The 143,024-nt window shown below is 49.0% G+C and overlaps 3 long non-coding RNA genes across 4 annotated transcripts; 2 read left to right on the top strand and 1 right to left on the bottom strand.

Moving 5' to 3' along the window:
- Positions 1 to 30,298: 30,298 nt before the first annotated feature.
- On the top strand, positions 30,299 to 32,990 carry LOC137232954 (uncharacterized). Its single transcript, XR_010947247.1, has 3 exons — positions 30,299 to 30,573; positions 32,171 to 32,244; positions 32,445 to 32,990. It is a non-coding gene; the product is annotated as an uncharacterized lncRNA (long non-coding RNA).
- Positions 32,991 to 37,654: 4,664 nt separating this feature from the next.
- Positions 37,655 to 129,969, top strand: LOC137231527 (uncharacterized). Of its 2 annotated transcripts, none has more exons than XR_010946641.1 (4): positions 37,655 to 37,885; positions 43,448 to 43,524; positions 127,868 to 127,984; positions 129,742 to 129,969. It is a non-coding gene; the product is annotated as an uncharacterized lncRNA (long non-coding RNA). The 2 variants fall into 2 exon arrangements; XR_010946642.1 differs by lacking the exons at positions 127,868 to 127,984; positions 129,742 to 129,969 and adding exons at positions 45,147 to 45,242; positions 47,368 to 48,310.
- Positions 104,925 to 110,471, bottom strand: LOC137231525 (uncharacterized). Its single transcript, XR_010946640.1, has 2 exons — positions 110,243 to 110,471; positions 104,925 to 107,022 (listed from the first exon to the last, which is right to left on the bottom strand). It is a non-coding gene; the product is annotated as an uncharacterized lncRNA (long non-coding RNA).
- Positions 129,970 to 143,024: the final 13,055 nt, after the last annotated feature.

Raw genomic sequence — 143,024 nt, 5'->3', positions numbered from 1 at the left:
ATTTAATCATTATTTAACCATTACTATATTGTTAATATTTGATGCAACTAAATGAAAAAGAAACGTCAAGTTGTTTTCCTGCTATCATTATCTTCATGGCCATACTGGGACTTCCCTGGCGGTCGAGGGGTTAAGACCCCGTGCTTCCACTGCAGGGGGCGTGGGTTCCATCCCTGGTTGGGGAACTAAGATCCTGCATGCTGTGCGGTGTGACAAAAAAAAAAAAAAGACAATACTGCTGGTTTTCTCACCACCTGAGAAAAGTGATACAGTCCTGAAATGCCTCCTCCAGGAAAATGAAAAGAGCAGTTGAACCATAAACCTTCCTGGGGCTACTTGATTTCTCCTCCCCCTGTTCCCCTTAAAATTGGCAGCTGGAACAAATCCACTCTGTCACCTGCTTCAGTGGAAACTTTACACTGAGCGCAAAAATGTAAAATGGACAAAAGCCCTGCAATGAAAGATGCCCAGGTGGGTTAAATCATCACTGATTGTCAGAAGATACTTGTTTTTGTGGAATCATTGATATATTTCCATGGAGAACCAGAACTTTGGAACCCCATGTGAAATCCTCTACAACGTAAGGCAGTCAGAAAACAAAAAAGCTGCATTAACTATGAGACACACGCACGCACACGCACGCACACACACACACACGCACCCTACGTGTATGCGCACGTGCACGAGCCTCACAGAGCACTGACGTGTGTGTTGAGGTTTTGTCCCGTTGAATGACTGCGGTTCAGTGGAGTTAGTGTGGAGGCTTTCCCTTTTGTTTAATAACTTCACGCCGTCGTGTGGAGGCCTTCAGTGCCTCTCCTGTTCTGATGCCACCTCTTGTTCCCCGTGTCCCCATGCGGCACAGCCCTGGGGCGTCCTTTGGTGGCTCCTCAGAGGCCCCGTTTTCTTCCTTCTGATGACAAAGGCAAACGTGTTAGGAAGCAGCAAAGCCATGGTTGCCAAGGCGGGTTGGGTTGGTCCCCACGACGTCCCCTCCTGCACAACTATGGCTGTAGCAGAGGTTGCCAGGGCCCAGCCTCGCCCTTTGGACCTCAGACACTTGGCTGTGCTCCGGGCGCTGCTTCCGCCTCCCAGGTAGCCTCCTTGCACTGTAATCCTTATCTCAGCACAGCTTCTGGGGGATCCCCGCAAGATGCCATCCTCAGCTTCCCCCCACCCCTCCTCACCGCCCTGTTAAGCTCTAAGTTTGGGCTCTTGGTACCATGTCTGTGCCATAAAAGCCTGTCCTGTCCTCCTGGCCACCTGATGGACCAGGGAGAGAGACCCGCTGGGCCCGCCAGAATCCCTTCCCCTGGTTGAGATGGATGGGTTGGGGGAGGGGAGTGGAGAAGAGAGAGGAGAGAGACTGAGAGACTGACCTTTCCCCAGGTGGGGGCTGAAGCGCGCACTTGGGAGCTCCGACACCTTCTGCCGTGTATCCTGGGGAGCAGAGGCAGCTCAGTTCGTCTGCAGAGAGCAGATGAAGCAGGTGTGCAGTGCAAAGAGTCGGTGTGGGACACAGAATTCCCGCTGTGGCTTTCGCGGCCTCCCAGGTTCTGGTCCCAGTCTTTGCAGAAGGCTGGCTCCATATACTTGACACGGTACCCGTTTTCTTAAGAAAAATGCCCACTTTGTGTTGAAGCTAGGATGAGTTGCTTGCTTTTTCTCGAAGCCAGAACATCAACAAATGCACACTGTACGTCCCAAGTAATTCTTCTGAAACACGGATTGTGTTTACAGGGCTGTTGCCGTCTCAGCTGTGGAATGGCGGTGTTTCATTTTATATTACTTTCTCTCCCTCCTCAGGGGACACGGTGGCAAAGGAAGGGTGGTTTCTTCTTTTCCGCAGGGAAAACCCAGCAGCCCTCTCTTGCGGAGCTCTTTTGGTACCTGAAGGCAAATCCCCTCTCACGTCCCGAGATCGTGCAGGGGCAAGAGTCTGGATCCCCTGGAGAGGTGCGGGCTGTATGCCGGAGGCCGTAGATACACCGGGCAGAGAACGGCCAGGATTCATGGGTCCTGGGCCAGTGTGTTCCGTTCCTTCACCACACTCGTGAGGACCTGGGGTGGACGTGACAGTGCGTTTGGCCACCAGGCCCTGTGGCGCTGGGGACACTGGCAAAGGAGGAGAAAGCTGTGAGGGGCATCTTTGCAGCCTGCCCAGAGACGGAGCATCCGCCCCTGGCAGTGGCCCTGGGCAGCAGAGATGGAATTGTGACGTTCAGCTTTGAAGAAAAGGTTCTTTCCCGTTTTTCTGAAGCAGGTGACCCCTGGGATTACCATGTGCTACAGGGTGGTAGGGTGTGAATATTGTCGAACCCTGGCCTTTCTAACCGACCTTGGCAAGTGGGCGGTCTTATCGGACATCTGTAACACACATACCATAGACGGGGGGCTTCAGCAACAGACAGTCATTTCTCGCAGTTCTGAGGCTGGAAGTCCAAGATCAAGGTACTGCTGATCCGTGGTCTGGTCATGGCCCTCTTACCTGGTGTGTGGGCGGCCACTTTCTGGCTGTATCCTCCCGTGGGAGTGGGAGAGGGAGAGGGAAGGGGGAGGGAGACAGAGAGAGGGGCCTGGGGGGGATGGTCAGGAGGCTCTCTGGAGCCCACTTGCCCCCACTTCCCTGTGCTGCTCCCCTGTGCATGTGGTTTCCAAAGGGTGGGCACGGTCCCCTGAGGGCGTCACGGGTGAACAACTTTAGAACTTCTATTTAGATGTATTTTAAACCCAAATGATGGAATACATTAGGATCGATTGATATGAAATACATGGATTAACACGGGTAGCCTCACTGGGTCTGTGAGCTGTCACGGCTCCGCACGGGACCCCAGGCACCTGTGGGGAGTGCTGAGTGCCACAACTCGAGAGGCTGGCGGTGACGTTCGCTGCCAAATATCCACGCGGCTACGTGCTTGTAAGACTGGCTTCTAAGAAGCAGCGTCTTTATGACACTTTTAATGAAATGAGAAGTGGATGCAAGGTATTTATTCCAAAGAGGTTTGCTCAAGGCAAAGAGCTGGCTGTCGATCCTAAAGACACAGGTTCCAGAATTTCTGACTTTTTGTGTCTGGTTAAGTGGCTCTCAGTCATAAGCTGTGTAGAAAATACTCTTGAGAAATTAAGAACATTCTAATATGTACTTTCAAAGTAAAAGGGACACTTTAACAATGAGTGAAAGAATAATTGATTTTCAAATGTTGTGGAGAAAGCATGTTAAAAACAGGTCTTTGAGACTATTTCCAGTGCTTGCCATTTTCTTCTCTTTTCCCTTTCTCTCTCTCCCTCCTTCCTTTTTTCTTTCAGCTGGAAATGACGTGTGTTAAATATAAAACCTCATCCCTGCATTCTTTAAAAGTATGGAAAAAGAATTTTTATTTTGCCCCTTTTTTTCCTCAAATGAGAAATCTCAATGGGTTTTGAAGCCATTTGTTAAAAGTATAAAGTGCAATAACTTTTTTTTTGGCCGCGCTGTGAGCGGCATGTGGCTTGGGGGATCTTAGTTCCCGGAACAGGCATCGAACCCGCAACCCCTGCGGTGGAAGCGCGGAGTCTTAAGCACTGGGCTGCCGGGGAAGTCCCTAAAGTGCAATAACTTCTGATTGATTTCTAATAACAGCCAATCCACATTAGGAAAAATCGATGCTTACGAGGCAAATTTCAATAAAACCTTTGCCTAGGAAGTAGATAGGATTAAAAAAATGGCCCTAGGCATCAGAGAAGGAATTGTGACCAGTTAAGATTGGAGACAAGATCAAAAATCAGAGTACAGTTTCTATTGAATTCATATTGATTTTACACCAAGTCGAAAAATCGGTAATGAGCCATCCTAGGTTGAGGACTGTCTGTTTTACCTTGTTTCCAACTGACCAAAATTTTTCCCCTTCAACTTTTCAATCTTTTCCCACTTTTTTCTAAATCTTTTTTTAAAATTGAGATTTATCCGACTTTGTCTTTTCCATCGTTCCCTACATGCGTCCCGATGGGCTCCTGTCCAGTGGCCGCCCCTCTGCCTCCCCTCTCCGTCCCCACTTTCTGTCCCTTCTCTTCAGACCCTCCTTTTCTCTCTCCCCTCATCGATATTCCCACGCTCCTCTGCAGCATGATCAGTTCTCTGGGGACCGTCGGTGGTGATTGGAGAATCACAGAGAAGTAGCGGGGGCCACTGGCTTTCACTTCCATGGTCGGAGCAGAAGTAGATGCTGCAGAGGGGAAATGAACTGCGCATCAGGGTTCCCAGGACAACTTACGGGGCAGGACTGTTGGTCGGGGGGTGGCATGGGGCGGGGGTGACTCCACCCACAGTGGCTTCTGGATCTCGCCATCCAGAATGAGCCCCTTAGGATGAGCCCTGCGCTCAGGGCTCGCTCGCATCCTCTGCTGAGAGCTTGCTCATACCTACAGGTGGTATCAGAGAAAAACTAAAATCATTAGTTGTGTGGGAGGGTGCAGAGCTGTCCTGGAACAGGCAGAAGATGGTGGGCATTCGGGCCTCCCAGTCGAGGGCCCGAGCTCTGCGCGTCCCTCAAGTGGATTGGAAGAAACGTAAAGGCACCTACTTACAGTGCTGCTTGTCATAGGGCAGAAGCCAGTATAAGTCAGGCTGGCCCTGGCTCTCGGCCAAAGGACTTCATTTCCTGAGTCACCAAAACCATTTCCTTTTGCAGGATGCCCCGTGACCCCAACCCCCAGCAGAGAATTGCAAACAGTGAGGTTCCAAGGCCGCTGCCCTTCTGGTCACATTGGCCGGTGCAGACCGTGTCCCAGTTAGGGTCTTCCTGAGCCCGGCTGCAGATCGCCCCCAATTGCCCTGGGCTACCCTTCCCTCATTAGCAGCAGCCTTGGGTGCTGCTACATCAGCACATACCCGGTGCCCGGCTGACGGGGCTTGGAGTCATGTCCCAGGGCAGCTGGCTGCCATGTGGTGCAAGGGCCACAGCCATGCAGAGTGGAGGCCGGATCCTTGGGGACCCTGGGGCAAGACAGGGTGCACTGGTGCCACATTAGGTGGCGTGTCCTCTTGGGGATTTCCGTCCTGCAGTCTCTGGAGCATGCCCCTTGGGATTCCTTGGCCCACGGCACCCCGAGTGGGTAATCCGAGTCTCTGCAGGGCTTGATAGCTGCAGCCACTAAGCCAGGATGGCTCTGTGTTAAGAGTTAACATGTTAACTCTTCTTCAGTGTCACAACGTTTTCCCGTGAACGCCAGGGGCAGCATTTCCCCGCCTGCCTTATCAGCCCTAGCAACCAGAAGCCTGGTTTCCAGGAAAGCAGCCACTCCATCCAACCTGGCGAAACCCACTCCCCAGCCTGGCCACTGACACGGCATTTACGCCCCAGGACTCCACAGCAGAGGGGTGTCTTAGCTGTGGCCACGTGGCATCACTTCCGATCGGCCAGCCATCCCCCACCTCCCCCATGCAGCCTCGCCCCCAGCCCTTCTCCTCCCCGAGGTCCAGGCTGATAGTTTGGGAAGTAGTGGGAATGCTTTGGGCTTTTGGTGGTGAGGCTGGGGAAGGGGCACTAATTCCCTTTGTTTCTGAAAATATCCTTGGGCCCTGGCTGCTCTAATCTCTTCCCTGGGCAGAGGCTCTGGGAATGCCACGTGCTCGCTGAGTGGCCGAGCTGGGTGGCCCTGGGGAAGACCCTCCCGTTCCCTGGGGCACCTGCCTCCCTGGGGCCACATGGAACGCCTTGTCTCTGCACCCCACATCCTGTGAAGCGCTTGGGAGAAAGAACCGTGTTGCTGACATGCAAGCGTGGCAACCGCCTTGAGCAAGTTTGGTGGTGCCTTGGTGAGCCACGAAAAAGCAGGGCTGCTGTGTCTTGTGATGTGAAGATGTTCTTTTCCTAACCGTATATGTCTCCCCGAGAGAACCAGTAAATAATGTGCTCCCTCTGGCTGGGCTATCTCTCCATAGCTGCCCCGGGAGCCCTCTGGCCCTGCTCGCTGCTCCTCCTGTTTCAATTTCCATGTCCTCTCCGTTTTGTAACTCAAGGAGCATCTTGGGCTCAGGAACAGCTGACATCCCGGCAGGCAGCTCCCAGCCATGGCTCCTGGGGAAGGGGCGATAGGCACTGACTTGCAGCTGTGCTCCGGGGCACCCTGTCCCCAGGGCTGTGAGTCACTGGAAACTGAATGAGGATGTGTGCTGGTGGGTGGAGGCCGCCGGTGCCAAGCCCAGAAGATCTGGCAAGGCCATGCGAGTGAGTAATGAGACGGGAGATGTGGATGAGCATTTCTCACGGGAGGATCCCGCACACAGCCTCTCATCACATGTCATCCTCCGCATTGGTCCCCCGCCAGAAAGGGGGCCCACTGCTCCTTCGGGGGGCATGCGTGGCTAGACTCCGCTCACACTGCTGAATCGGGGAGCTCGAAGGACCTTTGCAAGCTATCCCACCCCAGCCCTGTATTTTCCAGATGAAGAAACGGAAGTCCAGAGGGGAAATGAATTGTCCCAAGTTGGGATAGAGCAGGGCTTGAACTCAGAGCTATAGAGTCCACACACTGGGAAGCTCAGGGGCTCTCAGCTCCGACACCTGCCCTGGCCTCACGTGTTTCCCTTGCACCCAAGGAGGTGAGCTGTAAGATTCATGGACTCTATCCCTGAGCCTGGTCCCTGCACCCCTAGCTCTGCTGCCGGCCCCACCCGCTGTAGCCCCGGACCCCTTCTAAAAGTGATGGCTTTCCCTTCTGGCTCAAACTAAATCTTACACCCCCATCACCCTGGGGGAGGGACGGGTGGAGCACTAGCCTGGGGCGCCTGGGAAGAGCACCCTTGGCCGTTCCCTGCCTCCAGCTGTTCTTTTTTTTTTTTAACATCTTTATTGGAGTATAATTGCTTTACAGTGGTGTGTTAGTGTCTGCTTTATAACAAAGTGAATCAGCTATACATATACATATGTCCCCATATCTCTTCCCTCTTGAGTCTCCCTCCCACCCTCCCTATCCCACCCCTCTAGGTGGACACAAAGCACGGAGCTGATCTCCCTGTGCTATGCGGCTGCTTCCCACCAGCTATCTATTTTACGTTTGGTAGTGTATATATGTCAGTGCCACTCTCCCACTTCGTCCCAGCTTACCCTGCCTCCTCCCCGTGTCCTCAAGTCCATTCTCTATGTCTGCATCTTTATTCCCGTCCTGCCCCTAGGTTCTTCAGAATGATTTTTTTTTTTTTAAGATTCCATATATATGTGTTAGCATACGGTATTTGTTTTTCTCTTTCTGACTTGCTTCACTCTGTATGACAGACTCTAGGTCCATCCACCTCACTACAAATAACTCAATTTCGTTTCTTTTTATGGCTGAGTAATACTCCATTGTATATATGTGCCACATCTTCTTTATCCATTCATCTGTCGATGGACACTTAGGTTGCTTCTGTGTCCTGGCTATTGTAAATAGTGCTGCAGTGAACATTGTGGTACATGACTCTTTTTGAATTATGGTTTTCTCAGGGTATAGGCCCAGTAATGGGATTGCTGGGTCCTGTGGTAGTTCTATTTGTAGTTTTTTAAGGAACCTCCATACTGTTCTCCACAGTGGCTGTATCAATTTACATTCCCACCAACAGTGCGAGGGGGTTCCCTTTTCTCCACACCCTCTCCAGCATTTACTGCTTCTAGATTTTTTGATGATGGCCATTCTGACCGGTGTGAGGTCATATCTCATTGTCGTTTTGATTTGCATGTTCTTTTATTATTGAGCACATGCACCGAAGGAGCCAGGAGAGCTTGGGCAGCCAAGCAAGTCATCTGGGGCGTGGCCAGCAGCGCTGGGGTTGGTGGCTGAACCGCAGAGGCAGCCAAGGAGTCCTCAGGCTCTGGCTTGCCCTGTCGCTGCGCGCTGGAGTGGGGATTTCTGAGAACGCCCCTGAAGGTGAGAATGTGGGCGAGGCCACTCCCGGCCGAGGGCTTGGGGGGCGCCTTCCCTCAGAGCTCTGGAATGCCACGCGTTGGTCTATCTGCACAGAGTCGTGCCCGCCCACTCTGTCCACCTCTGCTTTCCCCATGGGCTCAGATGCCATTGGCATTTAATACTTGTTAAAAAATAGCAACATCTGAACCACTGACCTTCCCATAAAGGCCTTGGAGACCACAGCCAGAGCGGTTCCCCCTTGGTGGAGCCAGACAGCCAGGGCCTGGAAGGGGGAGAGAGAAATACACCCTCAGCTCAGGGGTGGGGACGCCGGCGTCCGGGCGTGGCGTGGAGTTTGCCCCGGACCCAGCCAGGCTCAGAGGTCGTGCTAAGTGGGACGGGGTGCCCTACGGAGGCGCCGGGCTGCTGGCCCTCTGCAAACCAAGGGCAGAGCCTGCCTCACCTCGCCCCAGCCCTGCAGACAGCGCTGGTGGGGTCAGGTGGCCTGGGCACCCAGCGTTTCGGACACTGGGCTGAGGCTGGGCACTTCTGTCACCTCTCTTCTTTGCCTGACCCAGCAAAGTCCCTTCCACCATTGTTCCGCCAAGACTTCCTTGTCTGGTGGTGAAGGACAGGAGGGACTGGGGTTTTCCAGCCAGCATGAGTCTTACGTTCTGATCTCTTCCTTTAAAAAAAGCAATGATGCCGCCTTTATCCACGAGGCCTGGTCGGCAGAGTCCGGGCAAAATCTTCTTTTTGATCCAGCCCACTCCTTCCTCTTTTCCTTCTTCCCTAAGACTGGGGAAAGGTGCATGTGGAGAGGGGAGGGGACCTGTGTCTCCTGAGGGCCTGGCCCTGGAAGGCAAGGTCATGTCACTTATTTACCTCCCCACGGAAGCGAGTGGACAGGTGAGGCAGCTGGAGTTGGGGCAGTCAGCGAGTGGCCGGGGTCAGTGCTAGTGGTGGCCAGGGCTGCATCCCAGGCTGATGTGAGGCGCCTGGAGCCTCTCCAGGGCTTGATGCTGACACCTGTGAGAGGCTCACGGTGCAACAGGCACTGTTCAAGGGGCTTAATGTGTTTGATACCTTTTCTTCTTGACGATGGTCTCGTGAGGAGGTGTTTCCCCATTTTACAGATGAGGAAACTGAGGCTCAGAGAAGTTAAGTACCTTTCAAAAACGGTCCCTTTAGTTTCAGAGCCACTGCTACAGCGGAAACAGGTGTCTTCTGGGGTCCTGGACGATATGGATGACTGGACTGTTGGAGTGACCAGCTGTCCCAGTTTGCCAGGGACTCTCGCAGGCTTAGTAATGAAAGTGTCCTGGGAAAGCCCTTAGTCTCTGGCACACCTGGGGGGTTGGGCACCCCATTAAATGCTCGTCCGTCTCTCCCTCCTATGGCACAGCTATTGCTCTTTATTTTTTAAATTTTTATTGGGGTCGAGTTGATTTACAAAGTTGTGTTAGTTTCAGGTGTACAGCAAAGTGAATCAGTTATACATCTACATATATCCACTCTTTTTTTTTTTTAGATTCTTTCCCCATATAGGCACATCTATTGCTTTTGATCTTCACAGTAACTTGGGAAAGACAGAGAGGGGCCCCGGGGGTAGAGAGCAGACCCCACATCCTGGGGTTATTTGAGGATGACAGGGAGAGACATTCTTAGCCCAGAGCTGGGAAGCCAACGAACGCCCATTCAGTGACCACTCTCATTGTCCCCCTAACACGACGTGGGGGGCAGAAGAAGGGGAAGGGACAGCAGAGCTGGGGACTCCAGTGCAGCAGAGGGAGCACCCAAGAGCTGAGTTCCTGCTGGGCGGCATTTCCACCCTTCACCCGTGTCCTGGACGCTGGGACTGAGCTGCGGGGCACACCTGGGCGCAGGTGAGGAAGACAGGCAGAGGGAGGTCAGTGCACCGGCCAAGCCAGGCTGTGGGGAGTGAGGCTTTCCTCCAAGCCCATCATCCTCCAAAGTCCAGTCGTGAGGCGGGGCTCTCTAGCGGGAAGGAGACGCCAGGATGATGCTTTGACGACGGGGCTGGACGCAGCAAGAGGCAGAGAAACAACCTCTGCGGGGCTGGGAGTGGAAGAGGTTTCTGACCAGAGGCTGTAAGAGCTGTCTCAGTGTACCAGGCCTTCCTATGTGCCAGGCGTTTCTCTTTGCTTTCCCACATTTAACCCATTCCTGCGTTCCGAATCCTAGGAGGTCAGTATCATCATCATCATCATCATCATCTCCATTTTACAAATGAGGAGAGTAAAGGCACAGAGGAGTAACGAAACTTACACAAGGTCACACAGCTACTAAGTGATGTAGCTGGGATTCAAATTTGTCTGATGGTTAAGGAGGAGAGGAGCTTTCCCTTCCTTTCTTTTCCTCCCTCCCTCCCTTCCTCCCTCCCTCTTTCCCTCCTTCCTTTCCTCCTCCTTTTTTTAAAATTATGCTGCCTTTTCTCTGCCCACAAGGCCAGGTCGGTGGAGTCCAAGCAGAGTCTTCTTTTTCAGCCAGCTTCTCACCCTTCCTATTTTATTTTCTTCCCTAAAGGCTGGGAAAGGTGAATATTTTAGCCCCCCCCCCGCCGTAAACTTTTCTGCCCCAGGCCCCATCAAGGAGTAGGGCTGACAGTGGAGGGAGCTGGTGATTGGTAATCTGGGTGTGTGTGAGTGTGAGATAGTGTGTGAGTGTAGATCAGAGTTGCTCCAGGAAAACATCTGGATCCTGGAGCTTGCAGACCACCCCGCCTCGCCCCTGCTAGTTCACGCCTCCTTCATGGCTAGTCTCCTTTCAGGAGCCTGGGGAGAGCACCAAACCCTGAGATCACCTGTTGGCTTTGCCCCAACTCACTGCTCAGGAAGCAGCCTCTGTGCATCCCTTGCACCTGTGTCTGATGGGAAATCGGGGGCAGGGGGAGCAGATCAGGAAAGAAGCTGTGCTGGGTGTGGGTTCCATGCCCTGGGCAAGCTCTACCTCTGCCCCGCCCCTCCTGACAAAGGGGAGCCCGTGAGTCACTGGCGCAGGCACCGCCTCACCAGTTTGGCTCTCTTCCCAGCACCACCCTTGCCACCAGTTCCTCACCCCTGGCCATTACTCACCTGTCTCCGTCTGTTCCCATCACCGAGTCTGTGTGGGGCTCATCTGGGGACCAGCCCTGCTGGGAACCACATAATTGTGACTGGTCTGCATGTCAATACATTGAAATGAATGAACAATACAAGCCCAACACCAGTCATGGCAGATGGTCCAACCTGTAAAGAAATACAGCATCCACATCTGTGTAGTGGGGAGTCTTGGTTCATGTAGCTTTCGCACTGGAAGCCCTCTTTTTGCCGGCGAGTTAGGGAATTAGATATACCAGAGCTACAGAGGAGCCTTTTCTAGGTAGAAAGCATTTTGCAGAGTAACAAGTAGAGCAGCAGGAAGTGCCTTAAACTACAGCATTGCGGGAGTATCTGTGTGAATTACGGTTCACCACGGCCGGAGTAACAGCGAGACTGAAATCAGTCTTCCTACCTCAACAGAAAATTTATCGAATACGTGAATACAGACTCTATTTTTAGGCCTGACACTTGAGCAAGTGTAGACTGAGAATCCTCTGTAATCAGAACATCAATGCTGGTACAAAAATGTGATTATTCCAATCCAATCTGGCTTGGAAGGTGGAGCAGTTTGAGATCAGAAATAGATCATGAAACCAGGATGGTGGAAGAAAAGAACCTGTGACTGCGGTACATCTCTTTGCAGTTCTTAGCTAAAGGCAGGGTTGCACAGGTTGTGTACTGCACAGCTCTGGAGGCACTCTTCCTAGCCACCACAGTATGCAGTGTGTTGTAAGGCAGTAGACCTGGGTAAGCGTTTTCCCAGTCCTTTAGTTAGGGGTACGTGAAAAGTTAGTACGAGAACAGAGCAGTGCGTATTCATTTGGAGTTTGTCTATGCATCTGTTTATGCTTCCCTTAACTGTTTGTTCAGCACATTGCATATATAATTCACTCATGTGGATTCAGTCATTCAAGAAATTTTTGTTATGAAATAATTATAGGTTTATAGGAAGTTGCAAAACAATGTACAAGAAGGTCCCGTGTACACATTATCCGGTTTTGCTCAATGATAACATCTTGCAGAACTAGATAGAATATCAAAACCAGGAAATTGACATTGGTACAACCCATAGAGCCTATTCAGATTTCACTGGTTTCGCATGCAGTCATCTGTGTATGTGTGTGTATGTGTGTGTGTGTGCTTCAATGCATGATAAACTTCTGTCATGATAAACTGGCTGTAGATTCTTGTAACCATCTCCACAATGAAGATACAGAACTGTTCCATCCCCAAGGACATCTCCCACCTACTATATCCTCTCCATCCTTAACCTCTGGTAACCACTAATCTGTCCTCTGGCTCTATAATTTCATTTCAAGAATGTTATATAAATGGGGATTTAATCTTTTTTAAAATTGCCAATCATTTTTTAACTAATTCTTTCACTACAGAGTTCTGAGTTAAGGATTTCTACCCAAGTATTCCTCAGGAGAGGTGCTTGAACTAGGGAAGCCCAGCTGATAGGGAGCCAGAATATGGTGCCTGGAGGGACAGGCCAGGAAACAGGGGAGCACTTGTACTTATTAAGCACTTACTGTGTGCCAGGCCCTGTGCTCAGGCTTTAAGTGGGCTTCCTGCCGTACAGCGCCTCGAGAGGCAGACTCCGCCTTGGGGTTCGTCCCCACCCTCACCCAGCACACACTCTTTAAGTCCTTTGCATACGAGCTTCTCATTGGGTCACCATCATCCCGAGAGCAGGGGTGTCTCTCACTCCTCCTGGAGTATGTGGGAACCATGGGACCCCTGGCCACTGAGTGTTTCAGTCAGATCCCCCTCCCCTGGGCACGAGGCAGCTCTGGCTGCCCAAGGGGCTGCGTGTGGCTCTTGGATTGCCCTTGCTGCCACCCCCCAGCTGCTAGGACCAAACGCCACCTGGGAGCTGGATGCAGGTGGCCTTCAGCATTGGCATTACTTCCTGTAGCCACCTGGCTGCCTCAGGTTCTCACTTCTGAAGATCTAGAGAGAAACCCTCGCAAACACTGCTGGCACCCTCGGCATTTGCAGGAATTAAAGATTAATGGAGAGGAACTCATTGTCCTAAATCCCCAGCTGCATATGAGTGTAGCAAATTCCCTTCTCGAGGTTATTAAGGCTCAGTGGCCAGGTGAGGCTAGGATGCCAGGGACAGAATGTAATTGGCCCAGTATCTGGGATTTGGGACTGAATTGGCACAAACTGGTGAACAGGGACTTAAAACCCAGGGATGGGTTACAGGCAGTATTGAATTCTCAAGTCTGGAGGGCTCTGAAAACAGAAGTGAACACGATGTGTCTGACCAATTAGGTGCAGTGTTACCTGAAGTAAAGGCATCAGCTAAAGGTTATTTTAGAGCCTGTGTTGCACTTCGGTTTTGTGAAATCTCTATTCTGTCAGTGGAGCTGTGGCCTAATGCGGAGAAGATACAGTCTTGGTGTTTCAACTCTGCCCGACCACCAATGGATATGCTTCAGCCAGTCTATAGGCAGAATCCTCTGGTACGATATTCCAACGGCTTAAAGAGTGAATATTTACAACCGTTATGAAGTTGGAACGCCTGTCACTGTTCGGTCAGCGTTGTGGCCAAGTACGTCATATTTTATTTATTAAGGCAAATAAGAATTGTGTTGTTGGGATTTTGTTGGACTAAGAAACCTGGAGGCCCCTTGAACAGTGCGACAGGAGATAGTTTGCATTTAACCATTCTTTCTAAGTTAGAACCCGAGGCCATAAAGCCAGATTTGCTTCAGAGAAGCTCGTATCAGGAGAGAAACAGTCACTGTGTCCTTGTCACTGGACACAGCTATGCGATTACATTCACCCAAAACGGTAGATGCTTTGCTGACTTTAGAAGTTTACTGATAAGTCATTAAACCTTTGTTCTTCGACCCTTTGTCTTGGAAAGCCGCACTTTCTCAGGCCCCCCCTCGTTATAGTTAAAATAGTCCAAAGTTCTTGTGAGTCCTTCAAGGACAAAAACGGATAGAGTCCCCTTTCGTGGAATCCAGATCAAAGCAAACAACATTAAAGCAAAGTCCAAAGTAAGTTGATCCTAAAAGAAACACTGGAAAATTTTTGTTTACTAGTAAGAACACTGTGGTGCACTGGAGATGGGATTTTTCCATAAAGAGAAGTCCTTAGATTTATTGCATGGAGTCACTGCCCACCCTCTCCTCTTCGTAGCAAGCATCCTTCTGTGAGGGGCATCCTTCTGTGAGGGGCACACTGAAGACTCCCCCTCTCTCATCTACAATCCTAACATCCAGAAAGGTGGGAAAACCAACAGAGGTTTTGTGTATCTGATGCCACTTGGCAGTAAAATCTGACCTGAACTGACTTAAGACTTAGGGCTTATTTATCTCACCTACCATGAACCTTCCTTCATATTTCATTGCAGAAATATTAACATTGAACATGGGACAGTGCCCCGGGTGCCCTGCGAGTGGTGTCACATAAGTTATGCTGGATGTACTGCATTATCTTTCTAAAAATCTGAAAATCTTGGAATTCTGTAACACAGCTGCCTCCAGGATTCTGGATAAGGGATTGTGGACCTAAAACACAGCCTTTTTATTTTCCTGCTGCGCAAACATCCGATGCCTTTTTTGGTAGGTGAGGGGACCCAACCAGATGGCCCAGGCTGTCAAGCCCTTAGTCCTGTCCATGACAAAGTCTAAGGCGACATGATCCCACATTAAACCCCGGACTCCAGTGCTTTCTCTGCCCTGCCCGGCATCCAAGCAGCGCGGCCTTCAGGCTGGCTGGACACAGAGGTGACCGCGGCACTGACCCTCCTGCGCCTTCTCCACGCAGGCGAGGCAGGCAGGACCGCAAGCTCTAGGCCCATCGCCCCCCAGGCTTCCATCGGGTGTGTAAGACCTTATGGTAAATCCACTGAGTCATTCACCCGTTAATTTGTCAACCTTTCATTTCCTCAGTTACCGCTTACCGTGTGCCTTTTGTGATCTAAGTATGTCTCATGGAGATCCTCGTACAGAATGAGAGGGAGAGTGTGGAGTTCGGACTCAATCGGGATTTTCCCAGACAGTGTTTTATAGACTCCAAGAGATGTTAATAGATTTTAGAGGAAAAAGATTTTCACGATCAAGTAAGTCTTGAAAATGATGCATTAAACAGAGTCCAACAGGTTTCTTCACTATAGCATATTTCTGAGTCCTTAATAACAGAATATGCATGGCTGACCTCCAGAAGAGAGCAGTAGCATTACCCAAGGAAGGCCCGAGGACCTCTGGGTCTCTGCTTGCTCAGATCAGTTTCGTATTCTATGGAGGCTCTAGGAGTGCATTACGTAGAAGGTGGCATAACGGAATGACCCATAAGGCAATGGGAAACGTTTCCACCCAGCTCAGTCTCTGAGTTGTCCAGGGCTGCAGGCTCTTGCCTCTTCCCACTGCTCTGAAGGTACGTGCAAGTGCAGGTGGGGCCACGGGAGCACAGAGAATGCTCTTTCTGGGCCCATCTAACCTGGAAAAATAATAGCCCCTTGCGAGCAATTTCCAACCGCATCTCTTTGAATTTCTTGTGTTCCCTAGACAGCTTGCCTTCCATGGCATTATGCCAGGCACAGCAGAGAACATTACTGCCCTGACCTGTTAGCATTTTGAGAACCAAGATTTCTCCCGATCCAAGAACATGTGGTGGATAAGAGGAGTCCCATTTTCATGACTGGTCTTACAGTTGCGTTAAGGTCTCGCCAACAAACACGGTCCGGTGTAGTAGTTAAATACACTTTTCTATAGTTACAATGATTTACCTATGGAGATTCAATACCACTTTATGACTAACTCATGGGACAGTGTTTTACTTGACATAAGATACAGTCTTGAGGTAGGATGGGGATAGACAGATTCTTTAGTATTTGCTTCCTTCAATAATGATTTGAGTTCAATTTCTGAATTGGACTTGGGTTCTTTTTTCTGTGTTTATGGTTGCAGCTGTTATTATAATTATTATTTCTACCATTGACAGGAATTGTATCACTTAATTTCTATTTGATTTAGTTGCACCTCAGTTTTACCAGAGGAAAATGGGAATTTGTAAATATTATGAAGAAATGGCTGTGAAATTGGGAGCACTCCTGGAGAGAAAAATTGTAGGTATTAAGAAATGACTTTTTTTTTTTTTTTTTTGCGGTACGCGGGCCTCTCACTGTTGTGGCCTCTCCCGCTGCGGAGCACAGGCTCCAGACGCGCAGGCTTAGCGGCCATGGCTCACGGGCCCAGCCGCTCCGCGGCATGTGGGATCTTCCCAGACCGGGGCACGAACCCGTGTCCCCTGCATTGGCAGGTGGACTCTCAACCACTGCGCCACCAGGGAAACCCAAGAAATGACTTTATTTTTTTCAGTGATCACTGTGTAGTGAGCACCCAACAAAAATATGACTAGGAGGTAAGAATGATGGTGCCGTGAAGGGAGGGGCCTCTTCTGTCTCCGTATGTACTGAGCCCCACAGGGGTAAGTGGAGTTGCGCAGTGCTTGCTGAGTGCCTGAAACACCAATTAACGACCGTCGGAAGGAAGGAGGTTGGAGGAAGGGAGGGGTCCATCTTCTGAGCCAGCGAGTAACAGACTATCACCCTTGTCTTGTCTGGAGCCCAGGAGATGTGTCGAACTCTTTTCTTCACATACTGTTTTTCAATATTCCAAATTTCCTGAGATGTGTCCCTTCCCCTTCTTGTGTGGGTGAGCGAATCATCTCATTCATCAGACTTTTGGAACTTGGTTAGTACAGCAAGCATGGTTCACTAGTTTTCCGTTTTTCATTTCTTTATGCCCCAGCAAACCTGTGTCTTCGAGTAGTGGGGTGCTCCCACCTTTGGACTGTGCACTAGCATGCTACTAATGTTTGAATCACTTGATCCTTTAAAAACAATGCAAACCCAAGGGACACTCAGCCCAACCAACATTTTCCTTCCCTAATTGTAGAAGGGTCCACTTTCCTCCTGGACCTTCCTCCCCACACCTCGCACGTTTCCTTCTCCCCGACGGGCCGTGGCACACAGGCCAGGGGCGTGTGGTTCAGAAGACAGAACGCTGGGCTGGGAGCCAGGAGACCAGGGTTGGGGCCTGGGTCCCCACCTTGCTTCTCATCCATCATGGGGGCTTAGGCAAATCTCTCGGCTTTTCTAGTATCGCATTAGCCCACAGGGCTGTCCTGGAGTAGCACAGGCTCAGCGCGGAACGCTTGCTTTGCCCTGGTCAGTGCCATAGCCGTGATTTTTCCTGGACCCCCTTATGGTCACCTCATTATACTGTCCTTGGAGTCAACCAAGGCCCACCTATCATCTGTCTGTCTATCTATCTATCATCTATCTACCTACGTATCTGTCATCTATGTACTTAATTTTGTGGCTTCTCTCTCCTGAAGCCATGAGATCACCTGGCGGCGAGGACAGACGATAGAACGGTCACCTCTCTTGCTGGCAGGGGAGAGGATGTTGGGCAGTGACGTCCCTGAGCTGGGCACTGAGTGCTGGACAGCCTGACCCCAGGTCCTCTCCTGCCAGAAATCCCTGCGCACCTTAACTGGGGTGAAGTTGCCTGGTTGCCCATCTACCAGTTAAGACCTCAGGACCTATGAATAGAGCCCCGTGTGCCCTGCTGAGCTCTGGCCCTCCTCCCGCACGTGGCTCCCGCACCAGCTCTTCCCCCACCTGCAGGCTCTCCCTGCTCCCAGCGCCTCTCCCAGCTGACCTCACTGGGGACACGTGTGGGTGATGTGTGTCCATCATCACAGAGAGATTTGGAGTTTTAAGATGGGACTTCCTTGTCTGTGTGTGTGTGTGTGTGTGTGTGTGTGTGTGTGTGTGTGTGTGTGTGAAATAGCTTTACTGAGGTAACTTGCACATCACACAATTCACCCACTTACAGTTTACAAATCGATGGTTTTTAGGGTGTTCACAGAGTTGTGTGACTACCGCTACAATCAACTTTAGGCTGTTTTTATTACTTCAGAAAGAAACCTCTTCACTTTCTCTTGAGCTACCACCCTTCTGTCCCCTCGTCTCCCTCCCGACCAGCCATAAGCAATCACTAATCTACTTTCTGTCTCTGTTTTTATTTACCAAGCAGATGGGGAATTAAATAAAAACCTCTTCTCTTGCAGTGAAAACTATGCTCATGAACGGCCAGTAGTACAGGGATCGTCCCCCAAAGGGTCGGCCCAGTGAGATGGGGTTGGGGGAGGTTCCAGTTTGCGACCACCGAGAGGTCAGAGGTCACAGAAGCCTAAGGGTCGCGCTTCCTTTCTCTGCCCCTGTGCTGGGGGACTCAGGAGACATTTCTTTCCCCAAACTACCCACCGCATTACTAAAGTGAAGGACTGTTGCCAAGAAGCCAATTACAGTGTGGACGCAGGGACCTCCAGGCAAAACTAGAACCTAAATTGTGCGATGCCAAAGCCGGAGAAAGCTTGGAACTCATTAGGGCCCACTTAGGCCCCATTCCGTGGATTTGGGAGCTGAGGCTCAGAGAGATTAAGGCAGGACTGGAATCCAGGAACCTGTAATCCTGGATTTCCATTCTCTCAGCAGAAGAAAAAGCATTTCGTCAAAGTGTACAGCAAGTCAAACCGGGCTAGAAGGGTCGAAAGGGAATCTGCAGGAGATGCCAGTTAAACCCGAAGAAAAGGCACTGCTGTCTCGTGATTAGAACACAAAGCATCTCCCGGGAGCATCTCCCCTAAAGCTGTGTTAGCGATGGAGAGTGTGGTCTGACTTTATGGTGGAGAAGGCTGGCTGGTCACCTGGTCAGGTGACCAAGGGTAAAAATCCCACAGGTGAGACGTGTCGGCCCAGTGTGCCCCAGTGGTGGTGCTCTGGGCCTGAAGTCATCCCTGAGGTGCCCGGTCTGAGGGCGTGGCCTGAGACTGGTCCTGAGACAAGACTGGGCTGCCCAGCTGAGGGCCAGCTACAGAATGAAAGGTTGTGCTCTCACGCTTGTCCAGGACACAGGAGACAAAGGACGCCTTTGTAACTTCCATATTGAAGGAGACTAAATGCAAGACGTGATCCTGCATTGGGTTTTGGGCCAGAAAGAAAAAGGTGACGTTGATGGGACTGCTGGTGGGATCTGAATGGGGTTTCTGGTTTGGACGGTAGTGTTGAATCAGAGCCGATTTCCTGATGTGGGCGATGGTATTGTGATTATGTGGAAGAGTGCCTTTGTTTTTGAGAACTACACCCTGGAAAATACACCTGGAGTATATAGGAGTGATGGGGCATCAGGGTTACAACTTGCTCTCAAATAGTTCAGCAAAGAAGTAATGGGGATGAAAGAGAGAAGGAGAGAGAGAGAGAAAGCAAATGGGGCAAAATTGGGAATCTGGGTGTAGGAGATATGGAAGTTCTTTGTACTGTTCTTGCATATTTTCTGTAAATGTGCGGAATTATTAAAAACAAAAAGGAAATCAACGAGCCCCTCCCTCGCACCCCAGTCCAAACCAAACCAAGAAAGCAAAGCGCCTTCTCAGCAGGTCACCTAGTGCCGCCTCTTTGTCACTAGAAAGATTTCCAGAGAGGAACCTTTAATATAGTTCTTATTTGTATTACTTAAAAGTTCTTGTCATTTAAAAACGTCTCTTATTTAAACTCTCTGGAGGAAAAGTTTCTCTTGAATACTCTCAGAATCAAGAGAGTATTGGGAATCTTATTACCTCAAATATACTGTCATTCAGGTTGTTTTTACTATTAAAAACCCCCTGGGAACCGGGAGTGACAGATCGCCTGTTCACATCCTGTGAGCGCACCGAGCCCTCATGCTTGACCTGCCACGAGCTTCTGGGGGGCCCAGGAAGGATCAGGCCCCCCGCCCATCCCCGGGACTCGTGTTAATGAGCAGTGATCACTAGACAGAGGCCACAGCCTCCCGGCTGTTAAGGTTCTGTGGTCCAGCCCAGAGGCATCACTGAAGCAGTTGTTTTGAGACGTGTCAAGATGGAATGGGGGGCATTCTAATTTAATAATAACCCCTTGCCTCTCAGACATAGGGGGGTGTGCGTGTGTGTGTGTGTGTGTGTGTGTGTCTACCTTTACTTATACCTGCACACACACCCACGCGTGCACACCTGTGACTTAGAACACGACATCCCCACACTCTGGATGGGCTCAGTATCTGCCCGCCTCTCTCTGTTCCCACGTTTTCGTGCTGTCTTCTGTAGAGCCAGGACAGGCAAGTTTGTAAACTATATTGCCCAGAGTCCCTTGTCATTTCTGTGTCAGCCAGTGGCAGGCACTGTCAGGGGATTGGCAGGAGACAGGAGTGGCCCCGTTTCCTCTGGAAGTGGCAGCGGCAGCAATGGTAGCAAAGTTTGGCCTCGTGGTCCCTGCTCAGGTGGCCTGGTTTCCACACCGTGGCAGCAGAGGGTCTGCGGCAGCCGCAGGAGAGTGGAGGGCCTGGCCTCCTGCAGAGTAACGCTGGTACCAGCAGCCTGGGGGCAGCCCCGGGGGGCGGGGTGGAGGCAATTCCAGTGTGACGGCAGATTCCTATCATTATTTAACCTCTGGATAATCTTCCTGCCCCCCCCCCTTTCCCAGCCCTTCCAATGATTTGTGATCTACTCCCTGTATTAAATCCCTTTGGTTTGAAACACGTAGGGTGGTCTCTGATTCCGCAGATTTTGAAGAATAGTTGGGAAATCCAGGGGGGTTTCTTGTCTGACACCTTGGCGATTGCCAAAGAGTCTGTGGTTATAGAAGCCAAGACAGGAAAAGAAATGGCCCGTTCCTGTGCTTCGTTTTGAAACAGAACTTCACGGACACACAGAGGTGGTCTACGGCATCTGTTTCCAGTATTTTCTGTCCTTAAGACATTCGATGCAATTCAACACTTTTGTTTCTGTTGTCTCCCAAGTTTGTCTTTCCTGCCAGTCTCACAGCAGAGTTGGTCACCTCTCATGATACTAACAGGGCCGCCATCACCGTATTTCCTTTTGAGTCCTTCCTCTGGTTTATACTTTGGGGTTCAATACTTCATCTCTCCTGAACTTTGCTCTTTCATTGGTTTGCTCACTCTTTCATATTTAGCCATCCATTCAACCAAAACAAAAGTTGTTTTTCACCGAGCACCTACTCTCTCAGGCACTGTACTAGAATCTGGAGTTACAGGGGACCATACAGATGCGGGCCTCCCATTTAGTGGGGCCGACGGGCTAGTAGCTCAGCAGTTTCTATGTGGAGAGAGAACTGCTGCAACCAGAGCCACAATGGACCCTCTCTTACCCTTTCGGTAAAAATCACACTCTCGATATTCCCCCAGTTATATGTGTGTGGGTCCCCATGATACCTATACCTGGTAAAAGGAAGCACTGGCCTGGCCTGATGTAGAACGTGATTCAGTAAATGATGGACATAGTTAAAACGAAAATAAATAAATAAAATCTGGACACAATAGTTTTTCAGAAGGGTATGAGAGTCTGGGACTAACGGGCAACCCAGGAGAAGGAAGCTCTCAGCAGCCTTCTGGTGGCCACGGAGGTCCACAGATCAGGAGCTCACCCTCCTGCCCCAAACACGCTTGCTCTGTGATCCATTCTCTACAGCATCGCTGCCTCGGGAAGGAGACCCCTATGTGTGGCCTAAGTCTGCCCTCAAGGTGTCTGCAGTCCCTGTGGTGGCTCTTCCAGAATCTTCTCTCCTCTTCCGTTCAGAGCCCAGCGTCTCAGGCTCCGAATGCCACGTGTGCTGGAAAAAAATCTGCATTTTCCCGGAAAGGGGGTTAGGTCATTCAGTGCTAGCTTCTGAAGTTGGCGAGTAAAGGAGAAATCTTAGAGCTCCCATTAAGTTGTCCCCAAGGATGCTGCCTTTCACTCAGGCAATGACCAGCCTGGAAGGGACCCGGGCTGGAGGGGCAGCGGCTCTCCTGTCCCAGTTTCCTCTAGTGCCCGGAATTGCTGGTGCTATTTTTAAATTGTTTATATCTCTCTTTAAAACACTCTTTCGGCCAAGCCCTGCTGGGTAACTCAAATGTGCATGGACACAAGTCCGTTGACTATATTTGTTGTTATTTGTTTTCCTTTTCTTATGATTTCTTGTATCGTGGGGTCTCACCACGTGCATTTTTAACTTATTTAAAATTAACTTTACCTGTGACCCAGCTGCTCCCTACCTCCCAATACTCATCCTCCCACAAGAAGAGAGAGACAAGGATGAAGTAGTGCGGGGTGCAGGTGATTCGGCCTGCATGCCAGCTCAGTCGTGGGTAAGAGCTGTCCCTCTGCTGTGTCCAATCCTTCTGTCCAGGGAGGGATGTTGACAAGGAAGCAGCCTGTCCTCGTCCATTGTGCTAACCTGTGCGGGGCTGGGGCCTCTGGACTCCGTCTTGGAGGCTTAAGGGAGGTGGCTGATTTCTGAATTGCAGCAGAGAGTGTAGGAGCTGGCCGAGGTAAGAAGAGAGGGCGTGAGGAAGGCCTCCCAGGCAAAGGCCTTTTGAAAATACTGTGAGCCCTCTGTATCCAAGTTTTCAACCAACTGCAGATACAGAGGGCCAACTGTACGGTGCCGTTTTATGAAAGGGACTCGAGCATCCACAAGATTTTGGTATCTGCTGCGGTCTTGGAATGAATTCCCTGCGGGCAGGAGGGCTGACTGTATACAGGACTCCAGGCGAGAGCCCAGGGCACTTGCCAAAGCTCTGTAATAAGTCTTGGTCCCTGGGGAGGGGAGGGTAAGTTTGGAGGAAGTAAGCAGGGTCTATGGGACACACTAAGGCACTTGGAGAGCATCGAGAGATTTTAAGGAGGGGTCTTGTTCAACTAGGCTTGTATTTTAGAGAGAAGACATCCCAGTGGTCAGCCCTCCCCAGTAGGGGAATTACCCTACAGGGCAGCAGGTGAATTAGGACCCTCTCACAGTAATTCAGTTGGGATGACAGGTGATGGTAGCTTAGGATGGAGGCACTGGAATCTGTGTGCAGGAGTTTCAGAGTTTTTCTAAATTTAGTTTTGATGCTTTCAGTCTTGGAAAGGTCTTTTAATTTTCCTCGGACACTCACTTTTTTCAGTATAAAAGAATCAGACACGTGTGGGTCATTTCACTCCCCCAAAAGAAGTGGGTTTACAATTTTTAGAAAACTGGTGCCTGGCAGCCAGCTGTACGCAGATAAAATATCTCTGAAGAGTGAGTTGTCGGTGCTTTGACTCTCAAAACCTATTCTAAAAAGTTAAGAATAGGAAACAGCCTTGGGCTCAAATACCATGTGAAATGAAGCAGCGTGTTTGTTGAATGACTATCTTGCCCCCAGAAATAAATCCTTTTGGGGAGTACAGGATGAAAATAAAAGTAAATGAGGCCTGATTCCTGCCCTGCGCAATTTGTAATGAAGTTGGATAATGAAATGACACACATGGGACTATTAATTATGTAGTTAAGTGTTAGGGATACTGTTACTGGCTTGAAATAAAGTACTGCTTTATGGCCAGCAGAGAGATGAGTAGCTCGGAGTTGCTTGGAGGAGGTGGGCTTGGAGTAGTTGGAAGGGCTGCAAAGAGAGAGAAGACAGATGGGCAGGCAGAGGCCACACAGGGCTGGGCGTGAGGGGACCGTCCTGCGGGCCCTGGACCACGCCAGCGTTCACTCCAAATAGAGCTGCAGTGCACAGAGATTCACAACGACTGCAAGCTCAGTGGAGCCCCAAGTCCCTCTTCTTAAGCAAAGAGCTTACTATTTTGAGTGATGAATCTGTGTCCTTCTTGAAGTGTTTAATTCTCCTGGGCCCAGCGTTTGGACAGGAAATGCAGCCCTGGTCTTGGCATGGTTTCACAGAGAAAGGGAGGCTTGTGTGGGGTTACCCTGTCCCACAAGGAGGAAGAGCCCCTCTTCCCATCCTTATGTGCATCCGGAGCCACTAAAAAGGGGATCAGCCCATCCTTTTCCCAGGAGCTGTGCTGCTTCCAGACAGGCTGAGGGATTTTTTTTTTTTTTTTTTTAGGCTGAGGGATTTTAAGGAGGAATGGATTTATTTCCCCTTTTCCCAGCTCTCTCCACTCAAGGGGCAGCAGCGTGTGGAGTGGGATTTCCTTATGGAGTTGGAGGACAGCATGAGATGTAGTTATTGCCTTTATTGGGTCACTTGTCTCTTCCTAAGTATAAAATCATGAATTCCTTGCAGCTTAGAAAACAAATTTTTAAACGCACTTTGATCGGTCCGAATGTCTAACTGACTGTCACATGGGGCCCTGGAAAGGGCCGTGTGATGGCCGAAACCTGGAAACTCTACTTGGCGTGGGACTGCGAGCCCAGAAATGAAGCGCATCCTTGGTTTTAATCGCGAAGCCTTGTCAGAACCCTCGCTGTGAAGGCGTCAGCCAAGCGGACACGCCCTTCCCCAGGGTCTCAGGCTTGTCAGAAATTGAGAAGATCTTTGATATTTAATAAAACTGCCTTCCGTTTGTCTCCTTTGCAAACAAATCAGAATAAGCCCAAATCTCTGCCCTTGACTTGCCCATTGAATGCGTGTGTTAGTCAGGATGGGCTGGGTTACTGCGGTCAGCAACACCCCTCCCTCCCCAAGTCTCAGTGGCGTAAAACCCAAAAGGTTTCCTTCTCTTTCTCAGTACACATGGAGTAGTGAGTGGGTCGGGGGCCTTCTCCGCGCCAGCCTCAGCCCAGGAGTGGGGCAGCCAGACCAAGTACCATCCCCAGGTCTGCTGGTCCCCAGGCCAGATGTAAAGAGGTGACTGGTGAGTCACCACTGCTTTCTAGAGCTCCTGTCAGGACACATATCACCTCCGTGTGCACTGCTGTGATCTCGGCCAGACCCCAGGCCACTTGTAACTCTAAAGGGGCAGGAGAGGCGGTCCATGGCGTAAGGAGAGCTGGAAATTCGGTGACTCCCAAACCCTGTGACCTCTGAAGGGTGGGGATGTAGTGATGATGTGGCCTGGCCTCATGGCCTGGAAGCCTGCAGGACAGTGATTTTCTCTCGTTAGCTCTTGCTTGTAGGCAAATCATGTAAGTTCGAAGAGATCTCATCTCCTTATCCTTTAAGCAGGAAATGGGTAGGAAGGGATGGAGAAGGGAGAGGAATAATCACACCTGTTCGACCTCCCAAGTAGGAATGCTGTGTGCATGAAAATGAGGCATCGCCAGTGAAAGTGAGATGGGAAGGAAAGGGATTAGAAGTATTTTAATGTTGTGCCGGAGAAAGAAGCCCCCAGGGAACTGCAGCCTGGAGGTGGTCCTCGTGTGTGTCTTAGGGTGAGGGTGTGTGTCTTAGGGCAAGGGTGTGTGTCTTAGGGTACGGGTGTGTGTCTTAGGGTAAGGGTGTATGTCTTAGGGTACGGGTGTGTGTCTTAGGGTAAGGGTGTGTGTCTTAGGGTACGGGTGTGTGTCTTAGGGTAAGGGTGTGTGTCTTAGGGCAAGGGCAGTTGTGTGTCTTAGGGTAAGGGTGTGTGTCTTAGGGTAAGGGTGTGTGTCTTAGGGCAAGGGCAGTTGTGTGTCTTAGGGTAAGGGTGTATGTCTTAGGGCAAGGGCAGTTGTGTTTCTTAGGGTAAGGGTGTGTGTCTTAGGGTAAGGGTGTGTGTCTTAGGGCAAGGGTGTGTGTCTTAGGGTAAGGGTGTGTGTCTTAGGGTAAGGGTGTGTGTCTTAGGGCAAGGGCAGTTGTGTGTCTTAGGGTAAGGTTGCAGGTCACAGAAAGTCCAAAATAGCTGTGGCTTACATAGTCTGGACATTGGTTTCTCAGATACAAAGCTGAGGGGCACGTGGTCCAGGGTGGGTGCAACCACTCCCAGATTCTCCAGATTCTCGGTGTTCTGGCTCCCCCCACCTTGCTTCCTTGCCATTCTCCAAGCGTCTCCCTGTTTCAGCCCAAGTGCTCCGGAAACCAGAGCTTGAGGCCAAAGCGCAAACGCATCAGCACTTCAGTGGCAGTGTGACCCCAGGAAGCGAGGGGGAAGTGAGGCCAAGGAGGAGGGAGGGAGACACGAAGAGCCGGTGGTCGCAGATGCGGCCAGTGGTTTCGTTCCCTGTGTGTGTGTGTGTGGGGGGGTGGGGGGTGGTCTCCAGAAGGGCCCCTTGGGGCTTGGACCAGAGGAGGAGGGGAGAAGAATCTGTCTGCCCAGCCCCCATTGGTCCACGTGGGCTTCACAGGGCATCAGGACCCCACCTTCCAGGGGGGCACTGTCTGCCTCTCCTGCTCGGGAAGGTCAGAGCCCAGGACAGCAGCAGAAGCTTCCACAGCTGAACCAGGGCACAGGGGGCCGGCTGGTGAGTGAGCAGCGGGCAGCCGGGCTGTCGACTCACACGTCTCCATCTGCAGCCCAACGGCCCGGCCAGGTGAGTCAGTGGACCTGGAGAGCAGGTCCCCTAGTGTCTGCTCATCAGCAGCAAGGGGGAAGCCGTAGGGCAGGTGAGGGGCCTCTGACGAGGTCTGGAGCGGCGTGTAGAACCAGGAACGCCTGCTACAATGGGCCTGACCCCGCCAAGCAGGGGAAATGTCGTGCACTATGACCTCGCCCACAAGGTGGGATGGAACTCAATGAACCTCTCTTAAAAAAATCGAAACCCTCTGTGGCGTGCAAGAGTGCGGTGGGTGTCAGGTGACCCTCTCAGAGGATCATTAGTGGCAAAGAGCAGAGAAACCATGGCTGAGGAAATCTTGGGAGGTGTACAGACTGACGTATTTCATAGGCCAGAATGGCTGCATGGGCCCCAGCCATCACGTCTACATACCTCCTACCAAGGAAAATGAAGAAGAAAGTTTGTACACGACCTCCTTGCTGGCCTCCCTTTGGCCATAACTTAGTCCTAGCACCACACTGAGATATGAAGCATCATCGTCATCCTGGGTGGTCTTCTGCCCGGTTGAAAACTGGCAGATGTGGGTAGAACAGAACACTGGGACCGACCGGCACTTTGTGCACAGCAGCCAAGGTTGAGGGGCTCTGAGCTGGCCCAGCAGTGTCCCCACTGTGTGTCCTTATTGCAGAGGGGTACAAGAGGGATGGGGGAGGGGAGGAGACTGGGGTGCATGAATGGGGGGCACCCGGGGGAAGGCATATGTGCAGGAAGGACAAGGGAGGAGTGGGGAAGTGAGAAAGGGGGTGAATGCAGATACAGAAAGAGGGGCAAGAGGCTCCCCCCAGCTCCCAGCCTGGGCTCTCAGTTTCCATGGAAACCACAGACTTTATGATGGTAAGAGAGGAAAATGAGTGTGAGGGTGGGTTCTTTCTGGCCAGGGCTGCACAGACCTCACACTGACCTTGACCTCATCAGCCCAGCGACCCCTGCCCTGAAACCCAGCCAGGCAGATACCCACCCACACCTACCTTCTGCCTCACTGCCCTCACACACTCTCAGACTAAGAAGTCAGGCAGATTCCTCCCAGGGTTGCCTGGTGGGGATTTACCCCATCAGCCTGGCGTCAACTCGGGATCCTCTGTGCCCCCCACTGCACCCCGAAATGGCCCTTCCTGTGTCTAAGAGGCTTCTGGGGAGAAAGACCAAAGGAGTATCGGTCTGCTGGAAATTAAGGCCGAACTAAGAATCCCCACCCGTCTCGGGCCATTAGGTCTCCTAGGGGAGCAGGACCTTCAGAGACACGGTTCCATCTGGGGGGCCGGCTTTGGCCTCCCCCACGTGCATCACGACCGAGCAGCCTGTGAAGAGAAGCCCCCTGCCCACCTGGCGGTTCCTGACCTGAAACTTCCCCAGACCTGCCTGAACAGAAACCGCCCCGTTTCCCAGCCAGCGCAGCCTCTGCTGGTCTCGCTGCGCCCTCCTTCAGCCCCAGGAGGAGCCCCGCAGGACGCTCTCGCAATAGAAGCATCCACTCAGCCCCGGGCCTGCGTCGTGGGGTGTGTCCGGCATCAGGAAGGTTTTCTGCACTTTCTGGGTTCCCCGCCTGAGGCAGTGGGAATCAGGGAGGGGCTTGGAGACCTGTGAGCAGGAAGTGACTTTAGATATCAAATCGTGGAATCATCACGGGGCCGCCCGCCAGCTCAGCTCCCGGAGGGCGGGGCGGGCAGTGTGATGAGAAGGGGTTCGGACAGGCTCTCGCGGCTACTGTGCAGCCTCCGTGGGCAACAGCCTCTCTGAGCCTCGGTTTCCACGTCTGTAAAAGGAGGATGACGTAGACCTGACTGTGTTGGAGGGGAGGCCCTGGCTCGTCCTGAGTAACGTCTGCTTCCTTACGGCCCCTCGGCCCGATTCCATGCAGGCAGCTTGCAGGTTCCGCCATCGAATGCGGACGGAACCCAGCAACGCCGGGCACGTGCTTCCCTGGAGCCCCGGCCCGCGAGCGCGGCCGGCGGGCAGGACCGCAGGCCTTCCAGGTGCTCAGCGGGGCCGGCGGCTGCCAGTGTCCTGTTTGTCCACGTGGACGACAAGCCCCAGCGGGCGTGCGTGCTGGACACGAGGAGGGGCCTGGCGCAGCTGTCCTCACCGTCGGCCCCCCGTCACCTCCGGGAGCTGCAGCTCCTCTACAGATGGTGGGGGACCCCCGGCTGGTGCCCGGAAGGCGGCCCGCAGCCCTTAGGCTGCCAGGTTCCGCAGTGGACGGAAAGGGCTGCGCTGAACCCACCCCCATCTCAGCAGGACGCCTTAGTCACAGCTCCGCCACGCCCCGATCCCCACCCACCCCCTTCCTGGGCATCCCCTCAAATCTTTTCCCTTTAAATTTTTCCTGAAGAATAATATCCCTCGACCGTTTCCCGCAGCAGAGAAGGAGTTCATGGTCCGTGGAAGGGACATCCTGAGGCTGCAGGTAGTGACGATGGCTCTGTCGCCAGCTTGCTGGTGACCCTGAGGACCTCGCACGGCCTCCTGGGGTGGCTCCCTGATTCATTCCAGGAGGTGGCAGCCAGGGGTGTGCGTGAAGCAGTGGCCTTGGGCGCGGGGCGGGGAGGGGACCGGGGAGCTGGGCGGTGCCCTGCAGGGAGGGCCGGGTGAAGGGTTTACAGAGGGGCGACTGGGGTGACGAGACAGTGAGGTCACGCCGTGCCAGGTGGGTCGGGGCTGGGGCAGGAGGCTGCGGCTGAGTCAGCATGCTGGACGAGGAGCGGACGGGCCCGAAGGGCTGCGAGACGCGGGGAGGGGCTCTGCGGTCGAGTCCCGGCCGCCCAGACCTGGCTGGTGGCGTCTGTGTGGTGCGTGCGCGGCCGCAGCCTGAGCCATGGCCGGCCTCGGCGCGCACTCCCGTCGCCACCCGCCTGCGTGACACGCCTCATCCCACAGTGTTCAGGTGGATAAACTGAGGCAGGAGCCGCCCGAGGCCGAGGGGGGAGGAAGGTGGGGCTGTAACTCTCCCTGCTTGTCCATTCATTCGTTCACATCCGGCCCTGTGGTTGGCTGGTTCCTGGCGGCAGCCGTGCGCTGATGCTTTCTGAGTTCCTCTTCTGACCCTTCCTGGCCTCCCCCATCGTGCTCCAGCCCCTCCAGGCCCTACCACATCCTTGCTGCGCCGCCCCGGCCGCAGCCACACACTGGTGCCTTTGTGCCGTTTATCTTGCGAGACCGGGGGCATCAAATGGCCTCTTTCCCTTTCTCTGCCCTGGAGAGCAGGTGTCTCCCACGTGTCGTGACTGAGCACAGCCCAGCTGTCTAAACCGAGGACGGGATTGAAGGCAGCAGGCCTGGGGGTGGAGGACAGGCCACAGCAAGCCCCCCTCCGCCCCATCCCGCCAACGCCCAGGGTCTCGGAGCTCACAGGCGTCAGAGGGGAAGTGATGTTCCCCTGTTCCAATCTCTTTTTCCTGTTTTACTAGTTGAATCTTGAGGCTGGACAGGACCGGAAAACTTGAAATGTTCACTTCTGCTTTTAAAATGGAAAACCCAACAGAAACCATTGTCCAGCGAACTCCCAGCCAATAAGAGAGCGGAGCCAGGGGCCTGGGCCCAAGTCCCCGCCTGGCCACCAACAGGCTGAGTGGACACGGTCAGGTCACCGCATCTTTCACGGCCTTGGTTTCCACACTTGTAAATTAGTTGGGGTGGAGGATGTTTCTCCAAGGCTTCTCTGGTTTTCGACATGATGCTGAGTCCCAGAAACATTACTGTGAGCAAGTAATATGGTTGTAAAGTCAGTTACCAAAAAAAGGTGCAACTATTCTGATTTTTTTTTAATGCGTTTTATTTTTGAAGGTGATTTGGAAAATGCAGTTGTCCCAAAGGGGAGGAGTATTTTCTTGTGCCATAAAAGGGATCGGGGCTGGTGTGGTTTAAACTCATATTTATATTTCAGGTCGAATTGGAAACTCGCTTCCCCCTTTAAGCACTGGAGGGAATTAGTCACACTTCCTTGTGGAAGTGGAGGACAGATCCTCTGTGCTACTCAAAGCGTCCTTCAAAAAGTTCTGGGAACAAGCACTGCTGTGTGTATCTGTGAGAGAGAGACAGAGACGGAGAGACAGAGAGAAATGGAGAGGCAGAGAGAGGGACAGAGAGAGAGGCTGGAGAGGGAGAAGGTGTGTGGATGGGGAAGAAGCAACAAAATGGTTCGGACACAGGCACTGACCTGAAGGGTTTGATCACCAGCAGGAGGGCCTAACACGCTGACAAATATAACAAAAATACAGAGTAGACTGGGGCTGCAAACAAAGGGTCCTGGGGAGAATAATGGAAAGGGTGGTTAATTCTTGCTGGAAGGATCCATGGAAGACTTCCCGGAGGAGGTGGCATCGGCATGTGAGTTTTCCCTTAAGGGTGAGCTGCATACGTGTGGGTAAAGGGACTAGGGAGGCATCTGGGCAGAGGAAACAGCAGCTGCAGAGGTTGGCTGCTGGCCGCTCTCTCCCTCTCCAAACCCTGGGGCTCCAGCCCTGGCCGTCTTCACGCTACCACCCGTTTTTTCCTGGGTGGGGCAAGATGCACAGCAGGTCAGCGCCCTGGTGCTGGGCTGGGGCTCCTCCTCCTCTCTCGGGGCGGCACAGGGCACCTTGTCAGCAGTCTGCAGGCAGCGATGGGAGGGCTTTCACTTTGCTGAGCAAAATCTTTTCTTAGAATCACAGTTGATTCTTGCAAACTTTTCCTGTCACATAAAAGCCAAGAAGCCAGTTTTCTGAATGGCAGAAGAGGAATGTCTGAGGAAGGATGTTGTATTATTGCTGAGACTCTTTCCATCTCCATGTCCCTTTATAATTGGAATGTAGAGGGGATGGGTAAGGATGAGACCATGGAACGGCTGTGAGCAAAGCCACGTCCTTGAGTGGACAAACGTTTTCACCAATGGTGAACTCTGTATCCCTGCAGCTCTTATCTGTTCATCCAGCTTCCAAGGTCTCTTTGACCAGGCTCAGTGCTGTGAGTTTTGAAGGACAGGGTGGGGAGAGGGTGAGGATTCCAAGGAGGAACAAAGTGAATTCTCTTCCTTTCAAAGTTGCAAAGGAAAGATTATACAACCACCCAGGCTGTTCTGAGATGTGGTGAGAAAGTCCTGTGTCCTGGGTACTTGAGGAGGCGTTCTTTGTGTCTGGTGTGGAGGGTCAATACTTCACCCCCAGTGACAGGCAAGAAGGACATTCAATACAGCTAAGGAGCAGAAGCCCCAGGTCCTAGAGTGTAGCTGCTGATTGCTCCGCCTCTCTGGACCAAGCAGAGCTCCGGCTGCTACACTTTCTTAGCTGGAAAGGAACACGTGTTCTGCTCAGAACGGATGCTCTAAATCTATTACTGCTGTGTCTGCGAGCTTTTATTTTTCTAAATTAATATGCATTAAATGCATCTTAACTATAGTGTTTGAGTGTTAGTAAGCCTTAAATGCATAGAACTGAACACATTTTTATTTTATTTTATTTTTTTTAAATTTATTTATTTTTGGCTGCGTCAGGTCTTTGTTGCTGCGCGTGGGCTTTCTCTAGTTGCGGTGCGCGGGGGCTACTCTTCATTGCGGTGCACAGGCTTCTCATGGCGGTGGCTTCTCTTGTTGCGAAGCACGGGCTCCAGGCACGCGGGCTTCAGTAGTTGTGGCACGTGGGCTCAGTAGTTGTGGCTCATGGGCTTTACAGCACAGGCTCAGTAGTTGTGGCACATGGGCTTAGTTGTGCCGTGGCATGTGGGATCTTCCCGGACCAGGGCTTGAACCCATGTTCCCTGCATTGGCAGGAGGATTCTTAACCACTGAGCCACCAGGGAAGCCCTGAGCACATTTTTAAAAATTAGGTATAGTCACCGTGATTTTAGTGGCTGTTTATTGAGTAGGGATAAGGGAATTTGCATACTAGTTTTTCTAACTATTCTCAGTTGCTTTGATTTTTCCTCCCAACCTCCCGTGTCATCTCTGTAGGCTGTCTAGGGTGGAATACCTGGACTCGAAGGAAACATCTAGAAGAGCAGTGTGGGGATCCGGGCCTGCATATGGTGAGGAAAGCAGAGAAGCTGGGGGCAAAAAGGGGGCAGAGATGGGGAGGCAGTGAGCCTGGCGGGGCTGAGCTGAGCAGGGAGGGGCAGCCGGGAGATGGAGAGGAAGGGGTGAAATTAACTAGAGCAAACGTGCGCGTGAGGCACCGAAGAGGCACCCTGCGCGTTTCACACTTAGTCTTCATTTTTTTCCCGTGTAGAAATGAGACCAAAAGGGAAGACTTGTGGACACTTTCAGGCCAGATCAGCCCCCAAATGATGGCCTCTGGGAGGACCTTCTGTTGCTAGGGAGGCCTGATGGAGTAGTGATCCTAGGGTGGGTCCTAGGGTCTGCCCTCCTGGGAGCAAATCCTGCCATTCCTCCTGCCGGCTGTGTGACCTTGGGAATTGATCTCACTTCTCAGCACTTTACTTTCCTCTCCTGTAAAAGGCTCTCCTGTAAAGGCTCCTCAGCACTTTAGTTTCCTCTCCTGTAAAAGGCTCCTGTAAAAAAGTAAGACCTCCTGTCCCATAAGATGCTGTGAGGACCATGAGAGGTTGAGCTCATCCAGAGTCTAGAATAGTGCCTGCTGCACACACGCTAGTGAGCACCACTGACGTCCTGTGACTCGTCCATCTCACCTTCCCCATGGATACCCTGAAACACGCTGTGTGGTCTCAGCCCAATTTCCGGTTATAAAACAACCGGGTAAGGTTGCTTCTTGTGTTTGTGTCTGTTAGGCTGTTTTCAGCTGCAAATAATAAAAAATGGCTTCTCTCATAAGAATGTCTATTTTTGTTTAACATTAAGTTCAGTGGTAGATGTCCATCCAGATGTTTCTGTATCTCCCAGACTTTCTGCTTGATTTTGAGCCACGAAGGTGAGCCAGTTGGCCAAGGTTGAGCAGAGAACAGAGAGATGGTCAAAACCAAATAGGTACATTTATGAGGTGTGGCCACAAGAGAGAGGAACCACATTTTAAAAACGAAACAGTTCAGGGCATAGGTTTCCACGTGAGCGTTGTCCTTTGAGGTGGTCACCTTGGGAAGCAGGGTTCTCCTTCCAATGTGCTGTGTTGCTCAAATGTTTTCAAACTCTTCTACTGGAATCTTCCTCAGAGGTAAGTTATTGAGACAGGCTGGGACCCGGGACCTGGGACCATTTGCTGTAGTGCTTGCATCTGGACACACGTCTCCTCCAGCAGCAGAATACAAAGAAACGATGAAGGACTAAAAACAACTGCATGCATGAACAGTTGGGCCAAGTTATGAACAACAAAATACAGAAAGGCCAAGACCCAACTGCCGCTTCTCAGGTGCCAGGGGAAAAAGCAGGGGCCTGCGCATAATCCCGCACACGTCACCACCAAGGGGGCGGGTAGGCCACCTAAGCCACGCCCCAGCCCCACCCACTACCGCCCCCAGACACACCCCATTTAAGCGACCAGCGCCCCTCGGGTGCGAGCAAGGGAACCTGTTACTTGTTTTTGTTCCCTTCTGCTGCAGCGTGGAGTCCCAATAAAGCCTTGCTTGCCTGAATTTCTCGGCTGGCCTCTTATCAATTTCTACCGATTGGTAACATTACGAGTCACATACAAATGTTAATTTTAAAGCGAGGTCCCATATGGGGCCTCAATAGGCGTGACTTTTGACTTATTCATGAGGTTCTGGGTTGGACAGGCGTTTTGTGAGTGCCGACGAGGAAGGAAATGACCACTTTTGTTATTCAGTGACCACAGCCCAGGGACTTTGCATGGTGGTCTCGCTCACGTCACCACGGCCCGAGCAGCTGGTACTATGCTCTCCAGTTTAGAGACGAGGGAATGGAGGTTCCCTAAAATCACACAGAACAGAGCCATGCTTGAATCCTGTGTTGTGTGACTCCATCTTTACCTACTTGCTCCATAGAAAAGGTGGTCACCCCCAAGGGTTTGTAATTAGTGGGGCATATAGGAAATGCACAAAATACCACATGATGATACAGAAAGTAATGAGTGTCCTGGGAAGGTATAAATGTTTTAATAAAAGAACTCAGAGTCAGGAGAGATTCGTTTTAGCTGAGAGCATCAGAGGGCTTCACGGAGGTGGGATGGAAAGTGTGGGCGCAGCATGGGAAGGGGCGGGTTAAGAAGGGCGAGGGGCCTCGTGTGGGACACATGGCAGGTTGGGCAGGGGCAGTGGCAAAGGGCTGGGAATGCAGTTGAAGCTGGTGTTTAGAGGTCAAAGACTGTCTGTTGTATTTCATATTCATTGCAAAGCCCTTGAAGATTTCAACAAGGAAATAATATATTAAAATACGTTCTAGAGAGATTAACTTGACAGCGATGTCCAAAATAGATGGGGAAGAGATCTTGAGAGTAGGTAGACCATTTAGGAAGCTATTAAAATAGCCAAGACATGGTATAATGTTTCCAAGACATTTGGATTTTATGAACCAGCCAAGTTTCCCCCCAGATTTAAGGGACTGACATAGGTGTCCCAACATTTTATTTTGCTAGGTAATGGCACAAACAACAACAACCATCTCAGCCACTATTGTTTCATAAGTGAAAAGACATGTCATTCTCCATAAACAGAGAAGACATTATCTCTGTATACATGACAGTCTTTCCCCAAAACGACATCAGGAACCTCCTATCAACATATGATCCCTCCTCCCAACACACACACACACACACACACACACACACACACACACACACACACACACACACACACACACACACACACACACACACACACACACACACACCCCTACCTGTTATTTTCCTCGTTTCATAACAGAAAGGTAAAAACTCGGTTTTGGAGGTGTCACTACTGCTTCCCGCCGACTTCTAGGAGCGGCTGTCACAGAATATTGTGAGGTGCCTCCCTAGCAGCCCTGCGGTCTGGGAATGAAGGAGCACACCCAGGGATCGCCGTTAACACCCACGACTCCACCTGTACTAGTCCAGATGCTGGCATCAGAGCTGGCCTGCTGGCGGGGCTGGGCCAACCTACCAGCTGGCCAGTGGGCCATCAAGCCTCTCTCTCCAGAACTTGAACAGAATGAGAGGCTGTGTTTAGATTGCAGAGCACATTAGGGGGTGGGATAATCACTTTGAAACATAAACAATCGAGGTAGAGAAACGCAGGAGAACAGGACAAAGGGAAAAGGCCAGGTGGCCCCAGAGGAGGAAAAGTGAGCTGGAACCGTATCCCCAAAGCCTTTTCAGGTCTAACCTCGTTTCCCACGAGGCCCGGCTGCGTTTCTGTGTCTGTGTCAGTGACACGCCCTCGTGCCTCTGAAGAACCTCCTCAGGTTGACTGCTCATTTCTTTCTGGCAACCAAAGAGCCTTGGCTAGTACTGAAGTCAAGACAAAAACAATGATCGTTGATGTAAATGAAAGGGACACAGGTAGAGAGAAGCAGAAAAGGAGCAGTGAGTAAAATCTGGTGAGGGATCGAACGTGGGCGTGAGAGGGACATCACAGATCACTCCGGGGTCTTGATCTGGGGAGAGGAGGCGTGTCAGAAACAGAGAACAGGAACACGCAGGGGAGTTGCTGGTGAGAGGTGAGTCGTGTTTCCGTGAGCTGAGTTTGAGGTGCTGGAGGGGCCTCTCATACCATGGGGTCCCAAGCAGCGGGCGAGGGGAGCCTTGGCAAAGGGCCTCCTCCTCCTGCACCTCCTCATCAGGGAAAGAGACCTTTCTTGGAGGCGGGCCCTGGTCACAGGTAGAGCCCTGGACCCCGACTGCACAGGGGAGACACCCACAGACAAGGAGCACCACCACCATACACCAGGGCCCTGGTGGCCACTGTGGGGGCTGGCATGGATGGGCATTGCAGAATGGGTCCCACGTGGAGAACGAGCATTAACGAATACCCATTTCAGAGGGCTTTGTTTTCTCCAGTGCAGCACGACATCCACTGGAGGAGCCTGTGTAGCCAGAGAGCAGCCTGAGGGCGAAACCAGAACCTTCCCTTGGAGCCTTTCTGGAGGTGGGAGCAGGCTGAGTCACGGCTACCTGAATCTGTGCCAGGGCCACACGAGACGCTTCTCCACGTCACCCGGGTCTTCAGTCCCGCCAAGGCCATCAGAAAAGCACCGCTGGGCCTCGTTTCCTGCTGTGAAGCTGTTGGTAGAGCATCCTCAAAAGAGCCTTTCCAATGGACCTTCCTTCCTGAAGGTCTAGTCCTGCTTGGTTCACGACCATCACAAAAGAGGCTCAAAGCGGTGAGCGCAGAGAACTTGGTATTTAGGCTGGGGTGAGGCTTCAGGGATGGAAGATGGGTCCCAGAAGCTCCACATGCAAGACAGGATTATGATGGCGTAGGAGTGGCTGCAGGGATGGAGAGGTGAGGGCTGCACGGAGGGAGCTGGAAAGATCTGAGCAGTGAGTCTGACTGCAAGGTCGAGGTCAAGATGAAACCTTGAGAAGCGAATCACAGGCCCTTGAATTTGTCCTCTTCCATCAAAAGAGGAGAGAGGCAGAAAGCCACCACTCTCCTCCAACGAACTCTTACGGAGCTTTTGCCATTAGCCAGACTCTGTTAGATGCTGAGGGTTCAGGAGAAGCTACAAAATACAGACCTTTATAAAGATAGTCTTTGCCTTTTAGGCACTTTAAGATTCTCCCCCCGTCTTTACATCTCTGTGTGTCCCTTTCTCCTGAGCCGAGGGGCTCATCCTGTGCCCAGTGCTTCATGTCCGTCGTCTCGTTCAACTCTCTCCAACCTCCCTCCGAAGTGGGACGATTATCTTGTTTTACAGCTGGGACAACTGAAACCCAAAGAGGTGACAGGACTTAAATCGGGTCCCATAGCTAGATTCAAATGGCAAAGCTGGTGCATTTTTCTTCTCCCTTATGCCTACTTATTTTTTTTTTGATGTTTTAAACATTGTATTCATTTTTGTTTCTAATCAAGTAATATAAACAAGTATTTTAAAAGTCTGATGCTTCCTAGAGAACAAACGTATGGATACCAAGGTGGGAAGGGGTGTTGGGATGAATTGGGAGATTGGGATTGACATATATACACTACTATGTATAAAATAGATAAACTCACGAGAACCTACTGTACAGCACAGGGAACTCTATGCTCTGTGGTGACCTAAATGGGAAGAAAATCCAAAAGAGGGCTGTATGTACACGTATAGCTGATTCACTTTGCTGTACAGCAGAAACCAACACAACATTGTAAAGCAACTATAGTCCAATAAAAATTAATTAAGAGAAAGGTAACGCTTCTAAGCTGGGTCATGAAAACGGTGTTGTCTGGTATACCTTCTGCCATCTCTTCCTGCTTTCCAGAGCCAATGGCTTTCAAATGTTGGCTACCTCAGTTCTAAAAAAGACTAGTGGTGCTATTTTTTGATGTGCTAATTTTAGACATTATTTATGTCTTCCAGTCATGATGTTTTAGCTCTCTCTGTTGGACGCTGTCTGTCTGCCTCTTCCAGATGTATTCTTCTTAACCCTGGGTGTTCCTGGGGAGGCCGACCTTCGTGGATGAAGTGGACAGGCTCCCTTATCCTCTGGCTTCGTGTTGGGTCTGGTTAGTGGAGGCATCAGCAGGAGACTGGATTGGAGAGGGGATGGGGGGATGGGGTATTTATTCTCCGGAATGAGACCCCTCCTCCTCTTCTGGCATGCTTCCCTATCAGCTGCTCTCTGAGGTCTGATAATTGCTTCTCCCCTTGCCCTTGAACTATCAGGTCTGGAGGTGGCAATGACTCCCTGCTATTGTTAGCTCTGCTACTTCACTGTCTGTTTTCCTAAACCCTGTTCACACTTTTGTTCCTGTGTTGTATTTTAATACCATTTACCCCTACCCCACCCCCATATAATATATTGCTTTTGTTGTGAGTGAGCACAATGCTTGCATTATTAAACTATGTAAATATTGCTGACTGTATAGCTAAGTAGTGAATTATGATTACATTTTCTTTCCTGAACAGATTTTTGTTTTTCACTATGTTTAACTGCCTACTTTAAAAAAATGCCTTTGTTTCCTGTATATCTGCCTTTAATCCTTTTCACATGCTTCATCAGATCTGTTAAATGCCTTTAAATGTTGTCTTCCAAAGGCTCAGACAGTTTCAGTTCTCTGTATCTTTTCCTTGGAGGGTGGGATCTCCAAGAGAAAGATATCAGTCTGCATAATAAATCGGCTCCGTAATGAACAGAACTTGGTGCCATGCATTCTGAAATTAGAACCATAACCAACAAACTAACAAAGCGAGGAAAACAGGGGTTTAATGACCCAGGATCTCTTCACTGGTGGTGAAGATTTTACTCTCCTTGGCAAATATGGTGGCCACGTACAGATCCTAAGGGTGTTACTAAATACCATGATCTCTTTCAGATGTGTCTTATGCTCACCCCTTTCAAACAGCATATTTTAAGTTTACTGACTTTTAGCAATAGGGTCTGCTTTCTCCTTTCTCGCTGAGGACCAAGGGTTTCATCTTCATTTCCCAGTCATCTCAAGGTCTAGCTAACCCACAAGGCAATTTTTAGATGTACTTTTCTGTAAAAGAAAGTCAGGAGATTTTGTGTGTTCAAGAATTGGTGTGTAACAGGCCCCAATCTCTGACTGATTAACCCATTCTTCTTGCAATGTAGTTCTTATAAACCTAAGATCTCTATTTTGAAATTCTGAAACTGTGGTTTTATCCTTGACAACTTTTTCCTAGAGACCCTTCCCTGGAGCCCTCTGGCTACGTGCTGGGACTTTCTTTCAGCATCATCTGGTACTTCCCTTTCCCCCATCTGTGTTGGATTTCCTGTTTCCTAGCTGTTTCTTGATTTACTCCCTTGTTTTGCTGGAGCATATCCTTTAGCAGCTTCGTAAGAAAGAATACATAGAAGGTAAATTTTCTTGTGTTCTTACATGTCTAAAAATGTATTTATCCTACTTTTTACTTTATTGGTAGTCGGACAAGTATAAAATCTTGGGTCACAAATTATTTTCCCACAAAAATGTGAAAGCATTGCTCCACGCGCTTCTAGCATCCAGTGTTGCTGGAGAGAAGTCTGAAGCCATTTGATCCCCATTGTTTGGTTTGTGATGTGTTCCCCTTCAGAATTTTCTTTTTAACCTGGTATTCTGAAATTTTATGACATATGACTTTGTTTTGGGTCATTTTTAATTTATTGTGCTGGGCATTCAGTGGTCTTTTTCAGTTTGGAGAATCTTAGCTTTCAGATATGGGAACTTTTCTTTCATAGTTAAAGTCTTGTAGAGTCTTGTATATACATACATACATATGTACGTTTCTTTCCTTCCAATTTACATTTTGCCTCAGGAATTCCTACAGTTTTATTTGAAACTTGTGGATTCTCCTTACGTCTTTTATCTCTTTCCTCTGTCTCTCCTTCTGTTTTCTCGGAGATTTCTTTGACTTTATCTTCTAATTGTTTAATACAATTTTAATGATCATATTTCTTGTTTTTTGGTTGTTTCATCTTAAAAGCACTTTGTTTTGGTTTTACATACTTAACATCCTCTCTCTTTTTCTAAGGAGATGATCAGTTAAAAAAATTTTTTTTTTAATTATTTAAAAATTTTTCTTCTGTTTCCTGTATTGTCTGTTTTTTCGGGGTTCCTATTTTTGGTGTGTCTGTTTCAGTTTCTTGTACCTTGGAGACTGACTTCAAATGCCTTGAACGCTTAGCTGACTGGAGCCTCTACGTTTTTCACGTTGGGCTTTTTAACTGGCGGGCATTCAAAGTCCAGTGAGTGGTGAGTTGGACATTTTTCTTGGGGACTCCCATATTTCAATATCTAAAGGTTCTTTGTTTTGGTTTATCCAGAAAATAAATGTCCATATCTTTACCTGCAGGAGACGTGCATGCAGTGGTGGGCTGGCTGAGTGGGGATGCCTGGCATGGCTCAGTCTTCCTTGTGTGACTTACCCCAACCCCTCATTTTCATTTCTCCCTACCTTACACCGTGTCTGGTGTCCCCAGGTCTGGAGAATCCCAGGTTAATTTTCTCCAGAACACAGTCTCCCATCCCTGATGGGGTGGGGGTGAGAGTGCAGTAGTGTGTGTGGGGCTGGGGAGACTTGCTGGCAGAAACGGGTAGGAAAGGGCACATGGAGTTCCAACCAGCCCACATGCAGACTTTAGTTGGCTCTCCTGTTTCAGGCCCGAGACTCACAGCTGTCTTTCTGGGTGTCTGATGCCTTAAAAGCTGAAAGCTCTGTGGGCTCTGGATGAGGACTGGCCCCAGTTTTTAATCTTTTTACCCTTTTACCCCCTCGCATGCAGCTTACTGCTAAATCTTTACCATTTTTCTATCTGCATTTCGTCTTCCAAGACACCATTAAAGTCTTTCCTTTGCGGAAGTCTCCTGCTCTCTTTTAGTTCCTTCCTTGTCATTTTAGTGGGGTCTCTGGAGGTCAGGGGTTTAGTTAGGAGTCCCACAAGCCACACCTTGAACCATAAGGTGGTCCTGCCTCCCGGGAGGTAATGTCAGTATCTGCTTTGAGGGTTTCTCCTGCACTTGTAACAACAAAATGATCTCCATCCTTCTGTTGACCACAGCTGGTGACCAAACTGTAGTCAGGCTCCTCTTCTTAATGAGGCCTTGACCTTGGCCCCTGTCCTGTCCTTGGCCTGCCCAGCCCAGTCTTAGCAAGAATTCTGCTAAATCCCTTTAGTGAGAATCCACTCCCCGCCCCACCCCCACCCCCACCACTTTGATGTCTGATCAAATTGCTCATCCCCCACGCTTGATGTATATGTCCTTGGCCTTCAGCAAGAATCCTGTTAGGTCAGATTAGCAAGAATCGCCTCATCCCTCATGCTCCTCTTAGTGATTTTCCATCCACTGACTCCCTCACTCTGCTCGTTGGCTATAAATCCCCACTCGTCCTTGTTGTATTTGGAGTTGAGCTCCATTTTTCTCCTCTATTGTGTTACTCCTATTACAATAGTCTTGAATAAAGTCTTCTTTACCATTTTAACAAGTGCCAGAATAAGTGTTTTTTTTGACACTGGCCATTGGGAACCAGTGTTCAACCAGTGGCTGAAGCTGGTTTGAGAAAGCTGGCCTTTGCCTCAAGAATGCTTTGTGTGACCTGCATAGTACAGAAGGTGCTTTTCTAGGTCATGTTTTTTCAAACTGTGAGCTGCAACCATTTGCTTAGTCACAGCCAACATTTAAAACATGAACTCAAGTAGGTTAGAAAACACCATTGTGCCTTGCCTGTAGGTGGGGCAAGTGTTGACTCATGAAACCTTTGTTTCAGTTTATGTGTCTGGGTACCGGGTCAAGGTGTAAATATATTTCTTGCCATGGAAACCGATAAAATCTGAAAACCACTGGTCTAGGAAGTAGATTTGGATCCTTTGATTTGTTTTCCTAAGAATGCTCTACTAGTCAGACTGACACCGCCATATCTATTTTAGAGAAGATGGATTTGGTTAGGTAAGTTCTCAGCCACTGAGTCCTAAGACATTGATTTCTCAGTTTGTATTATACCATAACCTTTTCAGCATTCTCTCTTTTTTTTTCTATATACCATCTCCCAATTTTATTTATTTTATTTTTAAAAGATTTTATTGGAGTGTAGTTGATTTATAACGTTGTGTTAGTTTCTGCTCTACAGCAAAGTGAATCAGTTATACATATACATATATCCACTCTTTTTTAGATTCTTTTTCCATTACACAGTATTGACTAGAGTTCCCTGTGCTATACAGTAGGTCCTTGTTGGTTATCTATTTTATATATAGTAGTGTGTGTATGTCAGTCCCAATCTCCCAATTTATCCCCCTCCCCTCAGCATTCTCTTTTGCTTAAAGCATTTCCTTAATTTTGTCTTGCTTAAGGAAGCCAGGATACATAAGAACTTTGTTTCAGAATTTGATGGGTAGGTGAGGGTGTATCAGGAATTAAACAGATCAAAAGCAGCAACTGAAACCCACCCACACATTTCTGTTTGGGGTAAAACTAAGCCTTTGTGAATAATTGACGTGTCAAATCATTAGCTCTTGGGACCCAAAGGAAGGAGAACGTGATTCACCTTTCTATTACCTCCCGGTGGGAGGAAGGAATTGTGCCGTAAAATTAGTGGCCAGATTTAATGCCTGGAAAGCACAGTATATGTAAAACTGATTCTGTAGGTGATTCTACAGAAGAAGAAGAAGAATTCAAAAGGCCGTTGGAGGCTCTGTGGTTGGCATGTCTTCAGGGCTTTTGGTGGCTGTGATTTAAACTGGTCCACACCCCAGAGCCTTCACAGTTTTGTTTTGTGTAGGGGGAGAAGTCAAGCTTTGACTACTTGGGAGCACTGGGAGGGGGTAAACCTGAGCTCAGGGGGGCCTTCGCTGGAACCTTATCAACCCCAGGGCACCTTTTGGGACCCCTGAGACAGGGCTTTATGATGGGTGAGGAAATGAGGATACACAGTGAGCTTGGTTCTCTACCAACAGTTGAAAGTGGTTGATTTCGCTAATGAATAAGAGTTTATTTTCTTGGGATTTGTTTTAACCTTGTCCTTTTGGCTAAGCCAACTAGTCATTTGGTGAGTTTATGTAGATAAAATATCAGAGGAAGCCCACTTGCTTCATCTGTGGCAAAAAAGCATATAAAGCCTGCAACTATAACCTAAAATACTTTACTTTAAAAAGAAAAAAAAAACCTGAACAAACAAATTCCAGTACATGGAACAGACAAATTTAAATAAAGATTGGACCACTGGACTTATTATTATTATTTTTTTTTGCGGTACGCAGGCCTCTCACTGTTGTGGCCTCTCCCGTTGCGGAGCACAGGCTCCGGACGCGCAGGCCCAGCGGCCATGGCTCACGGGCCCAGCCGCTCCACGGCATGTGGGATCTTCCCGGACCGGGGCACGAACCCGTGTCCCTTGCATCGGCAGGCGGACTGTCAACCACTGCGCCACCAGGGAAGCCCCAGTGGACTTATTTTTAATATAAGAATGCTCTCTGCTTTGTAACTAGCCATCAAGTGCCTCAGGCCTTTCCTTCTTTCCTTTCCTTCAACTGAATTAAATTTGGATTCTAGGGAAACCACAGAATAACACTATTTTTGAATTGTTTGGTTAAAATGGTTGGAAAGTAAATGCCTCTAAACAGCTAAGTGGCGGGGGAATCTTTTATGAATTAGAAGAATGAGGTTTTGCATTTGGTTACCCTTTGTGTACATGTCTATATTCTTTTAAAACTGTTATTTAATTATTTATTATTCAGTATTTGTTTTGCAGCCAAAGCTTCCTGAAAGAGGCGATTCCTTTTCTCCGGAGCTATCCAGGAGAAGCATGGAAGATCTAACGGCTAAGAGGTTAGCTGGGATCTCTTGGGTGTGTGGTGATGGTCATATAGCAATAATGATAGCAAACAGTTATCATTTGGTCTCAGGCACAGTGTCAAACCCTTTACCTGGAATGTTTAATTTGATCCACACAAAAACAGGTGAGACAGGTGTTTTAATTGTCCCCATTTTACAGAAACTGAGATGGAGTGAGGTTAAACCACACATCTAGGTCAGCACCAGCACTGAACCTGGGCAGCCCAACCTGGGGTCTTGGCTGTGACCAACTCTGCAATATTGCCCCCTCCTGGAAGTTCTTACCAATCAGTTGTAAACTGGTACTCAGGCCCCTTTATGCCAAAGGTATAAACAAAGGAAGATGCAGATAGTCTTTTTTTTTTAAAACCTTCAAAGTAAGCAGAAAAAGTAGAAGCAGAAACAAGAGGGGGAAAAGAAAAAGATTTAGATGAAGCAGTAATTGTTCAATAGCTCAAGTTTAGAAGGGTACTAGATAGTCCGTGAAATTTTGTATTTCTTTAAATCTTGCTCTAAATGGCTTGCAATTTCTCTCCTTTCTATGCTAACATTTCTAATTTTTTTTTAACATCTTTATTGGAGTACAGTTGCCTCACAATGGTGTGTTAGTTTCTGCTGTATAACAAAGTGAATCAGCTATATGCATACATGTATCCCCATATCCCCTCCCTCTTGCGTCTCCCTCCCACCCTCCCTATCCCACCCCTCTAGGTGGTCACAAAGCACCAAACTGATCTCCCTGTGCTATGCGGCTGCTTCCCACTAGCTATTTTACATTTGGTAGTGTATATATGTCCATATCACTCTCTCACTTTGTCCCAGCTTACCCTTCCCCCTCCCCGTGTCCTCAAGTCCATCCTCTACGTCTGCGTCCCTATTCCTGTCCTGCCCCTAGGTTCTTCAGAACCATTTTTTTTTTAAATTCCGTATATATGCATTAGCGTACGGTATTTGTTTTTCTCTTTCTGACTGACTTCACTCTGTATGACAGACTCTAGGTCCAGCCACCTCACTACAAATAACTCAATTTCATTTCTTTTTATGGCTGAGTAATATTCCATTGTGTATATGTGCCACATCTTCTTTATCCATTCATCTGTCGATGGACACTTAGGTTGCTTCCATGTCCTGGCTATTGTAAATAGAGCTGCAGTGAACATTGTGGTACATGACTCTTTTTGAATTATGGTTTTCTCAGGGTATATGCCCAGTAGTGGGATTGCTGGGTCGTATGGTAGCTCTATTTGTAGTTTTTTAAGGAACCTCCATACTGTTCTCCATAGTGGCTGTATCAATTTGTATTCCCACCAACAGTGTAGGAGCATTCCCTTTTCTCCACACCCTCTCCAGCATTTATTAACATTTATAATTCTTGTAGTGGTTACATGGTGGGCACATTTGCTCTCTTTCTTGTGTCAGAATATCTCGCTGGGCTGACCTGCATACCCTCATGCGTCCACGCTTCTCCTAGTGGAGAAGGATGCAACTAACTGACAGCCACTGACCGCCGGCCAGCCTCGCTGCCTTGGCCCCTCTTCGCACTGGTCTCTTCCTGTTTTTACTATAACTTTAATGGGCAGATCTCCATTAGATGCTCTTGTGTTTGGTGGTCCAAGGTACTAGTGTGACTGCTCTTCAGATGGCCATCCCCTGTTGCGTTCAGAGGCAAAGAGGAACGGAAATGACCTTCTTTCTGGCAAGAGTGTTTCAAGGTGAGCTGGAAGGAGATCCATTTGTCCCATTGCGCTTGGTGTCTTGGACGAGGAACTTCACCAGGATGAAGGGGCACATTTATTTAAGCAGTTCTGTTTCAGCAGCCAGGATAGGACATCCATGTCCCATTGCTCATTAGTTTTACACGTGATATATAACGAGATGACTCAGGTTGGTTTTTCGTTTAATGATGAAAAGGAAGAGCAAAGATGAAGGTGGTTGAAGGGACAGGAATACAATTTTCCATCCCTCACATAAGGGAAGTTTTTCTAGACCTAAACTTTTTTAAAGGGAGAAGAATGCCATTTTATTTTATTATCAGAAATAGTATTATGAGTTGTGCCTGTTAGAAAAAATTACACAGTTATAAAATGTATCAGAATCATCGGGCTGACGTTTTTCCTCTGAATTTTTAAAGTCAGAATTTGCTTTCGGCCCCCACAGTGCTCCACTGTTGATGCAGGTAGTGAGATTGTGTAATTGGCAGTAACGTTCTTACGTGATGAGTTTCTTGCCAGCTCTCTTCTGAATAGTTACAATGCTTGGTTTAGTTGGGTTTTCTGAGCCATCGTAAAGTTAATCTCTGGCAAATGTGCAGTAACTTCTGAGGGAGGGAAATGTAGAGCTTGTGTGAAGTTAATTTGTTGGTAGTGGGTAGTATACGAGACATGACCCAAGAGATGGTAGGGACCCAGGAGGCTAGATGGCCAGGCGGGGCGAAAGTACCGACAAGAGACACTATATTCCTTCTTGAAAAAAAGCGTCTGAAGAATTTGTCTATTCATCATTTACCTAGCATCTGCCGTCACAAGGATTCCAAATCCCCAACCCATTACGTGCTGGGACACCCTGTCGCTGTTTGCTTGATAATATAATTCCTTTCTCTCCCTCGTCTTAAAAAATCATGCATATGTTAAAATAAAGCTAAAGTGCATTTAAAATACGTATTTTAAAACTATAAGGTTTAAACAACTTTTCCCCTTGAAATAATTACAGTCCTCTCCAGGGAGCCGGGAGACCATACCTTGTCTAGAGAAGTGTACGTTTAGACTCTCATAATTACTTGGTGAATCAGCACGGGCTGATTTCCCAGGAGTTGGTTCCCACCATGGGGAATAATTTTCTGTTCCTGGGGGAGTCCCTTGGGAGACACCTTCTCTGATTCCTCAAGTCAGAGAAGTGCTCTGTGCTACCTCCCTGGCAGCCCTTTTTTATTTCCAACTGCATCTCCAGCTCTACCATCGATGACCGAATGTCTGTATGACTTACCTCTCCTATTAGATGTCAGACTCTTTGCCAAAGGGTCTATGCTTGCACCTTGTGTTTACTGAAGTCAACTTTAATTCCTGTTTTGGGGGGTTAGGGTCCTTGCTTGTCATAACCAGAGTCAGAATGCCCCAGAATCAGAACAAAGTTTTCAATACTGGATGTCTTAAAAAATATGTGTTGGGAGATACCCTTCAGTGATTTAAATATCTGAGTAGATGTGGAATATTCTTGATGCAAGCATTCACCAGAACTCTTCATAGAGAAAAACGTAATTTCTGAAAGTCTGAAAGAGTCATTTACCTAAGACAATGCAGTTTTTCAACAGGTCGGCAAAGGGACCACTTGTTTCTTTCAAAGAAACCCGTTTTTGGACAGTGCAGCAAGTACTGTTTGGACAGAAGTAAAGATTTGGAACTGAGAGTTCTGGGTAAATGGCTCTTGAGTGTGTCTTGTAAACCAGCCCTGGATGAAGAGGCCCGGGATGCCCTGAGCTGGCACTACCTCTTCCTGGTCAAATGGAAATCCACGGCCCAAACACCTGGTCTGGGGCACAGCTGCGTACTTCCTCTTGATTTAATAGCTCTCTCTCGGCTAAGGTTGGGGATGAAGTTCGAAAACATTGCAGATGCCTCGATGCACTGAAATGTGTTCACTTCTTACCGCGTGACAGCACTTTGCTCAGGGCCCTCTGTGCCAGCATTTCCTTAAAGGGCTTATGACTCTGGAAACAGCTGAGTGTAAATTGGGAAGGTCTTGGCAAAGCTTTTGGAACTATCTGCTACTTTTCCAGCTTCCTAGTGCCTGTTTACCTTGTTCTCTGTTTCTTCCCTCAACACTCCTTTCTCTCCTTCCCAGTCGCCCTTTAGACATTCCAAAATTGATGGGCTGTTTGTGAAATACGTGTTATCGGCAAGGATCATCAGTAGATGCTAAACCATCCGATGGAAGTTTGTCGGGGACAGGACACGGGCCAACATATCGCTCCAGGGTTACCGACTAGCTGTGCGGAGGCAAGGAACCTTCCCGACGGAGAGACCTGAGGGTCACCGCTTTACTCGAGGGATCGGATTTGGTGGAACACTTGTAGCGAGGCAGTCTCCTGACAGGATGCGCCATGAACCACACAGCATCACCTGTGGAGCGTTCTTGCCAGAAACGTTTAACCTGAATCGAATCCAGTCTCTAGACCTAGCCTTCCGTTGACGGGAAATACAGGGCAGAGACTAGAGACAAGGTAGACGACAGTAGGACAAAACGATCAGCCAAACCAGAATATGGGAAATTTTACAGAACTGTCCAGGACTCTTGAAAAAATCAGTATCATGAATAAAAAAAGGGGGTGGTTGCTGTTCTAGACTAGAGGATTTGAAAGAGTCTAGAGAGACATAACGATCAAATGTGGTGTGCTTACCTTATCAGATCCTGGTTCAAAGTGACAACAAAAGCAAAGAAGAATTTGATGATGAAGAACAGAAAAAAACACTAAGAGCCATTTGGGGGAATCTGAATGTGGACTGGGTATTAGATGAGAGTAGGGAATTAGTGTTAGTTTTCCTAGCCGAGATGTTTACCTTGGGGCTTTTTAGAACGTCTGTATTCCTGGGCGATGCTCGTTGAAGCATTTAGGGACGCAAGGTCACGGTGCCTGAACCCTCCATCCAATTTGTTCCAGGGGAGCCTGTGATGTAGCAGAATACTGATAGTCCTTGAGTCCAGGTGGCTTGTTGAGTGTTCACTGAGCCATCCTTCTAACTTGTATAGTTGTTTAAATTTTTTTAAAGGGGAAGTAAAAGTGAAACGGTGGGCTCCTTGGTGAGTCTGGGGGAGGAGATTTTTTTTTTTTTTTAACCTGTGTCAATGAAAGGCAGCTTTGAAAAAAGAATTGGGTTAATTACTCTTAGAACCTGGAGTGGGGGAGGGGGGAAGGGGCTTCCCTTATTGGCTGCTTTCTGCTTCCTCAGTTAATGGTCCTTTTTCTGTCTGTTGTTTAGGGCAGTTTCCATTCTGTTTTCTTCCCTCAGAGCGGCCTTCCTGAACTAGCCATGGGGCATCCGACTAGCCTCCTCCTTGCTTCTCTTATCTTCCCAGCTGGGTGAACTCCGTACCTCCTAGCTTTTACCTTCACATGCTCCCAAGATCCTTTCCGTTTCTGGCGTAGTCCAAACCATTTTCTTCACCCGACTTGTGGGAGCCACAGTCCTTCACCCACCATTCTCCTTCTTCCCTGTCACCCCTTCCTCCTCACTCTGAAAGTGCTTTCAGAGGCATTTGAGTTTTTATGAAACCTACCTGGGGGGATTTTCAAGAGGCACTGAGAGCGTCATCGACAGTTGTGGGTGTGTACGTTTGGTGATGATGGTGACAGTGGTTGAGGGGATCCATTTACCACCCATGTGCTTCTTTATATCAAAGGGTCTTCGTATTCAAAGTAAATGTTTGTTGAGGGAAGGACTTTCTGGTTTCAGTGTTCAGTGCTGACTGCTCCATCCTGTAATTAGGGTCCGTGAACCATCTTGTCCTTGTCTACAGGCCTGGATGCCCAAGACTGTCCTAGCAGGACCGTGATTTGAGCTTAGGACCAAATATGTGTGGACCCCGGGGTCCAGGTAATCTAGCTGACCCAGGAGCCCGCTGTAGGTCTTTCAGGATTGCAGAAGTATCGTTCGGTTCCAAGAATGAAGTAACAAACACAAAACTGGCCACTCCAGGGTATCGGAGACAGAACCCTGCCAACCTGATTGCCCACCCACCCCAGGCAAGCTGACCTTCAGGCAGCTGGGCAAAGCCTGAGGAATCCTGTGAAACAGGCCAAGGGGACCAGTCATCTGTGCAGAGAGAGCAGGCAGAGCAAGGGGAAAGCCCACCAGTCCAACGCGTTATGTCATGAGACTTGGGTGTCTGGCTCTTTTTCTTTTTCATTCTTTGTTGTGAGAGTGTGTAATCACCTCATGTGAGTGACTCAGCTCTTCTGCCCTTGTTCGGCCTTTGCAATGCTCACCCTGTGCACCTTGTAACTGTTTCTGGGCTTTAGAAATACGTGACTGGAAATTCAGGGTTAAGATAGCAGAGCAAACCCGCACGTTTATAATCCTTTCCCCACATTTACTAAATGAAAATAAACCATTGACCCACTAGACGGACATGAAAGCTCTTCATTAGTGAAAGTTCTAGTGCACGGAAGTCAGATTTTACTCTAAACGTCTCACACAAAACTCCTTTTATTGCACGTGGGCGTTGGGCAATGCCCTGCATTGGAGGAGGAAGCTCCCTCCTGAGTCCTGCCAGAGCCCTGGGGTGGAGGTCTGGAGACCCCGTGCAGACCTGGGAACCGAGAGGACTTTGAGGAAGAGGGATATTGAGTTTAAGGAACAAAATGAACTGACCCTGTTTGGATTCTGACTCGACCGTGGCTTTCCTTGGCTGGTATTCTATGCCCAGAGAAGAAAACAGGAGGTCCTGTACCTTCCCCAAATGGTCTCTTCTTCTCTGAGTCCCATTCGCGAAAAGTAAACTTAAAAAAAATCTCTTACATAGAGACACGTATAGGACACCCTCCCCTACCGCTTTTACCTTCCAGTGTTTTTGTGTGTCTATTAAAATATACACAACATAAAATTTACTATTTTAACCATCTTTTAAGTTATAGTGCAGTGGCATTAAGTACTTTCACATTATTGTAGAACCATCACTACCATCCATCTCTAGAACTTTTTTGATCGTCTCAAAGTGAAACTCTGTCCCCATCAAACCTTAACTCCCCATCCCCTAGCCCCCAGCCCCTGGCAGCCACCCTTCTACTTTCTGTCTCTGTGAACCTGACCAGTCTAGGGACCTCATAGAAGTGGACTTGTAAAGTGTTGGTCCTTTTATGTTAGAATTCCCTTCCTTTTAAAGGCAGGATAATATTCCACTGCATGTGTATAGCACATATGTTTATCCACTCATCCATCAATGGACACTTGGGTTACTTCCACCATCAGGCTATTGTGAATAATGCTGCTATGAATAAATAACTTATTTTTAAGGCTTGAATGGATGTGAGAAATGAATGCATGTTAAGAGAATAAGTCAGGAAGAAAAGGGTGGCCTGGCCATCCCGATTCAGGTTGGAGCTGTTCAGATGGACACCAAGAAATCCAGTAAGGATAAGCTCCTATTCAGCTGTGAGTGTGAGAAAACACACCCAAGTGAGGGACTGTTTCGAAGCCAGGAAAGCCTGGAATTCCAGCTGCATTTTCTTGAGTTACTCGAGGCTCAGACTTTTAACACATGATGACACAGTATGAATGAGTTGACAGTAAGCATCTGAAGGGTTCACTCTAGCTGTGCGCTCCCATCCTGTTGCATCGTCATGCATCTCAGATGGTTCACGTCAGGGTTTCACCTGTGCCAGGTGATATCAAGAGAACGTTCCACTGCACAGTAGAGAGGGCCCTGTTGACCCAAGCAGCGGTGTCACAGATGAATGTCGCTGGCAGGAGAGGACACCCAGCAGCTGTGAGTGCTCAGGGCACTGGGAACCCCTACCTCCACATGGACTGACCGACCACGGGTGGGCTGGCCTTTCACCTCTCTCTCAGGAGCCGCAGGGCCTCTCATCTCTGCTCTTCCTGACACATCTGCTCTCATGTTTCTTACAGCCTGCTCCCCTTGTGTAGCCTCGTGAACGTGGCTCAGTAATGCCGCCGACCTTGACTTTCCAGCATTGCTTATTTCTGTCAGCCACCGGCTTCATCCTCATCTGTCAGTTGTGTCTGCATCTCTCAGTTCACAATTTTGAGGGAGGCTCTGATTGGCAAGCTTTTGAACGCGTTGCCCAGTGCAAGGCATCCAGTACCCTGGGTGGTGGGTGGAGAGTGAAGTAGGGAAGTGGGAGGCTGGCGGCGGGAATCCTATGGTTTACGGGGCTGCCCTTTTAAGAGATTGCAGTGGGCAGCCCATAAGACAATCGAGAGCGCTGGTTGGAAGCAGGTCGGGTGAAAGAACAAACTGGTCGAAATGAAGAGGGAAACATCCTTTCCCACAGCTCGTGACCCCGGACGCGTTTAGCCTCCATTCTTCTTTGTGCAATACGTGGTCTTCTAGACATGCCTCGTTCACGGGAGAGGCTGTAAGACCTCTGCAGAAATGAAGCATTGTGATTTTGCTCTTCTTTAATGGAAAGTCCTCGGTTGTATTAATTAAGTACCCAGTTAATTAACTCATCAGCCTCCAGATGTTTATTGAGTGCTGTCTACGTGCCAAGCACTCTGCTTTGTCTCTCCCATCAATGGACAGAGGGTGTTAGAGCCTGGACCACGTGTGGCTGAGAGATAAGACAAGCGTCCCAACACCTGGTGAGAATTTTCCAATCTCCCAGGCACTGTCTAGGAGCTTTTCATATATCAGCTCATTCAATTCCCCAGGTGTTAGGTATTATAATTTCCCTGTTGTAGGGATTAAGCCAAGGCTCAGAAAGGTAAGTAGCTTGCCCAAGTCACATAGCTAGTAAATGTAGTGACCAGGAATTACACCTGAGATGGTCTTTTGCAAAGCTTGTGCGTTTAACGCTATATTTTTAAATTGAAGTATACTTGACTTACAAAGTTGTGTTAGTTTCAGGTGTACAGCAAAGTGATTCAGTTATACATATATATATATTTTCAGATTCTTTTCCATTATACATTATTAGTAGATATTGAATATAGTTCCCTGTACTATGCAGTAGGTCCTTGTTGTTTATTTATTTTATATACAGTAGCGTGTATCTGTTAATACCAAACTCCTCATGTGGGATAACTACTTCTAATTGCCTCATACAGAAGCATAAACTCTTCCTTCTCTTAATTCCTATCCCAGTAAGGACCTTAAGCCCTTGGCAAAGCCATGAATACGTAGGCATGCAGGGGATACTTAATGGAAATATGTATTCTGTAGGCAGATGTCTAACTTCCTGCCAGAAATATAATCCAGATGCATCAATTTTAAAGTAAATTAAAAAAAATTACTGTGCCATTCTGATGATTAAGACATCCTTGAAATATTGAATTTTTTAAACAGTTAGCAGCTAGAGAGAAACTAAACATGGAAATGAGTCTGAAAAAATACAAACAATATTCTATCTTGAGAAAAAACGAGAGTTTACAGTGGTTAAAAAAATCAAATCACTATTTTAAACATTCTTTTAAAATTCTTCCAATGGCTTGTAGATGGACATTATGTTAAATTCATTTTGGTCCTGTAATTAAATATACTGTCATTATCAACTCCTTTATTCTGGAAGGAAATGACGTTCTCCATGATTTTCTCATGGAGAAATTTCTACTTCTAGAAATCTCTAGAATAAATCTCTAGTTCTAGGTTCCATCCAATTATTTAAATCTGTTTCCATATTTTTTCTCACATACGAAGAGACACAAAATTTAGAAAATAATTTAAGTAGTTTTTTTTTAAAAACATCGAACGGTAAATTAAAATATTCCAAAGAATTCGATCAATTCAATTAATTTTGCTTAATCCAAAATAGCTATAAAGTAACCATCTTGAAATTTCAGCATAGGACTGGAATGGCTTCAGAACCCTAAGAGATCTAAGGTCGCAGAGCAGGTGCTCAGAAGTTCCGTGGGGCTGCAGTTCTACTAAGCACCTGGGTCAGCAGGAAGATGAGAAGGGACCACAGTACAACAAGGGGGGGTAATTATTTCTCTCCCCTTCACGACACACGGGACTTTTTAATGCTAGAATTAGCACGTGCTTTGAAAAGAAAAGTTGGAAAATACAAGTTGAAAGAAGAAGAAATCCATGTCAGCTAACAGGAGACTAAAGGAGGCTCAGAGGGTCCCTCACGCGTGCCCCCAGCGGCCCCACTGCCTCAAGCCAAGAGCAGTGCCCCGAAGAGGTTTCCCTGTGTGTCACTTCAGTCAACAGCACGCTTTGCTCTAACACGAGGGTCATTGCCCGTTGGCCAAATCTGGCTCACCCCTGCTTTTGAATGGCTGATGAAGCAAAAATGCTTTTTCCATTTTTAAATGGTTGGAAAAGCCAAAGGAAGAAGAATATTTCATAAACATAAAACCTAGGTCAAATTCGAAGTCCGTGTCCATAATAAGGTGTTCCCGGAACACAGCCACCCTTGTCCTTGTATGTATCGTCTCTGGCTGCTTTCACTCTGCAGCGGCAGAGCTGAGCGCCCTCCGCTGATGATCTGGTTCTGTGGTGCATCAAGAAAGTGGAAACACAGAAAGGAACCCCTTCCACTCTCCCCTCCAAGTCTCCTGTTCTATGGGCATCTCTGCTGGCTCTTCCTGCCTTCTGTCCGCTCCTAGGGATGCAGTTTCCTTGCTCCCATCAAAGGTCAAACCCTGCCTTCTCCAGAAGCCACCCCGTCCTGTTTTTCAGTAACCTCTCTCTGTTATCTTTCTCTTTCCTCCACCATCTCTTTTATCTCTTTTGACTAGGTCATTCTTATCAGCACACAAACAAGCTCTAAAATCGTTCCCTAAAACAGCCTGCCCCTGATTCTCCTCTGCCTCTTTGCTCTACGCCCCTCCCCAGGGAACCTCAAGTGTGTCAGGGGTCCCACTGTGACCACCACCTCCCTTTCCGTCCTTCCTGTTCTCACCCCTCCCCTGAACCTGAGCTTGTAAGGGCCACCATGTCGCCAGAGCAGAGGTGACATCTCTTTACTAATTCTCAAACGTTCAGCAGCATTAGCTATAGTCGAGAATCCCTTCTTCCTTCCAACAAGATTCTAACCTTGGTTCCGGAACACGATGCCCGCCTAGACTTCCTCCTCACTCACTGTCCGCCTCTCTCCTTGCTCCTCCTCCTGAGTCCAGTATCCAGCTCTCAGTCCTGGGCTGTCTTTCCTCTCCATGTGCTCTTTGTACGTCACCCCATCCAGGCCCGTTGCTTTCTACGCCATCACGTTCAAGTAACTCCCAAATGCCTATCTTCCCCGTGACGCCCCCTGAGCAACTTGACTGTGTCATTGATGTCTTCTTGGGGATATCAAATAGGCATTTCAACTGTAAAATGACAGAAACACAACTCTCGATTTTCCAGCACAAGCCTGTTCCGCCCACTTTCTCAGCTCAGGCAGTGGTCCCGAAGTTGTTGAGGCCAAAAATCTCGGAATCGTGTGAGATTCTTCTCTTTTGACTCAGTATCTCTGTCCGCACCCTCCCTCACCCTGAATCAGGTTCAGTTCAGTTGATGCCGCTCCCCCTTCAGTGTATTTCCTGAGTCCATCCATCCCTCCCATCTCCACGGTTGCCACTCCAGCCCATGCCTGCCTCTCACACCTGGGCCCCTGCAGGAACTTCCACCTGGTTGGAACAGGTGGAACAGGTTCGCTGGTGGGAACCCTTGTCCTTTCAGCATGACCGGGCTCCTGCCAACTCTCCAAACTCACCTTATCCCTCCCTCTCCCTTGCTCCGACCTGCTGTGCATTCCTGGGCTGTGACCCTGCCAAGCAGGGTCACTCTTGGGACTTAACACTGGGGCTCCTCATTGTTTGGGTTTCCTCTGAGGTCTCCGCCTTCACGACCCACGTGAGAGCAGACCTTCTGGTCCCTCTACCCCACAACTCTCTGTACATTTTCTTAGGACATCACTCTTTGCATATATCTTGTTTATTGGTTTCTTTACCTGGATTTTGTCTATCTTTCTTCTCCAAAATATAAGCTCCAAATGTAAGCTCCGTGAAATGTCAGCTCTGTGAAAACAGGAATTCATGTATTCCCAGACCCTAGAATTATCCTTGGGTAGTTCTGTAGATAGTGGTTGATTATAGTTCCGAGACTATCATGTATCCTTTGCCTTTTTCTGTGCAAATTTCCCCCTCATATTTGTTATCATACAATAGTTCTGCATACTATTTTCACTCAACATCAATAGGTAGATTTTTTTTAACACGTTATTTAACCGTATTCGTAAGCATCCCTTTAACGACTGTATAATACTATATTCTGTGGTTGTTTACTTTGGCTTATTTCACTGTCATTTGACATTTAAGTAATTTAAGTAATTCCTGATTTTTCACAGTTATAAGCAGCACGTTCATTCGTGTGTGTGTGTGTGTGTGTGTGTGTTGCCCTGTTTCCTCTGTGCCTCCACGAGTGCATAGATGGAGGCCTGTGATCACTGCAGCATCTTTCAGAGGGCTGTGCACCTGGTCTGGCTTGATGGGGAGAATAAGCCAGTGTCTAGAGTGCAATTAGCATTTGAATTAGTGACATGAGGATAAACAGGTGATTATCCCATTTAACAGCTGTTGAACAGCGTTAAAGAGACACTGTCTGACAGCTTCAGCTTCAAATATTGGGCTAAATAACAAGTCGTTCAGAAAAAAAAGTAAAAAACTATTGAGTTTTAAAAAATATACATGAAAATAGGCTTTCAAAAGTTAGGACCTTTCAATGTGCTTTAAACAAAACTAAATCCATCAACTCCTAAATCAAGTGGCTTGTTTAAAAAGTGAACAGCCCAAACAACAAAAATAAAAATGTAACTTTAGTTTATATCACTATTACTATCACTAAATTTAATCATACCCTATATATCCCATTTACATTGTAATTCTAAGATGGTTCTCCTAAATGCAAAATGAGAAAAGAACTGAGGTAATTTTCTGGAATATATATGCAAACCCATAATTCTTCTTTCACTTTTCCAGATATTTCAATATAAGAAATACATATTCAAAATTATTAAAATATTTGTGAATGTTTTTTAAAAAAGTAAATAGCACAAATAATCACATTTCATACTTCCTGCCTTTTGTCTGAGGAGCTCAGAATGATTTGCAGATGGTCTCACGATACCCCTTCAGTTAGACAAGGACCACTTAGTACTGACCCAGGATCTGCATTTTGCCCGTGGGGAAGCTCAGTCATAGGCTGTCCACAGACGTTCGTGGGGCCACATTTCAGAAGAAGAGACAGAATTGGAACTCACTTGAAGCATCAGCTGTTTTAGTCTTGGTGAAAATCGTATTGAGATTCTTTAGGGTCCATAACAGGTGAGGATACTTCTATTGTCCGTGATGTTTATCTTGACAGTTTCCCTCTCATTACTCATTTTGGATTTGCGCTGTGGGAACCTTGCTGTCTGACGTGGCAGGGACCTCACGGAAGGTATCATTGCGACTCTTTGCTTTGTTTTCATGTCCGTTTATGCTTCTTGACTTATTTGCCTTAAGTTTTAGGTTCGTAGGATTTAGGGTCAAAACAGAGGCAAAACTTCCACAGGTACAGAATTACAACTAGTGGTCTAGGTTTTCCACAAGTTCTACAGAAGTCAGCACAACTTTCATCGGGCCAGCCTTCCCTTGGTGACAAAGCGGCAAAATCTTAGCAGAGGGCATGCTGGGCAGAGGGTGACTTTCATAAAGTCAATGGCATTTTCTCCCTGTGGACACGGGTACCCAGGCACCAAAACCACAGAGGACCAAACGGACAGAGACAGCATACCGGCTCCCTGGGCATCTTCCCACTCAAATTTTCGCAGCATAACACTTGGAAACCAATGTCATTTATTCCTGAAAAAAGGTGCATTAAAAATATTTTTCCTGGGCTTCCGTGGTGGCGCAGTGGTTGAGAGTCCACCTGCCGATGCAGGGGACGCGGGTGCGTGCCCCGGTCTGGGAAGATCCCACATGCCGCGGAGCGGCTGGGCCCGTGAGCCATGGCCGCTGAGCCTGTGCGTCCGGAGCCTGTGCTCTGCGACGGGAGAGGCCACAACAGTGAGAGGCCCGTGTACTGCAAAAAAAAAAAATATATATATATATATATGTATATATATGTATATTTTTCTTGTCACAGAAATAAAAATCATTATTCTTTAGAAAGCTGACTTTTACTCTTCATGAAAAAGTCCAAGTGATATCCCATAAAGCCCAGCGCCGGATTCTTCAGCCGTCCAGCCCCTTCTGCAGGTGTTCGGATCTGAGGAAGCATCAGGGGCCTCACCTTCCTCTTGGTGAGCTGACTTGCTTGCACACATGTAAATCATCCCCTTTCATTTTTTCACGATCAGCAAGATAGTCCAAGGGTCAGATCCTCCTCAACTGATCTGGCACGTGATTTGTTGTAGAGAGAGAACTCTGTTGTGCTTTTTTTTTGGAGGTGGCAATAGAGAAGAGGTGGGTTAGAATAGGTTGGGTTAAGCTTGACTTACTCTGTGGATGTCCCAAAGATTGAGTGGGATAGGCTTATAAAAATCCATTCGTTGTTTATCTGAAAATCAAACTTAATTGGGCATCCTGCACTTTTTTTTTTTTTTTTTTTTTTTTTGCGGTACGCGGGCCTCTCACTGTTGTGGCCTCTCCCGTTGCGGAGCACAGGCTCCGGACGCGCAGGCTCAGCGGCCATGGCTCACGGGCCCAGCCGCTCCGCGGCATGTGGGATCTTCCCGGACCGGGGCACAAACCCGTGTCCCCTGCATCGGCAGGTGGACTCCCAACCACTGCGCCACCAGGGAAGCCCCATCCTGTACTTTTAAATTTGCTAAATCAGGTTAGCTAGTCAGGTTAGAGCTGGAAAGTCTTCACTGGACGGCATCCTGGCACCCTGGGAGATTCCCAGAATACTCCCTGTAGGCGGAGGGGCTCCATTTTGTTCGGCTTGGACCTCCAGATGGGCACACAGTTCCAGGGGCTGCTGCCTCCCTCCCCATGAGAAAGATGGAATAATAACAGTTTGTGAAGATCTTTCTGATCCTCAGTGAATACATTATATTAATGAAGTTATCACTTTAAATGAACCCTGGCACCTGCCCTTGTTCTCTTAACTAAGGCCGTGAGGACAAGGCAGAGGGGTGAACGGAGGGGGAGAGAAAAATCGGGAAGATGCAACGATAAGACCTCTACGCTCCTATCAGCAGTTCTAGAACAGCTCTTTCAGCAAAGAAGGAACATGGCATCCATCGCTGAGTGAAGTTTTAGGCTCTAAATGATGCTTCTACTCATAGGAAATTTTTCAGTGTGTTTCCTCCTTGGGTGTCTGGGTCTTTTGTTTTCAGCTGTGCTCTGCACAGGAGCTGGAAAGCTAACTCCCCAAAAGTGAACTTCCTCTCCTTCTATAAACTGACCCCTGGTGGTTGCTATAGCAACTGCTAAGAGAGCCTAATGAGCAGTGTAAACAAGGCTGATTCCCAGCGCTGGGGCAGGGCAGCCCAGGAGAGGGATGGGGAGGGATTTGATGTGCCTGAAAAGTGGCTCTTGGGGAGAGCTGGAAATGCTGCAAAAGCTCCGGCCCTTGCTCCCTCCTCCCCTCCCCTCCTCCCCTCTGCCCTCACCTCCTGCCTTCCCAGCGGGCCAGGAGAGGAGACAGGCTGTAGGCGGGCAGCGTGCAGGGGCCTGCCTTGGACGCCGAGGGGCTGAACACCATGTGACCGGAAGATGGAATCTGAACATTCACCCAGAGCCCTAGGCAAGAAATGTGCCAATCTGACCCCGAAAAACAAACCACCTGTGTCGCTGCCACACCTGCTTCAGGCCTGAGCTGCCATGGGTGCTGGGCAAAGGGGTTTTATGCCCTCAGCCGCGCTTTGGTGTAATGACTCAGGCGGAACCTGAGACAGAAGCCTTAAAGTTTCTGCGCTGCCTGCGTTGATGCTTTTTCCTTTTTGGAAGGAAGGATGGTGAAGGTATGTGGTACCTAAGAGCACTATGATTATGAAGCTAAACACACACATACACACAACACACACATACACACATGTACGCACACGCACATGTACACATACATGCACACACATACATGCGCACATATACACACAAACATTATACACACATACATAACATACACATATACATATACACACATATATACACACATACACACACACACTTTTTTTTCCCTCCAGGAACTTGGCTACTACTGGCAGGAAACTTTCTGCACATAATAGCAGAGGTTACAGTATTAATTTCAGTTTTCCTTGGTTAACTCTCTCCCACCCTCATCCAGTTTACTCTAAAGGTTTTGTACATTAAATACGAACTGTATGATGCATATTACACCACAGGTTCCCTACAGGCCTCCTGAAAAGATAATCCACATTGGTGGGTTGGGTGGGAAATCCCATGTTTTTATGCCTTTTACACAGCCAGTGTAGGTGTTCATTCCTGTCTGTGAAAATCAGTATTTCTCAGCCCCCCTGAGAGGAAGTCTAGTATAATGAACTGCATTTACTTTTATACTAATCATTCTATGTTATCCTCACACATATATTATTTCATTAGATCCTACAACAACCCCCAAAATTGTATAGGGAAAACTGTACCTCTAATCCGTTCTTCAGTTGAGGAAACTGACATAAGAGAGATTAGATGACTGTATCACAGGGATATTAGGGTTTAAAACTTTGGATCTAAAAGAAATTATAAAAGATCTGAGTTGCCATTATTACCAAGATACCAAACTTCCCAGTATTTACACGACTCTAGGTAGTAAAGAAAATTTATATTAGCTACATTTTATATAAGCTACAATATAAAGCCTTATATTTATACAGCATTTTCCTCCCATATGTTCGAATATCTTCTATTTAGTATTATTCTTTACATTATCTTTTCACAGTAGGTGGTCAGGTTCTATTGTTTTAATCTGATTCTTAATTCCTGCCAGCTCTCCATTTTGTTATCTAGCATCAAAAGACTGCTTTCATTTTCCTTTAAAACCATATTAACAACTATGATCCAAGACAGACATGCTGGAAGCTTATTCCCCTTAGTTAGAAAGAACAAATAAGAGACCTCACCACAGTTCTTGCTTTTTCCACAAAATTTCTTCTTCTTCTTTTTTTTTTTCTTCCCTTGAAATTAAGTCACAGGCCATGGCATTTGTGGGCTCAACCCCTTCCTGGTCGGTGGGCCATGGCTTTGTGAGATTTTTAGTAAGATAAAGGGAAGGAAATCTGGACTAGCAATGCTATTTCCTCCGGGAAAATAGGGACATTTATGAAAAGTAGCAGTATTTTGGAACCCATTGTTTTCTTATTAATGTTCAATGGTGGGAAGAGAGGGCTGTCTTCTTCTAGATACAATTTATGACACCCAGGGATGGGTTGGTAGCAGCCTCTGTGAGTAGGATGGCTTGTGCACTCAAGCAATGCATTCATTTCAGTGCTACAAACTTGCAGTCTCCACCCCTAAGACCAAGGGGCTAGATTCTGATGGCATCCAGTCTGTCCCTTAGGACAGGATTAGTCTCTGTCATCAGAAGTTACTGCTTATTGAAGAGACTGTCCTTTCTCCACTGTACATTCCTGCTTCCTTTATCAAAGATAAGGTGACCATATGTGCGTGGGTTTATCTCTGGGCTTTCTATCCTGTTCCATTGATCTATCTTTCTCTTTTTGTGCCAGTACCATACTGTCTTGATTACTGTAGCTTTGTAGTATAGTCTGAAGTCAGGGAGCCTGATTCCTCCAGTTCCGTTTTTCGTTCTCAAGATTGCTTTGGCTATTCGGGGTGGGAGGGAGGGAGATGCAAGAGGGAAGAGATATGGGAACATATGTATATGTATAGCTGATTCACTTTGTTATAAAGCAGAAACTAACACACCATTGTAAAGCAATTATACTCCAATAAAGATGTAAAAATAAATAAATAAAAGGATCATAAAGCAAAAAAAAAAAAAAAAAAGAAGTTGCCGGAAGTGTTGAGGTTTCCATGGAGACCAACTTTTCAATCCCCAGCCCTAGGCATCCTTCCCTCAGATGGTGCAGGATTTTACCAATCAAATTTTCAGACACAGATGACTTCTCCCCTCAGTTTGGGACATCAGCAAGCTCTGGAACCAAGACCCACCCCCCACCCCCCCATCACAGAGCCTGCCCACTCTACAGAGGGGAGAGGGCCCCTGGATCTTTGAATCTTCCAGGTTGTATGTAGGGACCTCCTCCTTATAGGGGGAATGACTCCTGACATCTTTGAAATGAAAGCTCTAGTTTAAGTTCTTTGAGCAGAGAGAGAAAGAGAGCATAAAATGTCATTGCTGGAAGGAAACTTAGAAATCATTCATTGGAACTAGATTTCCCACATTTTAAATATCAGGGTTCCTTTCATTGTCAAAAAATTCCTGTGTGATAGTGGTTTTGCCTTTATTCCTTCTAGACTAGAACTATCCAGTAGAAATAAAATGTGAGCCACATGTGTAACTGTAAATTTATAGTAGCCACATTAAAAAAGTAAAACTACATGGATGATTCTCCATAGAAGATATAGAAATGGCCAAAAAGCACATGAAAAGATGCTCAACATCAGTAATCACTAGGGCAATGCAAATCAAAACCACAGTGAGGTACCACCTCCCAACTCTTAGGATGACAGCGATTAAAAACAAAGAAAATAACAAGTGTCAGTGAGGATGTGGAGAAATTGGAACCCTTATGCGTTGCTGGTGGGGATGTAAAATGGTGCAGCTGCTGTGGAAAAGAGTGTGGTGGTTTTTGAAAAATTAAAAATAGTTACCATATGGCCCAGCAATTCCACTTCTGGGAATTGAAAGCAGGGTCTTGAAGACTATTTGCACATCCACGTTCATAGCAGTGTTATTCACAGTTATCAAGAGGTAGAAGCAATCCAAGTGTCCAACGACAGATGAATGGACAAACAAAAGCTGGTAGCTACGTCCAAGGGAGAATGATTTGGGCTTAAAAATGAAGAAAATTCTGAAAAATGGTACAACGTGGATGAACTTTATGGACACTGTGCTGAGTGAAACAAGCCAGACACAAAGGATAAAGCTTGGATGCGTTCACTTATCTGAAGTCCCGAGAATAGTCAAATTCGTAGAGACAGAAAGTAGAATGGGGGTTACCAGGGCCTGGGGGACGGAGGATGGGAGATACTGTTTAGTGGGTAGAGAGTTTCGGTTTGGGTTGATAAAAAAGTGCTGGAGATGGATGTTGGTGATGGTTTCACAACAATGTGAAAGTACTTAACACTACTGAACTGTACACTTAAACATGGTTAAGATGGTACATTTTATGTTGTGTGTGTTTTACCACAATAAATAAAAGAACAGGCAAGAATAATTTTAATAACGTATCACATTTAACCCAATAGAATCAGAATATTATCAGTTCAACATGTAATCAATACTAAAAAACTATTAATGAGACAGTTTACATTCCTTTTTCATACTAAACCTTCAAACTCTGTTGTGTATCTTACTATTTCAGCCTATCACAATGGCCACGTGTTCAGGGCTCGAGAGCCACATGTGGCTAGTGGCTACCATATTAGATATATTGCTTTAGACAATATTTGGTGGGAATGTGGCTTCAAGGACCCCTTGCAATTGCTCCTGGGCCCCCAGGGCCCCTTAAGCCCTAGGCTGGGACCTTGATGACTGTCACACACTGGGAGTCTTTACCCTCCACAGGGTAAGAGAAACAGAGGTCTTAAGCAGGCATTGGTGACAGTCAGGTGTCCAGCCTGAACAGAGCTGGCCCCTGAGCAGTCGCCCTCAGGTATGGTTTAGGAATTAAGGTAAGGTTCTTAAGGAAGGTTTACTGATGTCTAAGCAAACAAATGAAGTCCTTAAGAATTGGCAATACAGAAGACAAGAAATTGATTTGGCAGTGATAGGGCTTGAAGGGAAAAGTCTCAGGCAATGTGGCATCCTCATCACTGCTAAAAAATAAAAGCCTTACCGTAATCCTTCTTGGATAGCTTATTAATGAGTCCGTTTCCTACTTTCCTTCCCTCCCTCCCTCCCTTCCTTCTTTCCATCTTCCCTCCCTCCCTCTTTAAGTGTACTTCTCCTGGGCCCCTCTGTAACGTCACGGTCCCTCTTGAGGTCTTATAAGAGCGGTCCCCCTCCAGTCCCCCAGCCCCTTCTCTCTGCTCTGGGGGCTGGGTGAGCAGGGACCTGGTGGCCAGTCCTCCAGGCCCAGGGAAGCAGAGGCTGCAGCCGTTCGCCCCGCAGTCTCCTGTCGCTGTGGGAAGCTGGCAGGTTTCTGGAAGAGTGCTTACTGGGAATGCTAGGCCTCCTCCCTGACCTTCAGGCGCTCTGCTGCGGGTGTGGAGGGTCCGCGCCACCCTGCGAATTCCTGGGCTTCCAGAAAAGGTTCTCACCTGCCAGGGACTCCATCTGGCCAGCCGCCCAGAGGAGACAACATGAAGTGCTGCCCGTGGGGGGTTAGGGGTTGCGGAGGCTCCTGTTACGTGTGGCTGTCAGCTCAGGATGGCAAAGCGCTGGATTTGATGAAAAAGCACCTTTCCTCAAACACAACCCCGCTCACCAGCCAGACAAACGCTGGATGAGCAACACGTATGCAACACAGATGACCTTAGCAGGGGATGGGCAGGCCTGTGTCCGGCCCCGGAGCGTGTGTGTGCGCATGCTTGTCAAGAACAGGGTGTGAGCCAGAGGGAGAGGCGGTGCAGTTTCAGGTCCTACCACTGTTTTATGATCTCAGAGTCAATTTCCTCCTCCGGAAAGTCAAGGGAACAGCTGTCACCGTCAGGCACGGCCCTGTGGCCTCGGAGTGGTGCTGGTGAGCCTGAGGCAGGGCTGGTACTTCTCAGGCCTGAGACGGAGCAGTTGCTAGGAGGGGAGGGGGGCGTGGCTGCCTGCCCCTGGGCCTGCCCCTCCTCTACCGCGGCTTCTGCCCGACCTCCTGGGAATCGCAGGCGGCGTCCAAGAGGCCGTGGGCTCCAGCTCTCAGCCGTGCAGAAGGAGGAGTGCTGACTGGTGTCATTTTTATTTTCAGAAGCATAGGTTTGCTGGGCAGCAAGGGCTCCACTGACAACCCTGGGGTGTTTTGACACCAAAGCTAGGGCTAATCAGTGACCTGGTGCATCAGGAAAGTGGCCTGAGAAACACGGGGCTCTGCTCCGTGCAGAGCAAGGCCCTCGCTCTGGGGACCTGGTTTTGGGTGACGTCCGGGTGCTCGGCTGAGATGTGGAATCAGTGACATCGCTGCCAGCCCTCCCCCTTCCTTGGATCCCCGTGGATCCCAGGGAAACAAACAGCCCCCCCCCGCCCCGCCCCCCTTCTCAACACCCAGGCTGCCTGTGATTGTTTAAGGCAGACCATCCAAGGCAAACAAGGATAACGGCCTTGACGCTGCTTTGATTCCCCTTTGGGATTAATGTCACATGAATAAACAGTCCACAAAGCCTATATTCATAGAAACGCTTAGGATGTGGAATTGGAGCCAAAGGGTGCCTGTGGACAGCCAGGGACAGGGGACGTGGAGGGATGGGTGGGGCTCAAGAGGAGAGGGAAGGCGAGGGGGAAGCGGGCTCGCGGGTGGGGCCGCTGGCTCCAGGATTCGCGAAGGGGCGAGTCGGCGGCCACGGTCAGCGGGACGTGAGAGCTAGCCGGGGACTCCTGCCACGACAGCTGAGCCTGAAGGAGATCCCGAGCCGCTCAGCACAGGGCGTAGGAAACCCCACAGCCCCGTTCACCGAGCCGCATCCTCTGGGGCCAGCCCAGCTCGCCTGCTGCTGAGGCTGCATTAATTTCCTCTAGCGCTGGTGGCCCATAAGCCCCTCCAGGGAGCTGCCCTGTGGTCAGTTGAGTGATCACCTTCTTATTTTTTTTCTTTTTTAAAGGAACAGATCTGAAGCAAATACGGTAAAATATTAAAGTAATTGGCGGGTACCTTGTTTCTGTACTTTTCTACATCTTTTAATTATTTCATAATTCAGTAAAGTGTATTTAAACAGAAGGCACTGGATACGCTTTATTTCATCCGGTGGAAGCCGTTTGGGGATGTCGTGGACGCTCCCTCGGCGCCTCCTTTGTTCAGATTCCAGGCGGGGCCAGGAGGGCTGCAGTCACTGACTGCCGTGCTGGGGGCGGGGGCGGGCGCACCTCGGGGCAGGGCAGCCGCACACCGTCCGGGGTTGGCGCAGCAGGAAATCCTGGCCCCCCATCCTCACGGCTCCGCTGGTCCCAAGGTGTGCGGGGGAGGGAGGGCCCACGCGGCCTCGGTTTCCCGCCGCTGTCTCTCGGCTGGAAACATCCAGGATGAGTCATCCATCCTCCTCGGGAAGTCAGTAGTAATCGCCCCGTTTCACAGCGAGGGGGGGACAGCAGCACCGCAGGGTGTGACCTGCCTGAAGCCGGAGGGAAGATAAATAACCGGGAGGAAAAACCAGAGCTGAAAAGCTCCAGCTGAGATTTAAGGCCTTCAGCTGGCTGGTGAGCTGTGAGCAATTCCGGGAAGGGCTGGATTCTCGCAGACACGGGCCTGTGTGACCGCAGGGGCCTCAGTGCAGCCGGGACCGGTCAGTGGTTTCTCAGGGCCACGGGGTCTATCTCTGACCACTTCACACACCCTGGCCGGTTTCCCGCGGGCCAGCTCCGAGGAAAGCAGCCCATAGTTCAGACATTCAGAGAAGGTGGCTGGACGCTCAGGAACTGGTAGGACTGGTTTCCAAGGCTGGAACCACCAGGAGATGCCAGGAGGACAGTTAGGTCAGGAGAAGCATTCCGGGTGGACGGAAGGCTACCAATCTATAGGCGTCTAGGGAAGCTTCTGGAATCTCTGACTCTTTCTGGCTGTCTGTCTCCCCTGGACATTTTACATCCTGGAGTTGCTCCTGTTATGTGGTGACCTTTCCACTGACCCGTCTGGGAATTGTGTTGGAAATAAAATCCAAGCGCTCAGGATCCCCTCCGAGAATTCCCATGGATCTGATGTTACTCTAAACCACTTGCTATAGTCTTGGAAAAAGTTAAGACCCTCAAATATTTTTCAAGCTGGTGAGTGTGGCTTGGATTTTTAAAAAAAGTGTTCCTTTTATAGAGTACTTTTATTTTTGTGGTTATTTATTTTTTAAGTCAAGACTTGAAGTATGGTTACTACTGCCTCGTACACAGAGTGTTTCCTTTGAGTACGGCTGTTTCAGATCCTGGGAGACCAAGGTCATCATTTAGGTGTAAGGACTTTGAACAGTTGGGTCCTGTGTTCCGTCAGGGCACTTGAGGAGCTGATTCTATTTGCTGCTCCAGAATAACAGCCCTCCCACATTTTTGAGGAGAGACAAGGATTCATTTGCCCGAACTATTTATCAGTGGTTTTGAAAGACAGGGAGATGTTTATTTTATGAGAACATTTGTCCCACCTTAATTTGCAAGGGATAAAAAAACCATAGCCGCCATGAAATATGATAGAAAAGTATTTGCTTCTTGTGAAACACGTGAATGTTTGTGACAGAATCTCTTCCACATAGAAACGCCTTAGAAATAACTCTCCCGACCGTCCCATCTCTCCTGTTGTCTCCGCGTCATGTTTTTTTCATTTGGTGGGAGGCACACTCCAAGTCTCCGTCCCACTCAGCGGGACCTCGCTGCCTAGTTTCCTCCTTCCTCACCCAGAGGAAAGTCCCCGCGGCCCATTTTCTGGGCATTGCTTTTCCACTCTTTCATAATCTATTATTTTGACCTTGAGAGGAGAGAGGAGGCTTGGCAGGGCGCACTCCACGTGGAGCCAGCATTGCTGGCGTCCGTGCCCTGGTGACGCATGTGTGCCCGTGGCTGCCACAGCCCTGTGTCCCCGAGTGTGCGTTGGTGCCTGCCGTCCCGCATCCTGGCCCCCCAGTCAGGGGCTGCGGGACACTGGGGGCCGGAAGGACTGTCCTGTCAGGCTCCATGCGGAGTGCAGTGTTCCTGGAGGCCTGGGTCAGCAAAGAACATTCTTGGGGGAGAAGGGATGTGTGTGTGTGTGTGTGTGTGTGTGTGTGTGTGTTACAGAAAGAGAGAGACGGACACACAGACAGAGAGAGGTAAGAGAGAGATAAAAGAGACTCTGCTTTAAAAGTAGATTTCAACTAATTTTTTCTAGGACGGTACCTGATAGTTTTGATTCTTTTAAAGATCAGTTATAAAAACTGCACACTCATAGTGGTTGAGAATCCGCCTGTCAATGCAGGGGACATGTGTTCGATCCCTGGTCCGGGAAGATCCCACAGGCTGTGGAGCAATTAAGCCACGACTACTGAGCCTGCGCTCTAGAGCCCACGAGCCACAACTACTGAGCCTGCGAGCCACAACTACTGAAGCCCGCGTGCCCAGAGCCCATGCTCCGCAACAAGAGAAGCCACCGCAATGAGAAGCCCGCGCACCGCAATGAAGAGCAGCCCCCGCTCGCCGCAACTAGAGAAAGCCTGCGCGCAGCAACAAAGACCCAATGCAGCCAGAAACAATAAATAAATAAAATAACAAAATAATTATATAGAAAAAACCCCCAAAACAACAAAAACCTGCACACTCTATGCAAGACAGTTTATTCTTAAATGAAGACATCGATGCAGTGAGAGGAATACTGGGAAACTGCGGGGCTGGGGCGGGGGAGGAAGCAGAGCAGTGAGGGTGAGTGGGGGTCTCCGGGTCCCACACTTTGGTCCCTGCTCCCCGCCCACCCCCCGGGCTCGCCCTTCTCTCCCTCCCGGCCCGGCTCCCGCTGGCAGACAGAGGCTCCCGCCCTGGCTCACTCCATCAGATGAAATGAAGGGCAATCTGGTTTGCTGCTAAATGGACTCACTGTAGGCATTTAGGGGTAAGCTGACATGAGGGGCCTATCAGACACTGGGAATTTCAGTGTTTTTCATCATATTTCTGGGAAGTTCTTCCAGAATCCAAGTGGTTATGTCAGGATACTGATTTGCAGGATTTAAAATCACTTTTAATCAGTATACTTGTCATCTGGAAATAGCCAGTGCATGCACTGCCATTATGTATGTATTACTATATAAACATATAAAGTTTGTATATAGTACATAGTATATGGTATATACACAGCATATGGTATATAGAGTACATAGTGTGTATATATATATTATATGTTATATATGGTATACAGCTGACCCTTGAACAACATGGGTTTGAATGGCGTGTGTCCACTTATACATAGATTTTTTTCAATAGTAAATATGACAATATTATATGATCTGAGGTTATTTGAATCCTCAGAGGCAGAACCATGGAATTGGAGGGATTGCATATGCAGAGGGCCGCATATAAGTTATACAAGGATTTTCATCAGCGCAGAGGGTTGGTGTCCCTAACCCTGTGTTGTTCAAGGGTCAACTGTATGTATGTATGTATATTACAGTATATGATCTATATATAGTTTATGGTATATATATAGTTCATGGTATATATGTAGTATATGCTATATAGTATATTGTGTGTGTATATATATATATATACACGTATATTTATATATATACACACACACACACATGTATCTTCAGGTAAACAAGGATATCTAATAAAAATGCACAGGGTGTTTTCCTTTTTATTTCCTAAATTACCTAATCTTTAATTCCCATCTGTAATCAGTCATTCACAGCTGAAGAGGGCTGAGGCATTGTTGCTGAGCATTCTACTTCCTTCCTTGAAGGGAATTTTCCATCTGCATCCCAAGAATTTTACGCTCTTAAACGCTTGTAGTGAAGCTTCTGCTGCACCACGGTTCAAATCTTAGACCCTGTACTCAAAGGCAGATGCATCTATTTCACTGCCCAAGCCACCCAGTCATTTAATCCCTCATTAAGTAAATTAAATCATTATTCAACAAACGTTTGTTGATTGTCTGCTCTCCGAACAGCTAATATAGCTAATGCCTGGCTCAGCTACATCCAGGAGCTCATAGTGAAGTTTCCCCATGAGGATGGGTATGATTTGAGAGAAAAGACGCTCCTGGAACAATGGAGCAATACAGACTCGCTGATTGGGACGCCTGATGGACTTACTGTCTTGTCTTTAGAGACTGCTAAGCTGGTGCCACCACACCGTTCCCTTCTTTTTGCCGTGCCCTCCTGTCTCCATGGTTACCAGGATTCCCAGTGTTATGAGAGTGCATCCCAAACAGGGAGCCCTTATCCAGTCTATCCTGGGAATTCACTCTTGGTGTCCATTTCCCCCTTGTCTGTTTCAGCCAAGTATCTGGGTCCAGGTACCGTATTTCACTGCTTCTGTGACACACATTGTTTCTTATTTTCACACGTCTGATATGGGAATACATTTAAAATTGGTGGCGAGTCACCATTGGCTAAGGTTTCTTTCTTTCTTAGTGGCACACCAACTAATGACACTAATGACTGTATTTTAGACTTGCTGGAATATTGCATGTGGGCCCTTGAGCGATCCTGAACCCGTGACAGTGGTCTTAACAGCTCCCTTCCTAGCAACCGAGAGGACCCAGGCATCCTATAAAAAAGGCTCCTCTCCTATTACTTCTGGAATCTTCCAGGTGCTCTTTTACTTGACACCAAACCCACCTGACTCTGTCTTGGCAGCTGTGGCTTCAGTTCTTTTGTCCCCCAGCATCCCCCATGGTGTCCGTGTCCTGCCTGGGTTTCCCTTCCACTCCATGGGGCTGTCTGTACAGCTGAATCCTGCCTTTGCTTCCAGGCTCCATCATCTGCTGTGTCCTGGCTGTGTGCTCTGCAGTCTGGGGACCCTTACGCCCATGGGTACCCAGTGGAGCAGGGACCAGGCCGGCCTGCTAGCCGGGGAGAGGAGTTCTGAAGGAGAACTCAGACTCTGCTCTTGAATTTTGTATCCTCAGCACTTTGCACAGTTACTTGCACATAATAAGGGCTCACGAAATGCTCATGCAATAAATCCATGATCCAACAGATTCATCATTTTCATCTATGTGACATATAGGCGCAGAACATCTATTTTTGCGTATTTTTTCCTTTTTCCCATGACAAGGAGGAGTTAGAGCACAGAGCCGCTCCTTAGCAGGGCTGAGGCATCTGGTCTTGAGCGGTTTGCTGACCTTTTCATTTAGATGAGATGGTTTTGTCTTTTTCTCCCCTCTGGCTGGGACGGGAGGTGGTTAGCTTTGCTGGCGCCGGGCGAGGTGGGGCATCCACATCTGACCGCTCTTTCTGCACAGCCTCATACCTGGCTTAGCCTTGAAATTTCCAGTTCCCCTGGGGCAGGTCCAAGTTTGTGGCTGAGGCTCAAGCTGGGGCCAGGTAAGTCTCCACAGGCCTTTGCCTTCCGGCTCAGGCTAGATGAGGCTGTTTGCATCTACCAAATGCATGGGATTCAGTCCTGGTGCTTTATCTGGGTCCGGTTCGCCTCTGGCTTTGATCTAACTCTCCTGTAAAGCGTGGCTTTTAGCCTGGTTAATTCCCTCGCTAAGGGCTTCTCTCCATCTGTTAGGATAATGGAGCTTCCCTGTGAATTGAGCACTTTCTTACTACCTGCAGGGCAAAGAACCTTAGGAGGCAAGGTCCCTGCCCTCTGGAAACTTCCCTCCCACTCAGCAACGTGCTGAGAAGCAGGACTCGCCATGCAAAGCACTTTTCATATCATGGACTGGTTTGTTCACGGTGACTGTGGGTGATTTTTTCATGACTTCACTCTAATCTGGATTTTGATGTACTGTTTCAGATTTCTTCCAGAAAACAGCTCTGATCTTTATTTTCTTAGGGGCGGTGGTGGGAGCCCGTGCCTAAGATGGGCGCAAGGGGAGGCGTGTGGCAGTGGTATGCCATGTGGATTCCTAGGAGAGATTTTTAGATATTCAGACATTTGCTAGCTGCTCGGCCACGGAAGGAGTCTTTTCATCGGAGAGATAGGCAAACGCAACCTCATTCCCTGGCCTTGTAGAGCCGGTCACCCAGCGCACCACTGACGCCACCTCTGGATGGGGCAGCCTGGGAGGTGTCATGGCTGATGTTTCACTTTCTTATTTAGTTGTGAATTTTATCAAGAACAGGTATTCGTAATGGGGCGCACAGAGAGGGTACAATTAGAGTATGAAAACAGTCCACAGGAAGGTGAAGGCTCTTGGCGATAGGAGGTCCACATCCAGGAGCTGTGGGAGGTGACCGGGGTGCACCTGTCTTGGCTGCAAGTCTCTTTCCAGAAGGTGCTTCCGTCCCCTGATGCCGTGAGTGGGCAGCTAAGAACTCACTCCCACAACTGTCCCCAGAGGTTTGCCCTTCTGGTCACCCTCTCCCCTTTCTCACCAGGGCACAAAGCCACCCCCTGGCCTCAAGGTGAGGCCGCTGTGGAAGAGCATAGCTGCTGGTGTTTAAGCCATTAGCTTCTTTCAGGTTTTTTCTAATTCAAGGCAACCAGGCCCATACTTGAGGATAAAATAAACCATTAACATTATAGTGAAACCAGACATTTTGGATCGTTTCCCCTTCAGTTTCCTTGGTGGAGCAAACCCTGCAGGCACTCATTGCAGACAAAGAGCTGAAAGCAAGAAGAACTCTTCACCCCTCCCACCTCCACTGCCACTGCCCAGTGGACGCCAAGTTTTGGTATGAAGAAGTGGGAGTTCCTTACGCTTTCTTAGCTGTTATTGTCAGCATTCCTTTACCTAATTCAAATTCCTGGCTGCCACCTGACTTACTTACTCAGAGGGAAGGGCTCCCTGGGAAAGACGGTGCTGGGGGTAAGCTTCTGAGGAGGTGATGCTGACAGAGGACTGAACAGCTGGGAGGAACCGGCCGTGCAAAACTTCAGAGGAGGAGGAGACCTAAGGATGCCCAGCACCTAGGAGGAACGGAAGGAAGGCCCAGGTGACAGCCACAGGTGGTGGGATGGGGCCCCGGGCTGCGTAAGAGGACGCCAGAGCCGTTGGTCTGGGCTCCAGGCAGCTCTGTGGACCCGCGTCAGCCAGGGTGAGGAATTCAGATTTTTTTCTAAGTGTAAAACCCTCGGGCCCTCCACCTTGGTGAAGCAATCACCACTCTAAATGACCTCCCGGGAGACCTCCAGTCATGCGGGCTCACAGATATTTTTTCCATAAGAGTGACTAAAACAGGTATTTCTAACATACGTGAAGAATGGATCACTCAGATGAACAGTACCAAACACCACTCACTTTCCCTCCCCCTCTAATTGCTTACACATCTAAATGATCTCCGGGTCTGTGCACCTCGTAACATCCCAGCAAATCACGGTGGTCCCAGTAAATGCTTCCTTCGGACCCGCCCGTCCTTGCCTCTCACAGACATGCCCCTGAAACCCACGCTCGACCTGAAATCTCCGTGTTCCAGGTTCCCGGACAGTTTCAAATGGCAGTCAGGTGTCAGGGCCACCTGAAGGGAAACCTAGGGTATCAGGGCCATGGCTGGGGACAGGGGGAGCAAGAAGCATGACAGGGGCTCTTCTCCCTGCTGGCCGAAGGGAAACGCAAACGATCAGAATTTGTTACCAAAGCTTCCAGCCTCCAGAAATGGACCTAGAGACCCCAGCAAACATCGGTTTACCCAGAGGAGCTGACAGAGAAAGGTCTAATGGAATTGCGCTCTTTGATTCAGTTGCTGGTTGCTCTTGAAATCAGATAGTTAAGATCATTTGCTCTCTGCGCATTTCATTCTAGCCCATCAAAATTACTTGGTGGGTGTCTCCCGTGGGCTCAGTGCTGCCTCGGGCAGTGGGGGTAGATGTAAAAGACAATCTTCCCTGGGCCCGAATGGGCGACGGACTGGCAGGCGCTCATCAGCGCGTTGATAAAGGCATGTGCGGCTCTTAGGACTGTTGTCTGCCACTTGGCGGAGGGCTTCTGGCGGAGGGGCATCAGACATGCAATCGCTCTGGCCTGCTGGAGCTCCCGAGTGATGAGGCCAAGAGGCCGGGCCCTGGAGGAGCTTGGAATGCTGTTTTCATCAGTTTCACTGTTCGTTGGGAGGTTTTGAAAGCCATAAAATAATTTTAAGTAAGGGAATGACATAACCTACTTACATTCTGAAAATAGGGCTCTGGCTGTAATCAGGGGATAGGGAAGAAGGGTTTAGTTATCTTTGCTGCACCATGAATCACTTCAAAACACAGTGGCTCAGAATAAGAGCGCGTCTTTCTTTGGGTCAGGATTTCTGGAGCTGCTCAGCTGAGGGGTTCCGGCTCGGGGTCTCCCATGAGGTTGCTGTGAAGATGCTGGCTGAGGCTACAGTATCGGAAGGCCAAGGTGGCTAAGTTTCACGGCTGCCAAGTTGGTGCTTGTCATCGGCAGACAGACGGTCAGTTCCTCTCCCTGTCAACCTCACCACAGGCCACGTGACGTAGCTGCCGGGTTACCCCAGAATGGGTGATCCAGGAGAGTGAGGCCAAAGTGTCTGTTACGAACTGCATATTTTTGTCCCCTCCTCCCAGATTTGTATGCTGTATTCGTACTCTGGAAGGTAATTAAGGGTAAATGCGGTCATGAGGTGGGGCCCTAACCTGAAAGGGTTCGTGCCTTTCTGAGACGAGGAAGCCACCAGAGCCCTTGCTCTCTCTGCCATGTGAGGACACAGGGTGAAGGCTGCTTCTACAAGCCAGGAAGCAAGCTCTCACTAAACACCGAATCTGCGGGCACCTTGATCTTGGACGTGCCAGCCTCCAGAACCATGAGAGAAATGTCTGCTGTTTAGCCACCCGGTCCGTGGTATCCGGTTATGGCAGCCTGAGCTGATGGGGACAGTGCTAATGCCTTCCGTGACATGACCTTGTACCATCCCTGCAGCCACATTGTTTGCTAGAAAGTCGCTAAGTCCAGGCTACTTTCAAGGGCAAAGGAATTAGACCCCCACATTTGGAAGGAAGGCACATCAAAGAACTTGTGAACATAATCTCGATATCCCTTTGTGATGTTCTTAAAATAAGAGGTTATTCTGTGACCCAGGTGAGAAAGGAAAGGGGTCGTAATCTGGCCCTAATGCAGATAGAATAAATGGGGCACAGATCTGGAGACATGAAGCTCATAGAGTCAGTGTGATTTGGAAACTGCAATTAGACTGAGCTGAGACAACCAGAAAGGATGTGATGTGGTGGAGGAAGAGTAGAGTCAGGACATGTCAGATGTGAGAGGCCTTTGGGACGTGAAATGGATATTTCAAATTGGCAGGTGTGCACCACAGACGTGGTGTTGATCTGGGGGTTGTAAGCATGAAAACTGTGGGTGCAGGTGAGATCACCCAGCAAAGGGCATAAACTAAGGGGAGCAAAGGGCCCAGGTAGAGCTCAGAGGAGCTCCTTTGTTTGGGGTTTGTGTAGAGGAAGACAGTCTAGCAAAGAAGACCAAGAATGGGGCAACCAGAGAGGGGACAGAAAATCCAGAAACTGTGGCCTTCAGGGAGCCAGGAGGAGAGAGTGGGTTCCTGTGCCGCACGGGGCTGGGAACATGGCTGGATTTGGTGATGTGGAGGCCGTCTGTGACCTTGAGTGTCAGTGGACTGAGGGGAAGTCAGATTGGATTGGGTCGAGGAGTGAATATTTGGAAGGAGAGAAAGTGGATAGAAACTGGGCTGACAGCTCTTTCAGGAAGGTTGGCTATAATAGAAGAGGGCAGTAAAGGAAGTTAAAAATGTTTTAATGCTTGAGGGAGGGCTGCAGTGGAGAGGGAGGGGTGGGGAGAGGAGAGACAAGAGTAAGAGCGCTTGGTTAGGGAGTGAAGTCCTGGAGAAGTCGCCTGCCTTTGCTCTTTGCCGGGTGCGTCCTTCTTTCTAACAGAAAGGAAGATGCAGGCTTGGGTGCCTGTGATGGGCATCTGTAGGTTGGGGGTTTCCCCCGGGTGCCTTCTGTTTTCTGATGAAGTTCAAGTCTACGTTAGTGACGCTCAACTTTGGTCACATATTAGAATCCCCTGGGGGAGCATTTCAACCTCCCTTACGCTGGGCTCACCTCTCAGACTCATTACATTACAATCTCTGGGTTGGAATCCAGCCATCAGGACTTTTTAAAGTTCCCCCCAGGAGACCAGAGTGCAGCCTGGAGGGAGGAGGGTCACTGCTGGAGGTGACCGAGGAGGAGATGGGGTGGTGGTGAGTGGTCGTGGGATTAAACCGTGGGAGCAGAGGCCACTCACCAGGGCTGCAGGCAACGTGAGGCTCTACTGAGGTAGGTGACGGTCCCTTTCCTCTGGTGACTGTCTGCTTGGCTACTTGGGTACCTCCAGCAGAAGGACCTGCTCAGTTTCAGCTTTGATGACAGTAAGTGGTAGAGACCTTAACTTCTGTGCCTCCATTTCATCATCTGAACAATGGACATAATGGTACCTACCTTCTAGAATTGATGTAGGATTGAAGGAGATAAAGGGCATTAATGCCTAGCACAGCTCGTGGTACAGCATAAAAGGTCACCATTCACATTAGCAAATAACCTTCTTGGCTAGAATTTAGGATGTGAGTGGAAGGGTAGTGAGATAGAGCTATAGAATCATGTTTGTAGAGAGGAGCTTTTTTTTGCCCTTTTTTATTGAGATATAGTTGATGTACAATATTATATAAGTAACAGGTGTACAACATAGTGGTTCACAATTTTAAAGGTTATAGTCCTTTTATAGTGACTATAAAATATTGGTTATGTTCCTTGTGTTGTACAATATATCCTTGTAGCTTATTTTACACATAATAGTTTGTACCTCTTACTCCCCTCCCCTTATCTTGCCCCTCTCCCCTTCCCTCTTCCTGCTGGTAACCACTGGTTTGTTCTCTATATCTGTGAGTCTGTTTCCTTTTTTTATACTAGCTTGTTTTATTTTTTAGATTCCACATGTAAGTGATAACACACAGTATTTGTCTTTCTCTGTCTGACTTATTTCACTTAGCGTCACGCCCTCCAAGTCCATCCATGTTGTTGCAAATGGCAACATTTCATTCTTTTTTATGGCTGAGTAATATTCCATTATATATCACCTCTTCTTTATCCATTCATCTGTTGCTGGACACTTACATTGCTTCCATATCTTGGCCATTATAAATAATGCTGCTATGAACACTTGGGCATATGTATCTTTTCAAATTAGTGTTTTTGTTTTTTTTTCTGATACACACCCAGGTGTGGAATTGCTGGGTCCTATGGTGGTTCTATTTTTAGTTTTTTGAGAATCTGCCATACGGTTCTCCATAGTGGCTGAACCCATTCACATTCCCACCCGCAGTGTATGAGGGTTCCCTTTCCTCCACATGAGAGGAGCTTGTTTAATAGGCTGTGAGGACCGCCGTGGTATTTCAGTCTGGGGTGTGTGCTTTTGGAATCCTGGAGATAGTGGACTGGAGATCCGAGGGCAGATCTGGCCGCTTGGGCTGTCCTCCCAGGGCCCCAGTACAGTGCTCTGCTTGGACGTTTTTTGCTTTCTATCTTTCCTGGCATATTCTGGCCAGTGCACAGTGTGGGGAGCAAGTGATGAAGGATTACGACCCCGATCACCGGGTTTGACCGAGCTGTACATAGTTAAGTAGGCACAGGGAGAGCCAATGGTCTGGGTCGGGTCCGTTCACTGCAGGGGGTATCCTTCAGGGGAACCTGTTCTGATTGTTCTGATCATGCCTGCTGGCCTATTACCAGGACTGGCTACTGATAGCACGGGTGAGGAGGGACACGTTTTTCTACCTGGCTCCAGCAGGGCTGTCTCCATCAGATGAGAAGTAAGCCTCTGTCATGAGGTGGGGCTCTGGGCGAGCCACGCTGAACACGAGATAAGTCATCTGAACGGCTTCTTATCTTCGGTGTGCCTTCCTCCAGTGCTACCTTTAGTCACCACGGGAAGCCTTCCTTTGGTAAGTCCTGTCCCAGAGCCTCTCACCGACGGCCATCTTGCCCGCAGAGACTACAAGTCCCAGCATCCATCACAAGAGTCCCGGCCACGCCCCCTGTTAACGGCGAGGCCACGGCCCTCGCTCCGTCCCCCAGAAATGCCCCTCCGTATCTTTGGCAAGCTGGCAGGCTGCCACCCCGGCCTTGACTCAGCCGCGTGCTTTGTTTCAATGCGGCAGTGGTGATCCCTTCATTCCTGGCGGTTTCTTTGCCCCACGATGAGACAGGAAAAGCAAGATCTCTAGCCGAGGGCTGCCCCACTGCTCATTCATCCCGCCAGCCACCAGAACCCTGGCAGGATCGAGGGTTTTGTCAGATGGGAGCTGTGGTAGTGAATAAAAAAAGTGAAACCAGATGTTTTTCCCTCCAGTTGCTTCATATCCATGCAGGGGCTTGGAGGAGGAGGCTATAAAAATGTCACAGCCCTTGATTCCTGAGGCCCAGATTTACGCTCTGTGTAACCTTGCACCATAAATCCACTGCCCTCGCTGGAACATTGGCTTCTGAAGGGGCAGAGCCCAGCTGCAGCAGTGACCGGAGGCTGCGGACAGTGCAGAAGGGACATGGGTGGGGAGCACGGGGGCGGGGAGCCTGACTGGGGACCAGCGGTTGCTTTTCAAGAATTTGAAAAGATGTTACAAGATTGGCTTGGATTTTGGCCTTCTCGGGAAATAAGCCAAACTCTATCTTGCATTTTAGCCTGAAAGAAAACTTGCTTTCTCTTTGGAAAGTACTAGCAGATGCAAGAGAACTCGGTGGGAATGGAAATCACAGAGGCAGAGTTTTCACGGCAGGTGGAAGTGCCTGTAGGAGAAAGGAGACGCGGGCAGGGACGAGATGCCACTGCCCGAGGGGGCCATCCTCCAGAAGCTGGGATGGACCCTCAGTGCGTGGGACGCCATCGGACTTGGGCTTTAAAGTAGTGGTTCTGTCTGCTGTGTGGAGGCTGAACTATGGGGGTGGTGCAAGGAGGCAGCCCGGGAGACTCTCACAGGCGTCGGGTGATGACGCTGCCGTGCACCAGGTGGAAGCCATGGACGCGGAGAACGGCAAATGGGCTCAAGGTCTGGTGGCCAGACCCGGGGAAGAATCAAGGAGGCGTCCCAACTTCTGGTGTGAGCAGCCGAGTGGAAAATGATGAAGCCACTGCAATGGGGCCTGGAGGAGGATCAAGTCTCCGGAGGGGATTCAGACTTCGGTTTCGGACCCGTTGGGTTAGAAATGCTCATAGACACCTACGTGGATGTTTTAAAGAGACAGTTGGAGGGCTTCCCTGGTGGCGCAGTGGTTGAGAGTCCGCCTGCCGATGTAGGGAACACGCGTTCGTGCCCCAGTCCGGGAAGATCCCACATGCCGCGGAGCGGCTGGGCCCGTGAGCCATGGCCGCTGGGCCTGAGCGTCCGGAGCCTGTGCTCCGCAACGGAAGAGGCCACAGCAATGAGAGGCCCGCGTACTGAAAAAAAAAAAAAAAAAAAAAAGACTAAAAAAAAGAAAAGAAAACCAACAAAAAAACCCCTAAAAAAGTGTTTCTTGGGCTTCCCTGGTGGCGCAGTGGTTGAGAGTCCGCCTGCCGATCCAGGGGACACGGGTTCGTGCCCCGGTCCGGGAAGATCCCACGCGGCTGGGCCCGTGAGCGCGTCCGGAGCCTGTGTTCCGCAACGGGAGAGGCCACAGCAGTGAGAGGCCCGTGTACCGCAAAAATAAAATAAAGAGACAGTTGGAGATGTGGGTCTGGAGATGTGAAGAGAGGTCAAGGCTGGGATCTAAATTTGGGAGTCATGGGTGATAATTAAAAAGATAGGTATGGTCAGGCCCCAGTTGCCCTCTACTCTTGCCACTACGGTTGTGGTCACCTTCTTAATTTCTCTTTCTGATCTTTTGTTGTTAGTGTATAGGACTGCAGGAGATTTCTGTGTGGTCACCTTCTGATCTCTGCATAGACGCTGGCCAGTGCCAGGGCGCCCTGGGTCATGGCTGCAAATACACAGGTCACGTTCTTCCTCCTGCCTGAGACTGATGTTTGTCCTTCATCTCTCCAGCTGAGCCCACAAGTGGCGCCGCGGTTTCCCCGCGGGGCTCCCAGGTAGCTGCCCGCTCTTGATGGCGGTTCCCACGCGGCAGGAAATCTTGCCATCCTGACCCCCGACCAGCAGCATTCTCCCCGAGTTCTCCATTTCTGTCTTTTTGCATCGCCTAGCGCAAATCTTCTACTCTCTTAACATTTTCCCAGCTTGTTGACACTTTTACAGTGGGTATAACCTTATTATTTCATTATTAGTCACTAAACAGGAAGGATTTAATTTTTCATTTGATCCATGTTGCTAAAAGTGTTACATTAGTTTCTAGCACATTCTAAGTGACCAGGTTCTGATAGCCTACTTGAAACAACACTTCTAGGTCTGTGTCTAAGCAGCTGATGGTCAGGATGCCATCAGCTGCTTAGACTTGGACAGAGATGCCCACTTACAGGGATGCAGGTGGCAGTCGACCCTGCCGTTCACGCTTATTGCGTCCTGTGCGATTTCTACTTTGCATGGCAGCTATCTATGGCTTTTAGTTGTTCTAATCAAATAGGAACAGTGTTCAGTTCAATGGATTCTTCATATAAAATGACCATAGGGACTTCCCTGGTGGCGCAGTGGTTAAGAATCCACCTCCCAATGCAGGGGATGCAGGTTCGATCCCTGGTCAGGGAACTAGATCCCACATGCATGCCACAACGAAGGAACCCATGACCCGCAAATAAGGAGCCCACCGGCCGCAACTAAGGAGCACACGTGCCACAACTAAAGGAGCTGGTGAGCTGCAACTAAGGAGCCCGCCGGCCACAACTAAGACCTGGTGCAACCAAAATACATAAATACAATAAATAAAATTTAAAGAATAAAAATAAAACGACTCTAACAACCTCCTGCCTTCCCCTGCCCTCAAGTAAGGCTGGAAACAGATGCCGCTTGTACCATAGAGTTAGAAACTGCACTTGAGTGACTGAAGCTGGGACATATGTGCAGGAACTGCTGAGGGGCTTTCTTGTGGTCTAGTGTGGAGCCCATGGGCCAGGCGAGGAAGGGCCAGGGAGAGCTGATTCACCATCCAGGGGAGGCTGGAACACTAGCACCAGTCTGGGTTTCTCTCTCCCTCTCTCTCCTGCAGCCCTTCTTACTCTCCTGCGTTGCTTGGTTTTTGCTGGTACCGGGATTACTCCCAGGACTGGAGCTGCGGATTTGCTCCCCTTTGGGGATCCTTGCTGCAGATAACTGGGATAAAGTGCAAACTGAGGTGTCACGACAACATGAGGGGTGGGTGAAGGCCAGATTGCTCACGGGAGGTGTGTACAGGGAGACGCAGAGGGAACCAGCATGGAACTCGGAGCTCTGGGATGGACCAGACAGCAGGAAGGGAGCTCGTAGGGCAGCCGGGGAGGCAAGGCGGCTGGGGGTGGGTGCGCGGGTGGTGAGAACTGCGGTGGGGAGTCGTGGAAGTCTGGAAGAAGCAAATTTCAAGAAGGGACACTTGTTGATGAGTCAACACACTGCAGGCGGTTATTAAGACATCGCTACAGTGTCCATTAGATTTAGAAATTCAGCGCTAACTGGTGCCTTCCGCAGAGCTGGTTAGAGGAAAGGGGTGGGGCCGGAAACCAGCCTACAGGAGGTTGGAAAGTGAGGCAACAGAGGCAGCAAGTGAAGCTACTTGTAGGGAATTTGGAGAAGAAGAGAGACAGGGCAGAAGCAGAAGAGCACACTGGGTGGAGGGAGGGGCTCTGTTTGCCTGGCTTCGCGGAGCTTAGGGAGGGCGTCACTGCACTTTCATCTCCAGTTACAAAGAAGAAGAAAACAGGTGCTATCGGCTGACAGCCCAGCCTGTCTGCTATTGCGGTGTTTGTTTGTTTGTTTGTTTGTTTGTTTTGGGACTCAGTGTGATGGAGACCTGCCGGTTTGTCCTGTCAAAGTCTTGCTGTCGCTCCATGTGTCTGGAGGAAGGTTAGCAGTGCCGGGGAAAGGCCCAGGTAGTAACGGACCCAGAGCATGCCCACTTTCCAAATCCAGTCCCCCCCACCCCGCTTTTCGAGATTGGCCCACCCCTGCCTTCACCTCCACACGTGCAGGCTCACCTCTTCCAGCGGCCAGTGAAGGTCAGCTCCACCTCGTTGGTGAAACTGTTTTGTGCGATTCCTACTATTGCTGGGAGACATTTTTGTTCTTTGTTATTGTTTTGGTTTTAACTGGAGAGAATCTTGGTGCCGAGACAAAGGGGACGAGGGGAGAGGGAGAGGATGAGAGGGAGGGGATTCTGGAGGAGGGAAGACCGGATGGGGTCGGCAGGCAGGTGAAAGGCCAGGGTGGGGGAGCTGGAGGGCCTAGGAGGCAGGGGCAGGTGTGCGCCTGGGCAGGAAGTTCAGGGGACCCATGCCCAACTTTCCCTGCTCAACAGGCAGGCGGCAAGATCATCCGTGGAGGGGAAGACAAGGATGTGATGGGGTGTGATGAGAAAATCTGAGGTTCGGCAGTTGTGGGGGCTGAGAGGGGGCGGGCAGGGACCAGGAGGTGGTCTCCACCTTGCTGCTTGCCTAGCTGAGGTCGATGGTGTATTCAAGGTGACTGTGGCACCGATGGTCTGGAGTTTCCTCCATCAGTGCTGTGAGGGTGTGGGAAGAAAGGGGATGTGTGGGGATCGGAGGAGGAGCTCAAGACGGGAGGGCAGACGAGACACAGGGCCAGGGGCCAAGGGAGCAAAGGGCTCTGGCCCGAGCCCCGCGATTCTTGTCCTCCTTTCCCACCTGCCTCGAGCCTCTTCATTGAAAACCAGGTTCATTTCACTCCCTGAGGGAGGCCTTCGGGGTCATCCACGCACTGGAACGGTGGACCTGGGGCAGTGGTGACATGTCAGTGTAGTTTCATCAGTGGTAAAAATGCACCATCTGGTGCAGGATGTTGATGGCGGGGAGGCTGTGAGTATGGGGTCAGGGGGCACATGGGATCAAGACGCTACCATGAGGAAGGGCCGGGAAGGGAGGGGGGCAGGCTGCTTGGGGGCTGGGAGTGTGCACAGCAGAGCTTGCTCATAGACCAGAGACCACAACGGGGCTAATTTTCTTAGCTGGCTTTATTTTTAAGGGCAGTTTTATGTTCATGGCATAATTGAGTAGAAAATACAGAGATTTCCCAGATCCCAGCCCCCCCAGCCCCACACACTTCCCTTACCATCGACATTCCCTTCCCTGTGGTATATTTGTTATAATGAATGAGCCTACATTAACACATAATAATTACCCGAGGTCCATAGTTTACATTAAGGTTCACTGTTGGTGTTGTACGTTCTATGCATATGGACAAATGTACCCGCCATTACAGTATCATACAGAGCGTTTGCCCTCTCCTAAAAACCCTGTGTTCTGTCTATTCATCCCTCCCTCCCCCAGCCCCTGTCAACCACTGATCTTTTTACTGTCTCCTTAGTTTGCCTTTTCCGGTATTTTATATAGTTGGAATCATATAATAAGTAGTCTTTTCAGATTGGCTTCTTTTACTTAATAATAGACATTTAAGGTTCCTCCACGTCCTTTTGTGGCTTGATTGCTCATTTCTTTTTAGTGCTGAATAATATACTATTGTCTGCATGTACCATAGTTTATCCATTCGCCTATGGAGGGACATCTGGGCTGCATCTAAGTTTTGGCAATTATGAATAAAGCTGCTGTAAATATCTGTGTGCAGGGTTTTGTGTAGACATAAGTTTTTAACTCATTTGAGTAAATACTAAGGAGTGCAATTGCTGGATAATATGGAAGGAGTATATTTAGTCTTGTAAGAAATTGCCAGGCTGTCTTCCAAGGTGGCTATAACCATTCTATGTTCCCACCAACAGTGAATGGGCGTTCCTGTTGCTCCACACCCTCACCAGCGTTTGGTGTTGTCTGTGTTTTGGATTTTAGCCGTTCTAATAGGTGCGTAGTGGTGTCTCTTTGTTGTTTTAATTTGCATTTCCCTGATGACACAGGACGTCGAGTATCTTTTATAAGCTCAGTTGACATTTGTATATCTTTTTTGGTGAGATGCTTATGCAGATCTTTGGCCCATTTTAAAATTGGGTTGTTTTCCTCTTGTTGGATTTCGAAACTCTTTTGTATATCTTTGAGAAGAGTCCTTTATCAGACGTGTCTTTTGCAAATATTTTCTCCCAGCCTTGTTTTCACATTCTCTTGATAGTGTCTTTTGCAGAGCAGAAGTTTTTACTTTTAATGAAGTCCAGCTTACTAAAGCTTTCTTTGAATGGGTGTGCCTTTGGTGTTGTATCTAAAAGGTCATTCCCAAACCCAAGGCCATCTAGATTCTTTTCTATGTTACCTTCTAAGACTTTTATAGTTTTATATTTTACATTTAGATCTATGATCTATTTTGAATTAATTTTTTGCGAAGGATGTAAGAGCTGGGTCTTGATTAATTTCTTTGCATGTGGAGGTCCAGTTTTCCCTGCACCATTTCTTTCTCTTGTGTCAAAAATTAGTTGACTTTATTTCTGTGAGTGTATTTTTGGGGTCTCTATTCTGTTCCATTGATCTAGTTGTTTATTCTTTTGCCAGTGCCATGCTGTCTTGATTATAGTGCTATTTTTGATTTATCAATTATAAGTCATAGCTATTGACTCCCTATTAGGATTAATGAGAAGTTAGCTCTCTTATACTCTTGAATTCATCTCTCCCCATTCTCCTCATATCTCTGTTTTAAATTAAATCAACATTCTGTTTATGATACCAAAACCATGTTGATATTGTCTGTAGCACATCTTAGTATATTATGATTATATTTTTGCAGCCCTTTGTTTTCCCTTAAATTACATGTTTGCCTAATTTATTACTTATATGCTATTTTCATATACGTAATTGTGGCAGTTTAAAAATTTGTCCACCATTTCTTTGATGCCCTTCCCTTCAAAATGTAAAGCCCTATTTCACTTGCCTTGTAAGTGGGCTGCACTTAGTGAGTTGTTTCTAACAGGTAGGAAATGGCAGGAGGAGGCTGTGTGGCTTCTGAGACCAGGTCATAAAAGGCAACACAGCTTTCCTCTTTGATCTTTCTCATGGCGATCTTGCTCTGGGGAAAAGAGTTGCCATGTTGTGAGGCCACTGAATCAGCCCTATTGCCGGACGCCTGTGGAAAGAAGCTGAGGCCTCCAGCCAACAGCTCCACGAGTGAGCCAGGCTGGGAGCTGAGCCGATAGACGCCGCGGAGCTTTCAGCTGATGGGGTCCATCTGACATCTTGACTGCAGCCTCAGGAGAGGCTCTGAGCCAGGATCCCCCAGCCAGGCTGCTCCCAGATGCCTGACCCTCAGACACTGTGAGATAATAGGTGTTTATTGTTTTAAGTCTGTGAGCCTTGGGATGACTGGTTATGCAGCAATAGGTAATGAATATAATACCTTTGATTGCACTCTGATCATCACTTTGTCGCTAGACTTGCCACATAATCTACTTTGTCAAGTCTAATGCCGTTTTCCTGGGTCTCTCCACCTTCCCACTGCCACTGGACTGGTTACTCTCGAGACCTGCAGCACAGTGGTCACCTTCCCCACCCTGCTGACTGGGCGCACTGGTTCCGGGATCTCTTAGCCTTTCTTAGGCTTCCTTTTCCTTTTTTTAAAAAAATTATTTCAAATCTATTTTTAAATTTTTTATTCTTTTATTGAAGTCTAGTTCATTCACAATGCTGTATTAGTTTCAAGTATACAGCAAAGTGATTCAGTTGTGTATATATATATATATATATATATATATATATATATTCTTTTTCAGATTCATTTCCCTTATAGATTATTATAAGATATGGAGTAGAGTTCCCTGTGCTATATAGTACACCTCATTGTTCACCTATTTTATATATGGTAGTGTGTATAGGTTAATCCTAAACTCCTAATTTTTCTCTCCACCCCCCACCCCCGCTATACCCTTTGATAACTGTAAGTTTGTTTTCTATGTCTGTGAGTCTCCTTTTGTTTTGTAAGTAAGTTCATTTGTATCATTTTTTTAGATTCCACATATAAGCGATATCATATGATATTTATCTTTCTCTGTCTGACTTATTTCGCTTAATGTGATAATCTCTAGGTCCATCCATGTTGCTGCAAATGGCATTATTGCATTCCTTTTTATGGCGGAGTAATATTCCATTGTATGTATATACCACATCTTCTTTATCCATTCATCTGTCGATGGACACTTAGGTTGTTTCCATGTCTTGGCTGTTGTAAGTAGTGCTGCTCTGAACATTGGGGTGCGTGTATCTTTTTGAATTAGAATTTTCTCCGGATATATGCCCAGGAGTGGGATTGCAGGATCATATGGTAACTCTGTTTTTAGTTTTTTGAGGAACCTCCATACCGTTCTCCATAGTGGCTGCACCAATTTACATTCCCACTAACATATAGGAGGGCTCCTTTTTCTCCACACCCTCTCCAGCATGTATTATTTGTCGACTTTTAAATGATGGCTATTCTGACTGTTGTGAAGTGATTAGGCTTCCTTTTCTTCCTTTTTATTCTTTTCTTTCCCTGAAACCCATCAACAACTAGCTCTTAGGAAAAAAGTGTATGGAAGATAATTTTTTAATCCTTGTATGTCTAAAAATGTTTTTACCTGCTTTCTTTCTTGATCAATAGCTGGGTTGATTACTGAATTCGAGGTAGAGTGTCATTTTCTCTTAGAATTTTGAAGTCATTTATTGTCCTCCTAGCATCCAATGCTGTACTTGTACCATTTTCGCTCTTGTTCCTCTGTGTCTTCCCTTGCTTTTCCCTCCTTGGAAGTTCGAGGGCCCTCAATTTGTCCCTGGTGTGGTGGAGTTTCATGATGATGCACCTTGTTGTTTCCGTTAGGATGCTGGAAGGGAAGAAAGCCCAACTAAAATGGCTCATAGGACAAGTGGGTTTTTTTTCTTGCACAAAATGAAAAAGTCCTGGGATAAGGTGGCTCTGAGGTTGATTGACTTAGTGGCTGAATTACATCCTCGGGAACCCAGGTTTTAAAAAATCTATTTGCTCTGCCAGAATGCTTTGCGTAGCTCCCTTTCATGGACAACATATGACAGTGGCTTCTATTCCAGAGGCAGAAATTGGATCTACTTCTTTCTCTGACTCTTTAAAACTGTAGAGTACTTCCCAGAATGAATCCCGTCACTGGCAGACTTTCTATCGAGACCCCATGTCCAAAATTAGGTGTTATGTCCCTTCTTAAATGAATCACTAGACCAAGGAAATCAAACTAATTTGATTGTCTTCAACTAATCAAGATTTAATCCCTGGAGCTGAAGGTGGGGTTGGTCTTTCCTGACACCATGACTTTGCAGTGGAACGTGAGGGCTTTAAATAGAATCTGAATCTTATTACAAGGAAAAATAAGGCAGGCATTATTGGTGGGCAACCAGATTGTCTGCTACAGCGGCTGGGGGTTCTTCTGTCATTTACTGTGATGGAGACCTGGTGATCTCTCTTCTATGTGTCTCCTATGTGCTGTTGTCCCCTCCTGTGTCCTTTGCCCTTGTGGGTTTGTGCCATTTTGTTCCTTTTGTTCAGGATCCCTGAAGGGAGGGGTGAAAAATGTGTGTTCAGTCTCTCTCCCTGTTTGGAAGCTGCAGCCAGTGTTCCTCGCACTGTGAGCTGTAGCCTGTGAGTGAGCTGTGTCCAGTATTTTAACAAATGAAACAGAGTAGAAAATACCAGATTGTGTGTATCGCACAGAGTAAGATTAAATATTGTTTCAGTTGAGTAGGCCTAGGTTGTGTGTCCTGGCTAGAGATGTAAAACGTGTTTCTCGTTAGAAGCTGCACCCAAAATTATCTGGGAAGCATTACTTGAAAGAAGTCTCTTCTGAGCAATACTGTCTTTTTCGGGTTGGTTTTACAGGTACGTGAGGCTAAGAGGACATAGCAAGCCCACCGAACTCCGATGGGCATGAGCTACTGCGTGGTATACGTATAAGAACTGTTCACTCCCACAGAGCAACTCAAAATCATGTTATTCATTTCTGTGTTCCCAAGGAAGAAACAGCGCTCCGGAAATACGCTTAACGCCCAAGCAAGCCAGGCAGCAGGCTGGTGGGCCTGTTAGGCATGATTCTGGACACTGAACGTGGAGCTTGGCTAAGTTCTGCTCCCCTCACCCCCCCCAACACCCCCGTGGTCAGGGCTGGGTCACAGCAGGCGCTGAGTGTCCAGGGTAACCTCAGCAAACATCTGTCAAAAGGCCGCATTCCCCAAATGTTTGGAGAGCCTCCGACCAGAAGAGATGCTAGGCTTCTGCTGAGTTACATAACGTACTAGGATCATGGTTTGCTTTCAAGGCCTATTTTCACTCAGTCTTGCCCTTTCTGGGCAGTTGTATTCAGCAAAGACTGATGGGTGTATTTCCTATGCCTAAAGATTTTTAGGAAGTGAAAACATCCTTCTGTCCGGGCAAGGTCACCATCAGCATGAAAACCTGGTACCTGGTTCCCGTCCCAGGGCTGTGGGCCTGGCCTGGAGGCCTCTGCAGTCTGGCCCCGTCCAGGTGGTGGTCCACCTCTACTGCTGCCCTTCCTGTGTCCCCTTGTCATTCTTACACTATGTTTTCTGCTTCCCATTTTTCAAGTTCTTTTTTTTAGAAATATCTTTTTTTTTTTTTTTTTTGCCATATGTGGGCCTCTCACTGTTGTGGCCTCTGCCGTTGTGGAGCACAGGCTCCGGACGCGCAGGCTCAGCGGCCATTGGCTCACGGGCCCAGCCGCTCGGCGGCATGTGGGATCTTCCCGGACCGGGGCACAAACCCGCATCCCCTGCATCGGCAGGCGGACTCTCAACCACTGCGCCACCAGGGAAGCCCTAGAAATATCTTTGACACAGGAAAATTATATCTATTTAAAGTGTACAATCTGATGTTTTGATATACGTAAACAGTGTGAAAAGATCCCCACAACCAAGCTAATTAACACGTCCCTTACCTTTCTGTAGTTACCGAGTGTGTGTGTGTGTGTGTGTGTGTGTGTGTGTGTGTATGTGTTTGTGGTGAGATGATTTCCTTTTAGCTCTGTCCTCTTTGCAACTTCCAAGTACTCACTACAGTCACCATGCTGTACAACAACTCTCTAGATTTCTCTCTAGAACTTACTCATCTTGCATAACTGAAACCCTTTGACCAACACCGTTCCATTTCTCTTCCCCTTCTTTCCCGGCAGCCACCGTTCTACTCTCTGCTTCTATTCATTTGACTATTGTAGATTCCAGCTACAAGTGGAATCATATAGTATTTCTCTGTCCAGCTTACTTCACAGAGCACAGTGTCCTCCAGCACCATCCGTGTGGTCACAAATGGTGGCATCTCCTTCCTTAAGGCTGAACACTTACTATATAACTTTGTTTCTGATGCCTAAGTGATCGGAGAGGAATGAATTCCAGTCCTTCCTTATTCCCTGCATCAAGAGCCAATATTCTTTACTTCTCTGTGTTTAAAAATTAAAACAGAAAGACCTGGAGTTCTTTTATGCATTGTCCAGCTTTTAAATTGCTGTCAGTGGAAAACTTAGTCTGAATACCGTGCCTGGAGCTGTTGGGAGTTGGAAACCCTCCCGACAGCGTGAGATTCCCATTCAGTTCCAAGCGCGTCCTATTCTAGATGGTGAGTGTTACTTCTATAATTAGCACGTCCCCAGTTTAGAGGCCCAGCAGTCCCTTTCCCTTGGACCATTGGATTGAAGAAGGAGGGAGGGGGAGGCCGACCCGATTGCTATGTGGGCAGAGCTGGGGATGCTCGGGGGTCCTGGCACCGTCCGTCTTGCTGCGCTGCCTGCCCAGGACCTGCGCTTGGCTTTCAGTGGGCAGGATTTGAAAACAAAACATGTGAATGGTGCTCGAGAAAAAGTAATTGCTCCATATAGAAACGCAGGCCTAGCGACAGACTGAACCACAGCGCCGTCAGTGGGGGCACTAGCTGAGGACTCGCCTGCTGGTTCGAGGCCAGGCTGGATCTTGGGGAGGAGATGAAATGAAAGCAGGGGTGGAGAAGGGAGTGAGAGCCTGGGCCTGTGCGCCTGCTGAGACCTCAGTGCTGGGACTTTGGTCACCTGTCACCTTCAATTTGACACTCCCAAGCCTGTTAGGGCAGAGCCTGTCATTCGAGTCTCACAGGCCCGTGGCATCGTGGTTGGCGCTGCCCCCAAGGGCTTGTGGGAAGAAATGAATACCTGGGTTGCACAAACGCCCTTACTCCTTCCCCTGGTGAGCTGGACGGAGGTGAGGCCCGGCCATGCTCCAGATTCTGCTTGTCAGTGCGCCGAGCTCTCCCCTCCGCAGGGCAGCCCGGGAATCACAACGAGAGGTGCTGTGGGGAGAGGGACAGAGGCCGATCCTCGTTGCCGGGAGCCTTTGCGACGCAGAGCTGCTCTTGCAGGGCATGCCCCAGCGCCAGCTCGCGTCTGTCCCATGGAAGGATGCCTCTCTGGCAAGGCCCGGGGCTGCGAGCTGGGAGGGTGATGCCCACTGCTCAGAGCCAGGCTCTGCTCTCAGAACTGGCCCACCTGATAGACCAGCAAAGATGACAGATCCCGACTGGTGGGGTCGGATTTCGTCCTTCCTCGTCAAACCCAGGCCTTGCCCCCCCTGCCCCCCGACACCCCCGTCTGCCAGCCTCAGGGCACTCCTTTGTCCTCTCTTTCCAGAAGGCTGAAGAGCGAAGGGACACATGGTACCTCGAGTCCTCCCCACACCTCTCTCTGCTCTAGGTCTGGGCACCGAGCTGGCTGATTGGCCCAGGCCATCAGATGCAGGCTCACGGGGCAGGAGGTGTCGGCTTCTCTCTGGGGCCTGTGTCTTCCCGGGTTTGTATTCCTGGCATGTGCTGGGACATGTAGCCTGGCTCTTCCAAGAGCAGTGTCTCACGGGCACAGCTCTGGCTTGGAGGGATGTTTCTCTGTCTTCCAAGCCAGCCCTCCCTCGTGTCTTTCCAACTTGTTTTTCTGCTGACAGTGGAACCCTAGTGCCTTTGCTCTTTGAGACGCCCTGCCTGTAATTGGAAAAGGAGCCAGCGCTGAGTTATAGGTTAGCACACGCTGCCCTCTAACGGCCGCGTCTTCTAGTTTCCCAGCGCCACTGGCAACAGCTGCCCTGGGCCTTCTTGGAGGTCCAAAGCAAGATTCCTTCCAAGTAAGCTGGCTGTCTCCCTTCGCTCAGTGCAAAGAACCAGCCCTTGCTCGTGGGAGGGGGTCGGGGGGGATGTCAAAAGTCAGGCAGCTTTGGTGTGTCTTGCTGTGAGGAAAATGGTCCAGCGTTTCCCTGCCAGACATGAAATAACTGGATTCTTCGAGCTCAGGGGCTTGGACCAGTCTATCCCATGGCTGTGATGTCCACCTGCTCGTTCGCAGTTCCTTGCCGGGCCTAGAGAGGGAAATTCAGGGCCTGTCCTCCGTGCACCCAAAGTGGCTTCCTTCTCCCACCCTTCTGGTCAGAGGGCCGCGGGGCAAGGTGAGGGATGGGTGTGACGCACCCCTCAGCCTTCCCTGTTCAGCCTCGAAAACCAGTGCAAATGCTAAAAGGCGAGGGAGGGAGGACACACAAACCTCTTGAAACAACATCCCTTGAGTTAATGTTTGAAGAACCTGGAGAAATTGGTTGGACATAGTCCAGTTCTGTTTTGAGGGGAATCTGGGACCTAGTTAAGGAACAAAGTTCACGGGTGTGGGAGGAGAAACTGGGAAACGTTTTGTTCTGGTAGCTGGAAAGCTTATCTCCAGAAGTGATGGAAAGAAGCTAAAAGAGGAAAGGACTCGTGTTTTCCTCCAATTAAGCCCAAATCTGGCAAAAGTAAAGCATCGTGGGGGAGCTCTGCCGCTCGGCCGGAAATGACGTGAAAGTGCGTTTTCACGAGTTTAGAGTGTTTTATAGAGTGAAGCTCCTTGGGGAAAAACGACTCCCTGTGAAACGGAGCTTGGAGCTGGCCGCCTTCAGCTTTGCTTAAATCGGGGATGGTGGTCACAGAGGTTGCTGCGCTAATTCGCAGGGAATTGAAAGCACTGTTTGGTGGGAGCAAACACGGCTCTCTTCAGCCCAGGGGAATGGGCACAGAGACCAGAAAGTGGGGCAGATTGCACTGAAATTTGAATTATAAGCCTGGTTTTCATGTGGGGTTTAAGCAACTCATCACTTCTGATATGGTCGCTCTTTGTAGCAATGGAAAAGAGGCATTTTTAAAAATGTATTTTTTATTTTATTTGGGTCTCCAGCTGCAGAAAGTCATCATTCAGAAACACATCTTTCCCCACTCAACTTTAAAAAGCGGGCTTTTTCTCTCCTTTCTGAAAATCTTGAGCAGATTCTGAAAAAACTTAAAATTAAAAAAAAAGGTGCCTGTCTTTTGACAGCCCTCACTTGGAACCTGGGCCTTGCTTGCCTTTGGACGCCTGGTGGTGCTGATGCAGCCTCAGAGGTGTGCAGCATCTTCCTAAACGTGCTGTGTGCCTCCCATCCAGGCCGGGCAGAAACAGCGGTTCCCGCTGCGGATTCTAAGGGCCCGGCAGGCAGAGGGTGAAGCTCTGAGTGCTGGCTCTTCCGGGGAACAGAGCCGGCTCTGAAATAACACGTGTATTGTCCACTCCAAGATTTGGTTTGTTTGATAGCCACGCCTCCCCCCGCCCCTCCAGCGTAAGGATGGTACCGAGGCTTTGGGAGATGTTCTGTCCCGTTCAGCAGGAAGCCCTTCTTCCTCCATAATATTTCGTGCAAGGCCAGTTCCAGCTCTGAAGAGAGAAGTGTTTCCCCAAAGCTGGGCTCCTGCTGAGCTGCACACACTGCTCCCTGGTTTTATTTGGGTAAAATCAGAGGTAAACAGAGGGCCCTGGCCTTATATGTGATGTTTAAAACAAAAGAGCGTGATTATTTAAAGAATACCTCTGGGGCTTCCCTGGTGGCGCAGTGGTTGAGAGTCCGCCTGCTGATGCGGGGGACGCGGGTTCGTGCCCCGGTCCGGGAGGATCCCACATGCCGCGGAGCGGCTGGGCCCATTAGCCATGGCCGCTGAGCCTGCGCGTCCGGAGCCTGTGCTCTGCGACGGGAGAGGCCACAACAGTGAGAGGCCCGCGTACCGCAAAAAAAAAAAAAAAAAGAATACCTCTAAGAGTTCTTGAAATTCCCGGCATTCCGTGTTTCCCTGTGAGTGTTCTCACTGTGGTTAGGGGAAGCTGGCCTGGGGAAGGGCCTGAAATGCCCAACAGCAGGACCACGACTGTCAGAGTGTAACTGAGGCTCCAGCGCACCTGAGGTCATGGGGCCGCACCGTCCAGGCGGGACGTGCCTCTTCTGGGCTTTGCTTCTTGGTGGCATCAGACGCACTTTACTTCTCCCAGCCTCAGGGTCCCCCGTGGGGGGTGGAGATGTTGTGAGCATTATTTTAGAAGTCCAATGCTTAGCATTTATAAGATAGCAATATGATTATTGTTTTAAAGTCTGGATTAAAAGTACCCAAAGGAAATGAGATGTAGAACTGGCTTCTTCGAGCCTTGTGCCTCATCCAGCCTTGTGCCTCATCCGGCTTGCGGTCAGGTGAGGGAAGGAACTGGGGTAAAAGTAGAAACAAAAGCTTTGCGAGGAAGATGAAGAAACAGAGAGGGGAGAACTAAGACCCCTCCTTCTGGAGAGGCTAGTTCCATCGCAACCTGAGCCCGTGGAGGTGTGGGGGCAGACACCGGGGAAAGTGGAGGATGGAGCAGGGTTCAGCTCTGCGAGGCGATCCAGCCGCGGAGAGAACCTGACAGAGCCCCGGGCTTAGGGTCTGGATACCTGCGGAGAGAGGTTTTGCCTGGGAGTAGATAAGGGGCCCTGGGGTGGGGTGCAAACTGGGAACCAAGCCAAAGTTACCAGTCTGCCAGGCTGAGAGGGGCCTTGGAGCGCCAGCCTGTTAAGTGCCTGATTAATGAGTAAGCTGCAGGCTGTCCAGGTCAGGGTGCACCTGGTGTTCCCCTAATCCCCACCGAGCTCGCCCCTGGGCTGCCCTCCACACGCCCAGGCCTTTTCCACTCTGCCTGCTTGACTAAGCCCACGTTGTGCTGAGCAGCCCTTGGGGGAAGGGACCCCTGGGACAAAGTTTTAAAAAAACCTGGCATTTTGGGGGTGTTTGCTCTTGCCCATTAACAGAAGTGGCAAAGAAAACAGAAAGAGGAGTTGCTTCATAAACTCGAGAGCCCCAGATGTTCTTAGGGAGCAAAACATGGGCAAAAGGGAAGTCAGTCGGATGTTATTACAGACTTTAGATTATCTTTCATCCTTGTGGCCTTTCCTGTAGAATTGGATTTTTATTTTTGTTCATATAATTTCTTTTAACCTTTAAGTATAATATGGGGAGTGGGGAGGAAGAATCGGATGAAGCCATTTATTTTACAATATTTAAAAAATTAAAAAAATGCATTCAGAAAAGTGCCAAAAGCCTAAATGTGTAATTTGCTAACAGTTCACAACTTGAAAACACTCATACAACCAGCACTTAGACTAAGGAACAGGACTTGACCAACAGCCAGGAGGTCCCCTTTCCAGAACCAGCGCTCATCTCGCACCACAGTTTAGTGCTGCCTGTTTCTTTTTTCCCTTTATTAAAAAATGACTTTTTAACTGTGGTGAAAGATGCAAAACATAAAATTTATCATCTTAACCATTTCTAAGTGTCCAGCTCAGTTTCATGAAATAAATTCATTTTGGGCCACCATCGCCACCCTCAATCCACAGACCTCTTTTCTTCTTGCAAAACGGAAACTGTCCCCGTTAATCACTAAAACTCCCCAGCCTCTGGCCCTCACCATTCTGTGTCTATGAACTTGCCTGCTCTAAGGACCTCATATAAGTAAGTATCAAACAGTGTTGGTCCTTTTGTGACTGGTTTATTTCACTGAGAGTAATGTCCTCAAGGTTCATCCACACTGCAGCCTGTGTCAATTTCCTCCCTTTTGCAGGCTGACTACTGTTCCACCCTGTTAATATCACTTTTGTTTATCCAGAGTCATCCATTGAGGGACACTTGGTGGCTTCCACCTCTTGGCAATTGTGAATAATGCAGCTATGAACGTGGGTGTGCAAATATCTCTTAGAGACCCTGCTTTCAATTCTTTTGGCTAAATACCCAGAAGTACAGTTGCTAGGTCATGTGGTAATTCTACTTGCGAGTTTTTGAGGAACCTCCACACTATTTTCCACAGCTAGTTTTGCCCGTTTTGAACTTTCTATGCAGGAACTGTTCAGTACACACTGTTTTGTCTGGCTTTTTTCCCTCAACTTTGTGTAACTCAGTCTTTGTTGGTACATGTTTAACAGGCATCCAGGTTTTGTAAGAAGTTATAATGTACTTGATTTTTATTTGTCTGTGTTTCATATCTTCCCATATCTTTTTAATTGAAATATAGTTGATATACAATGCTGTGTTAATTTCTGCTGTACAGCGACGTGATTCAGTTATACGTACCTACCCAGACATACGTTTTTTTTTTTTTTTTTTGCGGTACGCGGGCCTCTCACTGTTGTGGCCTCTCCCGTTGTGGAGCACAGGCTCTGGACGCGCAGGCTCAGCGGCCATGGCTCACGGACCCAGCCGCTCCGCGGCATGTGGGATCTTCCCGGACCGGGGCACGAACCCTTGTCCCCTGCATCGGCAGGCGGACTCTCAACCACTTGCACCACCAGGGAAGCCCAAACGTTCTTTTTTTAATATTCTTTTCCATTATGGTTTAAGCACAGAATGTTGACTATAGTTCCCTGTGCTCTATCCCATATCTTCTTAAGCTATGTTTTCTTAGGTAGATCCTTCCAGTTCTACGATTAACTGTGTAGCATTTTGTAAGGGGTTTGGGTGGAGTGGTACATTTCCTCTTTTACTCTCTACAGAAGCCTCTGCTGGACACAGGTGGAGGAGTTATGGTAGGTTCTATGATTCAGGTCCCCCGTGGGGACATTAGCTGCTTCTCTGCTTCTGCCGCTATCACAGAGTTCACAGCCTGGAGAGGCAGACATCCAAGTGAAGACTCCTGCCCAGTCCATGAGCCAGGCCTACTCTGATGTCAAATGTGCAATGTGAATGTCGATTCTATAATTTTACGATGGAGAACTTTGATCGGCTGCTCAATTCCCTTGGTGATAACTGGCTACATGTGATACAATAGTTCAGGCTTCCACGCCGCTTCTCAACCAGATTTCTTCATGAACCCTTCCATCCACATCCACCCAATAAAAAAACTGCTGTTGGAATCCCGTATTTATAGAACCCCCGAAGCACCTATGGATTTCATGGAAGACTTTCCTTTCGTTAACCATTTCTGTAGAGAGCTGAGTGTGAAAAGTATCCCGTAAATCAGAGGTGTGAACCTCAGCTTCGAACAAGGTCCTGTTTAAATGTTCCAGCGGGTTCCAGGGATGCTAAGGGAATACGGAAGCGTGTCCTAACTTGGTTTTTTGAGGCTGGCAGCCATATAACAGTAAGAGTTTCCCAAGAGGAAGGCACTCCAGGAATAGAGCTGAGGTCCCCTCCCTAGGTCATCAGCAATCCTTCCAGGCTCTCTGGGAATCTGGGGACGGGGTGTGGTGGCGGCGTGATCTCGTTAGGGGGAGTCAGGGGTCCTGGGTTTGAGTTCTTCATCTGACATTTACCAGAAACGTGATTCTGAGCGATTGTCTTCACCCGCACGGACTCTTGCTTTGTCCACTTGTGGAAAGAGCATAATTTATAGAGATCTTAAATTGCCTGTTGTCTTTTTTTGGCGTCTCCGCTGCCAGAAGTTCAGGCTTTGGAGCGTGTTATCTCACTGGAGCTTCGTGGTGCAGGACGGAGAGAAGGGTTTGCCTGAATCGAAACCCAGTGTCCTGGATTTTATTTTGAAAGCTTGAAGTCATTCAGGAGATAATGCTAGCGCTGCTGGGAGAATGGGGTGTGTGCATGGGGGAAGTGGTGGGGGGATTGAGGCTGGTGCTTTTTGTTTTGGTTTGGTTTGGGTTTGTTTTTTTCAGTCAGAGGGAAAGCTGCAGAGCAGAGAGAGAGCTTTCCTGCATCCAGGAGAGAGTCGGTGGGTTGGGGATTGCAGTCGGTGGGGAGCCCAAAGAATTTGAGTCCTGTGCTGTCACCGTCCCAGTTCTCGGGAAAGTGGCCAAACCTTGGTTGGTCCTTCCTATAAGCAGCATACAGACCCCTTCCAGGTACCAAGTGGGCCAAAGCAATGGCCCATCAGGGATAACCAGGGGTACAGAAAACCAGAGGGGCTACCTTGAATGTTCTTTGCTTACAACTCTGGGACCTTTACCTTTCGAACAACCGAAGGAACTGGGGTGAGAAGTGATAGTGGAAAAAAAAGGCTAAGACTGAATTACTTTGATTTAATAAAAATGAAGAAATCAACATTTCTTATGACCTGAGTTTATAGAGCAAAGTGCCTATTGGCCACATAAATAAAACGGAGACATCCTAGTGTCCAGCTAACATGACTATTCTTTTTTTAATTTTTAGAAAAAGTACACTAAAGCGACTCAGTTATACATACATATATATATTCCTTTTTACATTCTTTTCCATTATGGTTTATCCCAGGATATTGGATATAGTTCCCTGTGCTCTACAGTAAGACCTTGTAGTTTATCCATTCTATATATAAAAGCTCACATCTGCTCACCCCAAACTCCCAGTCCAGCCCTCCCTCCCCCTCCCTCCCCCTTGGCAACCACAAGTCTGTTCTCTATAACACGACTATTTTGGGAATTAAGGGAGCTGATGGAGGTGGGAAGCACTTAGCAAATCATGAAGCACCTCACCAGCTCTTATTAGACCCTGGCTCTCCTGGCTACAGAGGAAGCTTCGGCCCCAGGCTCTCTTACAGGTCGGTGGGAGTGGAAAGTCACCTCGGGGAGGTAGACTTTCCCGGGCCCCTGCGTGGCGTGTCCAGGGTTTGTTGCATCCGTCAGACAGGAGCAGGCTGTTGACAGCTGGGGCTGCTTCCTTTGTGGGATGGAGCCGGGCGTCGCCTCTAAACGCTGACTTTTTGCTGACTGTGTCACTGAGGAGAGAGAGACTCTCAAATACCTGGGAGCAGGCGTCGGAGATTTTCTGATAGATTCTGTGTCCAGTCCGTGATGCCTCAGCTGTCGGGTCCATCCCGACGGCAGGTAGTGCTGACAAGCGCTTGCTTAGCCTGTGTGGTAGCGAGTCCCTCCCAGGGAATCTGGACCTGAGTGGGGAGGACCTTAGGGGGCAGCGTCTGAACCTGTGCTGACCAGTGGAGACCTAATGCCCCACCAGCTGAGCCGCATATGTTATTTCAATTTCTTAAGTAGCCACATTATTAAAGTTAAAAAAAAAAGAGAGGTGAAATTAATTCTTACAATTTGTTTTAGGTAATCCAATGTATTTAAAAATGCTATCAGTGTAATCAAGAAAAAATATAATAATATAAAAATATTCATGAAATATTTTACATTTTTTGTTTTGCATTTAAATGTTTGAAATCCAGGGTAGAGTTTATACTCACAGCACATCTCAGTTTGGACTGGCCACACGTCACGTGCTCAGTGGCCCCATCTGGCTTCTGGATTAGACGGTGCTGGTTTGTACCAGTGGTTTTCCTGGGGGAAGTCGTCCCTCTCATCAGGGGGCGTTTATCAATGTTTGCAGATATTTGGGGTTGTCACAACTGGAGGGGATGCTACTGGCATCTAGTGGGTAGAGACCAGGGATGCCACTAAATATCCCACAATGCACAGGACAGTCTCCCATCCGCCACCGCCCCCCAACAAAGCATCATCTGTCCCAGGATGTCAGTAATGCCGAGGTTGAGGAATCCTAGTTTAGACTAATTCCTCTCCCCTCCCCCCCCCCCCCCCCCCCCCCCACCCCGCAGCAGTGAGAATGAGCCAGTTGGTGGCAGGACAGGTGCTGACACACAGGTCTCCTGAGTTTGGCCCCAGGGCATTTCCCTAAGTCTCCAGTGGCCTCCTTCAGGCGGTGATGGTAGTAGGTGTTTCCAACCCTTTTTCCAGCACAGCTCAGTAGATGAGTATAAGTGACAGCACACAGGCCACGGGGTAAGAAACCAAACCCCTCCAGAGTTCCACATCACAAAAGAAACTTTTGTGCTTCATGAAAATTTAGGGAAAATTCATACACTTGAGGACCAGCCCGAGAGACAAAGGAAATGCTGAGGTCAGCAAGGAGCCTGTCGCTGAAGCTGGGCCAGCTCTGGACGGGGGTTGCAGAGCACAGGGTGTCGGGAAAGCATCTTCCAATTAGAGACGACCAGGAACCATTTTCTGAACATCCATTTAAATGTTTGTTCTCATCGGTCAGTGAAAAGCTGGAAATTCCAGTGACCGAGTGTGCTTCCCCTCCCCGGGTCTCCTCGGGGGTCCTTCCCCCGCAGAAGTTTGCAGATACGGAACTTTTAGAAATGTCTGTAGAAGCTGATAGGAGAATGAGTGAGTGAAAGAGTGAATGAACTGCGTGGAAGAGCTGCAGATAGAAACTAGCCTCCCTCCCTGTTTGTTTCAATGTTAAGTAAACTGGTTCTTTTCTATTCTTTCTGGACCCTCGGCCTCCTTTGCTGGCGTTGCTGCTCTGGCCTCCCCACCTGGGCGTCCAGTGCCGACTGCGTTCCTGCGTTTGTCTGGGTGACCTGATTCCCCTGCAGGGGCTGAAGCTGTGAGAGCTCCCTGGGCGCCCTCCTCCAGCCACGGGCCAGGCCCCGGGGGTCCTATAAAAAAATGTCCTTTCCCGGGTCCCACACTCCTGGAGATGGTCAGACCTCGCTTCCTGCATCAGTGACTTCTGAGCACTTCTTGTGCCCATCCAGCCTCCACAGAGACGGCGCCCTTTCTGTGTGGTCCTGCCGACCAGGAGCCCTGCAGGGAGGCGCGCTTTCTACCTGCCACACACTTGCTGGTTGACAAACTCTAGACAGCCTTTCGTCCACTCAGCTGGTGCTTTGAGACTGCTGCTTGTTCCTCTGCCACCTTTGTGCGTTTTGCAGCCCGTCAGCTCAGTAGATGATGTGTAAGCGGGGCTCAAACCAGCTCTGGCCACGGTGTCGTTAGCTCGTGTTAAGGGCAGAGTTAGAGAGGCGCTCAGAGCTGTTTAAAAATAAGACTGGAGAAGCCGTGTGGCTCTCACACGTGGCTCCTTCCCCAGCCCGGTCTGTTTAATGAGGGGCTGGCCCCAAAGATGCAGAGCTGTCAAGAGGCTGAGGGATCCTTGGGAATTCCCAGAGGTCTGACCCATGGCTGCGTCCCGGCCTTTCTCCTCCATGGTCCCTGTTTTTCTCAGGCATCAGCAGGAGACTGAGAATCCCTAACCCCACTGGGTGTGCTGGGTGTCGGGTCATAGAGGCTCCAGGACAACAGTCCCAGCCCTGGGACATGGAAAATATGATGCCTTAAGCTGAGAACGGGAGGCTTGTCTCGGAAAAGAGGAAGAGCAGACTACTTGGAGATGGATCAGCCTCCTTAGTGACTGCCAGTGGTGGGGACAAACTCCTGGTCCCACGAAGCAGCTCATGGGCAGTGCCGGGGCACCAGCTCTGGGCTCCATGCAGCTGCCCACTCTGCTCGCGTGGTGAGCTCGTCCATGGAGGGGGCACTGTCCCAGCGAGGGGATTGCTCCGTCCACTGACCAAGTGTAGCTGAAGCCCTTTCTAGACACCAAGAGCTGCTCTCCTCAGGGAGTTAAAGGGTGTCTTTTGCAAATGATTTTCCTTTCTTCTTCCTCATCTCCTCATTACGTTATTTACGTTAAACAATATGCACAATGTCTTTCTTAAAGAAGATGAAACCTGGAATCTAGGGATCTGTTCTCAGCACAGTGGCTTTTCCGAGATCACTCCCGAGAGCTTGCTTCATCTTGACAGCCTTCGGCTCTCCTGAGATGAACACAAGGCCTGCCTGTGAGGGGTAGGTGCTCTTTGCCTCGGCAAGTCTGGGGCAGCTGGGTAGGGGTAGACCGAGGCTTCCCTGCTGCCGTGCAGCTGTTTGCACACCGCCTCCCCAGGCCAGTGGCTCCTGCAGCTGGACCCGGTTGCATGCAATTCTGCAGCATTGCCTGTACTGCAGACAGATGCCGGGACTGGTGCATACTCCCTAATGCAAACACTAAAAGTAATGGGAGAAAGCGTTCCCTTTGCACCCGGGTCGTGGTTTTGCAGTCGTGCTTGCTGACCCAGCATATCACGTTAGCTGCATCTTTTCTAAAAAAAAAAAAAAAAAATTAATTAATTAATTAATTAATTTTTGGCTGAGTTGGGTCTTCGTTGCTGTGTGTGGGCTTTCTCTAGTTGCGGCGAGCGGGCTACTCTTCTTTGCGGTGCCCAGACTTCTCATTGCGGTGGCTTCTCTTGTTGCAGAGGACAGACTCTAGGCACACGGGATTCAGTAGTTGCGGTGCACGGGCTTTGCTGCTACATGGCACGTGGGATCTTCCCAGACCAGGGCTCGAACCCATGTCCCCTGCATTGGCAGGCGCATTCTTAACCACTGTGCCAACAGGGAAGCCCCGTTAGCTGCATCTTAATGAAAACATTTTTGGATGGGGATGCGTGTCACGGGTGCTTTTATTAAACTGATTTCAGCATATCATTGACCCTGGTCCTCGATGGGGCACAGGGCTTCCTCTGGGGGTGCAGAATGGCCACTTACTCCTCAAAGTGGCCTCGAGGGAGTTAACGTCAAGGAAGGTCACGTCTCACTCTTCCTGCTGCATCTCCTCGCTCCGATGGCTTTATTTATTTATTGCAGTACGCGGGCCTCTCACTGTTGCGGCCTCCCCCATTGTGGAGCACAGGCTCCGGACGTGCAGGCTCAGCGGCCATGGCTCACGGGCCCAGCCGCTCCGCGGCATGTGGGATCTTCCCGGACCGGGGTACGAACCCGTGTCCCTTGGATCGGCAGGTGGACTCTCTACCGCTGCGCCACCAGGGAAGCCCTGCTGGCTTTATTTTTACTTGAAGAGACAGCACAGTGTTTTGCTGGAGGGTGAGTGCCTGAGAGAGTCATTTTCGGGGGGAGGAAGTGGGGATATTGGCACAAGGAAAACCTTATGTTCTAACGGCATTTGTTTGTCTAGGCTTTTCTCTGCTGTGGCTCAAACAGTTGGAAATTCGGATCTCCTTAGGAAGGTCGGCAGTTTGCTTTCATGGTACACAAATGGGTCCTAAAACCATCCGCCCCCCGGGCTAGTCTGGGTTGGAGGCCAAACCGAGCTATAAAAGCTCCTCTGTGCGGGGTGAAAACTCCGAGATGCTGCAGCCCCCTTGGAAGGGTGCTGGTCCAACCCTGGCAAGTCATTACCATTCACTTTGCACGCCTCCCAGAAAGAAAACACCCTCAGACATCACCGAGTCATTTCCAGGCCTCTGCTTTGCCGTCCTCCTGCCCCACCCGCCCCTACTGCTGAGTAGAGCAGCCGGGTTAGAGGAGCGGGCCACCCCTCACCCATGTGCTCCCCAAGGAGGCTGGGGTGGGAAGAACTGGCCGGCCTTTCCTTTGTCATCCCTGCTGCCCTCACCCCCAGATCTCTCTTCTTGGCACTTAGCTCATTTCCCAACAGATTTCCAAAATAGAACTAAATTCAGATCATCAAAGAGCATTCAGGGCACATGCTAATCAGGCTGGGGCCCCAGGCCCGCGCCTGACTCTGCTGGGCCCTCAGGGTGGCCCCTTGCCTGGCTCTGTGCCTCTCCCGCCCCCTGATCTGCGAGCCCTGGGAAAGCAGAATGCCTGGCCGTCTTTCTGCTTCGACACTCTGACCACGTTGCTCACAATCCTGGAGAGCCCAGACGGTCACGCAGCTCCTGCCTGGTCAGGACGCGCGGGGCGTATGGAAGAACTAGGACTTCGGTGTCCGCGAGAGGCGGTACAAGGTGAAGAAATAATGGGGTTCACAGCGAGGTTTAGAGTGGATTCATAAGTGACCGGTTTATGGGCTTTTCCAAGGGACCCAGGAAGTACTCGTATGTAAGCCTCTGCTCTGGGGCAGGGGACACGTGAAGCAGACGGGCTCCTTGCGTTCAAAGAGCTTCCAGTCTGGGAGGGAAACGAGATGTGCAACCAGGTGGCTGGCAGGTGAGAGACCTCCTCCTGCCCCCATGAGACAAGCCTTCCTGCTCTCCCTGCTTCCAGGCCTTTCTCAGCCCAGATGGACACAAAGGACCACAGATTAGACTCCATTGGTCTTGGAGAGTAATGAATATGTTTGCTAAACAATTCAGGGGGCTGTGAAGAGGTGAGGGATTGGGCATTACACGGACCAACACGGTGGAAACTTCTGGAAAAAGGCACCCCTGGACCCATCTGCCTCTCTGGCTCCTGGCCTCCTGAGATGGATGAACTCTCTCCTCTCTTATTGTCCTGTGTCCTGCTGCTTGGCTGTCTCATTCCTCTCTCCCCTTGGCCACCTCACACCACATGCCCCCTCCCCCCTCCGTCCCCTCCCCCATAATCCCCTTCCTCACTTACTTTCTCTGCTTCACTGCGTCGCTCCCTTCAATGGGCTCTTTTCAGTGGCTCTGTTGGCCCCTCTCAGCCTCTTCACAGGTTCTTTCCTACCACGTCCCCCATCAGCCAGGGGAGGCTTCAGGGGGGCACAGCAAGCAAGGGGGAGGGTCCTTGGTGACAGTGCTGAGTTCTCCCTGGGCTCCAAGCTCCTGGATAACGGCAAAGCTTAATCCTCCCAAGCTCTGTGACTGAGCTCTCCCACCTTGTGTGTTCTGGGGAATGACTTACTGCGGAGACCACCCTCGCCCTCCAGACTTAGATAAGACCCACTGCTATGGGTTGAATGTGTCCCCCACAAATTCGTGTGTTAAGTCCTAACGCCCAGCACCTCAGAATGTGACTGTATTCGGAGATGGGCCTTTAAAGAGGTGATTAAGTTAAAATGCAGTCATGGGGGGTGGGGCCTAAGCCAATGATTGGTGACCTTGTAAGGAGAAGATGTCAGGACACAGACACACACAAAAGGGAGACCACTTGAAGACACAGGGAGGAAGTGGCATCCACAAGGCAGGGAGAGAGGCCTCGGAAGAAACCAGCCCTGCCAGTACTTCTAGCCTGTAGAACTGTGAGAATATAAATTTCTGTGGTTTAAGCTCCCTAGTCCGTGCTATTTGTTACAGCAACCTCTGCTGACTGATACACCCACTCATTCTTGTGACCCCATGAGACCCCATGTTCACCTGTGACAAGGCCTGACACAGACCCTCCAAATTCCCATCTTTGTTTCATAAGTGATTAGCTGAACTATTTGCCCCTCAAAACTAGCTAGACACAGGGAGAGACATCTCTTGTTCAGCTGACAGACTCCCTTGATTATAAAAAACATCCCAACTGTGAAATCACCCAGCTGTGACTTGTCCTCTCCTCCCTCTGAAAGTCTAGACACACCCATAGCCAAGACACTCTGGTCTTCAGAGCTGGGATTCTCTCCCGACTGCAATAGCCTGAGTGCAGTCAATGCCTTTACCTCTTTGTTTTTCATTTTTTCACAGTAGAAACTGTTATTAATTGAGCATTTGCTATGGGTAAGGCACCGTTCTAAGGACTATACATGTAGTATTTCATTTAATCCTCACCATAACCCTGGGAGCTGTGCATGTTTCCCCCTATTTTTTTGAAGAGGAAAAGCAGAGTAACTTCTCACATCCCATGAGAGGACACGGCAGATTTGGGATTTCACAGGCAGGGTTCTTTCTCTATATTCTGTGCTATGGCTATGAAGTCTCCCACATTAACCATTAATACATTCGTTCTTGCTGTACTAATAATAGAGATGGAAAGTGCTCTGGAAGGCCAGGAAGTAAGAGGCTGGGGAAAGCTTATGAGAAGGTGGCATTAGAGGGGTGTACTGGAGGCTGGAAAAGGCTTTGTTGAGTAGAGATGAGGAAGGATGTTACAGGTTAAGAACAGGCTCTGTGTCCTTCAATTAGAATTGGGCTCTGGACTCAGGAGAGCTTTTTGGGACCAAGATGCAGACTTAGGAACCATGTGCATGGAAGCAATGAGGGATGTTGAGAGAGCCTTTCAGAGCAGCAGGAGGATTGATGAGTTAGTGAGAAAAGGCAAAAAGGCATAGATTACTTTTTCAGGAAGTGTGATAGTAAAGGAATAGAGAAAAATATGAAAATAATTGAGGGGCCAGCAGGCAGGGTCAAGCAAGTGCCTGAAAATGCATGTAACTGTGGCTTCCCTAATGCCTAGAAATACTGGGCTAAGCATAACCTTATCTGGTCCTTTCCCAAACCCCGTGAGGCGGGTATCATAACCACCTCTGTATTACCGATGAGGAAACTGAAGCTCAGAAAGGAACTTGCAGGATACAGAGCAACCGGAATGCTCATTCATGCGTGGCTGGTGGGAATACGGATGGGTGCCACTGTCTCTGAAAACAGTTTGGCATTTTCTACCAAGTTAAACATACACTTACCATGAGACCTAGCATTTGCTCTCTGAGTCATTCATTCTCTTCAAAAGAAATGAAAACATGTCCACGTAGAGACTTAACCACTAGTCTTCACAGCAGTATTACTCACAGCAGCCCCCAAATGGACACAGCCCAGCTATCCATCCATAGGTGAATGGATAAACACGCTGGGGTATCCGTACGATGAGTCGCTACTTTGCAATTAAAAGACCCCAAACTACTAAGATGAGCGCTCACCACGGCTGGATTGAATAACGCATTATGTTGAGAGAACGTAGCCACGCACAAAAAGAGTACAAACAGCGTATGACGTGATTTTGTTTATACCAAACTCTTGAAAAGACAAGTGACAGAAAGCAGGTCCGTTGTTGCCTGGGGCTGAGCACGAAGGTCTGGGAAGGGGCCTCACGGGAGCGCTTCTGAGTGATTGAAATGCTTTTACCTTGACCGTGATGGTAGCTACACAGGTATACATTTGTCACATAGGAATATTTTATTGCATGCAAATTATACAGGTCATAAAAATTTAGAAACGAAAAAGAAAGCGTCACATGTATTGACATGGAATACCTTAAAAATAGGTCACAGAAAACTAAGCCTAGAATTACATTAAAAATAATACAATTTTAACTACGTCCCCATCTATGTAAATGCATGGTGAAGGATCCAGAAAAAAAATGCAGCGAAGTGATAACCGGATGTCACCCAAGGGGAAAGGAGTGAGATGGAGGGGGACTTTCCTCTTACAGTTAGTATATGTTCCTTCTGTATCGTTTGGCTTTTGTAATCAGTATGCATGTATTGTTTGTATACTGGTTTTTAAAAAAAGGTGAAAAAAGAAACACATGCAGAAAAACTCATGTCCCAGTTCCCATGAGTCTGATCCCAGTTCCGACTCCAAAGCTGGAAGCTAAGAGCCGCTAGGCGTGGGGCTCCGCCATGAAGGACCGCGGTTGCCTGCCCATCAACTCCAGGAGCAGGACGCCAGGCAGAAGGGGCAGGGGTGCTCCTCGCACGCTTACGTGGAAACACAAAGCATGTGGAGGAATGCCTCGGACTCTCCCAGTGTCCCGTATAATTTGGCTACAAAGCCAAGATAATGTGAGCAATTTTTTTGTTGTTGTTGGTAAGTGTTTTCTAGGGACAACCAAATAATCTAGTTTCCTCTTGATCAGTGGCTCTTAACTGGGGGCAACTCTGCCCCTCAGGGGACATCTGGCAGTTCTGGAGGTACTTTTGGTTGTCGCAACCTGAGGGGCAGAGGTGCCACCGGCACCTAGCAGGCAGAGGCCAGGGACGCTGCTACACACCTACCAAGACAGGACAGCCCCACGGCAAAGGGTTATCCTGTGGGAAGTGTCGGCACTGCCCAAGCTGGGAGACCCTGATGCAGACAGCACTGCTTCTGTGATACTCTCCAATCTGGTTCAAGAAATAAAAAGAAATCACCCAGTTTGCTTTAGTGATGGAAGCTGATGCTTATAGAAGTGTTCTGTCTTTAAATATTACGAGCTGTAGTGTGGAAATAGAAACAACAGAATAGTCTTCTTGTTTCTGGACAAAAGTTGGTCCTGGGCAAATACAAGAGAGAACTTGGGAGAGAACTTGGCCAGGAGCACGGTGCCCGGGGTCCTTGCTCTGTAGCACTGCCATGTGTCTTTGGGAGTTCTGCTCTCCTCGGGGTGGAAATAAGTGTCTTCAGCTCTTTTCTGGCTCCAACAGTTTTTATTCTCTAACCAGTCCATGCATGAGTCAGTGTGGAGAGTTGCTAAAGCACAACAGGAAGAAGGAAGAAGAAGCCCGTGGTGCTCTGCCCTTCCACACCCAACTGTGCTCCCCGCGTGCCCGGCTTCCTGTCCCTACACGGGCTTGAGAAGCAGCTGTTGAGAAAGGAGGGGGTGGAGAGGCAGGAAGGCTGGCCAGGGGGAGGTCCCCAAAGGCTGGCCAGGGCACCGTCCCAACTCGGGGCAGAGGGACCTCTGTGAGACGTGCTTCCACACTGGGGTCCAGGGAGCTGTGACATGCCAGTTATTCTCAAGAAAGAAATGATGACTGGCCCCGACATTTTGATGCCACTCTTTGAGAAGACATATACTCTTTTCTGGGACGAATTATCGCTCACTTCCCTTAGTTCTTATTAGTCTCAACTCCAGAAGCTGAAATTTTTTCTTTGCTATTCATGCAAGAGGTTTGAGTTGTTTGTTTTGTTTTCTGAAACAATTGAGAATAGGTGATTCTAAAAATATACCTAGTGGACACATTTTATAGGTCATCTATACACATGGTAAGACATTTAAATATGAAAAAGGGTATACAGTGAAAAATAAGTCTTCTTCCCAGCTCCGGGGTAGATGTTCCTTGTTTTCGTCTCAAAATGGTCCCGGGGGAACTGAAGAAGTTGGAGAATTGCTGCTTTAGAGGAGAGAACGTCAAACTGAGGGGACTCTTTCTTGTGACATCTTAGGAAAGGAGGCCGGAGGGGCCAGAGTCCAGGAAGATGACACTCAGTTCTGGACAGACATCCACAGCGAGATAGACCGCTGCACACAGCTTAGGTGGTTGCCCTGCTGCTCTATTGATAGAGGAAAAGGAGAAAAAGTCAAGGGATAGGAACAAAGCAAGAAGCTGAGGCTTTCGGAGTTACAGGCTGGAGTTCTACTGGTTTTCTTCCAGAACAGTCCACACTAGTGTATTAGCCAACCACTTCTGTTTTTCCTTCTATGTCATCATTTTCAGAGTAAGTGCTTGGCTAATACAGGGAAGTAACACAAGTTAGAAAGAATAGGATAGGGTTTCTTCATCTTCTGTGTTTTCTTAGAACTCTGTTGTCTTCTTTCTGTGTTTAGCGTGGCCTTTAGGGGCCATTGGTGCCCGCAGTTACTCAGTGCCGGTGTATCACGCTTGAATCTCACTGGATTCCCGGGCATGTGGGTACCCTGGGGTTCTGTGCTCCTGGCATCAGGATCGTATGAATGGGGCAGCAGGGAAGGGTGGGCACCACGTTGCATACACCTCCTCTGCTCACGTGCATGTTTCCTTGCTCCTCAGGAGCAATGAAAAACACAAGTTCAGAGATAAAATTATTAGAAATTTCAAGATGGCAACGGCAAAGCATTAAACGAAGCTTGGGACCCTTGTGAGCACAGGGCCCTGTGAACCTGCACAGATGGACGACCTGTGAAGTCGCCCTGCTGGTCTAGACGTGAAACCAGGACTTCTGAGGGCTCTGGAGACCATGAGACAAGATGCCTAGGGCCAACCCCTGTGCCCTGAGGATGGGAGAGCCAAGAACTGAAGGAACTTGGGTTCCTGATGACATCATTGAACCACTGGTTTTAATCCCCTGGGAACTTACTGGACTTCTTATCACCTGAGATAAAAACAGCCTTGTTTTTAAAGCTGGTTGGAGCTGAGTGTTCTGTTTCTTGCAGTCAAAAGCGTTCTAACGTATGTAGTGGGACATTCTGTTGTTAGTGGGTAAGCGCCGTCCTGTTTTGCTTCCTTTTTCCTCCCTGGCTGTGTGTCTCTGCTCCCTGCTGCTGACAAAGGTGGACACATAAAATTAGGGGCCACCTAGTCCATCCAGATAAGACTTTGGAACTTAGAAGACTGAAGCGGCCCAGCTGGCAACCAGGCCCTGCTGTCAGATTTTGGATGGAATGCCATCCCACACCGTCCCCAGCCAAGACACCTGCCATCCTGAAGATGCTGTATTTACCTGCACTGCCCTCTTCAGGCCAATGGATGACCTTGTAAGAGTCACCTGTGACCTGAAGAAGCCTGGTCCAGTCACACTCAGGGTTAAATCAACTCAGGGAGTCTCGCTGCCTCTCTGTGTTCGTTCCTCAGGCTTCCAACTTCAGGGCCATTCAATTTAGGAGTTTAAAAAAAAAATAATAGTAAAAAATTAGTAAATCTGAGACCCCCAGAAAGTGACCCCAGAAAACATTAGCTAAGCAGCAGAGCTATAGAAAATCCTTGTCGATACGTAGACAATTCTACCGGCCTGCAGATGTTTCCACATCCTTCCTGGACTTGAGAAGTGCCCGAAATTGCCTCTGGGAATTGTACAGACTCTGGTCTCACAGACTCAAAGCCATCTCCCTTGTAATGAACACAAGTCGCTGGAGACCGCTAACAGGGACAGTTGGGCAATCTTGTTATCAACATTCTCAAGTGCCTGCAATCCTTAGAATCACAGAGGTTTATGGTTGGAAAAGTCCCACAGAGTTTAAGCCCTACCTGATGATCCAGCCCCCCCCCCCCCCCCCGTGGAGGTAACTGAGACACAGGTGTGATCTGCTCAAGGTCAGCAGTTGATGCCTACCTGGGATGAGGTGTTTTGATCTCCTCCCCGCCCCCTCCACTCCCTTACCGCTCATGCTAATTTATTACAGGTCCTGTCTCTACAGCCTACATTCTCTTCAGTATAAGATTACACTTTTTTCCCTATTACTTCCCCCTCTTCTCCCTCCTCCCCCAAAGCTGCTGAGTGTACAGCTGAGATCAGTTAACCAGGAACTTCCTGCCAAGTGGGTTCTGCCCAGGTGGCAGATCTGCAGAGCTGGGTCCGAGGGGAATCTTGTCTGTATTCTTGCTGCTATGTGTTTCACATCATCCTTGAGCTAATTTTGTCAGGCTCAGAAATGTGCCCAAGTGACTCTGTGAATACTTCGAATAGCAGAATGTTGAATTTAGAATGTAGTCTTGCAGTTCTCTAACTATGCTCCAGGGAACCCCAGGGGGTTCCTTAAGGGGTGCCTTCTGTGAGCAGGTGGGGTGGGGAGCTGAGCAGACCTTCTTCCCCTCCCCTGAGTCATTTTATTCAACTGGGGAAGATTTCTCAAGAAGAAAGGTTTCAGTGCTACAAAATGGCTTATCACAATGGATCTGGTCCATCTGGAATAAGATGAGATGACTGGATCTGGGCAGCCATTTTGGATCATGAGACAGAAGCCATCTGTGGAGGGTGATGAAGCCACAAAATAAGACAAACTCAAGCCCCGCTGGTCATGGGCTGCCTAGGTTCATGGGAGAGAAAGCTCAGTTTCTAACTAAATATGGGGAAGTGGAGGCTTGGCAGGAGGGTAGAGGAACTGTGATCTCTCCATGCACAGGTGCACTAGTGACAGAGCAGGGCTGGACAGCTGGTCTGAAGACTTCCCCTCAGGAGTCACCTCGTGGAGAGGACTTAGCGCCTCTGAGAAGCCGTGTGTGTGGCTTGGCTGACGGGTGGAGCTGCTGGAACCAGCTCTGTGGTGGCTGCTTATCTGGGAAAGGAGGGGCACAAAGTCAACACGGACCGAGTGACTACTGGGTGACAGACACTGAAAACCTATCCATGCCCTGGCTCTGAGCAGATGTCCCCAGCACCTCTCCCGTGGCAGCCCCTTGGGACAGACACTGCCCTGCCTGCCTTTCCTCTGAGCCTCAGGGCAGCAGCAGGAGAAGCTGCAGCCTGTCTCCGAGGTGCAGGCCCTGAGAAGGTAGGTGACTCAGGGCAATGCAGCTGGTAAGGGGCAGGGCCAGGTCCAAGCCATCTCCTGGTCCCCAGCGTGCTGTGCTGGGCTATACCATATCCCAAGACAATTCTTATTTTGTTTAAAGCCTCAGGAAGCCAGCAGCTGCCAGTAGCACATGAGCCTTCCAACGACTTGAAACTCAGTAACAGAATAGAATAAAAAGAATAGAATAAAATAAAGTAAAATAGAATAGAATAGAATAGAATAAAACAGAACAGAATAGAATAGAATAAAATAGAATAGAATAGAATAACTTGAATTTCCCCTTACCCATCTAGAGAGTGGCAGGCCTCCCTCCATGCCCGTTCTCGTGGGGACACCGCCATCATAAAGTGGAGTCCTGAGCTGCCTCCCTATCCAGAGTCTTCCGTGAGTCACCACATGCAGCCCAGCCCGACTGGAAAACATTGCTCATCCCGCCTAAGCTTTGGGCGGGTCTGGGAGCAGCCGCCGCCTTGGGGACCCGCGGGGCCTGTGAACGAGTGACGGGGCGATCACAGTCGTGTGCCGTGCAGGTCACGAAGTGTGCATGAGGCGCCAGGCTTCCGTGGTGCAAGAAGTTTCCAAGTGTCTTTCAGTAAATGGTGTGTCTCAACAGCCTGCCAGCAGCTCTGGGAGACATTTCAGCCCAGTTTGTTTGCCCGGTTTGAGGCTTCTTCCTGCTGGACCCTGTCCAGCCTCTTGATCATCTAAATGTTCTCTGCAGAGACTGGGGGTCATTTTGAATAAGTGGGACTGATGTGTGTGCTGGGAGGGGAGAGGTGATGGGGAGAAGAATGGGAAGGAAAGCACGGGGGTCTGTTTTAACCCTCCTGGGACGTGTGACGCTGTCAGCCCTCTGAACACTGGCCTTTTCAGCGCTCATACTCGCCGTCTTTGTTCCCCGCTTTTAGGGGATGTGGTTAAAAGTCGGTGGTAGTGATGGGCCTGGCGGTGGGGTCTTAATATCAAGGCTTGAACTCGAGGTTTGCTTTGCCAGCTCTAGAGGAAAACACGCTGTCCCTCAATTTAAGAATCAAACCATAAATCTTTATGAAGACATTCAAACTGAAATGGTAAACTGAATGAATTATTCCAAGTGAGCACAAAAATGTATGAAGAAATTCAAGCCACAGCCTCCTTTGGCATCTTTCTTATTAATTTTTAACTAGTTATTAACTTACGATCATATTCCCTCACTGGAAAGCGATACTTTTTGACATTACTCCTGAAGAAGAACCCGTATCTCTGAGGCAGCTCAACTTGAATATTCCATTTAGTTATTTGCAAACTAAGCAAAGGACAGGGCGATTCTCAGCAAAGTATCTCTGGGCAGATCGATGCCAAAGATGAGGCCTGGGGAGGGGCTTGGTGGCCCTGGCCCCTCGGTGGCTGGAATGGCTGCGGTTGGGTCAGCAGAAGTGGCCGCTGCCTGCCCCACCCTGACCCCTTCTCACGTGGGTGAACACCTGGCAGTGCATCCCTGCTGCCCCCACCCCCGGGCTGGGCTCTGCAACAACGGGGTACATCCCGGGGGCGCGGGGCTCCCATCTTCCGGGCTTTGGGAGCTGCGTGGAGTTGTGGGAGCAGCATAGTGAAAACAACGTTCTCTGCTGCCACGCTGCTTTCTGACCTGGAGGGCGCCCTGCCTGCCTGCGCCCAGTGCGGGATTCGGGATGGAGTCCTGATGAGGAGAGGCACGCTGTCCACCCCAAGGGACAGGTGTTACTTGGTAGCGCGGGTTTTCAGGGAGCCCCTCGGAGCCCCTCGCTGCTTGTGATGGCGGTGAACACAAGCACTGGGTCAGCAAACCACCAGGACCGCGCCCTGAGTCTGTGTCACACACGGGAGGTTTGCCTTTGTTTTTGAAGAGGGGACGTCTCTAGTCTCAACTATGTGCTTCTTTGCCTCCCCCCACCCCTCACTGATTTCCTTTTCTCCGGGGTCACAGGACACTCAGGAGCTGGGGAAGGGGTCAGGCTGGACCTCTTGGGACAATATTCCTCACCACCCTCTTAGGGGCTTGGAGAATCGGTGGCAACCAGTGACGTTTTCAGGGTTTAGTAACCAGTCAGGGTCCTGAGCTCTGGGCACAGCTTTCTTTAGCTCTTTAAGGTTGGGATTAGAGGCGCCTGGAAGCTCGTGCAGGAGAGAAATGAACTATCCCTGCTCGGTTGTGGACGGCCGCCAAATGGACAGCTTTGAAACACTCAGCCAACAGCCTAGAGGGTCCCGTGGAACAGCCTTGGAACAACTTTCGGAGAAGAACGATATCTTCCCCAACGGCTCAGCATCTGCCTGGGTGGCAGCCAGAGCCCGTGAGCACCGCAGCGCTGGGGTGCCTGGGGTGAGGCTGGTGGCCATAGCAACGGGACAGAGCGACCAGGTCCCTGGGATTGAGAACAGCGGATAAGATGCGGTCAGGCAGGGGAGGTGCAGGGTGGAGAGGGGAAGGTGGGCTCGCCTAGAGGGTGGAGCCACCTTCCTGCTGTGGATGAAGCCCTGCGTGAGTCCATCACAGGCTCCAAGAAGCAGGTGCAGTTCAGTGGGGAGCTTGTTAGACGCCCAGGCTATAATCGACCCGTTGGCTCCATCAAACAGTAAATTAGCAGCCGCAGTACTGGCTGTGCGCCACCAACCTACTGTGGGCTGACCCTTATCGAAATATTTACGTGGACGATGCTCTCCCAGGACCACGATAAGAGAGTGCGTGGTATTTCCCCCCACCGATTTTCCCGTAAGTCTCATCCTCACGCCGCTGGGCAGGAGAAGGCACGGAACCCACCCCACGGGGAGAGATGGGCGGTGTGTGGGAAGCCTGCCGCTGGAGCTCTGGGCCCCGTGCAAAGCTGTGAGTTCCAATCCCAGCAACGCCACGACCCATCACGTGACCTCTCTGTGCCTCGGTTTCCGCACCCATAAAATCGGGGTGGTGAGATGGTCAGAGTCTCTCCAGTTCTGAATTTCCGTGTGTCTGTGGACTGAGGAGTAAAAGGTTACGAGGCACTTTTATTGGTTATGTCGTCTTCATTTTTCTCCCTCCATTTCCTTGAAGCCATCAGCCGGAGTCGAGGACAAGCTTTACAAACGGACAGGTTTCTTTTTCTGCCCTCCCTCCTCCGCCCACCCTTCTCTCCCTCTCTCCTTCACTCCTTTCCTTCCTTCTCTTAAAATTTAATTTTTATCTTATTTTATACTAGAGTCTAGTTGATTTACAATGCTGTGTTAGTTTTAGGTGTACAACAAAGGGATTCAGTTATACATCTACATGCATCCATTCTTTCCTGCCTTTCGTCCTTTTTTATAATTTAAGTTTTATTTTATTTTGTATTAGAGTAGAGTTGATTTACAATGCTGTGTTAGTTTCAGGTGTACAGCAAAGGGATTCAGTTATACATCTACATGCATCCATTCTTTCCTGCCTTTCGTCCTTTTTTATAATTTAAGTTTTATTTTATTTTGTATTAGAGTAGAGTTGATTTACAATGCTGTGTTAGTTTTAGGTGTACAACAAAGGGATTCAGTTATACATCTACATGCATCCATTCTTTCCTGCCTTTCGTCCTTTTTTATAATTTAAGTTTTATTTTATTTTGTATTAGAGTAGAGTTGGTTTACAATGCTGTGTTAGTTTTAGGTGTACAACAAAGGGATTCAGTTATACATCTACATGCATCCATTCTTTCCTGCCTTTCGTCCTTTTTTATAATTTAAGTTTTATTTTATTTTGTATTAGAGTAGAGTTGATTTACAATGCTGTGTTAGTTTCAGGTGTACAGCAAAGGGATTCAGTTATACATCTACATGCATCCATTCTTTCCTGCCTTTCGTCCTTTTTTATAATTTAAGTTTTATTTTATTTTGTATTAGAGTTGGTTTACAATGCTGTGTTAGTTTTAGGTGTACAACAAAGGGATTCAGTTATACATCTACATGCATCCATTCTTTCCTGCCTTTCGTCCTTTTTTATAATTTAAGTTTTATTTTATTTTGTATTAGAGTAGAGTTGATTTACAATGCTGTGTTAGTTTCAGGTGTACAGCAAAGGGATTCAGTTATACATCTACATGCATCCATTCTTTCCTGCCTTTCGTCCTTTTTTATAATTTAAGTTTTATTTTATTTTGTATTAGAGTTGATTTACAATGCTGTGTTAGTTTCAGGTGTACAGCAAAGGGATTCAGTTATACATCTACATGCATCCATTCTTTCCTGCCTTTCGTCCTTTTTTATAATTTAAGTTTTATTTTATTTTGTATTAGAGTTGGTTTACAATGCTGTGTTAGTTTCAGGTGTACAGCAAAGGGATTCAGTTACACACACACATATATCCATTCCTTCCTGCCTTTCTTCCTAACTCTTCCATGTGTCATTTGGCTACGGTAGGCAATTGTAAAAAGTCATTTATTTTTGTCAGTCTTATCTCCTCACCTGCAAGATGACCCCAACTCTCCTTGAGGTCTAGATCCCCTGGCTCACCCGCCACCCACCCCGTCCACCTTCCCGCTGCAGGTCACCCATCTGAATTCCGAGCTGCCGGCCCCACGTCTTCTTTTGTCCCAGCCCTGGCATTGCAGCATCTGAAATTGTTTATCTGCTGCAGTCATTCTCAAACCCAGGAAATTTTTAAAAATCAGTGCCTGGAAATTAGGATGCAGTTGATCTTCACTGGCATTTTTAATGCTCCCCAAGTGACGCTAATGTAGAATTGCCCTTTAAGCTACTATTAAAGGGAATAAACCTCTTCTTCTTGACAGTAAGCCAATCCTTGCCTATGACCATGGTGGTTGTATTCTCGTATTCTGATACGGCTTCCCTGTGGGGTGCCCCTTAGATATGATATCACCCCCTGAGGTAAACAGCCACTAAGACAGTCCCCAGTGACCCCTCACGTCCTGGTACTCACACCCCCACAATGTAACCCCTTCCCCTTAAGCCTGGGCTGTGACTTGCTTCTAACCAATAGCATAGGACACAAGTGATGGAATGTCACTTCCAAGGTTTGGTGACAAAAGTCTGTGACCTCTGCTTGCCTGCCCTGTCTGTCTGTCTCTGCCCCCTCCCTCTTCCCGTCCAGAGCCCTTGCTCTGAAGGAAGCAAGCTGATAGGTTGTGATTTGTCCTGTGGAGAGAACCAGGTGGCAGGGAATGAATGTTGCCAGCCAACCGCCAGTGGGGACCCACTGACGCCCCAGCACAAGTGAGCTTGAAAGTGAAATGCCCCCCAGTGGAGCCCAGTGGTGACTGCTGGCTCTGTGCAGCCTGTGGGAGACCCTGGGTCAGAGTTACCCAGCTAAGCCATGTCCAGATTCCTGGCCCACAGAAACTGTGAGATAATAAATGTTTGCTGTTTTAAACTAAGTTTGGGGGTCATTTGTTACACAGCAATTGATAGCTAATACACTCCCAAGAGAAGAGGTGAAGCTGTATTCCTGGGAGGGCCAGGCTTTCTGTAGATTCTGGGGAGAGGAAGGTCTAAGAGAACACTTTTGAGGGTGGGTGCAAAATGGGCAGGGCCCAGGTTGCTAAGGTTAGGCGGTGGATGCCCAGGAAGCAGGGTCTGCCAGCTAGACCCGTGCTTCTCAGATCACCTGGGAAGCTTGTTAAAATGCTGATTCTGATTCCATAGGTCTGGTTGGGGGCCAGAGACTCTGCAAGCTTCCAGGTGATGCCACAGGTCTGGGGACCACGTGTTAGGGGACAAGGAGCTGCCCTGCCCAGATTCCTGCATCTTTCTGGTTACTTCCTTTTTAAGTAGTCTTCTTTGTTCCAACCCTGACTTGGTGACGCTTCGGGAGGCCCAGGAAGTGGCCTTTGCCCTTTGGAGGAGGAGCAGTGCCCCCTGAGGCCACACGGTGGAGGCAGTGGTGAGACAGAGAGCTCAGAAAGGAATCTATGATTTGGGATGAATCGCAGGAAGGAACCATTCGTATAGAAATGGTCAGTTATTGGCAATTTCATGACGTTCCAGTTATTAAGCCTGGCCACGCCTCCCTACCCAGAGATCCAGAGTCCAATGTCTGTCTTTATTGTGTGGATTCCTCAGCAGCGCTTCCACGTCACCAAACCACAGAGGGGCGCGGACCCCGGGTGCGGAGCCTGAAGCAGCCAGGAGAAGGGCCTTTGAAGGCTTTTTAAAAAAATCTTACTGTTTCATGTGAGTTAATGGAAAGTGTTTGTTACAATAGAAAAATAACTTCCTCCCCAAGTATCTGTGTAAAGTGGCTGCCTCAGGAAGATGTCCTGGGACTGATGGGTGACCTGGGAACATGGCTCTTGGCCCCAAGCAGCGCTGCCTGGACTCCAGCTCCCCTGTCCGACCCTGAAACCCCACCTCCTGCTCAGACGCTCCTGTTTTCCTCACCCTCACTCACTTCCGATCTTGACCTTTCCCCTCCACTTTTCCTCTCTCACTGTCTTGCAGCTCTCTCCTGCCTTCACTCTCAGTCTCTGCTAAGTGTGGGTCCAAGGTCAAGCGTTGCAACTGTGCTCACAGTCACCCCCCCAAGCCTTCCCACCACACCCTCCTGGGTAAACCCCACCCTCCTGGGTAAACCCCACCCTCCTGGGTAGACCCCACCCTCCTGGGTAGACCCCACCCTCCTGGGTAGACCCCAGGCTCCTGAGTAAACCCCAGGCTCCTGAGTAGACCCCACCCTCCTGTGGAAACCCCACCCTCCTGGGTAAACCCCACCCTCCTGGGTAGACCCCACCCTCCTGGGTAGACCCCACCCTCCTGGGTAGACCCCAGGCTCCTGAGTAAACCCCAGGCTCCTGAGTAGACCCCACCCTCCTGTGGAAACCCCACCCTCCTGGGTGGACCCCACCCTCCTGGGTAGACCCCAGGCTCCTGAGTAAACCCCAGGCTCCTGAGTAGACCCCACCCTCCTGTGGAAACCCCACCCTCCTGGGTGGACCCCACCCTCCTGGGTGGACCCCACCCTCCTGGGTAGACCCCACCCTCCTGGGTAGACCCCAGGCTCCTGAGTAGACCCCACCCTCCTGTGGAAACCCCACCCTCCTGGGTGGACCCCACCCTCCTGGGTGGACCCCCTCACCGGGCTTACCCCAATCGTCAGTTTTCTCCTCACGGGCTTTTGGGCAGCGGTGTTTTATGCGAGGCCAAAGGATGCTAAATCTTCCCCGCAGTTTCACGTTACCCAGCCTGCCCCGGGCTCTCCATGCTCAGCACTTTTTAAGCACTCTTTCTTCGAACTTGCCTGGTGTGAAGCGTGTACTCCGGCTGTCCTAACAATGCAGGTTTTTGGTCCCGTCCCAGTTCTGGGGAGCAGTTTGGGAATCTGCATTTTGACATCCCTCCTGGGGATTCTCCTCAGGAAGCATCTTGGGAAGCACCTTTGTTCACACAGGACGCCCTGTCCTGGACCCCTTGGCCGCTGGGGAATTGTCTGCCTACTGCCCAGTCCTGCCCCACCATCTCCTCGGCCAGATTCTGCATGGCCGCCTTTCCCAGTTAGAAGATCGAGGCCATCTGCTCTGCGCTCCCTGAAGTTCCCACCCTCCACCCTCGAACGACCTCCACACGCCCCGCCTTACCTTCTCTCCCCCATCAGGGTGCCCTCACTGCCCACCTGCTCTGGCACGTGGCCCTTCATCACACCCTTTCCTGCACCTTCAGCGTTTCCGTCACCAAAGCATCGTTTTGTTTTGTTTGTTGAGTTGGGCTGTTCTTCTTCTGCTCCCTGCATCCTTCAGTAACTTGGCTTCTCCCTCCAGCCCCCAGTGCAGACCCAGCCTCGCTCTGTCATGCAGGGTCTCATCTTCCCCGACCCCGGCCCTCACCCCTGTCCTGTCTGGTCCCACGGGGCGCCTGCCTGGTGCTGGCAAGGTCTTTGCAAGCCCCTGGTTGAGCCGGGCAGGGGAGGTCGTGCTGAGAGAGTGGAGGCCGCCTGCCCCCTGTGGACCCAGCAGCGCCCAGGGTTCCGTTTCCCTGCCCAGCTGCTCTGATCCGAGCTTCTGCCCCTGGTGACTCCCTGCAAACACACAGGGCCTGTCTCGTATGGATAACCACAGAGAACCCACAAAAAAGGGGAAAAATCACTGCCACAAGGCTCCTGAGGCCTGAGGGGGGGCTTCTGTGTGCAGACTGTGGTGGTGGTCCCTGGAGGAGACCCCCGGAGAAGACCCTCGGGAGCCAGTGAGCATCTGGGCCCAGTGCCGCCTGCAGAAGGGCGGTACGCAGCCCTGAGCATTTTCACTCCCACTCACACCCACCAGCCGGATCGGTGATTTTTGTTGGACTTAAAAAATGAATTATTGAGGTGAAACTCATATAACGTAAACGTAACCATTTTAAAGTAACAATTCAGTGGCATGTAGCGCATTCACAATGTCGTGCAAACACCACCCCTATCTAGTTCCAAAATGTTTTCATCACCCCAGAAGCAGTTTCCCCCCATCCCCCTCCCCAGCCCTGGCAACCACCAATCTGCTTTCTGTCCCTGTGGATTTATCTGTTCTGGAAGTTTCCTATAAATGGAATCAGACAGTATGTGACCTTTGCTACTGCTTTTTTTTTCCCTTTAGCATCATGTTTTCAAGGTTCATCCACGGCAGAGTATGTATCAGTACATGCTTCATCCCTTTTTTTTTCTTTCAAAATTTTCCATTGTGGTCAAATACACATAACATAAAATTTACCATCGGAACTATTTTTATGGGAACAGTTCAGTGGGATTAAATACATTCACGGTTGTACCACCATCACCACCATCGTGTCCAGAACCCTTTTCATCTTCCTCAGCTGAACCTCTGTCCCCATCAAACAGTCCCACCCCCCCACCCCCTGCCCCTGGCAGCCCCTGCCCTATATGTCTCTATGGTTTTTCTAAGTGTCTCATGTGAATGGAATGAGAGGCGATTCTTAAAGTAAAAATAGGCTCTCATCGGTCCTCCGTTTCCTCACACAGCCCTGCAGCTCAGGACGCCACACATTTTGCCTGATGATGAAGATCCTGTGGGACTTGCAAGACCAAGGGTGACACATGGGCTGGAAATCCCATGCCACTGGAGACTGGCAGCTGACTCTGATCAGCAACCAAAGAAAAGCCTGGGAGAACCCAGTGCCTTTCTGTCTCCTCCTGAAAGATCTCCATGTCTAGGCAGTACTTTTTTTAAAAAAAATTTATTGGAGTATAGTTGCTTTACCATGTTGTGTTAGTTTCTGCTGTACAATGAAGTGAACCAACTATATGTATACCTATATCCCCTCCCTCTTGGACCTCCCTCCCACCACCCCACCACTGCCATCCCCCCCATCTAGGTCATCCCAGCACCGAGCCGGGCTTCCTGTGCTTTGTAGCAGGTTCCTGCTAGCTAGCTATTTTACGAATGGCGGTGTATATATGTCAGTCCTAATCTCCCAATTCATCCCACCCTCCGCTTCCCCCCGCCCCGTGTCCACATGTCTGTTCTCTACGTCTATGTCTCTTTTTCTGCCCCGCACGTAGTTTCATCTGTACCATTTTTCTAGATTCCACATATATGCATTGACATACGATATTGTTTTTCTCTTTCTGGCTTACTTCACTCTGTATGACAGTCTCCAGGTCCATCCACATCTCTACAAATGACCCAATTTTGTTTCTTTTTATGGCCGAGTAATATTCCATTGTATACATGTACTGCATCTTCTTTATCCATTCGTCTGTTGTTGGACATTTAGGTTGCTTCCATGACCTGGCTACTGTAAATTGTGCTGCAATGAACATTGGGGTACGTGTGTCCTTTTGAATTATGGTTTTCTCAGGGTATATGCCCAGTAGTGGGATTGCTGGGTCCTATGGTAGTTCTACTTTTAGTTTCAACTATGATTGTTACCGAGTCCAAGCCCATACTGCTTCCTGCATGACAGGCCAATAAATTGAGAGACGAGTTGTTGGGGCCAGGAATAGTGACTTTGTTCAGAAGCCAGAAGACCAAGAAGATGGTGGACTCATGTCCCAAAGAGCAATCTTGCCCGAGTTAGAGCTCAGGCTTTTTTATACTAAAAGGGGATGGAGTAAAGTCAAACATTTCTTGGCTCTGGTCATCCTCCAGAGGGGATGTGCTAATTTCTTCCTCCCTGCAGTCCTTCACAGGTGGGCCTAGTCAGGATGTTTCCTGTGAGCTAAACAAAGGTATTTTAGCTTAATGCTCATGACCTGGGAGGCAGGGCTCCCAGAGATGGGCCATGATGCATAGTTTAAGCTTATAGGCAGCATCCCCTTTGGTGATTAACTTGTAATCTTATCCCACCACTGACACCTCCAACCTCATGGGCCACCAGATCATATGGCTCCAGTGGTGAGCATGCTTGCACTGCAGTTTGGACCCCCTGCAGGTGCCACTCAGAGTTAATATTCTTCTGTGCCACACAGTGTATGGGCTGGAACAGTACTTCCAGGTGTAGAATGTTCTGCCTTCAGAGTCAAATGAGGCACAACAGGCATGGTGCTGCTTCCCTTGTGGTAGGGGAGGCAAGATGCAGAAATTTGTATTTTACCTTGGAGGGGGCATTCAGGAATTCTCTAGCCGCTGGACTCCTAAAGACTTCATTGAAATGTGAGCCCCTGAATCTTCACAGGGTTTATCTGCCATCCTCTCTGGTGCATGTACTTTACTAAGGTCTCCAGTGAGACCTTATATTATTGCTCTTTGTGTGACATCTGCACATCCTTGATTTTTGCTGACTATTTCAGAGAAGTGTCCTTTTGTATTTAAAGGTGTAATTGTTTTCTGTGTGTGTTGGGAGGGGAAAGGAAGGAAGGAGAGGAGAGGAAAGCAAATACCAGGGAAGAAATACAGACCTCATATTATTTCTTCTGTCCAATCTCCATGATGTCATTATGTTCTGTAGGATGTTCGGGTGGTCCACATATCTTCAGACCATTTTATGAAGAAGGCAGGAGAGTTCATACAGCCAGGAGGCAAAGAGCTAATTGAATATTGTTTTCCATCCCACATAAACGCAAACAGTTTCTAATTCTCTTTAATGATTGTTTGCCACGGACTAAATCCAACACAGCACCCGTGAGCAGGGCTACTATTTGTTTAATTTGTTGTAGGTTTTAATCATTCCCTCAGATCTATTCAGTTTCTGCAGGGGCCAAATTGGTAAATTAAATGCAGACAGGATGGTTAAAACCACTGTGCACCCCAGAGGTCTTTAACGGTGGTACAAATTTCTGCCACCCCCCTCAGAATGCAATATTGTTTTTGATTTGCTACCCTGACAGGTAGGGCTATTTTCAGAGGTTTCTATTTGTTGTTCTCCACTATGATAGGACTTATCCCAAGGTCCAGAGTTCCAAAGTTGAAGCTAATCCAACCACCAAGTAGAGCTAATACAGTTGTGCACTTAGTAAGGAAATGGCCATAGGCATGTCAGTGGAACCACAGGACCACTGTGAGCTGGACAGTAACTTGGACTCCATGTATTGCCCGGCCTCGTAGGTCCCCACTCTGACAGGGGGTCATGATGACGCTTTGGGTCTCCAGGGGTCAATGTCAATTCAGACCCAATAGTTCTTACATTGTCTGAGTTTTCACCTTTTCCCAGTGATTACTCACCTAGGAAATGACCTTTTCAGTGATACTATTGTTAGAGTTGAGTTTTCTTCTCCCCAAAAGAAGATATGTTAAAGTCCTAACCCCCATACCTGTGAATGTGACCTTATTTGGAAATAGGATTTTTGCAGATTTAACCGCATGAGGATGAGTTCAGTTCATTAGGGCGGACCCTAATCCAGTGTAACTGGAGTCATTATAAAAAGGGACAATTGGAACACAGGGACAGACATGCACAGAGGAAAGACGGTGTGAAGACCAAAGGAGAAATCCATGTGAAGAGGGAGGATTGGGGTGGTGCATCTGTCAGCGAAGGGATGCCAGAGATTGGTGGAAAACCACTGGAAGCTAGCTAGCAGCGAGGAGGGATCACCTCCACGTTTCAGAGGGAGTGTGACCCTCCTGACACCTTGATTTCAGACTTCTGATCTCCAGAACTGTAAGAGAATACATTTCTCTTGTCAGCCACCTACTTGGGGTACTTTAGGAAACGAATGCAGCTATCGTCACAGTACAGCTTGCAGTGGTGTTGCAGGGTTCTCCCTCTCTGGTCAACGGGTTCCAAATCTGAAAGCTGGCTTGAATCTAGACACTACGTAAGAAGCCGTAATATTTTATTGGGGGCGCAGCCCCGCCGTCTCCTGGTCCTCTATTCTTGCCTCTGTTTTTGCAGATATTGAGTAGCACCCTTCTTGGCTGCCTGTTGATTTTTTCCCTTGGGAACACCATGCTCTGTTAACCGTGTCTGTGACTCCCTGGTGGTCACGCCTCTCTGGCTGCCTCTGTGGCCTCGATCTGTAGAGCAGAGCCATCCTGAACATCTCGAGGTGCTGGGTCCGCCTCCCCAGCACGTCCCCCTTCTGGGGGAAGCTGCGTCTTCTCTGCTGCCTGCGGGGCACCATCCTCTGGTGGGTCTTCTGCCTCCCTAATATTCATTCCCATCCCACCATGCCACCTGCCAGGGAGGCTGGGGCTTTTTTGCTTCACCCAGCACCGCCCATCAGTTTCTCCAACAGAGAATTCGTCCATCCCCTGGGGTCCCTGCGAGGATGTTAAATCCTGACTCTAGAGAAATTGCCCTTGAATCTATGAATTCCTGATTTCTGCAGTCTGACATTCTGGCCTCCTTGATCGAGTCCCGTAAAAATCCAGTCCCAGAAGGGCTCACCTAGCTCCTGCCAGTAAACACGGCTAATTCTCGCAGCAGCTTTGGTGTGTCGTTTCTTTCCTTCTTCATCAGCACAGCACATCCCCAACAGGTTATGCTGGACGCGACAGCCTTTATCAGCTAGGAGCAGAGAGAAGGGGTGGGGTGCTCCCGAGGGGCCCCAGGTTCCCAGAGGCTGGGAGAACCCTGGGTTGAGATGCAGGTGTAGCCCCGGTGGAAGGAGAAGGGCACTGGTGCAGGTCTAAGAAAGTTTCAGCCAGGCCTATGGGGAGTCCTAAGGCCAAACCGCGTCTCCCGGACACAAGGATCCCTCCCTTCTGAGTGCGAAACCCTCTGATGCCTTGTTTATGGAATGAGGGTGGTACTTATTGTACAAGGAGCTGTGTGGATCAGATAAGACAAAGCCTGAGCACGTAGCCCATTGAGGATAGCAAGCCGGTGCCACTCCCTTTCCCATGCCCAAGGCAAGTGGCACAAATTCACAAAAAAATTATTTTTTTCCCCAGGGCGGCCTGATTCAGCCGCTGAAACAGTGTCAGTACAGTGTAGCGAGCGGTCTCTGAAATGAAATCTAATTCCTAAGCCGGACCTAGGCACCACCCGGCCCTCTGTCCCTGGAAGAGTCTTCGCTGGGACTCCCAAGGCATTTCAAGGGCTTGTGAACTGGTAGCTGTGTTTAATGAGTCTGTTCTGTAACTTCCAGGTATTCTGTTAGGATGGTATTATCCAAACAGCACAGAGCAAAACTTCAGTTCATTGGGAGGGTACTCATTTCCTTGGGTTATTTGTCAATTTTTGATTTAAGGAAGTTGGGGGCGGGGGCTACCGTGGTGAAGAGAGGAGAGAGGAGCTTGGGTGCACGCGGAAGTCGCGGGTGGGGGGGGCCGGGAAGGGTCTATTTCTCTGCTGGGGGAGGGGGAGGGGGAAGGTGTGTGCTTCTCTGAGGGTCCCACAGGGAGGGTCACAGGTCCGTGTCCACCGAATACAGGTTAAGACGTACTGGGTTATTGTCGTCAACCCCAAAGGCTCCTGCATTTAGGAGTACAGTGAACATGAAGGGAGAGGAACAATTTTTCATCTGTCTGCTCTTTTCTCTTTCACTCTCCCCACTAATCAGACTGGCCTTGGGCAGCTCTGGGTGGAATGGGAATGGATGTTCCTCAAAGCAGCCTGTGCTGGCCTCTACTGAGACACTCATGGGCACACTAGGCACTCACACACACATGCAGACAAATCACACATGCACACGTGTGCAAAAACACATGCACACACGTGCAACAAACCACACATGCACACGTGTGCAAAAACACATGCACGCACACAATGCAACAAACCACACACGCACACATGTGCAAAAACACACGCACACACATGCAACAAACCACACATGCACACGTGCAAAACACACACATGACTCACATGTACACAAACTCACACAATTACACATGCAGACGTGCAAAGTACACAAACATGTACACTCAAATGCTCACACACAGGCACGCACACACTTGCGTACACACATGCACACACACACTCACACAAAGACGCACACATACACACAATGTTTTCAGCAGTTTCCTACAGGGGTCACTGCAAGGAGGCAGGAAGTGTCTCCGTGGTCGGCCAAGCTCCAGGCCAGGCTGCGTATGAATAGCTCACCAGCTGACACGCTACGCAGTATCTCCTCATGACACCATCTTCTCATTGTTCTATTTAAACATAATTTCTTTTTGCCCGAGTGAGGAAATGGGCCACATTCTCTTCCCTTCCTCCTTCCCCTCATAGCTGTTTGCATGTACAGTTTCCTATTTAACTCCTTGGTGTCAAGGAAAAAGGATTCTCATGATTTTCAGGCATATAGACTTCTATCTCCAGGCCTTGAAAGAGGCTCTTTTGCCTTTGGACAGCCTCCGGGGAATCTCTGGTTCTAGCCTTGATTCATCCTTCTGGAAGGATCTGGGTCACAAATGCGTCTCTTAGTGAAGGCTGTAAGAGGTCTTGGTGACTATTGGTTAAAATTTGGGATTTCTATATTTTCCTTATGCTCCTTCCCCCCCTTGCTCTTGGTGTGACATCTGCACATCCTTGATGTTTGCTGACTATTTCAGAGAAGTGTCCTTTTGTATTTAAAGGTGTAATTGTTTTCTGTGTGTGTTGGGAGGGGAAAGGAAGGAAGGAGAGGAGAGGAAAGCAAATGCCGGGGAAGAAACACAGCTCCATTCCTGCTGGGCCAGCCGTTTCTATCAGTGTTACTGATGAAGCCACCTGGGAAGGATTTCTTAAAGCGGTGCTTTGGTGGAACCGGCAGGGGTGGCTGTTTGGCTACATGAATTAGACAGAACTCTACGTCGCAGGACGGGAAATCTGCATTTAGCGGACAGTGAGAGCCATGGGAGCCGAGTGGCCAGGGGTGCTGTGTGCCGGCGGGACTAGGGCAGGGGAGCCCGGGGGTGGAGGGTGCAGGGGCGGCTGTTGGAGCCTCTCCCGCAAAGGAAGCGAGGCCTGGACTGTGGTGCAGGCAGCAGGAAGGCAACAGAGCAGTCAGACAGAGGTCACTTCTGCTGCTGATTGGATCAGGAGACAGGGGAGCGGGGGACAGCTCCTCTGGAGGCCAGGCGGGGGCTTCTGGAAGGTGGCAGGGAGGTTGGGAGGAAGAAGAGGTTTCGTGTGGTCGTGGAGATTTGTTTTAGACGTGGAGAGCTGAAAGCACCCGCAGGAGCAACCAGAATGCCACTGCAAGTGCAGGAGGGACCTTCAGGACAGGGGTTTGCCCCAAAGATGTGGAGCGAGCATCGCATGCTTAGAGGTGACAGTTGACACTGTGAAAGGAGATGAGACCCTGAGGACTGTGATTCGTTAGAAAATTTAGATCACCAAGCTCGCTCCTGACAGTTCCCTCTGTAGGATAGATGATAGATAGAGAAATAGAGAGATAAAATAGATAGATACATAGAGATAGAGATAGATAGAGGTATATAGATGATAGATAGATATACAGATAAAATAGATAGAGATAGAGATAGATAGAGGTAAATACAGATGATAGATAGAGATAGATCAATATAGGTAGATAGATAGATAGATGATATCTGTTATAAGTTCTGTATCTACTAAAATAAGATTTTGTTGCGATTTCCTGGTTGTCTAAATATGTTCATAGAAAATTCACCACAATCATCAGAGGCTTAAGCGCTTGGTCTCCAAGTACACGACAAGTTCAAGGGGCTCCTGCTTGACTGTTGTGAGTTGCAAGGTGGTCCTGTCCAGCAAGGTGATCCCTCCTGTCACGATGTTCCCTGCTCTGCAGGGCTGTTTAGGCGCTGCGTCCACACTCCGTCTGTCAGGATTCTTCGGGGCTCACGTGTTCCATCTCAGCTTGGGATGTTTCCAGCTCCCACCGTGGTTCCCCTAAGCCCTGGTGAGGGACGCCTGCAGGGCCCCCTCCCAGCACTCTCACAGGATCAACCTGTAAATAAGGGCCAGTGAGGCTGGGGCAGGGACCACCGGAGAAACGCTCCTGTCCTTCGTCCATCAGGCGGATGGTTCTGAGATGCCCTGTATGGGTTTCTCCAAGAGCCTCGCAAGATCTCTCTCCAGGCAGCTGCCTTGATGGCCAGTAGCACATCTTTGTGGTGACTTTTCCTCCTTGCCTCACTCCTGCTCCCTGGACCTTCTTCCCAAATAAACTGCTACGTGAGGCACTCTGCTTTCAGGGAAACCAGGGCTAATGAAGATGGAGTCTTCTAACTAGCCAGACCTGAGGCCTGGGTCTTTGCCTGGGGCTCTCAAATAGGAATGAGACGGGATGGGGTGCTGTGGTTATGGTGGGGAGAGTGCAGATGCCCAATGAAAAGGAGTGCTGTTTCTAGAAGCAGAGGGGAAATAAACGGCACACACCAAGAACAGGAAGGAGTGAATGAGAGAGAGAGGGTTATTCTCTCTCTCTCTCTTTCTCTCTCAGTATATATACATAGGGGAATATGGAATATGGTTTACTGAATGGTCAGGCTGGAAGTTCAGCCGTAATCATGCCTTAGTCGTATTTAGCAATACCTCTGTGTTCCCCTCGTTAGAGGGTACAAAGCAGTCACGTTTCACAAATTCTTAGTCCTCCGAACACACTTACAGAGGAGACGAAGCTATTCTTCTCATTATAGAGATGGGAAACCAAGGCAAAGTGATTCATTGATCTCCCAGAGCCATAAAAGAAAGTCATTGTTGAGTTTTGGGTTACGTTTTGGGCTTCCTGCCCACTGCAGCCAAGCCCAACCTTTGACTGGAACCAAGCCCAACCTTTGACTGGAACCAACCCCAGAGAAGGAGGTTTGTGGGCTTCCTGGAAGGCAGAGGTTTATATTTGCTTGTCCTGTGCTGGGGCCTTTCACCTGGTATGGCCCGGGAGGATGCTGCAGGAGGTATACCTAGGAAAGGGAGGGGTGAGCCATTCTGAGCAGCCAGGCTCGGGATCTGCTGCGTCATCGCTGACCATCTGCCCATGGCTGAACTTGCCACTGCCTGGGAAGAGTTTGACTCCATTCATGGATACCAAGGACAGAGCAGAACTCATCTCTCTACAGATCTGAGTCATGCAAACATACTATTCTTAAAAAGATAGTGAATAGAACAAAAAAGAAGCAGCCTCACAGATACAGAGAACAAACTAGAGGTTAGCAGCGGGGGGGGGGGGGAGGGGAAATATAAGGGTGGGGGGATGGGAGGTACAAACAATTGGGTGTAAGACAGGCCGCAGAGATGTATTGTACAACATGGGGAATAGAGCCAATATTTTGTAGTAACTGGAAATTGAGTGTAAGCTTTAAAAATTGTATTAAAAAAACCCTGTAGTAGAATGCCAGAAAAATGCCCCCAATCTTTAGCTGTTATGTTGTTGCACAAAAATATGTTTTCAGGAGAAGTTGTCTCCTCTCAGGAATCCGTAAAATACAGACAAAAACACGCTTTAATTTTGTTTCTCTGGATTTTTTCTGGTTTTTCTGTTTTCAGTTCTGATTTATTTTCAGTCTTTGGGGTCAAGCTTGGGGCTGTATATTGAGGGCGGGATAAATGGGGCGGGGGCAACCAAAAAGTATTTGGCCTTTATTCATGTCATTTCCATAGGTGGCTTTATTTATTCTTTACCACCCCCTGTGAGACATGCACCATAATTGTCCTTTTTTGCAGCTGAGTAACCTGGAACTCAGGGAGCATGGTCATGGGAGCGTCACTGGGCAAGTTAAAGGAGAAAACCACCATCCACTCCCCGCAGGGGCTGCCCCCAAGCCTGTGCTGTTCTGTCTGGTGAGTATCCCCCCGGCTTCCTAATGCACGAGGTCTAGCTTCCCGTATGTCTGAGTCACGCTGTGGACTAGCCTCGGATATTCTGGATGGTTGACAGCTGTGATCGTCTGAAACCATGGGTTTGTCGTGCATTTTTCAAATGTGGTCTTTCCTACTTTTTATCATGGATGCCAGGTTTTCCTCCTTCTCCCAAAGTTATCTTTAGGTATGCACATGTGCCCACACTCATGCACACACACACACACCCCTGTATCTGAGTGGGGGGAAGTGGAGATGGGAGACAGCAAAAGCGCATGTTAAATTCAAGTGATCGTGTGTCTTAGTTCCCGTTGCTATAACAATGTGCCACAGACTTCGTGACTTATAAACATCAGACATTTATTGCTCACGATTCTGGAGACTGAAACATGGCAGTCAAGGTGCCAGCAGGGTTGGGTGAGGGCCCTCTTCCAGGTCACAACTTCTCATTTTGTCCTTACAGGGCAGAAAGAGGAGGCAGCTCTCTGGGGTCCCTTTTACGAGGGCACTAATCCCATCCTGAGGGCTCCACCCTCATGACTCAATCACCCCCCCAAAGGCTCCACCTCTGAATACCGTCACATTGGAGATTAGCATTTCTACATATGAATTTTAGGGGGACATTCAGTCCATTGTACCCATTTCACTGATTTTAGGAGGAACACTTTCTCGTGCTCTAGCCATTCTGAGATCTCTTATTCTAGCTGTGAAGTAGGCAGCTGTGTGTCATAGTGTTGCTGGTATTGTATGGGCATCAAAGCTTAGAGAATGGGTGTCAGAGGTTTGGAGGAAAATCCTGAAGACAACTGTGGAGCACTTTTAGAAGAAATACGGCCTTACCAAAATTCTCCTGAAAGCCCTCGATGGCTCATAGGACAGTGGTGGATGGGAAACATGGATTCCAGAGGTCCTGCCTCAAATGTGATTCCAAAGAGGTAGATTCTGCATGGGGAAGAGTTTTAGGCATACCTTAACCAATGTATTTAGCCTCTATTTCCTTTTTGTGTATGCAGAAGAGTGATACGTGATATAATACATTCTGTGTTCGAACAGGTCTAAAAGAGTTCTTTTAACACGTTTAAAATAAAAATTCTAAGTGCTAAGAAAGCACTGTGACACATACAGTGAGATGGCAACAATTTCCCTTGCTTGGTGTTTCATTAAATAACACCGAAGGAGCCTCAGATTACATGAAATACAGTAGTATTTATGTTTTCTGTTTCAATAATCATCAATCTGTTTCTAATCTATTCATGGAGAAATATGTGAGCCATCTTGCCATGCAACTATTTTCGAAATCTCATGGAAGCCTACCAAGGTTTCACAAATTAGCTAAGAAACTTTCTTGCTTTCGAGAGGGGAGTTTCCGGTACTTTAAGCCTATGTTTCTGGGTGTATTTTTGGTTAACTTTTGTTAACCCTGGCTTTTGTCTAAAACAAACAAACAAACAAACAAATGAAAAATATATAAATAGGTGAAATTTATAAGTAAAGGAAATACATATCAAGCAAAATTAAAATGCTTGTATTACAAAATGTGCAATTTGGAGAACGAGTGGTCATTTGTGCAACGTCGGTGTGGCTTTGATAAAAATGCTTCAGTTCAAAAGCCTGGCCAGTCTGCTCCTGCACTAACTGACCCGTGGTTAAGGATGTGTGTCCTTGAGTGCCCTTGGATTTATTTATTAATATATTTAAATAGAAAAAAATGTAACCTTGGGACTTCCCCGGTGGCACAGTGGTTAAAAATCCGCCTGCCAATACCGGGGACACGGGTTCAAGCCCTGGTCCAGGAAGATCCCTCATGCCGCAGAGCGACTAAGCCCGTGCGCCACAACTACTGAAGTCTGCGCGCCTAGAGCCTGTGCTCTGCAATAAAAGAAGCCACCGCAATGAAAAGCCCACGCACCACAATGAAGAGTAGCCCCCGCTCTCCTCAACTAGAGAAAGCCCGTGCACAGCAACGAAGACCCAACGCAGCGAAAAATAAATTAACTAATTTAAAGAAAAAATGTAACCTTATCATTGGTGCTACAGGTTGTGTATTTATTTATACTATTTTTCCTTTTAGAAGAACACATATCATAAAAATAGTTCAACTTTAAAGGACTTCCCACAAGCCTCAAGTTCCGTGCAGTCCCTGTGCACAGAGAGAAATCAGTCTATTCTATATTGAAGGGCAGTGGACTTTGGTTTTGTCCCACATTTAGAGATAACAAATGCCTCACAAACAATAGAAACTTCTTTCCGTTTTGCACCACTCTTTCAGTCCGGCACTGCCACGCAGTTGCTGTGTCTGGATTGATGGAAGCTTCCAGACTGGGAGGAGATGGCATTTCCAAGAAAGCAGAGTGCAGACATCCCCCAAGTTTATGCACACCTGCACCCCACCTAAAACTAGCCCTCTGATCTCCGATTTGGTGGCCTGTTGGCCATTTGAACAAACACCCCCTTGTCCCCCCTCTGTCTCCCAATACTAAAGCCGAGATCCTCAGGGTCCCCTTCCCTGCCCACGGTCGGGGGAGAGGCCAGGTCCTTCCTCACAAGCGCATGCTCTTCCCTGCTGAGCTCACACCCACCGTCCCAACCCCTGAGGGGAGAAGGGTTCCACACTTTGTGGTCCGGCGTCTCCCCTGTATAAAACCTTTAGATGGTGCCCCATTGCCCTCAAGGTAAATCCAAACTCCTAAGTGGCTTCCAAAATCCTTCATCATCTCCCTGGGTGTCTGTGTACCTTCCCCCGGGTCGCTTCTTGTCAATTCTCCTCCAACTCTGACCTTGGTCCAGTCCCCCAAAACTTGTCAGGCTTTCCCTGACTTCCCAGTCTCTGCATGAGGCCTGGAGTGGGTTTGACTGCCTTTAGGGAGTTCTACAAATGCACTCTCCAAGCCTCCTTGTTTGGATGGGAAAACATGCCAAACCAACCTTCAAAACCACGTTTGGGGCATAGGAAGCTGTAAGCTGGGCTGTAAGCTGGGCCTCACAGGTTTTGCTACACAACTTCAGTTACATTAGAAGAGTCTGGTCCCAGCAGCTGCCGCTGCCTCCTGGGGGACCCCTTTTCAGAGCTTTGGAAGCTTGGACATGGAAGGCTGACCCATTCGCTGCCCGCCCGTTTGGCATGGGAAGGCATTTGGAGTCGATCTGGGTGAAGGCTGAGCTGGTAAGCAGTGCAGGTTCTCACTGGATGCTGGGCGAGAGGAGCCGGCAGGCCCTGCGGCAGGGTAGGCAGCGCGCCGGGTTCGCTCCCCAGGCGCGGGCTCCGGCTCAGGGCCCGACAGGTGTGAACGTGGTGTTTCTAGGCGTGGCTTTTCCTCACGTGACTCCTGTGATTTCCCACCATCTTTCTAACCTCACAGGACACCTGCCCTTCCCTGCGGTTCAAACACGTGCAGAGCCTTGGTGTCGTCTCAAGGTGTCTGATGCTGTAGAGGCCGACATTTCTAGTTACTTATCAAAAGCAGCCGGTGACCTTTCTCTGGCTCCGGTAAGCCCTGGATGGTGGGCCAGAGTCAGGGCCATCCCAGGGGTACAGAATCCCAGAGGGCTGAACCCCAGGTGGGCCCTCTGGGTGCACTTTCATGCAGATGGAAAAGGGAACACCTCCAGGGCACCTTGGCAGAAGCAAAGAAGTGGGTGGCTCTAAGCAGACCCAGTGGGTGTGTGTAGGACGGGGGAGAAGCCCTTTATGCGTGTGTGTGTGTGTGTGTGTGTGTGTGCGCGCGCGCGCGCGTGCGCGCAGGGTCTTTATAGAATCGTGGGTGTGATGAGCCCCAGGGCTCGCTCAGCATCTGCTGGTGGATTTGCCCGGCTTCATGAGCACTTCCCAGGTAGAGTTTCCGTCTATGGTAACCAGTTTTATCGAGCGTTTTCTCTAGTTCAAGCGCTGTCCTAAGGACTTCCCTGTCTGGCCTCACTCCACCCTCACCGCAGCCCCTGAGCTGCTGTACTTTCACCCCTACTTAACGCACAAGGAAATAAGGTTTGAGAGCTTATGTTACTGCTCCAAATTCTGAAGCTGGTTCCCTCCGACGCCACAGCCCACGAGCTGCTCTGCCATCATTTATCTCACCCGGGACTCGCTGGAAATTGGGGGGGGCTATTGCCCTGGCGAAGATGCAGTAGAGGAAGGGGCCTAAGGAACGTTGTCACTCTTCACAACACGTTATGAGAAGTACGGTGAAAGTGGCTGGATGCTGAGACTCAGGGACAGGAAGAGAACGTCCTCTGTCTCCTTTCCTTTGCCACCTCTGCGTTCTGTTCCGTCCACCCTCTCACTGCCCTGCTTAAAATCTTTGACTGGCACCCACTGCCCTTGGGGTCAGGTCTGGACTCTTTAAGTGGCTTCCCCAACCCTCCAGAAGCCTTTACTCTCTGAGCAGCCATCCTAGTTCTGTAGCTTAAGAGGTGGCAATAATTCCATCTCAATGAACCGCCTCTCAGGAAAGCTCGCCAGACCCGTGTTGGCATGAGGAAGACACGTGGGCATTGCTGGTGGGAAAGCACTTGGTCTGAGTGACTCAGGGCTTGGGGACAGCACTGTGACCTCAACAGAACAGCTACCCCGCTTCTTTGTTATTTCCTGCAGAATCCTCCAGCTGTTCAGCCTTCCCGGAGCTGGACTCGGTCTAGCAGCCCAGCTGAGTCCTCCCCCTTCATACACCTTCCGCCCACCACGAAGGCCCATGTGATAAGATGTGGGGCTTCAGCGCGGGGCGTGTGCCCACTCTGCTTCCCGTGATGTGCAGCTGCCTCTTGTCTTGCTGCTGGGAAAATACCAAAGGTCTGGCTATAGCTAAGAGAGTCTGACAACATGTAAGGCACAAACATTCTTTATCTGCAGGATGAGGTTAGTTTCTGTTTGTGCCTGGTGTTTTTGTAAGAAGGAAATCGCGTTCATAAGAATGAGATTAGGTCCAGGAAGCATCCGCTGGGCAATGCAAAACTGCTAGAGGCAGAGGGTCAGGATTTTCTCATTGGTTATGACTGCCACCTCCTGGCTGAGCTTGTGAACTACACAATCTGGACTTCCTAGGGAAACAGTATTAAGAAAGATTACTAACCCCTTTCTCCAGCTTTTTATCAGCTCTGAGTGGTGCAAAAGGGGAATGAGAGGAATCTTCTGTAGATAGAGTATTTCTTTGCATATTTCATATTAGAAACGATGATAAAGCAGACACAGCAACGATGAATAAAAACATAGTGGACTGTTCTCATGTGAGGCAAAGAATGTGTCAGAGCAATTTATTATACCTTTTGACTCAGTGTTACCTTTTCCAAATTAAGTGTTCAGCCCTTATCTGAGTTTCTAAGACCTGCCCACTCTCTAAAGCTGAGTTCTTAGCAAATTTAGATGAATCTACTAACCACTTTTGGAAAATCGGTACAGAATTAAGGACTTAGGTGAAAATTGCAACTTAAAAATATTTGGGGGCCTAAGCTCTGTCTTTAAAATTATGCAATAAAAAATAAGATTTGGAATCATCATTTTTTCATATTGATTTTATTCTTAGACTCTTACTCTCTAGAAATTTAAATTCTAAGTCAGGTTAAGGATTACTGTAACACGTACAATACACATATATGGACCAAGGTAGAAATAGGTCTTTCCAGCTATTTAAATTTCTTGGGGGAAAAGTTGTATTTTACCTTTAATATCGAATGTGCTGAGACCCACAGGTGGGTGATTTCAGAATTATATTAGGGATATTGGCAAGACTTCTCAGAATCCTTTCTTCTCTTATTCCTCAGCAACAGAAACTGCACAATTTTAGCTGCCCATGGCCACTGTGTTAGTCCTGGTGTTCTGAGAAGCAGGTGCTAAGAAGGGATTAAACGTGCAAGGAGTTTGTTAGGGACAATGTCTGCTAGGAAAGATGGAAAGGCAGCTAGAGGAAGGCTGGAGGGGCCACCAGAACACAGAGCAGGTCTGACCTCAAGTGCAGGAGAAAAGGAGGGAAGGAAGGAAGGGAGGGAGGGAGGGAGGAAAGGAAGGAAAGAAGGAAGGGAGGGAGGGAGGGAAGGAAGAGAGGGAGGGAGGTTGGAAAGGAGGGAAGGAGGGAGGAAGGAAGGAGCTGGATGGGAACATCTTACACTACAGTGCAGTTCTAAAGAAAGTTTGGCAGGTTTTGGACCTTTGTGACAGGCAGATTTCAGGGATGAGCCCCAATGACCCCTACCTCCAGGTACCCGTGACTTTGTATAATCCCTTCACTTTGAGAATGAACTGGACCTAGTGACTAGCGCCTAATGAATAGAAGATGGCAAAGTGATGGGATGTCCATTCCCCGATGCTGTTACAAAAGCCTGTGACCCCCATCTTCCTGGACTCTCTCTCTCTCTCTCGTGCTGATTCTGATGGAGCAAGCTGCCAGGTTGGGACTGAAAGTGGCCTCCAGCCATGACCTAGGAAAGAGCTGAGGCTCCCGGTGCAGCAACCTGTGAGGAGACGCATCCTGACAACCACCACCGGGGTGCTTGGAAGCAGATCCTTCCCCAGTCGGACCTCAGATGAGACCTCAGCTCTGGCTCACACTTTGACTTCAGCTCTGAGGGAGATCCTGAGGCAGGGGATCCAGCCAAACAGCACTGAATTCCTGACCCACAGAAACTGAGAGATAATAAATGTGTGTTGTTTGTAGCCACTAAAATGTGGTGTCATTTGTTATGCAGCCGCAGATAATTCATACAGTCCTCTAGCCGATGTTGCCCATCACAGAAGTCATACGACTCTTAGCAAAGAGCTGCCTTAGAATTACTGATGCCCTCAGGCTGGGAGCAGCGTTTTGCAAGCTTGATCTCACTGCAAATGCAGTGATGGGTTTCAGAGCACAGCAGCTGGGCCCTCACACGACTGCACTCCCTGCGGTCAGATGTCTGAGAGGCACGTTCACATGCTGCTGAAGACACCCAGGGAGAAGATTACATTTCTCATCCTCCCTTGAAGCTTAGATGGCCTTGTGTTACGTTCTGGTCAATATGGGATATACAGCTTTCAGGAAGAGTCCTTAAAAGAGGGGTTATTCCTTCCCTGCCCTTTTGCCTCTCTTGCTGGCTGGAATATGATGAGATGACTGGATCTGGACAGCCATTTTGGACCATGAGGCAGAAGCCATTTGTGGAGGGTGATTAAAGCCACAAAATAAGACAAACTCAAGCCCCACTGATCATGGGCTGCCTAGGTTCATGGGAGAGAGAGCTCGTCTTCTAACTTGTATAAGTCACTGCTTGATTTTCTGTCCCTTGAAACAGAACTGAATCCTAATTGCAAAGAAGCTACATTTTATATGTAAAGTCTAAAGGTTAAAGGGGTAAATATTTCCCAGGGGATAAATCATGGCACAAAGAAAAGTTTAATTACCTAAGACTATTGTTGGGAGATGATCTTTATTCCATAGGTTGAGGATGGTGACAGGTCTCCCCTTCCTGTTGCTAGGAGGGCATCCCTCTCAGTTCACAAGGACAAGAGAAGGAAACCACTGATCCCCATCACAGAGAAGTCTTGGAAAACAGCACTTGAGAAAGCAGCTAACGCCCCTGCCACTGCATGTCGGGCTAAGAGCACTGGCCCCAGAGGCTGACAGAGTTTGCTGGATGAAGGGACCAAAGAAGGAAACCGGCTTGATTTTAATTGTCTGTCTAACCTGTTGAAAATGAACTTTCTCTAAACTAATTCTTTTCGAAGGTTTCAAAGCCTGAGAACCTAATAAATGTTACCCTTTGTCGGACTTTTCATCCACTTTTTGGCCATGGCACAGAGGGGTATTTTCTGGAAGGATATGGCTGTTCTCTCTGATGACTTTCAAAATGTGAATTTACTCATCAAAACTTTTTAGCTATGTTATCCAGAGCATTTTTTAGCCTTCACATGCACTTCTGATATGTGACTTCTAAGTGTTAGCAAATCCCATGTTTACTAAGTGTTCCATTGGTCAGGAGGCAGTGTAGACCAGTGGTAAGTAAGTGTCTTAATCTCTGAGACTGTTTCCTCATTGGCACCATAAGTCCCTAGCTTATGGGATTGCTGTGAGAGGTAAGTTTGATAATGCATGAAAAGTCTTAGAGGCTCAGTAGAGCCCTGGGCAAGTGGTAAGGACACAGTATCCACTAGCTATTACCATTAATACCAACACGCCATCTCCTGTCCAGCATGGCAGTTGCTGGTCACCTGTAGCCGTTAGGCACCGAGATGAGGGTAGTCCAAATCGAGGTGTGCTGCAAGTGAGAAATACAGACTAGACTGTGAAGTCTTGGTATGAACACAAGAATGTCAAATATTTTTCTGATAATTTTTAAACTATTGATTACATATTGAAATGATAACAGTTTGGACATATTGTGTTAAATAAAATATATTATTAAAATTAATTTCACCTGGGACTTCCCTGGTGGCCCAGTGGTTAAGACTCCATGCTTCCACTGCAGGGGGTGCAGGTTCGATCGCTGGTGGGGGAACTCAGATCACTTATACCAAGCCGTACAGAGAAAAAAAAAAAATCCATAAGCAATAAAGCTGCTGTTGGTGGAATGATTGCTTTAAAAATTAATTTCTCCTGTTTCTTTTTCCTTTTTTAAAATGTGGCTTCTAGAAAATTTTAAATGACATGGATGGCCTGCACATCAGATTTCTCCTGGATGGCTTGGGTGTAGGCAGATGGGTGTGGCAGGGTGGAAAAGTGAACCAGGAAACTGTGGTCCACTTGGTCAGTATTGGTGTTCAGTAGGGGCTCAGACAAAGGAGACAGAGGTTCAGAGAAGGAAATCTACTTCCCAGGGCACTGTGGATTCTGATACGGTTCAATTCCACAGAGGATGACTGGGGTCAAAGGGTGGTCCTCACTCAGCACTCAGCCACGTGAGTCTAAAGACAGGCTGAAAATCTGGGAGCTCAGACAAGGAGGTCTGGAGAGGGCACACCGGGATCCAGGGTGGAGTCTAGGACCCAGGGTGGAGCATATTGTTGACAAGAGACCAAACAGTGGGTAGTAATCAGGGACGTTGACCAAGGGGGTGGCAGAGGAGCGGTAGGAAATCCACTTCTGGGGGCCCTGTTGGTTCTGACACAATTCAACTCCACAGGAATCGATCAGAGTTTACTAAGTGCCAGGCCCTCTATTAGAAACTGGAGAAAACGCAGTGCCTGCCTGCAAGGTGCTCCCAGTCCAGTGGGGAAGACAGAGAGAGAAACAGGTGATCGTAGCCCAGTGAGTAGCCCTGTGATAGGATGCAACGGAGCTTGTTGGAAGCTAACCCATCGTGAATAAGGAACAGCTCCCCAGAGAGAGCAGAATCACAACAGAGACCTTGGGAGAGCAGCCAGGTAAGGGAGAAGCACGCTCTAGGCACGGGAGCAGCCTGTGCAAAGCTGGAAGCTTAGGGGAACTTTGTGCTCCAGGAGACGCGAGCGGCCCCGTGTTGCTTCACTGTAAAGTGAACGGTGGGAATGCTGGCGAGAGGCGGAGGACCCAGGTTACAGAGGGCACGGTACCACAGACGGAGGGTGTTGCAGGCACGAGGCAGGGGGCTTTTAAGAACTTTATGCCGACGAGTGACATAACCAGATTCGTGCTTTAGAAAGGTCTCTCTGATGACCCTGTGTGGTTCCGGTGCCGGGGAAAATGGATTAAACAGAAACTTGTGTTGTTTTAAGGCACTCAGTCTGTGGTCTTTGCTACAGCAGCCCTAGCAAATTAGTGCAGTACACCACCAGCATGCTTTTTCTGTCCTAGACCATTTATTCAACAAATATTTTAAGCCCAGTGCTGGAATTTGTGCAGAGGTGAACAAGACCCGGCTTATCTCTCAGGTTGCTTATGTCCTAGTAGAAGAGACAAAAAGCAAAAAGCGATTATAGTCACACCATGGTCAAGGGGAGGTGCTGGGGAGCCCCAGGAGGGACCTTTCACCCAGCCTGGGCACCAGAGACAGACGGCTTCTTGGAGGGAGCGACGTTCCAAAGCTTTCAGGTCATGGAGCAAGGTTGTGAATGACTGTTGTTATAATGGAACAAAGTGAGTTCCGAGTCAACATGAGGAATGGCAGTGAACAAGCAAGATTAGAGAGAAGTCAATGTGTTTGTTCCACTTAGCAGTTTTGCCTCCAGAATAAATCTTAGCTAGGGTGTCACCTTATTAACTTTGGTTGGTTGGTAGAGGTGAGTGGGGACTGGGTAGGGTGGGTTGGAGGTGAGATCAGGGACCATCAATCAACAGGCAGAGACTGGTGCCTTCTTGAGGCAGAAGATTCCCTTTGTTTAGTGCTCTTTCCTCAACCTGTGCCATGTGGTGGGAGAAGATTCCAAAGCTTGGCCTGGGTCTCTGGGTAAGGTTGTATAGGTTGTGGACTGCACAAGGGGAGACTGGGAACTGAAATCTGGCATGTGTCCACTTACCAAGCCATGTGTCTGAGCATGGGCCCCTGTCTGCCCAGAGGATGGGCACCCCTTTGCTTTGCACAAGGGTGTCATCTTCTTGTCAAGTCATACGCAACTGATTCTGGTTCCCCTGGGAGGGGGTACCCAAAGGTGCCGTCTATCCTAGTGGTAGTTTCCATCATGGCATTTGGTCTGGCTGCATGACAAGGCATTTGTTTCTTTGAAATAAAGTCTATTCTGCATGTTGGAAAGCTGCCCCAGGAGTCCTGGTCATACAGTTAGAGAGCGGATTGAGCTGAAACTCTAACTGTATACTCCTCTCATTGGTTAATTTACCTCCTCCTGGTTAGTTTGCTAGTCTGAACCTTTGCCGTATGGCGTTTGGCTCAGGACCCTGAGGATGAGATTATATCTGGTTTTTGTGGAGCCTAAAGAAGAAGGGACACGATAGAGCTCCAAGCAGTTGGCCATTAACTGTTACTTAAAAACATTGCCTGCGTAGCTAGGACGATGTTCCCTACGCACTGCATTCCGGTCATATACACGAAGGTCTAATTCTTTGTTAATTACCCTGAGTTTGGAGTTTCCTCTGTTATAAACCCTGCCACACATTTGCTTTGGGCATAAGGTAAAGGATAGGCTGTGGGGATTTGGGGTGTGCTCATCCAGGACACAGACAGACAGACATTCTAACGCTTGTCATCAGGAGGGTGGGGAGGAAGGGGCCCTTTTCCCAGCAGGAGCAGCACGTCCCGCCTGTCCTCAAGTGGACAGAAAAGCAGTAACACGGGGATGGCGCGGAGGTTACGAGGAGGTCCAAGTGGACCCCCAGATGTCAGTGAGGAACAGAAGGGGCTGGGGTGGAAGCACGTGGTAAGGAAATGGATTCCCCTCCTGGCGTGGCTCTGGAGGAGGGAAATCCTGCCCACCAGAAAAGCTGGAACGTTTTAGGTGTCAGTCTGTGGGTTCTTGTGAAGACATGCTAACGAGGAGAAAGGAATGAAATGTCACCGACTGGTCCCCCCACTTGTGTATCAGGGAATCTCTGCAGACTCTCGTCACATTCCACGCTGGTTATTTCTGGGGCCTCTGTCAGCAGAAGAGCAGTTCTTTCCTCTCTCATTCTTGTCTCCCCCGGGTTCTCATCCAAGCTCTCCAAGCTGCAGGAAGGCAGAGCCATTGTGTGTTCCGGGGGCAGCGTGGCACCTGCGCTCAGGCCTGGCTCTCCCCTCCCTGCTTTGGGCTGGCTCTCCCAGGTTCGTGGAACAAGCCGTGCTGTGTTCTCCCTTCCTGCCCCTGTACCCCAGTGCCATGGGGGTGCCACAAAGTACCACGGGTACCCTGGTGGCTCTGAACCCCTGATGAGTCAGCTGCTGGCCCAGATTCCTGCTGTCGATTCTCTCTCCTTGAGGCTCCGACGCACGTCTGCGGGGCTGGGACACCAGGCCCCCCCTCCTGTCCGCCTCTGCCCCCAGAAGCTCGCCCACAAGGCAGAGCCGACATCACCACTTCCAGCCCGAAACTTCCAGAAGAGATGAAACCGTGTCTTTTGCTACCGGGAGGATTGGTTTCCTACCATAGTTGTGCTCATTTTAAATTTCTAACTTTTAGGGATGTTTCTCCAGGGTCTGGGAATGAACCCTCTGAGTGGAACAGGCGCCACTCGGCTCTCAGGGGTGGACCTCAGTGGCTTGTTCCTGAGCCCAAGGTTCTGGAAGCCTGAATGTGGCCGTGAAATATTAAAGTGAGAACACATAAAATAGTGAACAATGAGATCCGATTAAAAAATTGAACAAAAACCAAACAACTGTAGACAGATAGGTCTCAGGGTGTGAAAGTGAAGGGAAAAAACTCAACTCAGACAAACGAATAGTCTGGTACCTTGGGAGGCAACAAAGGGAAAATCCGATACGATTAGGAAAAATGGTGGCCAGGGAGCGAGACAGGGGTGAAAAGCACCTTTCTCTTCTAAATGACTCCAGACATGACGTTTGTCTCCCAGGTTGGCAAGGGGGGTCATTACTAACAGCGGCAGACGTGGACAGGTAACCAATACAGGAGTTTATTCCTTCCGTTCTTTTTTTAAAAAAGTCAAATATATTGACATATAACATCGTGTATGTTTAAGATGTACGAGGCATTACATTGATACGTTTATATATTGTAATCCGATCGCTTTCCAAGTGATATGTAGCACTTCTATCACATCACATAACTATTCTTTCTCTTTGGTGGTTGGGATCATTTTCATAGAGGAGTTTCTATGTTAAGCTTTCAATTTCTTCTGTTTCATTACCAAAAATGAAGTGGGGAAAGGAAAAACGTAAGGGAGCTGTGAGGTCTGAATGTTTGCGTCCCTCCAAAATTCTGATGTTGAAACTGACCCTCTGCGGTGATGGTGTTGCCTCCTGGGGGCTTTGGGAGGTGGTTAGGTCATGAGGGTGGATTCCCCACGGGTGGGGTTACGGTGCTTACCGAAGAGGCCCCAGAGAGCTCCCACCCCTTCGGCCACTGAGGGCACAGTGGGAAGACCGTCTGTCTGGCCATCTGTCTATGAACCAGGGACCAGGAAGGGACCCTCACCAGACTCGGAATCTGCCCACACCTAGGACTTGCAGCCTCCGGAACTGTGAGAGGTGAATTTCTGTGGTTCCTCAACTCCCTGCTCCGTGATGTCTTTGTCACAGCAGCAGAACGGACTAAGACAGGACGAGAGATCACAAACACGTGATCCTGCCATGGGGAAAGTCATGACTCGAGTGTTAGTGTGTCTGGCTGGGAGAAGTAAACCTGGGAAGAAGCCGATGGCCACTGAGTGCCCGGCGGCTCTCGGCTGCCCCGTCGCGAACTCCGGCTTCTGGTCCATAGAGAGGCTGCTGTGGCCCCGTGTGTGCCCCGATCTCCTTCCACCCTCAGAACGGCTGCTCCCTGCCCCTCCAGTCTCTGCTCCCGCCGTCAGCCTTTGGTTTCAATGCTGCCTCCTTGTCCGGATGCCCTTCTCAGGCTGGCATCCCCTCCCCTCCCCTCCCCTCCCCGTCCTTCCTTCATCCATCCCATCCCCATGGAACCCTGCACAGAGCCCTCATCCACCAGGTCAGCCCCACACCTGCTGCCACCGAAGGGAACTCAGGCAACATGAGTCACATGTGAAAAGGGGTGGAGAGGCCACGCTTGGTGAAGAGAGTAACCTCTGTCCAGCGAGGGATGCTGACCAGCTGCTCAGGAGGGTGACGGGGGACTCCAGCAGGGGCACGGGCTAGGGTGAGATCTGGGTGCACAGTTGGCCCCAGTAAATACCTGCTGAGTGGTTGAGTTTCAGGGATCACAACTAAGTATTGAGAGAAAAGCCTGGGCTTGGGCGAACGCATCTTTCCTTATATACTTTATTTTGTCTGACACCGAGTTCCTTGCCCAATTATAGCAGAAATATAAAGTGTCCCAGTCCCCGGGAGTGAACCACCAGGGCTGACAGCTAGGCTGAACCTGCTCTTTCTTTTCTGTGCTTCCATCAGTGAATTAATCTAACACTTTTTTAGTCGCTACCTTTTGTTCTCAGCCTGTCTGCTGCTTGACTTGAAAGAAACTGCCAGGCTATAACACACAGTGCTGCTTCTTATATAGCCTCCAGCCAAACAGCCGAGGTAGCGTCAGCTGGTGAGAGCTAGGATGGGCTCGGACAGATTTGAGTCCCGGTCCCTGAGCTCACGAGCCTGAAGAAGCAGGGGTCTGTCTGTTTCCTCACTTTACTAACCACGGCTTCCTCCTCTATAAGGGGGGTCCTTGGATTATCCCCCATGGGCTGTTATTGAGATTAAGAACTGAAATACAGGTAAAATACCCAGCTCAATGCTGGAACATAGCAAATGCTCAACTCATTGTTCGCTTTTAAACAGTTGTTATTATTATTCTGCCTTCTCAGATGTTATTTTTCTATACTCACACATTTTAACCTTTTTAGTCTACCTCTGTGTGGAAACCTCGCTGTATCCCTTTGACCATTTCCATAACATTCTCTGGCCCCTTCTCCAGTTTTCTTCCACTATTTCTGAGTAGAAGAAAAGGAGGGAAACCAAATAAAATGATACAGGCTTGCATGGCCTGGATGTTTTCTTTCTTTCCATCCTGGCTTGGGTTTCAGGGAGTCCATAAAAATATCAGCTGGAGGAAGAAATAACATCGATGCTTATACGCTTTTCCTCAGGAGTGAGGAGACCAAGATACTGCAGGAAGGAATTTGGTTTTGTCACGCATTTTAAAGGCAAGCTGGGTTAGAGGAGAAAGAAAATTCAGGCTCGTGCATTTGAAGGCAGCTGAAGGCTTCAGCTCCAATGGAACAACTGAAGTTATTTACACACTAGATGTGAAGTAGCTCTTTCCCAATTCCTCTGGAACCCCTGCCTGCCAGATAAAATGATCGGGAAACTAGACAGAAGAACGCGTCTGAGAAAGTTGACTGAGAAAATTGTAGCTGATTCCAATCTGAGATTGAACTGCTGGCGTGATAAACTTTCCCTCCCTAACAAGTCTGGGTCAAAATCAGGATGTGGCCTTTTCCGTTCTCTTCCTGGCTATTTTGGGTGATTTTTTTCAGAAGGCAGATGTAATTTGCTGTTGTTACATTTAGTTCTTCACATCCTGAATGTGTATCTT

Source organism: Pseudorca crassidens, chromosome 10, assembly GCF_039906515.1.
Source record: "Pseudorca crassidens isolate mPseCra1 chromosome 10, mPseCra1.hap1, whole genome shotgun sequence".
NCBI lineage: Eukaryota > Metazoa > Chordata > Mammalia > Artiodactyla > Delphinidae > Pseudorca > Pseudorca crassidens.
This window is presented reverse-complemented; position numbering and strand designations above follow the sequence as displayed.